Source organism: Malus domestica, chromosome 12, assembly GCF_042453785.1.
Source record: "Malus domestica chromosome 12, GDT2T_hap1".
NCBI classification, from domain to species: Eukaryota; Viridiplantae; Streptophyta; class Magnoliopsida; order Rosales; family Rosaceae; genus Malus; species Malus domestica.
This window is the reverse complement of record NC_091672.1, coordinates 3197048-3338310: the sequence shown is the minus strand read 5'-3', so window position 1 is coordinate 3338310 and position 141263 is coordinate 3197048. Positions and strand designations below refer to the sequence as shown.

The window sequence follows — 141263 nt, the reverse complement described above, 5'->3', positions numbered from 1 at the left end:
CAATAAACTCATAAAGATGCCACATCAAAATATATCAATGGCAATATGAATATAATCATGTGCTCAACAAGCTATACTAACATGTAAGTTGGAGTCACCTAATGTGACCTGTACGACTGCACCTATTGCTCATCTATCTAGGCTAACACACGAGTCGGATTCCCCTCATGTGACCTGTATGACAGGACTAGGTGTAATAATATACGCTCTAGTGCTATGATCATGTGAAGACTAGCACTATGCGCGTCACCTACGAGTCAGAGTCGCCTAATGTGACCTTTACGACAGGACTATCACATACTTGGATCCAAGGCGAGCGTGGGGTGCGAGGTGAACATCACGTGAAAGACTTGCCCTGACTCGGGGTGAGCATTAACACCGATGTAACAATGATGAATGGACTATATGAAAATACGCATGCCATAACTCAACATTCCAAACGACATAACAATCTCACCTATACTTACCTGCGCGTCCTGTAGAATTACTTAGCATTATACAATTGCATAATATTTATGAGTAGGTAAAACGCATATGAATATGCCATGATCAAATATATAAATCTCAACCACATAATACCATTTGAAAAATTATATAACTCATGGCACAACATGCATAAAAAAGTTTAAAAGCATTTGAGGAAACTATTAAGTTTATATATATACGAAAACAAAATGCACACTCACTAGTATGTCGTAGGATCGTAGCCCCCTAATCTTCCTTGTCCACGTATGTCCTCTGGGTAAGTCTCCCTTATATGCGAAACAACTACTTACAATTAATTAATAGGACATATACAGAAAAACTTCCCATAACTTGCTCAAACGGAAGGTTTGAATATACCAAAATATTTTACTCGAAGTCACGGAGCTGCACGTAAAAACCACTCACCGGCTGGAGGCCGGACGCGCCCTCACGCGCCATCCAACCCATGGCCATATGCAGGCACGCGTCTGACAAGAACTTAACGGCAGTTAGGAATATTACGTTAAAGTGACGGAATATTCCGTTAAAAGTTAACGGCATTACCTGACGCTGTTAGAATATTCCGTCAACTTTGACAGAATATTCCTTGTCTTATCTGATGAGCCTTGCTGTCCGCCGCCGTCTGGTTTCGCCAGAAACTGGGAAAATCGTCGATTTCTGGTAAAAATTTCATATCTTCTTCATTTCTCAACCATTTTCAACGCACTTTATATGGAAATGAAAGGAATGAAGAGGAGAACAAGTTTGTACCTTTAGAAAGTCCAAAAAGTGGATGGAAATTGTCTGAAATTAGCTTGAAGCTCTCGGACCTTATTTCAACTCCTTGAAATTGTGGGTTCTTGCCTTAACTTCACTCCAAACTTAATCTAGGGTCTCCCTGGAGTTGTGTAGAAGCTTTCCCCAACCTTCAAAACCTTGGAACAATGTCGAGATCACGTTGATGTAGAACTCACAGAGTTGAAGCTTTCGAGTTGCTCCACATTGACCACTCAAAACCCAACCAACGTGTGATCTGAGGGTATGGTTGAGTTCGTGGTGACGAGAGGTGTGTGATGGTGTGGTTTTTAAGCTCGATCTGCAAGGTTTTGACATTGGTCTTCCTTGTTCCAGAGAAAGAGAGCTTCGGTAAGGGAGAGAGAAGAGAGAGAGAGAGTATGACTTTTCTAATTGGGCAAAGAGAGAAAGGGAGAGAAACTGATTGGGTGAAGGGTGTGAGGGACATATTTGATTGGTGGGTGAAAGAGGAAGGCATGCGTCCAATTTAAAAAGAACAAAGGATGGGCTTTTACAAATTTCCTACAGTAAAAGCAAACCAGAAAATCTATCTGAAACAGTGTTTCTAACATTGATAAATTAACACATGCTCGTGTACAATTTTACTTGTCAAATACATACTTTAACGTAACGTAACTTTTTCGTTACGAATCCAATTCGGGTCCAACTCACGTTCATGCGATCGTATCAACGAATACTAATTAATTATGATAAGGGAAAAAAATAATTTAAGAACAAATAAACACGTCTACATCACTTGCCAACAAGGGCATAAATGTCAATTCACATACTCAGGGAGAAATTACATAGAAAATTAGGGACGGGTTGTCATATAAATAATAAAACAATATTTATTTTATTTAATACTAATTTACCTATTATATATACATATAATAATAAAATGTGCCATATATATATATATATATATGTTGATGCACAAAACCGGAGGGGTCTTGGAACAACGTAAATCCGACCATGAATCTGCAAGAAATGTAAATAACACAAGATGTATCGTGGTTCACCCCAAGGTTTAGGCTACATCCACACTGATATTGTATTTCTCTGAGAGGTGAGGGGAGTGAGGGAGAGAGCTTCTGAGGGTGAGAGAACTATTCCCATGGCCTAAGAGATTGGCCTCCCCTAATGAGGAGAGTGAATGGTCCTTTTATAGAATAAGGACTCTTCACTTATCACATATTTGTCCCTTTCTTTATTAGATAATTACATTTAAGTCCCTCGAGTATTTATACGAAATCTAAATACGGAGGCCCTAAGTATGGTACAAACAGTAGTCCCCCAGGTCTTCAGTCAAGAGAGTCTTTTGGCTGGAGACTTGAAATTCAGTCCATGTGTAGGCCGAAGTAACTAGATGTTGTCTAGGACTGATACTCGATATGAGGCGATGCTCAATCTGAAATGATGCTTAACTAGAAGTAGCACATGTTGCGAGGTTGCTCGGCTTGTGGCTTATGTTGCCTTGGTTGGCTCGGCTTGTGACATTGAAGGTGAGGGAGTCCCCTTTATAGAATAAGGGCTCGCTCCTCAATATATAAGTGATGGGCTAAGAGTTGATGCTCGCGACGAGGCGGTTGCTCAGCAGGCGGCGATGCTCTCTAATAATGGTGAGGGAATCCCTTTTATAGAATAATGGCTCGCTCCTCAGTACGTAAATAATGGGCTAAGTCCCCCAAGTATTTTTCATGAGGCCCAGTTGAGGCCCAATATATGGTACATAATGTAGTCCCCCAAGTCTTCAGTCAATAGAGTCTGTTAGCTGGAAACTTCAAATTGAATCCATGTATGGGCCGAAGTGGCAGTTGTTCGGAGGCGGTATTTGTATATCCTGCACTGAAGCTTTGTAGCTTTGAAGCTGGAGCTCTATAAATGAAGCTTTTGAAGCTAGATCTTTTTTCAATTAAGCTTTTGAAGCTAGAGCTCTGTAAATGAAGCTTTTGAAGCTAGAGCTTTTGTAAATGAAGCTTTCGAAGCTGAAGCTTTGGAAATGAAGCTTTTTAAGCTGATTGACATGAGTGATGCTCATGAATGTTTATGTTGATTGACATGAGTGATGCTCATGGATGTTGACATGAGTGATGCTCATGGATGTTGACATGAGTGATGCTCATGAATGTTGACATGAGTGATGCTCATGAATGTTTATGTATGATTGATATGAGTGATGCTCATGAATGTTTATGTATGATTGACATGCTCATGAATGTTTATGTATGATTGACATGAGTAATGCTCATGAATGTTTATGTATGATTGACATGAGTAATGAAGCTAGAGCTCTGTAAATGAAGCTTTTGAAGCTAGAGCTTTTGTAAATGAAGCTTTCGAAGCTGAAGCTTTGGAAATGAAGCTTTTTAAGCTGATTGACATGAGTGATGCTCATGAATGTTTATGTTGATTGACATGAGTGATGCTCATGGATGTTGACATGAGTGATGCTCATGGATGTTGACATGAGTGATGCTCATGAATGTTGACATGAGTGATGTTCATGAATGTTGACATGAGTGATGCTCATGAATATTTATGTATGATTGATATGAGTGATGCTCATGAATGTTTATGTATGATTGACATGAGTAATGCTCATGAATGTTTATGTATGATTGACATGAGTAATGCTCATGTATAATTTGAAATACTAGGCGTACTTTTGATCACCTGGTTGGTGATAATAGCGGTAGGCTGCCGAATAATTTGGAGTACTGGGCATACTTTTGATCACCTAGTTGGCGATAATAGCGGCGGGGTGCCGAATAATTTTTTGTAGTACTGGACGTACTTTTGGTCACCTGGTTAGTGGTAATAACGGCAGGGTGCCGAATAATGTTTTGTAGTACTGGACGTACTTTTGGTCACTTAGTTGGTGTTATTTTGGGCTTATAGGCATTCGCCCTCCACATAACATTCCAGCCCATTTACTTTGGGCTTTGCCCTTTTTTTTTTATTACCATTTGATGGGGTTTATACAGATGTCTCCGAAAGATAAGAAAAATAAATCACATCATTCAGAAAAGCTGCTGCAAATATGGTTGGATAGTGGGATAGCATGTGCAGTTGTTGGAGGAAAACTTCACGTGAAGGCAGGTTTGGTCAGCAGTCATGGTCTCTCATACTTTGATACTTTTGCATGTTATCCGGATGGGTTTTTCAAAATGGGAATATACATGATGAAAGGTCAATATACTTATCTAAGTGCTTTCCTCTTTCCTCTTTTGGTAGATGGCAGACAACGCTTCCGTATTAGTTAAGGAAGTGCGCAAGCAATTATCAGCTATCACAGTTGGGTTTCTTGGGTCATCCTTAGGAATATTTCTTTCAACCTTGCCGACAATATCTGCACCGACATAAGCAGCTTTGGTATATATGCCTCCTCTTTTTTTTCTGCTGTTTGAACACAAGCTGGTGTACTCCAGCTGTAAAAAAAAAACATAATAGTGATTTTCTTTCTTTCCATTTTACCTTTATTCCACTTTTGCTTTCTCTAAAAAAAAATGATTTCACATAGCCCTGTAAAGAAGATGCAAGGACCCGGGTTCGGCCTCTCCTACTCAATCGGGAAATCGAGATGGTTACGACGGGTGAGCTTCTCCTCATCCAGTGCCATACGCATCACTTAACTCCTTCAATGCCGGCGAAAATCGAACCACAGGGCGGAGGAAGGAGACGGCGACCTTGTTGGGGATCTGATGATCCATAGACAACTCTGTAACCTGTAGTCCTTTGGAAAATCATGGGCTACGATGCAGAAATCATTGGTGTTGCTACGGTTGCAGAGAGTGGTGAAGTAAGAGGTCCACGAACGAGCAACGGCTACGCTGCCTATGACATACTCGAGGAGGATGTTGCCTGCTGCAGTGAAGGCCACGAAGTCCCCTAGCTCTACCCTTAGATAGGAAAATGAGCCCCCTACAATAGGAATCTCGACTGCACCTCATTGAGGAGTTTCCAAAGCTCTGTAACAGGAATCTCAACTGCGCCTCATCGGGGAAAGCTGAGAGTTGTGAAGCTGTGAATTTCACTGAGGAGTTTCCAAATCTCTGGAACAATGTGACTGTGGACATGATTTTGGGGACAAAAGGTTCCAGCACAGAAGGAAGAGTGGCGCGGGTGGAGGAGGCGAGGCTGGTGGTGCGGCAGGCCACGAAATTTTTTATAAAGGTGAGTTTGTTCTTGCTACTGTGGCCGTTGGAGCAGAAGGATGACGTAGGAGTAATGGGTTTTCTGCCGCATAGAAGCTGCGGGAACCCTGGTGCCCTCGGCGATAGAGACATCACGGCTCTGGCGAGCAGTTAGGAGAATGACTTGCAGTCGTCGCCACCGTGGGAAAAGAAGTTTGAGACGAGAGTCACAGGTCCGGGGCTAAACCCCAGGCCCAGATCGGGCTCAATATTCCCTCCATGCATGTGTTTCTCGTAGTATTTCGAATCCGGAAACGCCTCTTTTGAGCACCTCCATTTTTTCCCATTTATTCTTCTGCACCTTCCTGGCTCTAGGTCTATTTTTCTCCCTAATCCCATCTGGAAACAGTCTCATCCATTGTGAAGAGGGTGGTGAGAGAAGAGCTTTGGAGGGAGAGGGGAGTCCAAGTTGTAGGTGCTTCTTTTGAGGGAGAATAGGAGATCAGGATGGATGTAGATAATGAACACTGTGGTGTGGAAGAATGGCGAGTAAAGTGGTAATTACATTACCGAAGACAGTGACGCAGCTCAATAGGAGGATTGAGAGCTGCACGAACACTGCAGGAGAACCCATGTTTTGTTTCTTCCTCTCTGTAGATTGAATGGGTGTGTCTCTGAGTGTGGATGTTGGGTTGTTGGTTCTTGGGTTTCTACAGATTCACGGCGGAGGTGAAAAATTAAGAGAGAACCGACATAATTTTTCGTGTCGTTTCCCACAGACGGCGCCAAATGTTGATGTACAAAACCGGATGGGTCTTGGAACAATGTAAATCCGACCGTGAATCTGAAAGAAATGTAAATAATACAAGATGTATCGTGGTTCACCCCAAGGTTTAGGCTACATCCACACTGATATTGTATTTCTCTGAGAGGTGAGAGGAATGAGGGAGAGAGCTTCGAAGGGTGAGAGAACTCTTCCCATGGCCTAAGAGATTGGCCTCCCCTAATTAGGAGAGTGAGGGGTCCTTTTATAGAATAATGACTCATCACTTATTACATATTTGCCCCTTCCCTTATTACATAATTACATTTAAGTCCCCCGAGTATTTATACGAGATCTAAATACGGAGGCACTAAGTATGGTACAAACAATATATATATATATATATATGATATTGATACATACAAAATAAAATACCTACATAACAAAAGAATGCTATTTGATTCAAAATTAATTTACTTACAAAATAAAGCAAGGTTATTTGATTCGAAGTTAATTTACCTATTATTTGTATATATGTCTTATAATAATAAAATGTGTCAAATATATGTAATAATATATGAAAAATAAGTTACCTACAAAATAAAAGAATGTTATTTGATTCATTATTAATTTACCTACAAAATATATATTATTTGCTAATCATAAATTTACATATAGATAAACTAATTACATATAATATTTTTTTAACATATATGTTAGTATTGTGCATATATATATATTTGAACGTATAGTAGTACATATTGGTAAATTACATCTATATATATATATATATACACACACATTGAACTTATAGTAGTACTATATATACTTTTGACGTGTGTGTGTGTCTACATATGTTAGGAATATATATTGAACTTATAGTAGTACCATATACTTTTGACGTGTGTGTGTGTAGGTCAATTACTTTTTTACTTGGCAATTTTTTTCAAATTTGGATTTTATTTGGATGTTTATAATTAGGTGAGTTTTTATTTAGGGAATAAGAATTTCAAGGGTCTATATCTAAAGAACTATTCTTTTTATCATAATCTAAAGGTTGTACATGCAAAAAATTATTCAATGTGGAGATCTTATATTCATTCATATGCATATAACAAATGGACGATTCATCATGAAAATGCTACTTGGTACCAAAATTGTTCATTGTGGCTTAACACGTATGGATGACTAACGATATCCAAATTGAATGATTTTTTTGCATCTTTAGGTGATCAAGAGAATGACCGGTTTCAATAATTATGTTTGAATGGTAAAAATTCGTTAATTGTAAGTAGAGGAACAAGTAAGTTTTTGGGTAAAGTACAAAAAACTATCTCAACTATTAATGTCACGACATTTTCATACCTCATCTTTTAAAATTGACAATGTCATACCTCATCTTTAGAATTTGGTCCAATGTCATACCTCATCTTACCATACACGTCCTAAAAAGTTATCATGGTTATAAAATGTAAAATTATCCGATGCTAATAATATAAACACCCTTCTTAACTATAACAATTGACAACCACCGGGATGAAAATACCTGCACTTCAAATTCATTTTGACCCTTGGATTAATCCTCCCACAAATACTGCATTGTGTCCTATCTTTCCGAAAAAAAAAAAAAAAAAAAAAACCCTCCACGAAAGAGTAGAATTCTCGAACACCACATCGAACCGCAACGGTTGTAAACACTAGAGGAGATGGAACCGCCATCTGCTACACGTTCTAGAGTGAACAACACGTCATACACCGGAAGAAACGAACCCATTTTTGTCTTCCGCATAGACCCCTCTTCTTCGTGTTTTTTTTAAGTTCCTTCGGCATCCACACTCGATTTAGACAAGATTTCAGGTGATTTTTCCTAAATTCCTTCGATTTTTGTCTTTACAATCAACTTCGACTGGATTATTATTGTTGGGTTTTCAATTAGAGAAATTACATTGAAATATGAGATTTCAAATTCTGAGGCTTTTGCGATTCTTCGTCCTAATAAACGACTTGGGTTTTGCATAGTGTGATTCTTCAGTTATTAGAGATTCCAAATTTTTAGAAAACGGGGTATTTTAAATCCTCTCAAAGTAGTAGGATTTGGAAATGAACTATAATGGAGAAGTAATTCATTGTGTTCAAATTTCATTGGGTAAGTTTAGTTTCATATTAATTTTTGTAGTTTATTTGTAGTCGTGCAGAAATCAAGAAGAAGACAACGATGGGAAGGGAGAAACAGACAGGTAGATATATTGACAAAGACTCTTCCTCTACATCAACTGATTCTTATCGTAGGTAACTTTCAATCTCAGATTCTCCATGATCTCTGCATTCTTTCCAGTGGTTGTCCACCATTAACCAAATTCATTTTTCCTTCTATTTTCATGTATGATTGTTGGGAAACTCTTGGCTCTGGGGAGTTTTTGTTTATATTAATCCATTTTCCAATTATTTAACGTGCTTTTGCCATTAGGTTTCAAATCATTTGTATCAGTGCAGGCAGTGGAGATAAATGTGATGTGTGTTGTGTGGGCGAGACAATATTGTAGGGTTAGTAGTTTGAAAATTTTCAAATTTTTTCTTCATTAGTTTATGACTCTTATTGGGTTTATGCTTTATGTTTTCAATTTTGTTCTGCCAAGACTTTGTACTACTTCGACTTCTTTAAATTGTGGCGATCATGATGTGAGGAGTGGGCATTTTGCTGCTTCAGGCAAAAAACGTGCATAGTGCAAAGCTTCCTGTAAGGCTGTAAGAATCTGACAAATCGTGAGTGTTTTATCAATTAATGGAATTTTCTTCTACATTTGATTTTTCTTTCAATTCTTCTTTTTATTTTAATGAAATTTCTAATCTTCCTTTAATCATGAGTACCTAATCGATCTCCCTTTCTATTTTTTTATCTGCCATTTTCTCTAATTTTGTTGATCAAGATGTGGTCTGCATTTTCTCTTTTCCAGTGTATTTGAGATTCACTAATTCAACCTCAAATGTTTGTCGTATTCATCTCACAGATATAAGCAATGTGTAGAGCTTTGACTAAAGAGTTTGACAACGAATGCTGTATAGGATAAATACGCAGGTCGGTCGTGGAATTTCTTCTACTTTGATTGATTTTGGTTTTTTTTTCTAACCACCTTTCATAAGTGGAATTTCTTCTCTTCATTTTTCCAGTTTTGTTGAATTTATTTTCTGTTCATATCTTTCCTTTCGTTCACAAGTTGATGCACGGAACAATTAATTGGCAGATTGCATCATTTGGTTTATGTTTCTGTTGGGTTCTTAATATGGATGAGTTGGTTGTGCTTATAACATATTAGTCAAAATGTTTAATGTAATATGAAGTTATTGTGGTTTTGGCATTCTTTAATTCCCTCCAAATGGAGTTAATTTCAATTATACTGTACATTTGAGGTTTTTTTCTTATTAGAATAATGTTTGCTTAATTTCAAAATGGTTTCTTAAATTTTTTGGCAATTGGCATTTGTATGTCACCTTAGGGTCGATCAAGTGCACAGTGATTGCTTAATTTCAATTGATTTTTTTTTTAGTGTGATTTCTTTTAGCTTCTGTTTTCTCTTGGTTGTTTTTACTGCACATTTGGGTTTTTCAATTGCAGGATCAGCCACAAATTTGTACAGGAAACAATTATGGAGAGATGGTTCAAATAAACAATGAGATTGATAGCTTTATATTGTAAAATATTACTCCTTATCACATGGATTAAGGTGTAAGTTTATGTTGTACTATGGTCATGGTAAATATATACAATACTGTTTGTTAAATGTTAGTAAATGTCACATATCTTCTCATTATTTGAAACTTCGATGCATTTCAACATCCATAGTCTCGAAGGGTTAGGAACATGCTTGCGAGGGTAATATTAAAGAAAAGAAGTTAATATAACATGCTTGCGAAGGTAATGTTAAAGAAGACAGGTAAAGACACTGCTATGTATGAGAGAGTACATATCTTAGGGGGCACTTATCAATAACAGGTAAAAGCCTCTCTCTTACCAAAGTGAAAACGAAAAACATGACAACTTTTTAGGATTTACATGGTAAAGAATATGAGTGTTAGTATTTCAAAGTTTAAAATTTTGGATGGGCAAATAAGAAAACAACTAAAGCAATACATTCTTAGAGGCACGTAGCTCATGTGATGAAAAAATGTCTCTCGCATGAGCATGAATAACATTTAAATCATTACTTTACGTAAAGTAAAATGATAACCATGATAACTTTTTAGGACGTGTATGGTAAGATGAGGTATGACATTGGACCAAATTCTAAAGATGAGGTATGACATTGTCAATTTTAAAACATGAGGTATGAAAATGTCGTGACACTAATAGTTGAAGTAGTTTTTTGTACTTTACCATAAGGTTTTTTCATGACGAAACACAAGCATTATCCTCAACTAATCTTATAATTGATAAACATGCATACATTCATTCTATATTAGGGTTTTAATTTTAAATAAAATATCAATTACATATTGACAAAAATATATTATAGGTATCAACAATCAACGATATGTTCACATTTAAAAATCGCACTTAACTTCCTCAACATACAAAAACTTAACAAGAATAATATCAAATATCAACTACATATCAACAAAAAATAGATTATAGGTATCAACAATCAACGTCATGTTCACATTTAAAAATTGCAGTTAACCTCCTAAACATACAAAAACTTCACATGCATAATCTCTTTTAGGGACAATACGTAGAAGAAACTTTTTAATAGCATTTAAAAAAATTTCTAAACTTATAAGAAGTTGCAATTTAAGAAGGCCAAAATCGCTATTTTAGAGTGCTAATAACAACTCTATATTCGTTTAAAAATAAGAAAAACAATTATATTTTTCATCTCACACACTGACTTATCCAATACTGAAAGAACATATTGTTGACCCTAAAAACTACTTAGCCTACATGGCGTGGAGACTAAGTCATTAATGAGCTAACTACATTCTTCTGGTGAATGCGGGCATGCCAACTTGCCACCTAGCTCAGTTCAAGTAAGATGGATGTGGTAGCTATCTCGAACGCGCTGCTGATTTTTGTGTATGAGCGATCATGGCTAAGAAAGAAAGACGCCTCGGCCTTTGAGTTCTAGAGCTTGAAGACAAGTTTACTAGTCACTGTGAAGTTCAAATAAGACTTTCAATGTGCCGAACATTGATTACCTAGTAACACCTCACTTCGCCAAAAAGGCTAATAAGATGACCTTTTTCAAGAAAAAGACTAAAGACTCCTCACCAACAAATACTTGGATAAGTGATCAGCCAAAAATGAAGCAGCGTTGTTACTCCAAACTGAAGATGTTTATCGGTCACCTGTTTCTACGGCTCCAGTGCTGTTAATCCAAATTGAAGATGTCACTGGTTGTCAACACAATGTTCTTAATCCAAATTGAAGGTGTGTTGATGAAGTAATGGAAGTTAGTGTTTTCTTAAAGTATGAGAGGTTCGCGTAGAGCAAGATTTGTGCATAATGTTTTTGTGTTTTAAGTTGAAGGTCTTTTCAATGTTGTAGAACCACTTCTATTTATAAGGGTGAATTTCATGCTGCTGACACCTTTTTGTTGATAGCCAGCTTTTAGACCTTGATATACTTATATCGTTTTTTTTGCTTGACAAGTGTCATTATCCTTGCTAGTTGAAAAAAAAAACAAGTGTTTGTTTTTTTGTTAAAACCATAGCTAGCTCTCATTTGTTCTCTGGTTGTTATGATCTCTATTTATAGAAGAGAGTTTCTAGTTTCATTCTGACATTGACACGTGTCGTGTTATGATTGGCTTCTAATGTTGACATGTGTCGCGCTGTGATTGGTCTCCTGGTTGAAGGGAAACTCTTCTGGGTCATTGACAGTATAACGTTGACCGATGCTCAGTAGTTTCGAGACTGGTCAAGTATGGTACAAATAGTGCTCCCCTAAGTTCCCGAGTGAAGGAAGCTCATTGGTTGGGGACTTGCAAGATCCAAGCCATTGAGTAATCATGAAACTTCTAAGTACCGAAGTGTGGTATCATTTTCACTTGCCTTATCTGTCTCATATGTAGATATGGCATCTTTTCTGGAAGTACTTTTCCTTCATCTAGGGGTGGTATCTTTAACCGATGAAGATGCACAAGGTAATGTATCAATTTCACTTGAAGATTACTTGTAGTTTCGGGCTTGGTCAAGTGCGATACAAACCCTATAGTAGGAGTCCCCCAAGTCACCGAGCTAGGAGATTTGCCGAATGAGGTAACAGACAAGGTAAGCAATCAGGCTTCCAAGCAAGCAACTTGGATCGGAGGTTCGACTTCAGCTTCCGGTTGATTGTTCTCCTCTCCTTGTGTCATAAATAGCAACAAGGATAAGGAGAAGCAAATGGAGAAGAGATGATATGAGATACTTTTTCTTTTGAAGAAGTAACTTTCCACATGCTTATTCTTGAACTGGGCTTGAGGGTTTTCTGGTTTCCTCCAGAGTATAAGGCCGACGCAAGAATTTGAGGGTCAAAACAAGTCTATCAAATCTAGAGTACGTTCGACCCTAATGATATGGGATACTTTTGCTGTTGATAAAGTAGTGGATATATCGGCACGTGTTCTGTTACGCTTGTCTCCACATGCTTCCTTGTATCTTTCTCACTTACCTTATTTGTTCCTCAAGCAGATGTGGTATCTTCTCTGGAAGCATAAGATGTTGAAAATCAGTACTCGAGAGTAATGCCAGGTAAGTAATCAGGCAAGGGGTTCCAGGCAGTCAGTTCCTGACTGGAAGCTTGATTCCAAGTGCTGACTGATTGCTCTCTTTTCTTCTTGTCTTGCAGGTAAAAACAAGGCCAAAGGAAAAGACAGGGAAAAAGCATGATATGGGATACTCTTGCTTTTAACTTTAATGAAATGAGATACTCTTGCTTTGGTATGGCTTGTTTGCAGAAGTATTATCGGGGGGAAAAGAAGCTGAGTATTTCGAGAGACTCTGCTAAGATTGCCCTTTCGAATGTGAAGAAAAGTTGAGCATTTTTTTATTTGCCGGTCTGCATGGCTGTGAAGGATGGAGGTCGACATATATAGGAGTCTCCCTAATAACAAATAGTAGTGCTATTCCTTTACCCTTCTTGGTCATAATAAGGTAGTAGGAGCTGCAAGCTTTACGTATTTTAACTTTGTCAAAGCACTTTGAAAAAGTGGTATGTGGTATCTGGAAAGTTGATGTTATGTGTGAAGATTGCAGACAAGCTTTATCCAAGGAAATCTGGCTCTCGAAGTTCAGAGAGCGGTGCCTATTCGATTTTCGAACAAGCAATCTTGTCGAGGATCTGGCTCTCGAGATTCAGATAACGGTGCCTCTTCGATTTTTGAGAAAGCAATCCTATTGGGAGTCTGACTCTTGAGATTCAGAGAGCAGTGTCTTTTCGATTTTTAAGAAAGTAATCATGTTGGGAGTCTGGTTCTTGAGATTCGGAGGGTTGTGCCTCTTCGATTTTTGAACATGTAATCCTGTTGGGAGTCTGGCTCTCGAGATTCGGAGAGCGGTGCATCTTCGATTTTTGAGCAAGCAATCTTGCTAGGAGTGTTTTCTCGAATGTGAGTAAAGGTTGGGCATTTTTACCAGTCTGCCTTGCCACGGAGCACGGAGGTTGACACACATTGGGACTTTCTAGTTATCAAGCAGTGATGCTGTTCCTTTACCCTTATGGGTAATAGTAAGTAGCTGGATCTTCAAAATTTATGTGTCTAAACTTTTTCAAAGATCTTTGGCAAAGTTATCTGTGGTACCCGAGGAGCTGATGTTTCGTGTGGAAAGTGGTGCCTCTTCGGAATCCGGAGAGTGGTGCCTCTTCGATTTTTTAACCAATGGCCCTATTGCCCTTTCTTTTATAAGGGCACCATTTATATGTAAGAAGTACATTCAGAGAGTTATTGCTTATAGGAATTTTCCCCTTACTTAAGAGATTTATTACACCTCATTTCTCCTTCATCATTTCTGAGAATGTCTAGCCCATCCAACCGTCATTTTGACTTGAACTTTGGTGAAGAGGCATTTATGCCATCTCAAGACAACATATGGCGCCCATCATTCTTATTCCCTACTGGTCCTCTTACCATTGGGGACTATGTGATAAAAAATGATATGACTGCTGCGGTGGTGGCCAGAAACCTTCTCACTCCTAAAGATAACATACTACTTTTCAAACGGTCTGATGAGTTGGCTGTTAATGATTCTACGGCTCTCAGTGTTTAGTGTGCATGTTCTGTATCTAATATGGCACAACGCCTATATGCTCGAACCCGCCAAGTTGAATCATTGGCGGCTGAAGTGATAAATCTCAAACAGAATATCAGAAGGCTCAAGCATGAGAATAAATAGTTGCACATGCTCGCACATGATTATGCTACAAACATGAAGATGAAGCTTAACCAGCTGTAGGAATCTAATGGTCAGATTTTACTTGATCATCAGAGGTTTGTGGGTTTGTTCCAAATGCATTTATTGTCTTCGTCTTCTGAGGCTGTACCGCGAAATGAAGCTCCAAATGATCAACCTTTGGTGCCTCCTTCTTCTGGGGTTCTGCCTAGTATTGAGACTCCGAATAATCACCCTCAGGTGCCTCATCTTTCTGGGGCTCTGCCGATTGCTGAGACTTCTCCTAAGCAACATTTGTGAAGGCTCTCTCTTGTTTGTTTAGTTTGATTCATGTATATGTACATATTTGTAACTTATCGAATATATCAATAAACAAGTTTTACTTCATTTCAACGTATTGCGTTAAATACACCTAGGCCTTCTTCACTAAGTTCTTTGAATTTTTCCTTTTGTTGAAGCTTGTATGTTGAAGCTTTGTGAGTGAAACATGTAGGTTGAGGTAGTGCTCTCTTAATTTCCTGAGTGAGGAAAACTTCTCGGTTGGAGACTTGAAAAAATCCAAATCACTGAGTGGTCGTGAGACTTCCGAGTATCAAGGTGCAGTAGCATATGGTAGGAGTCCCCCAAGTATCCGATCGAGGGAGTTGACGAATGAGGTGTCTTGCTAGTATCCAAGTTTCCAAAGTAACAAAATTTCACCATTTTCCTTTCTAAGTGGTAGCCAAAACTCCTCATTCATATATATTTGTTATGAAAATTGTTAGGCCTAGGCAATTTTTTTATTTTTTTATTTTTTGAATTTTTGAATTTCCTAATATATATATATATACACACACACAGAGCTTAAGGGGAGGGATCCCCATTTTTTGAAAAAAATGGGGATTAGGTGTGGGGCCCACTTCACATCTAATTTCAACGATCTGAACCGTCTATTTTGTTAGTCTCGATTCATAGATCATCCTTGCAAAATATTAGCTAAATTGGAAATGTTTAAGACATCTAATTGGGTTCAAGGAAATGAACGAATACTTTGTTATATAAGAAAATATGAAATTTGATATTGATAATTAAATAGGCAAATGGTTTCGGATTGAATTGAATTTTTGCAAGGATGATCTATGAATCGAGACTAACAAAATATATGAAATTTGATATTGATAATTAAATAGGCAAATGGTTTCGGATTGAATTGAATTTTTGCAAGGATGATCTATGAATCGAGACTAACAAAATAGACGGTTCGGATCGTTGAAATTTGATGTGAAGTGGGCCCCACACCTAATCCCCATTTTTTTCAAAAAATGGGGATCCCTCCCCTTAAGCTCTCTGTATATATATATATATATATATATATATATATATATATATATATATATATATATTAAACTTTATAGGTGAAGTTTTGAGGTTGAAACTTTGTTGGGTATCATGAATTGATTTTGCTTCACACTATATTGATCAAGATAGTGTGAAGCTTTTGTAGGTGAAGCTTTTGTGTTGAAGCTTTGTAGGTGAAGCTTTTGTAGGTGAAGATTTTGTGATGGGTGAAACTTTTATTGGTGAAGTTTTTATGAGTGAGGCTTTTGTGGTGGGTGAAGCTTTTGTTGATGAATCTTTTATGAGTGAAGCTTTTGTTGGTGAAGCTTTTATGGGTGAAGCTTTTGTGGGGGAAGCTTTTGTGGTGGGGGAAGCTTTTGTGGGTAAAGCTTTTGTAGCTTTTGTGGTGGGGGAAGCTTTTGTGGGTGAAGCTTTTGTTGGTGAAGTTTTTATGGATGAAGCTTTTGTGGTGGGTGAAGCTTTTATGGTGGGGGAAGCTTTTGTAGGTAAGCTTTTGTTGGTGAAGCTTTTATGGGTGAAACTTTTGTGGTGGGTAAAACTTTTGTGGGTGAAGCTTTTGTGGTGGGGGAAGCTTTTGTGGTGGGGGAAGCTTTTGTGGTGGGTAAAGCTTTTGTGGTAAGAGAAACTTTTGTTGGTGAAGCTTTTATGGGTGAAGCTTTTGTGGTGGGGGAAGCTTTTATGGGTGAAACTTTTGTGGGTGAAGTTTTTGTGGTGGGTGAAGCATTTATGGTGGGTGAAGCTTTTGTGGTGGGGGAAGCTTTTATGGGTGAAACTTTTGTGGGTGAAGCTTTTGTGGTGGGTGAAGCTTTTATGGGTGAAGCATTTATGGTGGGTGAAGCTTTTGTGGTGGGGGAAGCTTTTGTTGGTGAAGTATTTATGAGTGAAGCTTTTGTGGGTGAAGCTTTTGTGAAGCTTTTGTGGTGGGGGAAGCTTTTGTTGGTGAAGCTTTTGTGGTGGGGGAAGCTTTTGTTGGTGAAGCTTTTGTGGGTGAAGCTTTTGTGGTGGGGGAAGCTTTTGTGGGTGAAAAGCTTTTGTGGTGGATGAAGCTTTCGTGGTGGGGGAAGCTTTTGTGAGTGAAACTTTTGTTGGTGAAGCTTTTATGGGTATAGCTTTTGTCGTGGATGAAGCTTTTGTGGTGGGGGAAGCTTTTGTGGGTGAAGCTTTTGTGGTGGATGAAGCTTTGTAGGTGAAGTTTTGGAGTTGAAGCTTTTGTTGGGTACCATGAATTGATTTTGCTTCACACTATCTTGATCAAGATAGTGTGAAGCTTTTGAGAATTTGTAGTTGTCCTCCATTGATGAAGCTTTTATTGGTGAAGCTTTGCTGAATTTCCCAATTTCCTTTTTTTTTTGGAAAAATTAGAAATTTGAAAATGTGGGAGAGACAACATATACAAATTTTGCTTCCACACTGTTGAGCAAGAGATTATGATGCAAGCCACACCTTGTAGTAGTCGAAGGTTTGGATGAACCATATAAATTGAATTTGCTTCGAACAATCTTGATCAAGAGTGTGTGAAGCTTTCTACGAATTGTAATTGCCCTTCATTGATGAAGCTTTTATTGGCACCATAAATTGGTTTTGCTTCACACTGTCTTGATTAAGAGTGTGTGAAGTTTTTGAGAATTATGGTTGAACTCCTTTGATGAGGCTTTTGTTGGCACCATAAATTGGTTTTGCTTTACACTGTCTTGATCAAGAGTGTGCGAAGCTTTTGAGAATTGTGGTTGAACTCCTTTGATGAAGCTCTTGTTGGCACCATAAATTGGTTTTGCTTCACACTGTCTTGATCAAGAGTGTGCGAAGCTTTTGAGAATTGTGGTTGCCCTCTATTGATGAAGTTCTTGTTTGCACCATAAATTAGTTTTGCTTCACACTGTCTTGATCAAGAGTATGTGAAGCTTTTGAGAATTGTGGTTGAACTCCTTTGATGAAGCTCTTCTTGGCACCATAAATTGGTTTTACTTCACATTTTCTTAATCAAAAGTGTGTGAAGCTTTTAAGAATTGTGGTTGCCCTCCTTTGATGAAGCTCTTGTTGGCACCATGAATTGGTTTTGCTTCACACTCTCTTGATCAAGAGTGTGCGAAACTTTTGAGAATTGTGGTTGAACTCCTTTGATGAAGCTCTTGTTGGCACCATAAATTGGTTTTGCTTCACATTGTCTTGATCAAGAGTGTGTGAAGCTTTCTACGAGTTGTAGTGTTTGCATTGTTACAAAGGGAAAATGTCTGAAACAAATGCAAGAGGACTGAATAGCTTGATCTTCGTATGCCATGCACTGAAGTTGTTGTTGGCTTGCAATAAGACTTTGTTGGTGACTATAACTCTTGTTGGGCATAAGTGCTCCCCTAGTTGAGTTGTCAAACTTGAGGGCTTTTTATTATTTGTGAATGCTAGGAGTTCACATGTACAAGTTGTACCACTCGTCTTCTGGTAGGTGGAATGAATGGTGAGTTACTTTCATCACTTGGTTGGTGGTACGAAGGTGAGTTCCTTCATCACTTTTCATCACATTTCATCACCTGGTTTGTGGCACAAGGATGAGTTCCTTCTTCACCTGGTTGGTGGCATGAATGGCAAGTTACCAAATGATATTAGAGTACGGGTTGTATATTTCATCACCTAGTTGGTGGCATGAAGGAGAGTACGAGTTGTACATTTCATCACCTGGTTGGTGGCATGAAGATAAGTTCTTTATTCACCTGGTAGGTGGCATGAGTGGTAAGTTGCCAAATGATATTAGAGTACCGGTTGTACATTTCATCACCTGGTTGTGGCATGAAGGAGAGTACGGGTTGTACATTTCGTCACCTGGTTGGTGACATGAATGGCAAGTTGCCAAATGATATTAGAGTACGGGTTGTACGTTTCATCACCTGGTTGGTGGCATGAATGAGAGTACGAGTTGTACATTTCATCACTTGGTTGGTGGCATTAGTGGCAAGTTGCCAAATGATATTAGAGTATGAGTTGTACATTTCATCACCTGGTTGGTGGCATGAAGATGAGTTCCTTCTTTACATTTCATCACCTGGTTAGTGAGAATAAGGGCAAAGTGTCTAGGCACATTGTAGCAAGTGTCGAATGACACAAAGTATGTTGAACCCTTTCAAAGCACAGTTTGCTTATGTATGGATGTGTTATAATGTATGATGTTTATGTATGAATGTGTTGGAATGTATGATGTTTATGTATGAATGTGTTAGAATGTATGATGTTTATGTTGATTGATATGAGTAATGCTTATGAATGTTTTGCTATGCATGAAGGGATCCATGCTTTTGATATGTGAACCATGTTGGTTGTAACACTTAGTATCACATACTTTGTGTCAAAGTACGCATGTTGAAGCTCTGAGTTGGAGTATAAGGGTAGGTCAGCGTAGACCAAGTGTTTCAGTGCTAGGAACGCAAAGGACTCAGAAGAAGTTATCTGAATTCCCTTTTCTTTAAATATTTGCCGAATGGCTTGTGTGACAAAAGATCTCAAGCGGTTGAGAGTCAAAACATTTGTAATGTGTATGCCTTCTTATAATAACATTTCCTTCAGTACCTAGCCCTCCACTTTGAAAGAGTGAGGCTTGGCCCCATAGTCATAATAGTCGACGGTACGTTCACCCCTAGTTGTCTTGATACGAACTTTTATCCCTCTTGTTGTAATAGGCTTCCTGAGAGTAAAAATCCTTCCTCTTACCAAGAGACAGATACGTTTGGTGACTTAGCGAGTAGCTAAATGAGGCAGGAGATGATGCAATAGGTGTCTGAATGGCCAATATCTTCTCACTTGGTTGAACTTGACTTCCATTTCCCACTTGTTGATAGGGGTTAATCATATGGGGGTTCCTTTGGTATGTCCTTACTTCGGTGAAAGCGTGGTTGTAAGCCTGTGCCATCACCTCAGAGTAAGTCTTCCAAGTGTTGGCATTGATTATGTACTTGAAGAAACAATCATGTAAGCCTGCCGTGAAGGCCTTGAGGGCGGTTTTATCATCTGCCTTAACGCAGCGAGAATACTCATGGCTGAAGCGGCCGGCATACTCTCGTAGTGACTCATCCGGCTTCTGGTAAATAGTGTACAAGTCATCTGCGTAATGCAAGCGATCGATCTGGAAGATGTGTTAAGAGACAAACAGTTTCCTCAAATCCTCAAATGAGTCTACTGTCTCAGGTGGAAGACGGCAATACCAATTTAGAGCTCCGCCAGAGAAGGTGAAGGGGAAAAGAAAACATCATTCTTCGTCGGTGTGCATCCGATATGCCATGGTGGACTCAAAGAGGTTAGGGTGTTTAATTGGGTTCTCCCTTCCAGTATAGAGTTATAAACCAAGTTTTTGCTTTGTTTTCGCTTGAAGGGGGCGTCGATGATCCTCCTTGTGAGAGGGCCAGGCCTGGGTTGGTTCCAGTCAGGTATCTCGGCCTGACGTTTGGCCTTCAACTTGTTTACTTCCTCAAGGAGTTGTAAGACAAGAGGGTCCTGAGTTGAGTCATGTACCACTGGAATTTTCTTTCGTAAGTCTTCGTCGCCTCTAAGAAGTAGGAAAGTTTGAGCAAAGGCGTGTGGTTTTTCCTCAGACTCGCCGTACCGACTTCTAGGGCGAGTCTGTCGGAATACCTCAGAGTCTCATGTACCTTCATGTTCCTCTGGGACTTGTCGTTCCTTCCCTAGATTGGCAGCTGGCCTAGGTCATGGGATGAGACTGAGTCTTTCAGATACCCTTGGGTCATTAACCTTCGAACATATGTGGAAGGGATTCTCTCGACGTTACTTTAGAAAGCCTCGGCAGTCACAATAAACGGCTTTTGATCCTTCTAACCCTTCTGCAATGAGATGTCTTCCTCCATTTCTCCTGCTTCGGGTCGAAGCATCTGGGTTGAGAGAAGTCTCATGTTGATCAATGTTTTGATGATTAGCTCGCTCTTCATCAGGGATACCTATGTCGAATGGAGGTGACCCTCCGTGTTGGGAGGCACCCAGATGATGGTTAATGTCCACAGAGGCAACGAGCTCGCGTGTTTGACTACGCCTAGTTTCGTGGAGCGTCTCAAAGAGTTTCTCATACTGCTCCTGGAGGACCTCATTCTTCATTGTTATCTTGTTGTTCTGAGCTTCTAGCTCATCGACTTTAGCTTGAAAAGCAACCATCTTTCCTTCCTTCTTTTGTTGCCTCGCACCAAGTGCAAGAGAGGTGTCATTCTACGTGCTGTGACTTCCTTCGCTCCCCATGTTAGAGAGGGATGCCTAGTCAAAAGAGAGTGTAGGAATGGTGGAAACCACCTTAACAAAGCTAAAGAGAGTGGGAATAAGTGTCGTTCCCACAAACGGCGCCAAGTGTTGATGCACAAAATCAGTGAGGACTTTGGTACAACAGAAAGTGGTAAGTTTGTGACCTTCGCTAGATTGCTCGGGTCACTAGTGTGGATAGGTATGTAAATGGATAGAGACAGATAAGCAAACACAAGATGTTCGTGGTTCACCCAGACTTGCTACGTCCTTGAGTAGAGGAGTTCTCATTAATTGTGAAGGGTTTACACAAGTACATAGGTTCAAGCTCTCCTTTAGTGAGTACAAGTGAATAATTTAGTACAAATGACATTAAGAAATATTGTAAGAGAATGATCTCTATTTATAGAAGAGAGTTTTTAGTTTCATTCTGACATTGACACGTGTCGTGTTGTGATTGGTTTCTGATGTTGACACGTGTCGCGCTGTGATTGGCATCATGGTTGGAGGGAAACTCTTCTTGGTCCTTGACGGTATAACGTTGACCGGTGCTCAGTAGTTTTGGGATTGGTCAAGTATGGTACAAAAAATTAGCATATGATACATGCATTCTATGGCTTGTTATTTGATGCGTGTTTGCACTTAAGTTTACACTACATGAGTATGAATAACGAACTGAGCAGTTGCTGACTAGGATAACCTGTGGTAAACCAAGTTTAGTTGCTAGATTTGTGTTTGCTTAACTAATAAATATGTACTTAGTTGACTGATGAGTTTGACTAGTCAATCTAGCATACATTAATTTATGATCGCAGGATATTCCACCTGATACCATTTTGAAAGAGTTTGACACATTGCTCAATAGACAAAAAAAGTAGTGATTTTTACACTCTCATTTTCTCTTTCTTTGCACTTCGCCTCTTGTTTTTGTCCTTTGAATCTCTTTTAAATTAATCAATTCAAAGGTTAGAAAAAATGGAGGAATGCATGGGAAAAACTAGAAATGCAAAAATGATCGAACCAAAAAAAATTTGAACCAAACTTTTAATTGAAAAATATCAGTTTTGTGCAGTTGATACATAAAGTTAATAGTGAATTACATGTATCAATAAGCCTTCAAATGACAACAATGCTCAAAAATTTAATTACCTACGCATAACAATACAAGTGATAAATTCTAATATCACTTCTGCAAACGTCCAAGGTTATACAGAATAGTAGTCCAAGAAATTAACGTACATACATACATATGAAAGCACAACAGATAAAGAACCCAATTGTTTGTTACAGCTTGTGATCAGGAAATTAACATACATACATATACATGCATAGGTTAAGTTTGTGATCAGGACATGTCTAGTACAATAGCCTTTGAATTTGGCTTTTCGTCCCCAATTCCAGTACAAATTAACTCTACCTTAGAGCGATTAAACCCTACATAAGTACATATGAGTGATTATGATTCCACGCGCACTAGTTTATTTTCTTAGTAGCTAGACATTGTATTTAAGGATTTTGGATAACGGGGTAATACCCCTTAGTCTTTCTTCCTATCCACCCCTTAAAGCAAAAAATTTATCATTTGATCCAAATCCCAAATAGCTTCATTATCAACGGCCATTGGCAAAGTCCCACTTTGTTCTGGTTGAGAGGATTGAGAGCCATGTCCTCCTGAGGATGAACTCTCCGGTGAGCTTGAGTTTGTTCTCCCTTCCATATTCTGAGGGTTCCTATTCGATGTTGTCAAACCCTGATCCAGATGATCTGCAGTCTGAGCAGGAGCTGCTTGAATGTTTAAGTTAGGGTTTCTTGTGATCTCAATCCCTGGAGGTCGCCTGTCAAATGCCCTAAGGCATTTCGATTTCTTGTATACTCGGCATAAGCTGAATTCTTGCCTTAACTGCATGCATACATGCCAACATATATCAACATAATAATTAATATGAATTATGAAGTATTGTTAATTAAATTGGTTTAGATGCTAATCAACAGCACTGAAAACTCAATGCCGTTAGCCATCAAAGAAGTCGCTTAAAAACTGTGCGGCCTTGTGGTACCACTAACATGTTCAGGCCTTGTTGGTGTCGTTCTACAAACTAACTAAATGTCCTCTTGTGTGCCCAATCTAGAACATATACATATATGCTTTTTGAATATATATGGTGCAACTTGCAGCTGATGGACAAAATCATTCACTTGTAATCTCTCGAATATTATACATATACACAAACACATAAACGTCAGACAATAAATGTAGATCTTCGTCAAACTATGTCGTCAGAAAACCTAGATCATTGTGTTGCACATAATTGAATTTGTGAATTAAAAAAAACGATGTTAAGTTTGAGCTAAGAAATTAATTAGTACGTACGTACCGTGGGAGTAGAAGGAGTACTAGGGTTTGATGAGGAGGCGGCCATTGATTGTTGATTATTATCATCTGCATGAATTTCAATGGCTTTGTATTCATTCATCTTCCACTCCGTTTTCTTTCCATGGGGAGCTCTGCCAGTATAGAAAACCATGGTTCTTTTGAGGCCGATGGCACGATAGTGATTGGAATTGGAAGAGTAAACAGTGCTTGGAGATCCTGTTGCTTTCCAATACCCAGTTGTTGTGAGTCGTCTCGGTCTCCCTCCTCGAGCTTCACTTTCTTGTCTTGGGATGAAAAAGAACCACTGCTCCGGATCTCCATGGATCGCCTCTCCGGCAGCCTCTGTTTAATTAGTAACCATAATTAATTAAAGTACATGTAAAGTATATTCCCAACTATAAAATACAATAGTTGAAGCACTGCATATGCATGTATAAATAAATGCTTTCATAAAATTGCATCTTAAGCTTAGCTAGCTTCATATATCACGTTTTTCTTGGTCTATCAATTGTCTCAAAAGAGGGAAAATCTGATTGAGACTTGCATATTGGCCTCATAATTTTAAGTATGCATCATATGGATTTTTCATGTTAAAATTATCAAATGTATATTCAGTACACTAAAACCAACATTTTCCTAGAGTTAAGCAAGCCCGAAGCTAGCATAAATCCAACAATTAAAGAGGGAGGGGAGGGAGGGAGAGGGAGGGAGGGGGAAGGGGGAGGGAGGGAGGGAGAGAGAGAGAGAGAGAGATGTTGAATTACGTGGGAGTTCCCATGGATTAAACTCGTAAATGTAGACAACGGGTATGATTCGATCCACAACTCGGTTCAAGTCCTCACTCCTCCCATCAAGTTTTTTCTGCAGGTAAAACGAAATCAGCTCTTCCTCTGTTGGAGAGAATCTAAATCCAGGTGGTAAATCCTCCATTGTATCTGTCTCTCGATCTCCCTCCCTCTACCCTAACCCTAATAACACTAGCTACTACCAGCTACCCAAATAAATAGGAATAGCTCAAGGCTAGTAGCTAGTTCAAGTTTCTATGTGGTACTAATTTGTTGTTTTTCAGTTACGTAGGTTTCAAACATTAAATATAGAGCAGATGATTATGGAATGGCCTGTGTTAGCCAAATGATCGAGCAAAAAGGAGGCCGAGTGAAAGGAGAAAGGAAAGACAAATTTTTGAGTTGCTTGGAAATTTCCACGCGCTTGTGGACGAAGAAAACCCTTGTCCCTCATCTTGAATTCTTGGAATCAGTCAATAGTCATGTATATGGCATGTTCCTGTGCGACAGTCTCTAGGGTCTTTACACTGCACCGCTGTTATACTATTTGCGTTTATCCTTTTTAATTCTTCTCAAGACGATTAGCATATATTAATCGTTAGACCATTTTTTAAATCGTGTACTCAGATAAGGCATGGAAGAAAGCATCAGAGATAAGGATGTGGAGTAAATTTACATGGTGTCACAACATGATGCTCTCGTACCAGCACAATTTAGTTGATTTGAACCGCTTTGAATTCCGTCTATATATGGGAGAGGGATAGTTTGAACCCAAACTGTAGTGAGTTGAAGAAAAAGAACCTAACCACGAGGCAATAGTATAACTTTTTAGTTATTGGATCAATACAATATTGTATTTTTGGATTTGCATAATGCTTAACATTGCATTTTAAATTATCTGTTTAATTGTACGAGAAAATTACTACATATTAATATAAAGTAATTATAGCAACATTTCAAGAGCCCTCTTGATTGGTTGAGCTGGGAGAGATTTAATTGGTTGGAGAGGGAGGGAAAATCTACACAAATACGGCTAAGTATGAAATTTCCAATGTTCCAACCAATCAGTCGTCTAGGGTAACAGAGTTTTTTTTTATTTTTTATTTTTTTGGTAAACCGTCTATGGTAACAGAGTTTGGCCGAATGATTTTTATTTACATGCATGAATATGATAGTCAACCTATTTACTCGACTAGCATCTCTGACTAATAATTCACATCTTCTCCAGTTTATTTTTTATTTTTTAATTTTAATAATTAAAACAATGATGTCACATTCATTTCGGCATTGCTATCAAGGAAAAAGACATTATTATGAATATATATTGAAGAAAAAAAAGTAAAGATACAATAAGTTAGAGGGGATATGAAGCCAAACCTTAACAAGAAGTAGAAAATTATTACAAAAAAAAAATCAATTAAGAGAACTTCTAAGAGAAATGAAAATTTGGGAGCTCCGAAAGACTATGAGCAAAAGCTGCAATTGGGACATGAATCCCACCAAGATATCCCAACATATGATCAACACACAGTTTGCCAAACAATTTCTCACCTGATTTTCTTAGCGATAAATGTGAGAAAACCCAACATATATGGAAGAGAAGATAGTGCAACAATTTATCCAATCAACCGATAAACGTCAGAGCACCTGAAAAAGAATGGAGAGAGTAGCGAGATGGAAAGTTGAAATGTGAAGGCACAATGTGTAAAGCTGACCATGTGAAGGTTATCAATTATAAGTTTTTCTTTTTTCTTGAATAATCTATCATTGCGTGCTTCAAATTTTACGTAATTAAGTGAAAGGAATACGACTTTTTGTTGTCTTCTAAATTCTAAAGCACAAATTTGAATTTGTTTTCCAAGTGTCATTTTCCATGTTTAATAACGATGTAGTCATGTAAAACACAACATAATTCCCAAAGATCTGACAAAAAATTATATGCCGAGAAAGATTTGTCTCGTCACTACCGATTACTTTATGATAAAAATATTTTCCTCGGCGTAGAATTTTTTATCAAAAAGTGCCTCGGCCTAGACTTCACATTGGTCCTATATCGAGCCATTGACAACCTAGCGAGAAAGGAATCGGCAAAATTCTTATCCGACGAATTTCCTACTTTTACTGCTAACACGTTCCTCGCTAAAGAGGCCATTTGTTGTGTGATCAGTGCAAAGAAGCCAGCGCAATGGCCCCTGGTGGTGCAACAAGCAGCAATTCGACCTGGCCGTGGTGGTCTAGTGGCAGTGGATGGCCTAACTCTTGGGTAAGTCGTGGAAATTACGTACCAAGTTATCTCTTACCATATGTGTGTTTATTTTTCGTTTAACCCTCTAATTCTTATACAAAACAATGATATATATTATCATTTTCGCCTGACCCCTAGCGACCATTTCTGCATTGGAGAGGCCATTTCTTGGTTTGTGCCGGACAAAAGAAAGAAAACAATTAATCCTACATCAACGATGGATCAGTACCGGCTCTGAAGCCTTTACCACTTAATCAACACGAAGTGTAAACTTCTTTATTGATCAACACGTTCGAGGAATAAGACACTCTCTAAACTCAAGCACAAATTTGAACTGAGTTTCTAACCTTCTTATCATGCTCCGTGTTTTACAATACTTTTGAGTTCGCGTTAGTCTTATAAAACAAAAACATCTGCAAATACCAACCACGAACCCTAATTTCTCTAATATGCCATATTACTTTTCCTTTTTCCTTTAAAAAAAATCGAATCTCTCACCTTCTTTTTCCTCCTTTACTCGAAAAAGGAGGAGAACAAAAATAATTTAAAATCACAGGAATACAAAAGTTTTTGGACTGTGATGATCATTTGCTAGCTAGTTCTTTGAAATTTCATTAGCAACTTCCTTGGTTCCTTCATGTGCTTGCACAACGGTCACCTATCATTGCAAGTGAACACAACCATTATAAGAAGATGTCACGTTGAAAAGTTAAAAGAAACATGAAATTGAGTTATTCTTTTCATTGTCAAATTAGTTTTAGAGTGTAACATAAAACAGTGATTGTAACATAACAGGTTAGTTTACGTGTGAAGTTCAACAAGCATATGTGTTTCACTTCATGTTATCCAATATATGTTGTACGGATGTTTGGCATGAACGTTATCACATATAAGGTGGCGTGTGAGAATGTAAAGAATTATCCAAGAAACTTTATAAAAATTAATAAAGGGTTAAATTACTCTCTTTATACACAAATAACTTTTAATGAAATTTCAATTTCCCGATCTGCATGCATTATTTATCATATAAAGTAAAGGAAGTTGCATATGGACTGCTTCGAAAAGCTAGGCCTAGTTGTGCTGATCAATTGCATGACAGTAGTGCCACTGCCTATCAATTCTTAACAAATAAATTGTAATAAATTAATTCGTTAGTTATTTAGGCAACAAAAGCAACGAGGAATTTTTTATTACCAAGAAGCGACAAATATTTTTTACTGATCAATAAGTGCAATATGAGTATATTTTATTCGGTAACATATACGGTATCTTGATTTGAAGGCAATTAAACAAACATAATGAGTAAACTGCTCATTTCAATGAGTGCAATATGAGTATATTTTAGGAACCGGATCCCTTTCGGACCCAAAAAATTTAAGCCTAATGATTAAATGATCCGGACCATTGAAATTTGATTCAACGGTTATAAACAGGAGGTCCCTCTAAAAGTTATAATAATTGTAACATTTAAATCAAATTTCAATGGCCTGGATCATTTGATCCTTGGGCTCAGTTCCATAGGATCCGAAGAGGATCCGGTTCCTATATTTTATTCGGTGACATAAATGGTATCTTGATTTGAAGGCAATTAAACAAACATAATGAGTAAACCGTTCGTTTCAATGAGTGTAACATGAGTACATTTTATTCGGTGACACTAACAGTATAAGGCAAATAAACAAACATAATGAATAAATCGATATTCGGCTACCTCACCGACATTACAAAATCTATCGAAAAGATTCGGGCGCATGCTTAAGATGAAACCAATTGACGCGTGGCCCCCCAAATATTTGATCGAGTCTGAGTTTGAATTTTCAATCGTAAAAGAAGGTTAGAGAGATTGTATAAAAATATGTTCGGTTTATCCTTTCAAAAAAAAAAAAAAATATGTTCGGTTTATGAGAAGGACTAAAGTCAATTAGTCATGATTAAAACTTTAGATTAAAAAAAAATATGTTCGGTTTATGAGAAGGACTACCGTGGCAATCACATACGATTTCACGCGCAATAGATTAAAACTTTAGTGTTTCTTGGAGACCACGCTGAAATGTCTTCAGAACATGGACAAAACTTAACTGTCCAATAGTTCATACATGGCATGGTTTTACTTGTTACTCGGAGTAAATCTTCTTCTGTTTACATTCCAACAAAACATACCAACTAGCTTCTTCCTTGATCCTTTACATTTATTTGTAGATATTATTATTAATCATGTGGTTGTCCTCTTAGGATTATTATGTAATAACTTGCTTAGTCTCCGAGTCTCCAAGTAGCTCTAATATATAATTAAGTTAATGAGAAAGAAAACACACACTAACTTCTCCCAATTTCTTGATAAACATTTTAGGTCCATCATGATCCACCACTAATATCACGGGCATTTTTCCAACTTAACCACCTATTATCAGGTGTTAGATTTATATCACAAAGTGTCTCGATGATATTAGGAGTAAAATCTTTCATGTACTAATTGCACATTACTTTGTTATATACCTAATGTGGAACCCAACATTTTTCATTCCTCTGTGTTTAAACAACCGAACTAACCCTTTTTCCTCCTTTACCAAAAGAGGGAAAGGGAAGAAAAATATTTTCCATGAACCCTTTGTTAGTTTGTTTCTCCAATATTGTCTTTCAGTCATTCAAACAATCGAAATATCATAAAAATGAAAAATTAAGACCACAACAACGCAGAAGCATTTCCAAATTTGACCTCGGAAGAAAATAAAGAAACGCGCATATAGAAATGTTTGGAAGATACGAAGCTTCGAACTGGGAAAAGATACGAAGGGCTGCTTTCCCTAACGATCTGACAAAAGAAACGAAGGGCTGCTTTCCTTACAGTAGCGAGTGGCGCCATCAGGTCCCCACTCCTTCCTCTGCCGACTTTGGGCAACAAGTTTTAGTCATGACATGCAAATACGTGAAGATGTATATTTCTGCCTAATATTACAAATGTGGCTAGCTAGGCAGATTAAGTTTAATATATAACGACCTCACATGAATTGATAAGTGAAGCAATGATAACGAGACATGCCACATAAAGTGGTTTATAATTGTGATTTAAAAAGATGATTTTTTAGTATTTTATATTTATTACACATACGAAATTACGAATAAATAATCTATATGTATTTTAAAGATGTTCTTTAATCATGTTATATCTATGGCAATGCTAATTAACTCGCGACCTTCTATAAAGTAAAAAAGAGAAGGAATTTGGTTTAGCTTGATCAATAAATAATCTCATACTTCAGTATAAATTGATAGATTTTCACTTTCTAGTGTAGGTCAACTGAAACAATTATTCTCTTCAACTAAGGTAATAAAAACAGATTTTCTCTCCAACTAAAGTCAGTATCCCTTTCTAATATTTCTCTTTATTAACATCTTCTTTTTGTTAGGGTCTTTATTTACATCTCCTTAAGAGCATAAAATATTGATTGACTTAACCCTAATTAATATTGAAGTCATTTTCACAATCTTCTTTTCTCTCTCTATCATGTTTTTTTTTTTTGAACAAATGATATTATCTACACTAAAGGGGTGAGGGAGTGAGCTAAACCTCACAATGAGCTATCAATAATGTGGTTCAATGTGTCTGATATACAATGCAATACGTCATTATACAAGTGGAGAAAAATTCTTTTATTCAAGTGTTCATTCACTTGTATAATGATAAATAAATTACATGCCCATGTTCCGATGGCACATTGGAAAGTCTCTCTAAGAGAAGAAACGCGGGATCTGAAGAAAATGCCAATTTTAAATACTCGTGGCCCCATATGATTGCATGTTTAGGCGATAGATACGTAGTTTGGTTTCTGAGAAACAACAGACTCTTTATATTTGCAATTAGTCAATGCATGAGTCACAAAGTAGTCAACAAAAGAAGTCAACAAAAACTTATGATGTCATATATATCTTCTTTCCTTGTCTGCAATTTAAGGCTGCAAAATGCAGATATCAGTTCACGCGCAATGACATATTCGAAGAAGGGAATGAATAGTTCCGAGCCTACCTGATTGATAGTTTGTACCGCACACATCACTTAAATGGGCCCCGGAAAGCAACGAAAGAGCGAATTGTGAAAATAGGAAATTAAAAAATTCAAAGGGATCATATTAGATTAGATTTGTACTGGACATAGACCACGCTCAAATGTCTTGAAAAAGAGAGTTATGTAATTATGCTGTAAATCTGCAAGTTGATTTTGTTTAGCTTCCACACGACTTGATATCGATATGTTTCAATTTTCAATTTTAGATATGTGCTATTTTATGAACTTCTGGAATTCAAGGACAAATACTTAATTTCATTCATTTGTGGAGAAAATTAGCGCATGGATGATGTGTGTGTGTGTAAATTAGATTTATGTTTTATAAACATTATGTTGGTTCATTTTTAATATTAAATTAATTATAATTGTTATTGTTTGGTTGTTAGTGGAAAAGTAAGTTTATTTGTCATTATTCGTGGTTAGTGGGAAATTAAGATGGAATCTTTAGGAAATGAATCCTCTCCGAATCACTTCCACCAAATCCATCCAGTCAACAAATCTTGACCCTTCAAATTTGATCAAACGACTAAACACATGAGGCCCATTTAAAAGTTAATATACATTTAGCTATTTGATCAAATTTCAATGACCTAGATTGGATGATTTGGTGGATTTGGTGGAAGGAATCCGAAGATGATCCCTTTCCGAATCTTTAGCCTTTCAACTTTTGTAACTCTTGTAACATTTTTTCTTTGTTAATTTAATAATAAACATATAATTATTAGCATTTTTCCCATTATCTTTTTATTTATGATCCCACTACCAATTTCCTCACAACTACATTCTTTATTCCTCCATACTTTCTATCTTTTACATATTGGCCAAAGAAGGGTATTCTTGTGGTGGAGCTTTGGACTCTTCTTTATTTGTATCCTGGACGGGGCAAGTCAAGAGATATACTGCTACACCGATTCGTGAACTTTTGTCAAACCGCAGTGGGCTTGAATCTCCTTAAAGAGAGCGAAATACCCGTACCTCAGCCTAATTGTCTACGTGCTTCTTAGATGAATTTGACAAAAATAAATTACTACCTATAAATAAATAATTTCTTTACTAATAGCACGAGGCCATGCATGATTAATTCACTAATTAGTTATATAGTAAAACCTCTCTAAAGTAATACTCTATAATGGAATAATTTTCAAGTCATAAAAAATTTTGGTTTCAACTTGGGACCAATTATGTATTGAAATAAACTCCATAATAAATTATAATTTTTCTTGATCTCATCTTAAGGAAACACACCTCCACATATTTATGATTGTCAGTGAGTACAAAAATATGCAAGAAATAAAATATTTGGCGCTCAAGAAATCGTATTTAGGAACAATATTCTTACGGATAAATAGGTCAAGGAATAATATTTTTAACTACACATTTATTAAGTAATAACATCCCTAAGGGCTCGTTTGGAAATGCTTTTAAAATGACCAAAGCATTTTTGGTGATGTAATAAGCATTTTAAGTACTTTTACAACTCAAAAAATATTTTGTCTAAAAGTGATTTCAGTTGTTTTAAAAATACTTCTGAACGAGCTATAAAGTTATAAAATTAGTTTGATTTCAACTGTATAAAAATTGGTTTGATTTCAACTGTATAACTTAGGGTGGCATTTTTACAGTATCACACAATTTATGATATTATAAGCCTCACTTATTATTATTTATCAGTTTTGAATTATTACATACTCTCCCTTGAGGGACTAATAACCTATTTTATGTGTCAAACGACCCAGTCATCCAAACATGTGAAGAACGCGTTTAGAAATTCAAGTTATGTGAATGCCCTGACGTCAAATATCAACACTCCCAACCCTGGAAAATTCATATAGGACAATGCATGCATGCATGCATTTCTGTTTAAATAGTGCTACATTCACACTTATTTTTAGTTTCTACACGTCTTTATTAATTTTTGTCATTAATCTTCTTCAATTCATTCGATCCGACGATCAAAAATTAAATATATCGATAATACTACGTACACTTCTGTTTTATTTCGAATTTTTTTCTTTTTTTATTTTCAAGACTTGATCATCAGTTATGTCTTTTTGTTCAAAATAAAAAATAAAATAAAATAAACAGACTTGGTGATCAGTTGTTGCAGCTAAAAAAATTGGTCATCGTTTACTTTCTGACTAAATTGATGTGAGGACTGCATCATTAGGAATACGACACGGGAAATGAAAAATTAATCGCACGATTGACCTCTACATAACAGAATGTTGACCTTAATTTAATTCGTTCTATTTTAATTTGTTAATTACTTGGGAAATTTCGAGGACATTCGCCCTTTTCCTTAATCAACTCAAAAATAATATTTCTAATTAGGTTAATTAGTCATATATAATAATTAGTAAAACAAGTGTGGAATTGAACATCTCAGTCAGATAATTTCAAGTCAAACAACTAAGCTATTGTCGGCAGTCTTACATTAAGGGAAAAAATTGGAGAATTGATCAATAATAGATAAAATTTAACACTCAATTTCATAAATGTCATTTTTTATAAATTCTTTCAAATATAGCAGAAAAACCACTTAAATAGACATAAATACCCTTATAATTAAAACCAAATAAACATAAGAGACAACATCTTATTAGATCAGAATTGAGAAACTCCATGTCACCAAGAAGAGAAGAAAAGAAAGACTTAAAAGAGGAGTACAAGAAACAACGCGAGCAAAAATGTCAGGACCGTAGTAGTATTATCGACAAAAATTCTTATGCCAATGAAAATTCAGAGTCCAAAGCTGAGACAAAACAAAAGAGTAAAGGGTCTAGGCTTGGAGGAGTTTGAGTTGCTGTGGACAAAACCAAACCATAGGGAGGTGGTACAGGATACAAGGATGTTCGGGGCTTCCATCTTTCCATTTCAAAACATTGAGTTCCTAGCTCCCCAAATTATTGCCCAACTCAACATCAAAAAGAGGTTGAAATTTGGGGATGATCTGTAAAACACGGACACAGATACGGTGATACGATACGATACGACACGACACGACACGACACGGTGATACAAAAAATCTCTAAAAAGTAGGATACGATACACAATAGATACGGCAATTAAACTTATATAATAATAAACAAAGACAAAAATATAATTTAGAACATATTTTGATAACACAAGATCATTCAAATTCAAGTTCATTTGATTTATTGGAGAAGAAAAGTTGGAAATCTAATTCCCCTAGTACATATAAAAGAAGGATGACAGTTGTATTCATAGTTTCAATTGGAGGTTGCTCTTCATAATTCATATTCACTGATTTCAAATAAAGATTTGTCTCTTATTAATTTTTTCTTTCCAATTTTTTATTTGAACGTGTAAAAGGATTCTAAAAGCATGATACTTGTATCCCAAATGTGGGATACGTGTATCCGTCCAGTCAAAGTGTATCCATTAACCATGATATGTATCCAACAAGTATCTGAGAGTATCCAGCAAGTATCATTTCCGAAAAGTATCGGATACGGGATATGCAACCAAAGTAAAGTATCCGGTCATCATAGGGGATGATAGTTTCTCAAACAAAGATGTAGATGAGATCTATTCAATTGTTTTGGTTTTTCTGTGTAAATGAGTTTTGGATTTTGAGGGCATTTAGGTTTATTCATGTGAATTTTCTGTTATATTTGAAAGATTTTATAAAAAGTGAAATTTATGAAAGTGAGTGTTAAATTTTGGCTATTGTTGGCAGACTTAGAGTAAACAACTAAGCTATTTCACCTGGTATGTACGACATGGCTATGCACCAAACTTGGATCCAAGGTGAGCGTGCGGTGCGGGAGGTGAACATCACGTGAAGGACTGTGTCCTGACCACGGGCAGGAGCAGTAACACTGGGGTGCAGGATAATGAACTCTAACTGCCTCTAAGTATAACCATTACAATGCAACACAATCATCAATACATATACTCACCTGGAACTTAGCTGAGCGTCTGCCGCATCAAACAATAACATACACAACTACTAAATGCATATTCTAAGATATAACGCAAGTATGGCATGACATTTCAATCACATTTCATTTAAAACAATTTCTGGGAACTTCAAATTTATTCGAGGCCTTTTGGGAGCTCATTGGCTTAGGGTTCCATCGGAACTCCGAAGTTAAGCAAGTTCGCGTGAGAGCAATCCCATGATGGGTGACCCACTGAGAAGTTCTCGTGTGAGTTCCCAGAAACAAAACCGTGAGGGCGTGGTCAGGGCCTAAAGCGGACAATATTGTGCTACGACGGAGTTGAACCCGGGATGTGACATTTGGTTTTTTAATTTATTAGGTTTAAAACTTAAGGGTATTTGTGTCTATTTAAGTGATATTTTGGATATATTTGAAAGTTTTTATAAAAACAGACATTTTTGAAATTAGAGACTAATATTTGGATATATTTGATAAATACTTTTTTTTTATCTGATTGAATGCTAGCTAGTTTAAACTCGCATTTTTTTTTTATTACAAACGATATTATTTACAATAAGGAGAGGGGGTGGGTTTAGTCTTACAATGGGTTAGCAATAATGTGGTTCAAATTTGCCTTTTGTGAGAATCAAACCTAAGACCTCTCACTCACAAGTGAAAGAGGAATATCATTAGACCGTAGTACTAAGTGGCGGATTACTTTGTTAAGAGTTTTGCTTAAAATAAAATTAGGAAACCGTTATTGACAATCTCCTTAGCCGTATACTTTAGTATGTTGAAGTGGAGAGACTCTTTAGTATGCTGGGAACACAGTCCGGTACAGCAGTATCATAATACAAGTAGTTGAAATTTTTTTTCAAATATTCAACCACTTGTATTAAGATTTGATGTACTAGACCGTGTTTTAGGCACGCTAATAAATTTCTCGTTGAAGTGCCTAACATTCATATTATTCTTTAAGCTATTGATGATAATTGGGCTGGCACCACCGACTTCAAATGAAATTCTAAACTTGTTTGGCCCAAAATCTCTAACATCTCATCCCAACAAAAGTTGAAATTATAACATTTTGGGCCTCACGCAAATTCCAAGTCTTTGGGTCTTCTGCTACTCACAACCAAAAAGCCCAACCAACACACACCGCATCCCCTATATATTCCCACCTTCTGCTCTCCATCTGCCTCCTCTTATTCCTCGGGCATTAGGGTTTTCTGGTTTTTCTTCCATTCAAATTCCGCAACTTTTAGTCTAAATGCTTGTTCTGCAATTTCTATTTGTTCTTGTTAAGCGTGGCCCTTAAGATCGCCTTCCCTTTTTACCCATGGAAGCGTTTTGAGTCATAGCTGCGCAATAGTGAAAAACTCCATCGGGGAGGGTCTCTTTAGGGTTTTCCTTCTGAAACCCTCCTCTCCTCCCACCTGGGTTTTCTGAGGCATTGCTCTGTTTTCCTTTTGGGTTTTGGAGCACTTTTTCCCCATTTTTCTTGAAACCCTAAGGCAGATAGTTTCCATGCTATTTGATTCTGGGTGTTTCAGTCAATTGGGGTGCTTCTGGCCCATTTGGTATACTGTTTAATTTGTAAATGCCTCGATCTTGGGTAGGTAACATTTTAAATTTGAATCCTATTTGGGTATTTTTTTGCAATTTTTTTGATGAATTTGTTTGAGTTTGAAGTGGGATTTGGCAAGAGTGATGATTCAATTAGATGTGTGAAAAAAGGAGACATCTTTTTTCATGAACTCAATTATTTGAGGCATTTGGATTTGTCTGACTTGCCTTGCATCATTTATATATCTTGTTTGTTGCTGTAATTAGTTCACTAAACCTTCAAATTAGTAATTTAATTTGGAAGTGGGATTTGACAAAGAGTGATGATTCAATTAGATGTGTGAAAAGAGAGTAATCCTTTTTTCTTTTTATGAACTCAATTATTTGAGGCATTTGGATTTGTCTGACTTGCCTTTCATCACTATCTATCTAGTTCCTCGCTAAAATTTGCATTATTTGTCTTAATTAATTGTTTCTTTTGGCATAAACTTTGAAGTGGGAACAACCTTTTTCTGTGTTGCTTGCTTCGTGCAGTTGCTGAATTTTCATCTGTTGTTTTTGAAGTGTTGGATTTCGATCAATTTGTCCGAGGAGCGCTCAGGATTTTGTCGGATTGCTACTTCAATCACAAAGAGAGGAACGCAGTTGTTATAGTTTGTGGCTAATGTCAGAATGCAACCAATTGTTTACTTATAGGGTAACTCTCAGTTTATTACTGTGGATACTTGAGTGTAAGTACAAGATACAAGGTATATATGAGAGAGGAAGAAGAGAAGAAGTCCGGGTAGCTAGCTGCAACAAGCAGCTGACTAGAAGGAAGAAAAAAGGGCTGTCTATCACAGCCAACTAGAGTTAACCTACCTCATCCAATCAGTCATCTTCCTTAGATTAAGGAAAGGCTTTATCTACTTTATACTAATCAGTCATTTTCCTTAAATTAAGGAAAAATAGATTTACAACAAGTATGGGCTTAACCCTAGAGATACACCCAAGGTAGCTTACTCTAGAAGCTAACCCTAAACCCATTGGAACACACTTCAACACTTCATTCTTTCAACACTCCCTTTCAAGCTGGATTGAAGAGGTTAATTGAGCCAAGCTTGCCCAAAAAAATGATGAAATGGAGCTGATGGCAGTGCCTTGGTAAAGAGATCTGCCAGTTGATCATGGGTTTGTGTGAAGATGGTCCGTATAACTTGAGATTAAATTTGAGCTCTAATGAAATGACAGTCCACTTCGATATGTTTGGTTTTTTCATGAAACACATGGTTGGCAGCAATGTGCATGGTTGCTTGATTATCGCACATAATGGACATAGAGGACGAAGTAGGGAACCCTAAGTCTGAAAGAAGCCTTTTAAGTCAAATAAGTTCACAAGCAGTGGCTGTCATGGCTCGATATTCAACCTGTGTTGGAATGAGCAATTAATTATTGCCTCTTGCTATTCTAAGTAATAAGATTGCCCCCTACAAATGTACAATAGCTTGTGGTACATTTTTTATCAAGTGCATTCCCTGCCCAATCTGCATCCGTGTAGCCACTAATGGTAGTGGACTTATTGTTACTCATGATGATTCCTTGCCCTATTGACCCCTTGAGGTAGCGCAAAATTCTTTTAACAATGTGAAGGTGATCCATAGTGGGAGATTGCATAAATTGACTTGCCAAGCTTACTGCATATGTGATATCTGGATGTGTGATGTTGAGATATATAAGCTTCTCTACTAACTGTTGGTAAAAACTCACATCATGCATGGCTTCTCTATCTGTATTGAGCCTCAGTTTGCAATCCACGGGAGTGATGGCAAGTTTGCAATCAAGCATGTTTGCTTCTTGAAGAAGATCTAGTACATATTTGAGTTGATGGAGAAATAGCCCATTTGAAGATGTTGCCATTTCAATACCCAAAAAATACTTGAGCTGCCCCAGATTTTTGATAGCAAATGTTTGATGTAGTGAACGTTTTAGTGCCTCATTTTCAACAGCAATGTCTCATGTGATAATGAGATCGTCCGAGTAGATAAGAACCAATAATTTCCCATTGGTACCAGTTTTTACAAACAGTGAGGAATCAACATTACTTCGCATAAAACCAGCCTTCTAGAGTACTGAACTGAGCTTGGCATACCAAGCTCTTGGGGATTGTTTTAATCCATATATTGCCTTGTGCAATTTACACACCATGTTGCCTTCAAGACCATTATAGCCTGGAAGAGGCTGCATATACACTTTTTCTTGTAATTCTCCGTGAAGAAAAACATTTTTCGCATCTATTTTATAGAGGGACCACCCACAATTTACAGCAATTGAAAGTAAAACCCTCACAGAATTCATCTTGGCCACAGGTGCAAATGTTTCTTTGTAATCTACCCCAAAGGTCTGGGTGAAACCTTGAGCTACAAGTCTAGCCTTGTGTCACTCGATAGAACCATCAGCCTTGAATTTAATCTTGTAAATCCAACGACTTCTAACAACCTTTTTTCTTGGTGGTAATTGAACAAAACTCCAGGTGTTATTTTCTTCCAGTGTATGAAGCTCATGTGCCATGGCTTGATTCCATTATGGAAGGAGTGATGCTTCTCGGAAACTCCTAGGTTCACAGTGTTTATCAATTTCACTGAGAAATGCAGCATGATATGTATAGAACTCACGAAAACTGATGCTTTCAATGATAGGGTGCCGTGAGGCATAAGTAACATAATCTTGCAACCTAGTTGGAGGTTTCCTTGTTCGAGGAGGATTTCTTTTAATCACTTAAGGCTCTATGAAAGGTTAAGAGTTATCAGAATGAGACTCATCATTCTCTTCACTAGCAGGAATCGGACTAGCAGTGACTGAGTCAGTTTGCACTTCTTCACCATCAGAAATCACAAAGATTGAGTTTTCTTCCAACACAAGAGGATTAAAGTTCTGAGGGAATGGAAATAATTCAAACAATTCCTCCCCCTGACTTATAGTAGTTCATTTGGAAGTGAAATAAGGACATTTTTCTTCAAACTTCACATCTCTTTACATAATGCAGTTTTTAGTGGCTGGATTGAAGCACTTATATCCTTTTTGGGTGGAAGAGTAACCCATAAACGCACACTTGGTAGCCCTGACATCTAATTTGTCACGATTCAAGGCTTGAATGTGAACAAAGCAAACACATCCAAATACCTTGAGGTGTGTCAAATCAATCTTTCTACCTTTGAGTACTTCATAGAGAGATTTGAACTCTAGCACTCGATTTGGGAGTCGATTGATGAGATAAGTGGTAGTGAGGATTGCAAATGACCAAAATTTCTTTGGAACATTCACGTGAAGCATAAGAGCACGAGTCTTTTCTAAGAGATCCATATTCTTTCTCCCAGTTACTCCATTTTGTTGGGGAGTTCCTACACAACTGGTTTGATGTATGATGCCCTGAGAACTTATGTATTGAAGCATGTTGTTGGATATAAATTCAGTGCCATTGTCTGATCTTAAGACTTTAATGTTTGATTGAAATTGAGTTTTAACATGTAGATGAAAGTCTTTGAAAATGTTTGGGACTTCACTATTTGATTTCATAAAGTATAAAAAAACTCATTCGAAAGAAGTCATCAACAAATAGAACAAAATACTTAAAACCTTCAATTGATTCAGCTACTGGTCCCCATACATTAGTGTGAACCATTTCAAAAGGTTTACTTGTCATAGACATTGAATTACCAAAAGGTAGTCTAGTAAACTTAGAAAATTGACAAGTATCACAAGTAAGATGAGATTTACAAAAAAAATGGAAATAGTTTTAACAGGACAGCTTTTAAAGGATGAGCTAATCTCTTATGCCAAAGTTGGTTTTCATCTATGGACTTCGATTGAACTTGAAGAGCCTAAGAAAAGCAGGCATTCTTGCATAAGTAGTAAAGTCCATTTATGAAGACCCATTCATCAATCATCTTTATGGTGAGAACATCTTGAAAAATTACATTATCTGGTGAGAAAATAGCACGGCAATTTAGGGTGTTTATGATTTTTCCAATTGACAAAAGTTGGAAAGGAAAGGTTGGTACATATAAGGTAGTGGAGGGTATTTTGTGTGAGAGTAAGTTTACTTCCCTTTTGCCCAAAACTAAGACATTTTTTCCATTTGCAACTGAAACATGTGAAGGACTCGAAAAACGTTTAAAATGATGCAAGTTTGTGACTTTGTTTGTCATATGATCTGTGGCGCCTAAATCTATTACCCAACAATCATTTTCAGTACTAGTCAATAGGGCAGTAATGAAGGCTCTGAGTATACGTGGTGTTTTCTCTTATGATGCCTTCTCATTTCCAGCAAGAAAGCCGGCGAATTATCCCAATATAGTTGTATGACTACCCTCATCCTTGCCTTGAGCTTGTGAACCTCATCCATGTCCCTTACTTTGAAGATAGGCTGCAAATTCATTGATGAGTGACAATGGATTGGCAATGAATTCCATGGATCCTTGTGAGACAGTAGAAGAGTGAGCATTAGCAAGTTGAGCCTTTAGGTTGAGAGTGAAATTGTTGTGAGGATCTTGGTATCATCTTCCTATCTTTGCTAAATTTAGGCTTGAGTTCAGGATGAAGTTCCTAACACTTGTCTTCCACATGACCAACACCATTGCAGTATTTGCATTTTAGGTGTGTATTTCTTCCCTTATACCATTTTGCCTCTGAGTTCTTGTAGTTTGAGGCATATGCACGAGTTTCAGTCAATCTTGAGCTGTGCTCAGCATTCATCACTTTCTTCCTTGCTTTTTCTCGTTGAATAGTTGCACATACATTGTTGGAAGTTGGCAGTTCTTGACTCATCAATATGTGACTCCTTAGGTCCTCGTATTCGGAGTTCAAACTCCCTAATAGCTAATAGATTATGTCTTCCTTAGCTCGTTTCAGGAGAGTGGTAGGGTATATGGTATGAGGGAGATAAACATCCAACTCATTCCACATGGCCTTGAGACTCCTCAAATGTTGAACAAACGTTTTTCCTTCTTGTTGGGCACTAGCAATGTCCTTCTTAAGTTGAAAAACTCGTAAATAATTGTTTTGATTTCCATACATATCCTACAAGGCTTTCCAAAGATCAAGTGACGAATTGTAATAGCTAAAAATCTCAGCAACATGTTTCTCCATGGTGCAGAGGAGTAAGGACATGACAAGCTGATCCTTACAAAGCCATGCACTGTATGTTGTCGAGGAGTTGTCTGGAGCCTACACGCTTCCATTGACAAACCCTAATTTCCCTCTGCCTCCGAGAGTTAGTGAAACAACTTGAGACTAAGGAAGATAATTGAACTCGTTCAAGAGAACTGAACACAGATGTTGATTGGTGTTAACCTCAACATCTGAGAAATTTGGGGAGAGGCTATGTTGAGTTTCTTCATCGCAGTTTACTGAACTTTCTTCAGCCATGGCTCAAAGACGAAAGGAATAACGCAGCGGCAAGAATGACAGAGACATGTTACGAAAGAACCCGTTCTGATACCATGTGGATATTTTAGCTTTAAGTTTCAATGTATTTCACTTGAGTGTAAGTACAAGATACAAGGTATATATAAGAAAGGAAGAAGAGAAGAAGTCTGGGTAGTTAGTTGCAACAAACAACTGACTAGAAGGAAGAAAAAAGGGCTGTCTATCACAGCCAATTAGAGCTAACCTATCTTACCTAATCAATCACCTTCTTTAGATTAAGGAAATGCTTTATCTACTTTACACTAATCAGTCGCTTCCCTTAAATTAAGGAAAAACAGATTTACAACAAGTATGGGCTTAACCTTACCTTAGAGATACACCCAAGGTAGCTTACCCTATAAGCTAACCTTAAACCCATCAGAACACACTTCAACACTTCATTCCTTCAACAATTACCCTCAAGTTTTGTGGTTTTCAACATTCAATACTTGAAGTTTTTTTCGTTCCAGAGTCATACCTAAAATGTTAATTTTGGGACAGTTTTATACATTCGTTAGTTTGGTAGTTAAATATCCTGTTAACTGATGATGTGGTGCCCATGTGGATAATAACATTAAGGGGTCCACGTGGAAATTAAAAATTTTAAAAAAATTTCCGCCCAAATTTAAAATATTAAAATAATTAATTAAATAAAAGTATTATAAAATAAAATAAACCCATAACCCATCTTTGTCTTCCCTACCCGACACCCCTTCATCCCATCCACCTCAGCACCCTTTCACCCTCTTTGTTTTCTCCCCCGAGCACCTCTTTCTCTCATCCCCCATCACCCACCCCTTGCCCACCCATCCTCTATCACCCACCCCTTGCCCACCCATCCTCTATCACCCACCCTTTACCCACTCTAAAACCTATAAAAGGACCTCAACATCGTCCTTTGTGATGAGGATGGTGAACAACCCAACATCATCCAGCTCTACAAAGGTCATGGCGAGCAAGTCTAAGATCTATTTCACAATGGATCTGGTCCGCGGCAATGAGCTATTTCCAACAGCTTATCTCCGCCATCGATATTGAGATCTGAAGACGTCGCCAAGGTTATGGAACCCTCATAGTTCAAAGAATCGGTTCCTAATTGTACGGACGAAGCCAAGATTTGAAGTCGTTGTTTCGTCTCAATCCAGTTGGGGTACTCGATCGCAGACAGCCCATTCACCGTCACAACTAGATCCGAGCAGTCGATCACCATCGTGCCCATATTCAACATGCCGTGGAATCTTCTAGAAGGTCTTCGGATCTGGATCGCCGTAATCGACGGCTATGGCAGCGAGATAGGTTGTGGGTTTGGTGAAGGAGATGACTATGGTAGCTAGAGAGTCGAAGGATGAGATGGAGGCGGTCAGGAAAGTGGAGGATTTGGGTTCTAGGTATATGAAAAATAGCGGCTTAGGAAGCTTGGGAGTGGGTTGTCAGAGGAGATATGGGGGTGGCTAGAGAAGGTGTAAGTGATGAAAACTATGAGAAGATGGAGGTCATAATTTTATTTTATTTTTTTGTTTATTCGGTCTCCTTACTAGAGAAAAGGGTAGGCAAAAAATATTATTTAATTTTTTTAATTGTTTTATAGGTATGTGGGGCCCACAGTGTCATATTTTGCATTGTCATTGCCCAATCAAGTGCCACATCACGTTTTAATAGAGCCCTTAATATAAAGACTAACGGAAGTATGAGACTGTCCCAAAATTAAGACTTGAGGTATAACTTTGGGATAAAAAAAATTTCATGTACCAAATGTTGAAAACCATGAAACATTAGGCCAGTAAACTGTGATTAACCATTACTTATATTATAAGAGGGACTTGGATGGAGGCATATTTATCCCGAACTTGTATAGAATTGTTAATTTTATCTATGAATTTTAGTTTTAACCTATTAAACTTTTGTAATTAGTCATTTGTTTTAAAATTTAATCGAGTACTTTTGAACTTTTATAAATAGCTAATTTTCTCGAATGTTATATTTTAAAAAATTTCATACAATTTTCTATCTGAACTTGTATAGAACTAACAATTTTCTTCGTCAACTTTTATAATTAGTCAAATTACTACTTTAAGTTTTATAATTAGTCAAATTTTCTCTTGAATTCTAATTTTATATAATTACCCTAAATTTCTATAAATAGTGAATTATCTCTTAATCTTAATTAATGAAAAACTAGATGAAAAATTTTAAAATTTAATGTAAGAGAAAATTGACTATTTAAAAATTAATTAGCTAAATTAAAGTTCACTAAAGAAATTCGATTAAAATTAAATTCGCATGGATTTGGAAAAAAAACATAAGCAAATTCAACATCAAAATATAGAACTATTATCCAGAATAAAAAAAATTTAATTGGGTAATATATAAAAAAAAAATTCCCCCAATTGATCTTGGCATTACAAAAACACCACAATTCTTGACCAACCAAAAGCAGAAATCGAAATTACCAAAAAATACTCGACATTTATTATCTACACTTGGTTTTTGATTCTCACATATACATTTAGTAAGCAATTTGACCATTATTTAAGGGTGAGCATTTAAAATCATATAATTGAAACTGAGCCGGAATTGTTACATACAGTCGACGCTTTGCGTTCATGATACTCTAGGGTTACTTGCTTAGTGTATGTTTTGTTCGGTTTTCATTGATAAAACTTCCAATTTCATCTTCAAACCAAATCATATCCCATTAAGCATGATCAGTGCGGTATCCATTGATGGGAACTAACTAATGCCGTACTGAACGATTGAAAAGTAAATATATACTAGCGACCGGCACACATACTATGCATGTGCAACTAGCTTCATGTTTTACTTGCATCCGGGTTTCAAATTACAATCCCTAAATCTTTGTTTTTTCTTTCTTGTGTAAAGCCATGGAGATGCATCTACTCATGCAAAAAAAAATAAAAATAAAAAAAAATAAAAAATTAGGAGAACAAAGAGTGCAAAAAGTACAAATTATTGAGATTCTAACCTTGAAACAATCTTATTGACCAAAAAAAAAAAAAAATAACCTTGAAACAATCTCTGAGATATGAGAGAGTTTCCCTTTTTACTCTCATCCGCAAGTTGCCTTTTGCTGAATATGAAGTTGTTGTCCATCGGAAAAAGAAAGCCAATAAAATGAACAACAATTAATTAAAATACAAATATCATAGATTTGTTACAAGAACAGATCAACTAATTGTAGTAAATAATCGAAACAGCTTGAGCTCAATATCGAGCTAGTTGTTTTTAAGTTTGCTCGAGCTTGGCTCGTACAAGAAGCAAGTCAGGTCTTTAAGTCAAAACTAGAAAACTATGCCCGCACGTTGTTGCGGGAAAATCCAATTATAGAACATGTTCTAAAAATATAAATGCATAGAAATCCAAACTAATACTATTTATACAAAGATAATGAAGGATGTATAGATAATGTTGCGAATATTTTTTACATGCCAATGTCTAGATTTATTCTCTTTATACAAAAAATAAAAAATAAAAAAAATAAAAATTAGCAAACACTTTGTCATTGACACACAGAAATGGTTAATCTGATATTCCCCCTTAGCAGTCATCCTAGTTCTTGATTCACATCAGTAGTTGCAAATAAAAGATTTGAAAACATTAGATTGTCCTTATACACGAAAAATTGGGGAAGTGATCTTACAATGGCCTATTCACATGCAAAAAATATGGAGAAGCATCGTTCTGGTTTGAACAACAGATGATAACATTGTTTTGTACATCAGCAAAAGTTTGTTCCTTCCAAGATTGACTGCAAATGAGAGAGTGTGTAGAGGGGAAAAAATATAAATGGCAACAAAGATGAAATAGAGCGTGTGTATGAATAGAGTTGCATCACATTAAAAAGGGGAATAAAGGGAAGTTACCTAGTTCTTCTTTTGTGGTGGAGCATCTATTTTTGAGCTAGTTGGAGAAGATTTTTTCTTCAATAACTTGATTGGCACCTAATCAAAATCTTGCACATCTACTTCAGAGACTTCCTCTGTGCCACTATGCCAAACATATTAAAAATGTTGTAAAAATAAATTTAGATCACATTGAAAATAATCTAAGGCACAGAAAAAAAATGTTAGTCTGCAAAATATAACATGTTTTCAACTCCTGTAAAAAGGGCTATGTTGATTGAATCTCTTTTTCTCTTGTGTGATTCTCCAGATATTTTAGGCGGTGTAGTAGAAGATGAAACTGTTGTGTAAGACACTGCAATTTCTCTACTGGTAGCCTACAGAGTTGGTGGTGGGATTGCAGTGTTCTCAGAAACATTGTAGATGAGGAAATCATTTGAATTCAACAATTTTTTCTTGTTTCCAAATCAGAGGTGAAATTTTTTTCTTTGACCTATAAGTCTGAGAAACTCGCTTAGCAATTGCTTTTGATCTGCTGATCTTTGATTGAAAACCAAATCTTTGCAGAGCGCGCCAAAGACTTTTTCACCTGATTTGCCGATAATGAGAGCATTGATTTCATTTGTTTCATCTTCAAGGACCAAGAACACTTTGTACCTTCATTCAAACAAAAAAAGCATTGATTACAAAGCATAAATTGTCTAATAAGTTGAAAACTGCATTTTTATATAGTTTTCTATGTTATAGCTTAATGTTAATATCAATGGTATGAAAATATAATTAAGTTTTTAGCTCGTCCTACAGTCAGATGATTAAAAGCGATGATTTTATTGCATTATACAAATTTTATGATTCATTGGCTAAACCTTGATAATGTTGTTCTAAAAAGTGATGAACTATTAATTAAAAATATGTAAAAACTAAATAAAGTATAAATTTTAATCTAAGAACAGTGTGAGACAATGATTGATTAATAGAATTGAAATACAGTATTTGAATTATTACCAAGGAGTTGGGATTTGATTTGGATGTTTTTGACAAATCAATTGACCACTCATTATACATTTGTTTGGCACATGTAAGGCAAGTAGCATACCACCATTCATACCTTGTGTTAAACCGCTTAATTGATGCCTTGTACAAAAATGTGTCATCCTGTAAAATATTTAGAAAGATGTTTACATCGTTGATGATCATTAAATAGAAAGTTGCTGTAAAAGAAGTAAAAAGTGAATAAGATGGTTTTGATTTAACATGATAAAATATAAGCATTATATGCACCTTATATAGATCCGGATCCAAATATCCTAATTCTTCAAACGTCACCATTTGGAAGGAGGAAGTGTTCTAACAAGGTGAGGCCAACCAGAAAACCTGCAACAATTTTGATCCAACATTAGTAGAATAAGCATATAAAAAAATAGTTGTTTTTCTTTTAATAATTCTACGTGTGTTATGATTTATATTTTATGATAATGAATTGATTTACACTGATTTATACAAATTTAACTCTAGAGTGTCTGGATTAACAAAAAAGAGCGTCGAACCAGTGCTGTTGAGGATAATGTTGTCTATGCTCACAAAAAAAAAAAACCGAAAATGAAAATAGAAAAAGGGAAAAAAGATGTATCACCATGTGATACCCCATCCTAAATTTGTCGTATTTTTATATTATTGAACATATGAAATTACCAAATTACCCTGGAGGCTTGAACGTTGACTTTCATTGACCATCTTGTCGAAAAGCATATTACTAATTTTCTTAGTTTATTCTTATTGTACTCATCGCCACGAACGCATGGGCGCGAACGGATTTGAATTTGGAATAATAACAAAGATTTTACGTTATGAAACGTCGAAGTTTTTCGGATAACCTTATTTTGTGAGCCACTAGGGCCCACATGTTTCCCCTTGTACCTGTGAGTCCCCCTCTTATTTTTTGTAGGGCTGGAAAAAAATCCCGAATTACCCGAACCCGACCGAAAATTCCCGAATTCAAAACCGAAAAATCCCGAAATAAAAAATCCCGAAAAGTTCGGTAACCCATACCGAAAAAATCCTATAGATTCGGTACGGGAATTGGGACTTGGTTGGCAGATGTTCGGTAATCCCGAACCGATTTGTATACATATTATACATTTATTTATTATATATTATACATATTAGGATAAATTGTAACCGTTGGATTCGGTTGAGATTAAATCTCAACCGTTGTGTAAAATACCTCACTCTCTCTAATCTCTCAAACGTGCCAGCACTCCCTTTCTCACTCAGACGACCTGCACTCTTTCTCTAACCTCTCAAATATCTCCGCACTCTCTCCTCTCCTCCTAAGCTATGTCAACAAACTCAACACTCTCTTGAATCTCTCAAATCGTCTCTACACTCTACACTCTACTCTCCTCCTCCTCCCTCTGTGAGCTGACTCAACATGTCCGATCGACCACCACACTTCTATGACTCCTCCATATTCCAGATCCAGGCTTCCATGGTTCCACCTCGAACGACCTCCAAACCGAAGCTTCTCTGATATGATAATGAAGGTGTCAAGATTCATGAAATTATTGTACCTTGATTTTGATTTGGATTCTAAAATTGAGAAGGTTTTGAACTTTCAATTTGGAGATTTAGAATTAATGAAAATCCCCTTATTTCAATTACTGCTTGATATCTTTGTATTTGGCTTTCTGCTTTTGAATTTTGATCGAGGGCTTCTTCGATCTTTGTATTGTTGACTCTTTGAATTTTTAGGGTTTGTCTGCAAATTTGGGATTTGGGATCTGCATTGATTCGATCTTCTAAATTAGGACTGCAGTCATTCCCGATCCCGAACCGAAAACCCGAAACAATTTCAGGAATCCCGAAATTCGGGAACACCGAAATTTTAGTACGGTTTCGGGTTTTAGAATTGCATCCCGAAAGGAGTCGGTTTGGGATTTGGGCTTTGGGTTTTGATTCGGGATCCCGACCCGAACCAGCCCTAATTTTTTGAAAATATCTAACACACTTTCTCTCAAACTCTCCCTCACATCTCAGCCCTCTCATTCCTCTCTCAAAAACCTTATTTCTCTGGGAATGCAACACACAAACAACAATGACAACACTCCCACCATCACCCAAACTAAGAGCACCACAAGCTTCATCTCGTCCTTATGAGCCTAGAACACCCAACCTGACCTCGAACTTCCTTTCGAATCGTCGGGATTGAAACCCAAGTCTGGCTGTGACCTTTTAGGCCATTTTTTCAGCCAAACCATGACGATTTAGCAATTGAGAAAGGTACCATTATCTTCATCTTGTTGAGAAGTAAGATTTTTATTTTTGAATTACTCAATTTTGTTGAGTATTGAAAAAGTTTTGAACGTTTAAAATTTACCTAGAAATCCGATGAGTTCCCCCGTTTTTTCGCTGACCATTCACCTTTCAGGCCATCTTCAGCAACCATTGGGCTTCCAAAGAAGTATAATCTTGTTCTACACATTTCTAGCTTCGTTTTGATATATAATGGGTTGAATTTGGTTAAGAAACGAAGAAGTTACGAAGCTTTGCAAATTTCCCAAACTTTCAGCCAAAACCCAGTTTCCGATGGGTTTTCCGGTGACTGGGTTGACCCGACCCATTGATCATTGACCCAACCTGTTGATCCGACCTATTGACAGTTGACTCGACCCCTTGACTTCTGGACAGTGTTGACCGTTGACCGTTAACGTTGACTTTTGGTTGGGTTTTTCGGATTTCGGCCGGGACCTTTCCTAGACTAATTTCGACGTCCTAATTCCAAATTAGTGCTACGTTTTCCCAAATTCAATCGTTTTAGTATAGTTTAATTAATTGGTCCTTTTATGTGTGTTTGTTAGTGGAGACCCTGTCCTCTCTAGTTTGAAGGGTTCTTCGGTGACTGAGTATCTGTGAGTGGACCCCTTCCAAAATGCATTATTTTACTACTAAAAATGCATACATGAAAACATGATTTTACGACTACGTTTTATGAAAAGTTTATGAGTAAATTGGATTTACGCTTTATGAAATATTGTAACATTCCACATCGACCAACGGAGAGGGGTGATGTGCCTTATATGTACATGCCCACCTCCATATAGCACGAGGCCTTTTGGGAGCTCACTGGCTTCGGGTTCCATTGGAACTTCGAAGTTAAGCGAGTTTGGGCAAGAGTATTCCCAAGATGGGTGACCCACTGGGAAGTTCTCATGTGAGTTCCTAGAAACAAAACCATGAGGGCGTGGTCGGGGCCCAAAGCGGACAATATCGTGCTACGACGGAGCCGATCTGGGATGTGACAGAATGGTATCAGAGCCACTTTGTTGTGTGGTGCGAGTGTGCCGATGAGGACGTCGGGCCCCTAAGGGGGTGGATTGTAACATCCCACATCGACCAACGGAGAGGGGGTGATGTGCCTTATATGTACATGCCCACCTCCATATAGCTTGGGAACTCACTGGCTTCGGGTTCCATTGGAACTTCGAAGTTAAGCGAGTTTGGGCGAGAGCATTCCCAGGATGGGTGACCCACTGGGAAGTTCTCATGTGAGTTCCCAGAAACAAAATCGTGAGGGCGTGGTCGGGGCCTAAAGCGGACAATATCGTGCTACGGCGGAGCCGGTCTGGGATGTGACAAATATCATGCTTTATCGAATTTATGCTTACTGAGATATTTATGAATATGATTTATGATATGATGTTTGAGCTATTGAGCTCTGATGAGATATATATGTTGGAAAGATTATGTTTATGATTTTTTGTGCTTACATATGGAAATGATACTTATATATGCCTTCGGGCGGGTGATAAGGGGCGTTCGGGCAAATGATATTTATATATGGCTTCGACTAGGTGATGTAGTGGTTTCGGTCGGAAGATATTTATATATGGCTTTGGTCGGGTGATGCAGTGGCTTCGGTCGGAAGATATTTATATATGGCTTCGGCCAGACGATGTATTGGCTTCAGTCGGAAGATATTTATATATGACCTTCGGACGGGTGATATAGTGCCTTTGGGTGATTGTGATACCACTACTAAGCACACTATATATGATATATGTTATACGAAGGTTTTATGGCATGGTAGGGTTTTCGGAAAACCTATTACTTATTATGCTATATGAGTTTTCTACACTGGAGGTTAGTATGTTGAAGAATAATTGTTTTAGTATTACTTATATATAACTTGGTCCAGTCATGTTTTGTTTTACGCCCCCTCAGGACTTAGAATCGAGGCGTATAATCCCGGCGTCATGGCACTCTCGCATTGGTATCTTCGAGTCCTTTCAGTGTAGGACTCATTCCTCTTGTAATCGCACTTTCTAATATTCCTTCCGCTTGTATTTCAAATTAGTCGTATGCTCTGAACATGTCATGCATTATCACTTTTACATTGTTGGGAGTTGAATATTATATTTTATTAAGGCTTGTACTTGATTACTATATTGTGTTGTTGCACGAAAAAATTATACGCATGTTTCACATGTTCTTGGCATATGCATTCATAAAATGACATGCGTCACCCTCGAGTGTCAGCAAGCACGTGGCCATCCCGTTGTCCTTCGGACACCGAGATTTGGGCTTGTCACACCACACACTATAAACAGTTTCTCAAACGCTTGGAAAAAAAATGGGTAAATTTACAGAATTAAGCATTGTCTACATTGGATGGATGTTGTGTGCGATAATAAATGATGTTTAACAAAAAAAAAAAAGGGAGTGTGAAAGTTAACCTTCCTAAAATGAATGCAGCCTTCGTAACATGTTTATTGTAATAATACATTGTTAAGACATTGCTAGACACAGGTGAAAATTGATGAATTAGTAACTGAGACCTGTACTAATTTTTCAAGAAGAAAATTAAAAGAGATATGACGCAGTATATGCATGAGTAACGCGTTGTCCGAACACTACATCACAACATAAAAAAATTTATTCACACATCAAAATATTTGAATTACACAGCCAGAGAACATCTGGATTTATTTTGCAAAAAAAGTTTAAGATTGAATAAAAGTAAATTATTTTTAAGAAAAGTATATGATTGTCCAATGTCACAAAATAGCAGTTTGGATATCTATGACATAAATACAATTGATACGAAAAACAATTAAAAAGTTTATTATGTAGAGGAAATAACCTGATATTTTGAATGACCACACACTTGTGATCAATCCTCTGATTCATTTGTATGGGCTCCAAATGATGGACTCCAACCATGTGACCAATAATGTCTTCAAATTTGAAAAAAAAAAAAAGAACGAAACATAATTAGGCCACAACAAAATGTTGTTGGAACAATATTAGAAAATATGAAAAATAACAATATGATTCCAATGATAATAATCATAAAGAAATTCACAACATCAATTATATATGAGATTAATATAAACAACTAGAGATAAAGATAGAAAAACTGACAAACTTAGAGATTGAGGCTTGCATAAATGCAATGTCTTAAAGATAGAATTTTGCGCCTACTCTTATGCTTGTAGTTCGATATGCATCCATGTCCCAGGATTCAACAATTTATAATCTGAAGTCAAAGCACTTCAATCTTCGGACTCCAGCGAACTTTATATATTCCTTACTCTCAATACACGACTTGGAATTTGACACACGAAGCATGAGAGAAACAAAGTGGGGAAACCCTATTTCTCAAGAGTAAAAATTAACTCTAATTTTCTATGTCCAATACCAATGGTTTCATGGGTTTATATAGAATCCAATTTCTACTTATTAAAGAGATGTAACTTTTCATCTATAAGTATACACCACTTATCAAGGGAATACACCTAAACAACATAACCTTTCTAAGAAATTGGTTAACACTATTTTCCATTCAATTATTAAAATTATATATTACAATATTTCATATTATAATATATAATTTCCAACAAATGTTTCATAAAATATATACTAATCCATTCTACGACACATACACACACACACACACACATATATGTATATACATATTATCACCTGTAAGGACATCAAGCTTGTCCAACCGAGGATACAACCTATTATAGTCTAGCAAAAAGAATCTTTGGCGTGGAATAGGCAAAAAGATACTTGTCAACTTGTTAAAAATTGTTTTAGCAATGAACACAACGTGAGTGTCATGCGGCACCACTCGATACTGGCCCTCATTTTGTTGGTGCAAAAATTCATAATTTCGTAGCATGCACATTATTTAATAGTCTATCTCATAAGAAGACGCCTTAATCACTTATTGCTTGATAATCAAACATGGGAAAGGCAAGAAAAAAAAATTGTCAAACACACTATGAATAATTAAATGATGCTGAATTTGACACTTGAAATAAAATGAAAATAGATGCAAATAACAAACATTAAAAACTAACAGAGATAATGAATAGTCAAAGCCAATTTATTGTTGTAATTAACATTTTAAAGCTGATGGATATGCATAAAAAAAATTACATATTACATAGAGTTAATATAAGAGTTGATATACCTAACACTTGAAATAATATGAAAATAGACATAGATGACAAACATCAAAGAATAACATGAATAGTAAGTACTGAGAGTCAATTCATCAGTGTAATTAAGAGTTTAAAGACAATGGATATGCACCCAAAAATTTACACATTGCATAGAGGTAGCATGAAAACTAATATATTATTCTACAATTGAAAATCAAAGAATACAAAGATTAAGAGGAGTTGGACCTTGATCTTCCATTTAAACTGCTCAAATGAAATTCAAGGTCTATAAATTCACAAATAGTGTAGACAAAAAACTCAAAAAACTTGAACATCATCTGATCAAAACATAATATAAGCTAAAAAAGAAATGAAATAATTGAATAAATTGTTAAACAAAAACACAAAAGAATAGTCAAGACTCAATTCTATACAAACACAAAAAAAATACCATAACAAAAAATGATAAACCGAGGAAAAAAAAAAGATCAATTGAATACCACCAACAATACACGAACCACAACATCATTTATAACAGCCAATTCCATGCTCAAACACCATTCATCAAGATTAAAACTACAAAAAATGTCATATAATTATCCAACCCAGGTAAATACCGAAATTTAAAATTAATAACTAACATGCACAAAATTGCACTCATCCAATTTAAACAAACACATCACCTGATAAACTTTCAATAATGCCACAAAAAATTATTGTCCAAAAAGAAACACAACATCAACATAGATTATCCAAATGCTCCAAAACAATCAAAACTTGATTTTATGCCAGGCAACAAAAGTTGTAAACTTTGAAGAGAAAAACTAATTTTAAATCTTTAGAGAGAAACTCAACCACGCATAAGTGCTTAGTGACAAAATAATCAGGCAATAGATCACTTAAAATAATCAAAAGACAACCCAACAAAACCAAATAATCGAAAGAAGAAATCACATGGCCGTTTCAGTTTTAAAAAGAACACTATCCAAATCCTAAAAAACAATCAAAACCTGGTTTTATGTTAACTAACAAAAGCTATAAACTTTCAAGAGTAAAATCAATCTTAAATGTTTACAGAGCAACTGAACATTGTAGAAACGCTTTACAACAAAATAATTAAGCAACAAATTGACCAAAACAATCAAAAGAGAACTCAAAAAATCCAAATACAACACCCGCATCACTGGATAAACTGTGACCACCAGAAAAAACTAATACTTGAGAAAAAACCTAACTGCTGCAACTGGAAATCGTGACCACAGAACCATTCAAATCTTGACCACAAAGTCGTTGAAGAGTTGCAAAAATAACCAAACAAAAACACAAAGTCATAGCCTGCTGAAAGACTAACAAACAAACAACAAAAAAAAAAAAATCAAACATCCCTGTCCATAATCGAAAAGTGCTAACAAAACGGCTAAAAAAACGAAAGTTGAAAACCCATCACTGAAACCACACTCCTGCAACAACAGAAACCGAAAAGAAAAGCCAAAGGTCCAAACAAAAACAGAATAAACGACAAAGAAAATTGACCAACCAAATTTAGAAGCAACAAAACACACATCCCGTCTTAAAGCCAAAGCTCCAAAATGAAGTGAAAGTGAAAGGAAACAACAAAAGTAAGAGAGAAAGGGAAAAAGGCACTGTCAATTCGATGTTCGCTTATCATCAGGAAACCAAAGCCCAACCAAGAAAATGAAAAACGTATTTCCACCTCCAGCGACACGAGACAACAAAAATGAGGAAAAGGGTAAAACCGCCAATTCAGTGAGAATCCCTAAGAAGGCCCAAAAACGTGAAGAAATTGAGGGGTAGGACAATCAACACACTGTTAATAGTGGTTTTCCCACCGGGTTTTAGCATAGGTATAATTTCCTTCCTTAGAATAATTACAAATTTGAGCATAATGATTCGATTTGACTAAGCTCTTTTACAACCTTACAAATGAAAGTTTCTAGAATATGTGTTTAGGTAATGAGTGCATGTGGTTCAATATCCTAGTGAATATGGTGTTGAGTTTTTACCCATAAATTTTGGGTTCGAAACTCCCATTCCTATAAATAATTGTAGGGTAAATTACATAGTAGCCCCTCAGGTTTGAGGTCTATTATAACCCCATACAACGTCTTTAAAACATTTTACTTTCATACATCATATACCATTTTATTTCAAAATAATACCTCCGTTAGATTTTTCGTCCATTTATCTGTTAAATGCTGACGTGGCTGCCACGTGGTAAATTTTTTTTTATACATTAAAAATATTATAATATTAACCCAATTAAACAAAAAAAAAATACACAAAAACCCGAACCCAGATCCCCTTTCTTCCCCATTTCCTCTCTGCAACTCCCATTTACAAAATCCCTTCCCACTATCCCTCACCCACCCCCCCAGCGACCTTACCCCCCCCACCCCAAGCGACCCACATACTTGCAACAACGAAAAGAAGAAGAAGAAGAGGGAGGAAGAAGAAACAAAAGAAATCCCCAAACCCAGTTTGTCCCCCACCCGCAAAAAACAAAAAGAAGAAGAAGCCCAGAACCCTTGCCCCCCCCCGCCCCACCACGACCTGCGACCCACCTCCCTTCCCCCCCTCGACCCTGCCGCGACCCGCAACCCACTTCCCTTCCCCCCTCCCCGCGACCTTCCCGTAAACTGAGGCTTTTTTTTCTCCCTCTTCTTCTTCTTCTTGCAGGTTTTGGGGGGGACGAACTATGGCTTATTTTTTTTCCTCCCTATTCTTCTTTTTCTTCTTCTTCTTCTTGTTGTAGGTTTTTGGGTTCTAGGTTAGGGATAAGGATGTGGGTCACTTGGGGGGAGGTCTCTGGGGAGTGGGTGAGGGATAGTGGAAAGGGATTTTGTAAATGGGAGTTGCAGAGAGGAGAGGGGGAAGAAAGAGGATTTGGGTTCGGGTTTTTATGTTTTTTTTTAATTGGGTTAATATTATAATATTTTTAATGTATAAAAAAATATTTTTTTACCACGTGGCAGCCACATCAGTACAAATGTGGTAGCCATGTTAGCATTTAACAGATTAATGGACATAAAATCTAAGGGATGTATTATTTTGAAATAAAATGATACATGATGTATAAAAGTGAAATATTTTAAAGACGCTGTATGTGGTTGTAATAGATCTCAAACCTGAGGGGTACTATGTAATTTACCCATAATTGTAATAGTTTTAATCCTTCCTCTTCCTACCCTTCCCACCTGGCTCCGGCTTTCCTCCACCCCAAATATTTACGGATCTGCAGTCACTCTCCTTCAACGCGCTTTGACGTGATTCTCCCGAGAAGTGTGTAGAGCTCGGACGCAGGTGTTCACACCATCACCTCCCATGACTCTATCCCTAGTGGCTTTTTTTCTCCTTCAGTGACTTTAATTCCTAGTGGGTCATATCTCACTAGCTTTCTTTGGTTTGTGGTTGTTGTTCCGATCTATGTGGTGCTTTGAGGAAGTTGTTAAAGTCGTCTTTTCCATCATTTTTGCGTATTTGGATGGCTGGATCTCTGTTTCTCGACGATGCTTTGGTGGTGGCAACTCAAGCAAGATTGTTGGGTTTTCCTGTTTCTGGGCTCGAAACTTTATTTTGGGCTTTGTTTTGAGGATCCATATCTTCTTCTGTGCTTTTCATGTAATTGGACCTCTTCTTTTGTAATTACGGTGGTTGGTAATAAATTTTACCTTTTGACAAAAACAAAAAACTTATTCAGCAATGCCAATAAACAAGCAATACTTTCTTCTTCTTACTCATTTACGCAGCAAGACATCCAACTGATCATTTCCCTGGCGTCGACTGCACGGAACAGGGCGCGGTGCACACACGGCGCACTTTAGAAAATTCCGCTCCCACTTCCACCGCTTTACGCTCTGGTTGACTATCAGATTGAAATCTCGCAGAGCTCCGTCTCGCCCCATCTTCTTCATCGACCCGACCCGACCCGACCTTCATCACAACGCCGCCATGATTACCACGGTAATTACGAACCTGCCATTCATCTCTTCCTCTTCGTCTTCTTCTGTTGGGTCTTTGTTTTGATGATTTGCTCGTAAGATGAAATCTTCGTTTCTGTTGGCGTTTGATTGTGTTTGCATGGAGCAGCAGAGAAGCATATCGGGGCCGTCGCAGAGCCCTAGATCTCCGTCGTCGCAGCCGTACCTCTCAGTCTCAGTGACTGATCCTGTGAAATTGGGAAATGGCGTCCAGGCATACATCTCCTACCGAGTGATCACCAAGGTAATTTCGTCATTTCGCTCTCAATTTCTGTTATTGATTGTAGGCTTTGATTTGATTAGGGTTAAGGTCCCTGTGATTGGGTTGATTGCGTAATTAACAGTAACTATATGGTTGGTTTTAGCTCAGAGTGTACGGAAGATATAAATTCTCACTTTGTTAGGGGATTTTGTTTATTTAATGAGAATAGGCCTTAGAAAACAAGGAAATTTGAAAAAAAAGGGGTACCTGGGCAACGAAAGAAAGAAAATTAGAATTTGTATTTCCACGGTCATTCAAAATGCACTGCGAATTGATAACTATTCTAGCTTTATGTACCATAGCTTTTACCTAGGGCGTCGTTGCTAATTAATATGAAACAAGCGAACAAGAATCTGCCTTATTAGATTGGGGTCCAATTGTCCATGAATCAGCGATTCTCGTTATAATATGTGTGCAAATGAATGATGTTTTTCATTGGATCTTTTGAGCTTGAGTGTTTAATGAGTTGGATGAGCATGTGATCTGTAAATTTGCTCCTTTCAGTCTTGTTTTTGTGTCTATTTTGATGCAATAATAATGGTTAAATTCTACTTGAGTATTCACATCTATCTATGTTTGTTTTTTCAGACAAATTTTCCTGAATACCAAGGGCCGGAGAAGATTGTTATTCGACGTTACAGTGATTTTGTTTGGCTACGGGATCGTCTCTTTGAAAAGTATAAAGGAATTTTTATTCCACCTCTTCCAGAAAAGAGTGCTGTAGGTAACAACAAAGCTATACCCTTTTTCTTAGAACTCTTTTGTACTTGTAAAGTAGAAAATGCTATATTCACCTCGTCATGTGCATTGTTTTGTCATGCCTAAACTTATGTACTTGTATCTTCATGTGTAGGCCTTAACTAGCTAGTATAGGTATCTTAGTTGTTGATTCAAATTGCGAATGAAGGAATTGTGATAGTGACAAGGTGGAGCCAACCCTAAGAAAATTCACTCTCTTTTTTTTTTTTTTTTGTTGGTGTGTAGGATACATTCACCTCTCCCAGACCCTGCGTAAAGCGGGAGCCTTGTGCACTGGGTACGACCTTTTTTGGTGTGTAGGATAGAATTCGGTAGCGGAAATTAGAGTGGTTAGCGGAAGTGAAAACACAGAAAACTTAAAACCAAACGAAAATAAAAGATAAACTAGACTCCTCCAGGGGCCCAGCACACTTGGCCTTGCACCAAGAATTGGAATTTGGAATCACTCCAAATAAACAACTATCACTGTGACTAACTTTAGTCCTTAATGCAGAAAAGTTCCGTTTCAGTGCTGAATTTATTGAGATGAGGCGTCAAGCATTGGATGTATTTGTTAATCGGATAGCTTCACATCATGAACTTCAGCAAAGTGAGGATCTGAGAACCTTCTTACAAGCAGATGAAGAGGTGGTGCTTCTAAAGTGATGCCTTGAGTCACAGAGTTATTCTCATGTCACTACTATGAAAGTCAATAACTTATCAGGCACCTCTGTTGGACTTTAGAATAGTTGACGTGTTTATATGCTTTTTTCAGACAATGGAAAGGTTAAGGTTTCACGAGACTGGTATCTTTAAGAAGAAGCCAGCAGATTTGATGCAAATCTTCAAGGTAACTTTGATTCTGCATAGTGTTTTTAAGACTAACTGTTTCCATGGGATATTTCATTGCCCTAAAAAGGCATTTTTCATGAAATAGAAATGATCGGTACCTTGTTCTGCTTATCCTTCCGTCTCTGTGATATATAATCTGTAGTGGGAAGGTTGAACAGTTAAATCCTGTTATGCAGGTACTGGAAACCTGTAGAAAATTGTCACTGTATTCAGTGTGAAAAATAGTGCACACTAACAATTATTCTCAACCCTGGAAAAGTTGTTTATAATCTATTTTCATTATGAGGTTAATGATCTGCGTTCTGGATTGTCTAGCCAAATAGAAAATGGAACGTGTATCACATGGAAATAAATGTAGGAGAATATTTGAGGAAGAGATCTCCTTCCAATGTCTGTCTTGAATGCCACATAATTCAATTGCAATTCGACAATTAATATTCTTATTAATAAGTTGAAGTTTTCTGAAGTCCTTCAAGTTTATTTTTCCTTCCTGGTTTTGTTTGTTTAAATGCTTTAGTGTATTGTCAAGTGCAAACATAACAGGCAATCCTTTCCGCTGCATGATGTCTTCCGCATTTATTGTATTTGTTGAACTAAATAGGTCACTTAAACTAGTATCTTTCCTTTTTGAGAGTTGATCTGGTTGTACAATAACAGCAGTTCTGTATTTAACAGGATGTACAATCTAAAGTGAGCGATGTTGTTCTCGGAAAGGAAAAGCCGGTGGAAGAGTCAAATCCTGAATATGAGAAGTTGAAACACTACATCTTTGAGCTTGAAAACCACTTGGCTGAAGCCCAGAAGCATGCATACCGTCTTGTCAAGAGGCACAGAGGTAATGACGATTTGAAGGCTCAATGTTCTTTCTTTACCTTTTTCTTTTGAATTTCTCTAGTAGGGGCCTTATGGCTGCATTTCCTTATTCTGAATTCTGAATGTGGTTAGAATGTGATTCTTTATAACTATATTTATGCAGAGCTGGGACAGTCTCTAGCAGATTTTGGGAAAGCAGCCAAGCTCCTAGGAGCTTCCGAAGGTAATGCTCTTGGAAAGGCCTTTACCGAGCTTGGGGCGAAGTCAGAGACATTATCAATTAGGCTGCAAAAGGAGGTAGGCTTGAATTGAGAATTCGATATATATCATTGGCATTCTAGTGTCTATGGTGTGTTTGCTTGTTCTTCTTTGCATGCATTCCTTTTGTTTTCCATTTTGTATAAGAGCTTATCATTATATGTTATGGTGGTACCATATCTTTTCGTCTCTTTGTAGGCCCAACAACTGTTAATGAATTTTGAAGAACCGTTGAAAGATTATGTCCGTGCCGTGCAATCTATTAAGGTGAGAAGTGTTTGACTTGATACATGTCTTTAGATTATACTCTTTACACTTGCATTCTTCTCTTTTTGCGATGGATATAACTTTAGCTTCTAAATTCATGGACACAAATTATTATTTGAATATTTATCCTTCCCATTCTGCATTGGACTCATGGAATTTGTTTCCTACCATTCTGGGTTCATATGTAATAGAAGCTCTTCCTGGAATTGCCCTTGGTTAAAGTTTTCTCATTGATTGTGGCCTTCTGGTAGTCTTCATTTGTCATAAAATAAAAGCTGATTCTTTTACTTATGTGTGTTGAAACAGGCGACAATAGCTGAGAGAGCAAATGCCTTCAGGCAACAGTGTGAACTTGCCGAAACAATTAAGTTGAAGGAGATAAATCTGTATGCATCTGGCCAACTGTTTTATGTTTCTCTGCGTGTCTGGATTTTCCGTTACGCTAGCCTCTTGTATACTGAAAACACAGACAAGTAGCACCTGTGATCATATTTAGGTTTCTAGTTAATAAAAAAAATAAAAGTTTAAGGAGAAAAAAATTGATTTGTGAAAAAGCATGATGGGGACCATTTGATTCAACTAATGTTGGATTCCACTCACCATTTTGATATAAATACTCTCTGGCGCTCATTTTGTCTTTAATTGTTGATTGGCCTAATAAGTGTTGATTGGTTTGCAGTGACAAACTCATGTTGACCAGATCGGACAGGGTGGGCGAAGCTGAGCACGAGTACAAGGAGGCAAGTCAGCTGATGCAATCGTATATGGTTTACACATGTTAGGTGGCATCTTCACTATTTGACTAAGATTGGTTTTGTGATGCAGTTGAAGGCTGAGGGTGAGGAAGCAACCAGAAGATTTGAAACGATAGTGCGACGGATGAATGAAGAGATAGTTCACTTTCAAGAACAAAAAACAACGGACATGGGGGTTGCTTTCCATGAGTTTGCCAAGGGACAGGCACGCCTGGCAAAAAGTATTGCAGACGCTTGGCGAAGTCTCCTCCCTAAGCTCGAATCTTGCTCCCCGGCTTAGTTGAGTGAATATAAACTGGAGCAGTATACTTCACTTGGTTCGTATAGACGGTAGGGCGGCTCTCTCTTTGTAAAAACTTTCGATCTTCAGGAGTTTCTTCTGTTATTCCGGTGTTGTACTTCTTGTGGATTATTATCTGTTTTTTTTTTTTTAACTTTTTCACTTACCGCCTGTACAAATTGAGAACTAATTGAAAAGATTTGTTGCTTGCACTGGTACTTACAGGGCAAGTCACACATTTTGATATGCTTTCGAATAGACCTGTAAACGGGTCGGGTTTACTGGATTTGGGTCGAGTTTAACCTGATCCGTTAATTTAACGGATCATTCAAATTCAACCCGTTAAACTAATGGGTCATCCAAACTTAATCCGTTAAGTTAACGGATTATTTGTTTCACTCGTTTCACCAGTTTAGCATTTTTATTTTTTATTTTCAATCGATGATAGGGTGACCCCGAGCTCCTACGCGAACAAAAGCCCAGCCTTCTCGACGTTGCTGAGGACCTTCCGCTTCTCCAGCTTCTTGAAGACGCCGACTTCCACTTCCTCTGCCACTTCGTAGAAGATTCCCGCTCCGTACCACTTCTTCTCCCAGCCGCTGTTGAGCTTGTTCACCTGGAAATTTACGAAATTCACATTTACGAAGCAAACAAACAAAAGGGTATTTGTAAATTAACCAAAAAACAAAACGGTATTCGTAAATTTATATAAAGATACTTTCTTGGCAGCCAAATAGAATTTACAGAGCAAGAGTGAACGTAATTTCCTTCTTTTGGGGCGCCATGGAAACGATTGTTGATGATCGAGATTTGGTGGGGAAGGTGCAGGGAGAGCCAGAGATGGAATTGAAGTGGGGTTTGGACTTTGGAGGAGAGGAAGTTTCTGGTGTGGTTGAGATTACAGGTAGCTAAAGATGCTGCAGCAGGAGACCGGATAGAGTGGTAATTTCTGAGAAGAAGATGAGGGAGACGAGAGAGAACGGGAGCCAGAACATGCGAGACAGAGTGAGGGTTTCATTATTGAATATTGAAATTACACAAAAGCCTTCAATAATGAGTGTTAACAGATGGTTAACGGGTTTTGCAGGTTCACCCAAAATGATCCGTTATTTAACGGGTGGTTAACACGTTCACCCAAAATGACTCATTATTTAATGGGTGCTTAATGGGTTAACCTGTTAACCATTCAACTCGTTAAACATTCATCCGAATACTCATTTTAACGGGTTGTATCGGATTAACAGGTCGGGTCTGAAATGCCAGGTATGCTTTCGAATGTCCAATTCTCCGAGTTGTCCGTTGAAATTAGAATCTTGTTTTACTAATTGGTAATTTTCTCATATTTTTATTTTCTCGCATTCACCTTAATGGTTTGAAATCACATCGATTTGTCTCCTAGCTGTATGAACTTCTTTTGGGCTAATGATCCTTTTTCACTGAGAAATGGTAAAGGAGAATTGTCATTAAAATTCGAAAATAATCAGTTTAAGAACCGTTTGGTAACTATTTTTTTAATTTTTAATTTTTTTTAATTTTTATTTTTAAATTGAAGAATGAAAACTCATTTGATAACTATTTTTAGTTTTCAAAAACTAGAAAATGCAAACTATTTTATTGAGTCTTCAAAATTTAGTTTTCAGCTTTCAGTTTTGGGTTTGAAAATGTAAAGTAGTTATCAAACGAATTTTCATTTATCAGTTTTCAAAAAAATAATAAACTAAAAACGAAATACTTATCAAACAACTCATTAATTTCACATAAAAAGGAGGAAATTGTACCATTTAACTAAAAATTTGAGACCACTGGTCTCTTAACTCATTAAAATGTGTAGTTATGGTTCTTTTCGTTAACTTTGTTAAGAACTTCCGCCAAAATAAGTCACGTGGCAAACACGTGAGGTTGAACTAAGGGGCAAATATGAAAAATCAAATGAGAAAAATTGTCGTAATGATCTCTCAACCTTAACCCAATTTGAGCAATAATCCCTCAACTTTAAACAAATTGTAATAACGATCCTCCCAACATGACTCATTTTGACAGAATTCTGACTGAGTTGACGAAAATGATCATAATTACACGTTTTGATGAGTTAAGGAACAATAATCATGAATTTTGGGATAAATTTGAGGGCCCGTTGTTACAATTTTCTGTTAAAAAAATGCCAAGTGGCCTACATTTGCTGATATGGCATGAAATGATTAGAAGCTTGGTGAGGCGCTTCTCGCCAACCATTCCCGTCTCGTTAAAGAAGATGAAAGCAGCATATCAGCATATCCTCTACACTTTCGATTCCTCCAACGAATCCCTTTCCCTCTTTCCCATCAATTCTAAAACCCCCTCACAGATTTCATTTGCTCAGCCACCCATGCCCATTTCTGTCGCTGTGGCGGGAGGAGTGATGAGCTCGCTCCGCCGCGTCCACTCCCCACGTGTCAGTTCCCACGTGCTACTCTCCCCTCCTCCTCCGTCGCTGGCTGCTTCCTGTCCACTAGTATCCACCACCGCCACCAGCTGCTGCTTCTTTCCTAACCTTAATTTGCATTCCGGCCGTCACTACCGCCACCGAAATCAAACGGCGGTGGCCAAGGCGTCGTCTCAGGAAAAGGACAGCCTTATCCCTTCGGACGACGCCGAAGACGGCGTCTTGCTCGGGACCATGAAATTGCCCTCGGATACCGATCTTCCCAGATTCCAAATTCTACTATTCCAGGTAATATAAAGTATATTTAAACATTAAAGTGCATACTCTAACAACAAAGCTGGAATAGCTCAGCTGGTTAGAGCGTGTGGCTGTTAACCACAAGGTCGGAGGTTCGAACCCTCCTTCTAGCGTTTTTAAAATTTCTGTATTTTCCCATTTTTCTGGTCCAATGTGCTAAACGCTGCGTTTTGTTCAACAGTGGGCTAATAGTCTCTGCCAAGGAGCCAACCTGCCTCTTGATATGCCTTTGAAGGTACATAATATATTGTTCACTTCAATTCTTTTTTTTTTTCTGTTTATTTATGTTTCTTCATTTTCCTTTATTTTATTCAAAGTCTGAAGTCGTATTAGGTGTTGCGTTGGAGGTATCGCTATATGCAATAAACTTGAATAAAAATAAAATTCCATTATGTTTATAACACCCAATTTATAAAGATGATTCACAAAAATCACAAATTTATCCAATCCAATATGTCAGAAATAAACGAAAAATGAGTATGCGGAAATCAGTTTATTTGACTTATATTCCCTTAGCCATGTTGACTTCCATGTTTAAGGTTCCGGTTGCATGGACACATTGGCATACATTATGAAAATGGCACTGAGACCCTAGCAATGGACTGAATGTTTTCTTGTACATTGCAATGGAACAGGTAGACAAAATTGCAGGTGGGACTAGATTGGGGTTTGTTACAATCGGGAATGCGGAGGTTGAGGTCCCTGTGTACATAGACTGCTTGGTTTTCCCACCAAGTGACGGCTCTGGCCCTATTTTCCGAGCTGTCAGAAGCGGACCCTTGAAGGACAAGACACCTCCTGGTGAACCAAGGATCATGAGAAATCTTATGCAGGCCCTTCAGAAGTCGGTCCAAATCGCTAGACTGTAAACAAGATTTTTATACATATGTTTGAGTTGAGATTATCTCCACTTTGTTATGTAATGCAAATTTTCTTACTTCTTTAAGTCCAAGACAAGAAAGTCCTTGTTTCTTGTTCAATTTGTATGCTTAGTGGTCCAATGCAAGCCTTGTTTGCTTCAACAAAGTTCAATGCAGATTAAGATGATCAGGGATTTGTCCAGAAATAGACCGAATGTGCTTTTTTAGCTAGCTGACAGATGACTAAACGACTTTTAAACTCTGACTTTATAGTCTTTCGATTTGTGTCCTTTGTGCTGCTAGACTACACAATATTTGCTGTAATCTTGGATGTTCAATGTTCTAACGAGGTTGCATTGTCTTGGAGTTTATTACTAGGTAATTGTTCTCAACTTTGTCTTAACTGGATTCATTGGTTTCTTCATGCTAAAACGTGATTGAAATCATTTACCTATTAAATAATCACACTAGGAAACAAATTTGATACCCAGTACTTTCCATGTTGGCAGTACCCTCAGCTATAAGGTATCTTGAATCTGAAACTGAAATTCTCACACTTCGTTTTGACCTTAAGTAAGAAATTGTCCCGAATTCTAGATCTGGAACTTGAAAGAAAATGGAGGAGCAAGAATCGGAAGTTAGTTTTGGTTATGGACAAGAAGATGGTTATGATGCAGTTGTTGTGGGGTCTGGCTATGGCGGTTCTGTTGCTGCTTGTCGGTTGTCTATGGCAGGGGTAAGGGTGTGTCTAGTTGAGAAAGGCCGGAGATGGGAATCTAAGGACTTTCCAACTGACAGCTCGAAGATATTTTCTGCTGTGAGGATGGAGAACCAGAACCTAGGCATTAGCTTTGGACCAAAAGATGCTTTGTTCCAGGTTATTCTCTCTTCCTCTTTTTTTCTCGGGCAATATCTGCCGCGATTCTGTATTTTGTTGTTTGTTTTGAACCATGTCAATCGCAGGATATTGTATGTACTTTGTTTTGTGATGTCACTTTTGCTTACTATTGTGTATATATACCAGTTTTTTTTACTTTTTACTATAATTTAGCGACATATACAGTTTTTCCGTAACCATTCATATCGGGGCAAGGTGTAATATACATCTGTTATGATGAAAGTCTAGGTATATGAGCAGAATGATTCTCTAGCAGCTATGGCGTGTGGACTTGGTGGGGGTTCACTAGTGAATGCAGGAGTTCTGGTTCCAGCACCAGCTCGTGCTAGACGAAATCCAAAATGGCCAAAGGATTGGGAAAGGAATTGGGATAACTGTGAAGCTTCTGCAGCAGCCATGCTGAAAGCACAAAGCATTCCTGTCAAGTTTCCTGCTGCAAAAGTCTTGGAAGAGGTTGCTATTGGAGAGATTGAAGAAGCTTTTGAGACTTCGGTGAAGCTAAGCATGAATTTTGACCTTGAAGAACCACAAAATGATGCAATGGGTAGCTGCTTAGCCTGTGGAAACTGTCTTTCTGGATGTCCTTTTAATGCCAAAAGTTCTACTGACAAAAATTATCTGCGTTCAGCAATCCAGGCATGTCTTACGTTATCTAATACGTCAATGAAGTTTGTAAAAAAAAAAAAAAAAAAAAAATATCCATTAGTATGTAAGAGATTTGGGAGCAACCTCTCCATAAATGGGGGTAAGGTTAGCCGACATTCACCTCTCCCAGACCCTGCGTAAAGCGGGAGCCTTGTGCACTGGGTACGACCTTTTTAGGATGTAAGAGATGTTCGTGTTTAAGTTTTAACTGTACCTTCTCCACTAAAACCAGTGTTTCTTGTGAAGCAGGCAGGCTGCATAGTTAAAACAGAATGTCAAGTACAGTATGTGGTTCGAAACGTGCATGAAAACTTCCAATACAAAGGAGAAAGCGGTAGAAAAAATAGAAGATGGCTTATTTACTTGAATGAGATTGATTACATAACCTCTGATTTCGTAATCCTATCAGGTGAGAAACAATCAAATTAGGTATCTTCTGAAAATTTTAATCACAAAGACTCTTAACAATTTCTAGACTTGTTTTTCGCAGCGGGAGTTTTTGGCACCACTAAAATACTCTACCAGTCAAGAATGAGAGGACTAAAACTTTCTGAAGCACTTGGATCTGGATTCAGCTGCAATGGAAATACTGTGGCTTATCTTGCTGGGAGCCCAGCACCACTGAATGGTTACGGATTAGACAGAAAGCAAATGTTTAAGACACCATTTGAAGAAAGGCCTGGGCCATCCATCTCTGCCTCTTACACTTCTTCGCTCGGCTTTACAATACAGGTTCAGAAACTTCTATAAACTTAATTGACTTCAGTTTTTCAATCATGTAAATCTATTGGTTTGGTCACAAATGACTTTTAATTTTTTACGTAATCAACGATGTATCATATATATATCTGGTGGGAAAATCTAGCTGTAATCTGGCTTTTGTGGAAAATGAGTTACATATATATATGAAGTATGCATGCGTGTATATAAATGTTAATCTCTGAAGAAATAAGTTTAAAAATGTTTTTTTTCTGGTTTGATGGATTTGGATTCATCAACCTCTTATGTAGTCTTCATTGTTACAGAGTGCTGTACTTCCAACATCGTATCCGTACCTGCTGTTTAAAGGAATTACAACCTACGGATGGCCTACTGGATACTGGTTCCTTCATGGGATTATAGACAAGATAAAGCATATCATAGGTTGTAAAGCAACCCAAGCAATAGTTCTTATTGCATTGGGATATGATGAGAGTGATGGTAAGATCACATTGGAAAAGGGCACGAACAAAATATGCTTTACCCCGCCTCATGATTCCCTTCTCCCACGAAAAATTACAGCTTTCCAAAAGCTCACTAAGAAATTAGGAGGAATTCTCTTTATGTCAAAATACCGAAGTGCATCAGTTCATCTTTTAGGAGGGTGCAATGCATCTTCAGATCCTTCACACGGTGTTTGCAACTCCAATGGGCAGGTTTTTGATCCGGTGTCGCCTATCACTGTACATCCCGGCCTCTATGTATGTGATGCTTCTTTGATCCCATGCTCTATTGGAATAAATCCTTCTCTTACTATTGCGACGGCAGCTGAGCACATAAGCAAGAACCTTGTGCAGGATGCTCTAATGTACAGAGAAGGTCTTGCATCTGTTCCTAAAATTGCTAACCAAGGTCCGGATTCCTTCACTGATAAGACTATGGTTAACGGTCAGAGATCAGAGGTCTTGGTCAAAGAAACAATGAGAGGTTACGTTGGGGGTATGCCGTGCGCAGCTTATCTCAGAATGAAGATGAACCCTCAAGACCAGAAAGGACCGAATGAGCAGAAGTTGGGTACTCAAGAAGCCCATTCCCTTTTAAGAGGGAAAGTTGGAGGGCATGTGAAACTTAGAGCCTTTGAGAAGGATGATTTACATGTCTTAGATGGGGACGTAAATTTTTGCGAAGTAGATTGCAGAACGCCTTACACACAGTATATGCATTACCATCTTCTTCTCGGGGCTTCTACTGGTTCAAGGTATATAAAACTTGAAAGTTCAATAAATTTTCTTACTTTAATTTTTCTCACAACGATTTTGATGCAGATATATTCTCGAGGGAAGAAAGATAATGAATCCTTATCTTTCTGCATTATATGCTTGGAGGGAGATGACAACACTGCATGTGACATTCGTGAAAGTTGCGGAGAAAAACTCGAAGGATGAGAAGGTTGTTTTAAAAGGGGAGCTTAGCATTTCGATGAAGGAGCTTCTTAAGAGTTTCATAAGCCTTGAAGGAAACAAGAGGGGAAGGTTTTTTTGCCATCTATTAGGGGCCCTCTTGAGAACCTATATATTACAGATACCTCGAGGGAACCACAAGGATTTAGATTCATCCTATTTTCAAATTAAATCTTATCCGAGCGGCATTCTCCATGAATTAAAAACAGGTAGCAAATGTTTTTGTTTTCTGTTTCTGGTCCATTTCTTGCTGCTATAGAGTTCCTAATTTCTTGTCCATATATTATGCAGAAGACGAATTCAATATCAGTTGTAGGCAATGGAAGTGCCACCATATTTTGCCACAACTTAAAGGAAATGAGCAACTAAATCCAGTTCTTCTTCTTAATGGATACTCCACTGAGAGTTACTGGCTGCCAACGGAGCCAAATGATTTAGTCAGAACTCTGCTTGAAGGAGGGCATGAAACATGGCTACTGCAATCACGATTGCACCCTCTGAATTTGTCAAACAGTTTTACGATTGAAGATATTGCAAGATTTGACATCGCTGCTGGTAAAAGACCAAATACACCTACTGTAATTGTACTTAACTCTTACTAATCCTATTGTATGTCAATGAGCGTTTTCCTGCTTCACTTTTTCTGCAGCAATTAATAAGATTGTTGAGTTGCATGGGCCGCGCGTGAAGGTGCATGTAGTTGCACACTGTGTCGGAGGCTTAGCCATACACATAGCTGTCATGGGAGGTCACGTCTCTGCAACCCGTATTGCTTCTCTCTCATGCACCAATTCTTCAATGTTCTTCAAGCTTAGTCCTTGGTCCAGAGTTAAAATGTGGCTTCCTCTGATGCCGGTGAGTTCTCACTCTCGCTCCCCCCCCCCCAACCCATCTCTCTCTCTATTGATTTAGGATGGAATACAACCAAGCAGGAAACTTATTAATTATTATGAACAAGGGGAGGAAGGAATTAAATAAAGTTTGTAGTAATTCAAAAATTATTAAATCATAAAGCAAGCTCACATTAATTTTTACCTGCGAGAGCCTCAAAAGTTCCTTTTAATATGCAGATATCAATGTTCATACTTGGAAATGATAAGACGCTTCCTCTGTTGGAGACGTCAACCGTCAGCTTACGCCACAGCCTCCTGAAACTTATAGCCCGCTTCATACCCCGCTACGAGAGATGCACCTGCAACGAATGTGAAGTTTTCTCAGGAATCTTCGGAAACACATTCTGGCACAAAAACATAAGTCCCACCATGCACCAGTGGTTGAACAAGCAAAGCTCTTCAAAACTTCCCATGGCAGCATTTCCCCACCTGAGAAAGATATGCAACTCCGGTTTCATAGTAGACAGCAACGGCAGCAACTCATATTTGATCCATCCAGAAAGAATGGCACTCCCAACGCTTTACATATCCGGAGGGCGGTCTCTCCTCGTGACTCCTCACACATCTTTCCTCGCTCATAAGTACATGAAGTTGCACCAGCCAGGATTCCATCACGAAAGGGTAGTTGTGGAGGGCTTCGGGCATTCAGATTTGTTGATTGGAGAAGATTCTCACAAGGAAGTTTTTCCTCACATTTTATCTCACATACGATTTGCTGAAAGCGGGAGGAGTGGGAAGGGAAAGAGGTTCAGAAAAGAGGTATTGGATTGGGAAGCTGATGATCTGTATGAAGGATTTGGGGAATTTGGAACATGGTTTTCTCCTCCTGTTGTTGTTGTGCTGTTGTTTATGTTGTTTTTTCTTCTGGTGTCTTTGTTTTTGTAGTTTCAGACCAAAACTACAAAGCAAGTCACTGTTTTTGTTGTTGGAGAAAACAATGAACTGCAGATGATTCCATGATTGTCATGTAGCTTCGTTTTTAAGTATGTTTGGGAGAAAATAGTGAGGAGTTGCAAATGCAATTAGGGTTCTTTAAGGAGTTGTAAACCTAATAACACACGGAAATTTCTTCAAATGCTACGTATTGTTGAATGATAGGAGAATGAATGAATGAATGAGATTGAAAATAGAATATCTAAATAGTTGTGAAAATCAAATTTAACTGCTAAATGAATACGGATACTAGATCTCCTCTCTTGCGGCCCAAGATGCGTTATGAATTTGAATATGAACACTAAATCTCCTCTCTTACGACCCAAGATATGTAGTATTGAAGTCATACTCGTAACTCAAATATTGTATACGTTACCAAAATGTTACCGACCCGTATTGTTTTATAGGAACCATTTTAGCTAACTTGGACTTTTCTGCTGGTCTTTCTTTCGGTTGATTTTTTAGTGTAACGAAAATACAAGATGATGCATAAGCGGCGCGGTAATTGCCACGAACGCAAGTAACAATTAACGGTCAAGAGAGAGAAAGGGAAGCATGTGGTGACGTGGCAATAACCCATTAGCCTCATCGTCTCTTCTGTCTCCGTCTTCCACCAAGATGCCCACTCAAACCTCCCAAAGATTCCTCTCTCTCTCTCTCTCTCCCCTCGGCTCTCACTCACCAAAACCCTCCTTCCTCTCTCTCTCTCTCTCTCTCTCTCTCTTTCTCTCTCTGCTTTTTGGCTGATGAGATGAGCAGAGGGTAGAACCTTTACAAAAATGGCTTCTTTCTCACTCACTTCTCATCCTCCCCCTTCCGCCAAAACCCTACTTTCCTCCTCCACCTCCTCCCATGGAATCCCTAGACGTCTCTCTCTGTCCAAATTCACCTCCCCGCGTCCCCAAATTTCCTGTTCTGCTTCCAAGGAATCATCCCCCGGCGATAACACGCCAAGGTAATCAAGCCCGTCTGGAATTGCTTCTCTAGAAAGCACGTTTACTATAAATACGTTTAAAATTTTATTAAAAATCCTAGTGCCTTTAATTTTTTGATTAAAAATCCAAGTGCTTTATGAAGAAGCATCTAGCAGGTGCATTTCTTCTCTGAAAAGCACTTCTATGAGCCAAAAGCATTTAGCCCTTTTGCTGTCAGAAAGCGCTTTTTTAGCAATATCAACCTGAAATTTAATTTTGGTCCTTCTGTCTTGTTGACGAGAAAAATGCTGAATTTTCTATGTTTTGTTTTCTTCTCTCAGCACTTTTTGTATCATAGAAGGGCCGGAGACGGTGCAGGACTTTGTGCAGATGCAACTGCAGGAAATTCAGGACAACATAAGAAGCCGGCGCAACAAGATTTTTCTTCTCATGGAAGAGGTGAAAGCAGATAGCTCTAAAGGGTTTGATAAATGTTTGATCTTTTAAATTTCAGTAATTTGGGGATTGTGAACTTCTTGTTTGATATATGTTTGGTTTGTGTAGCTAAGGAGATTGCGGGTGCAGCACCGGATAAGGATGGCGAGAGATATGGATGAGGCTTGTGAGGAAGAGTCAAATGAGATGCCTGACATTCCATCCACTATCCCTTTTCTCCCTCATATGGTGAGTGTCATCTACAATGTAGTTAACTGCCTAAAGTATGCCCCTTATCGACGGCCTCAAACAAGTTGGGATATTTGGATAGTTAGCTAAGAAATCAGAAGCACATATGGGTTTAGATACAAATACTAACCTTATATTTCAAGAGGGGGCATGCGGGTTGAAAACGATAATTGACAATGAAATATTGTCCATGATTGATAAGATGGTTACGTTTCTTTGTTTAGCTCTTGCTGAGTCCGTTTCTTGTGCCAACAGTCACCAACTAATACCTTTCCAATTAAATGTCCAACTAAAACAAGCGCTCTTATGCCAAAATTTTCGTGTCTGTATGATATTTTTCTTCTGAATTCTGTGGTTGTGCAATCACTTTACCTTTTATTTCAACTGACACTGTGTGATATGTGTTATGATGCAGACACCAAAGACGTTGAAGCAGCTCTACCTCACAAGCTTATCTATGATATCTAGTGTAATTGTATTTGGGGGTCTCATTGCGCCATCGGTAAGTCTATAAGCATGGATGATTGTTTATAGTGAATATTTCCCGATGGCTCCATACATGTATACTTTTGTAAAGGTGGATTCTCAATTTTTTTACCCTTTACCTGCTTATATGTTTACTGGCCCTTGAAGCGTGACGCTACATGTTCCTCTGTTTAAAGAGGATGTCTTTGGTTGAGGTCATATTGGATTAGGAACCTTAGTTTTGATGTTCATGTTTTGTGCCTAATGGTTAGACTTAAAATTCTTCACTGTTATATTTGTTAAATGTCTCAACCTGTTCTCTGTGACAGCTGGAACTAAAATTAGGTATAGGAGGTACCTCGTATGAAGATTTCATTCGTAGCATGCATCTGCCTTTACAATTAAGGTATATACTGAACATGCTTTTTTTTTCTTTTCCTGATTACAATTAGAAATTCAAGCAACCAGTACGGATTTTCTTACTTACTGTTCTGAAAGCCCTTTTGTTTGATTTTGATTTCAGTCAGGTTGATCCTATTGTGGCATCCTTCTCCGGTGGGGCAGTGGGTGTCATTTCAGCATTGATGTTGATTGAAGCTAACAATGTTGAGCAGCAAGAGAAGAAAAGGTGCAAATATTGCCATGGAACTGGTATGTTTTAAACTGTCACAAATGAAATGTGCCAACTGATAAAGTTCTAAGGGATAAGTGGATCATTTGTTGAATGGGGTTGTTTTTATATCTTCTTGCAGTTAGTTTTTATGAAGTTTGCGTATGCTGATAAATTTATGAAAATAACAAGTAAAAAGTGGCTTACATTCTGGCTCTTACAATGCTATTAGTTTCTTCGAATTTTATGGAAGTTCTCCCTTGCCTTTCTCATCACTAAAATTCTTTTCAACTTTGTTACTTTTCTGATGCTTTTTACCTTTCTTTAATTTCTCGTTATAAATGTTATTTCTAATGTTATATTGTTCTCATAATTTGGTTTTAATCTGGTAATTTTGTCTGGTCAAACATGGACAGGGTACTTGGCCTGTGCTAGATGTTCTGCAAGTGGAGTGTGCTTGAACATCAATCCTATATCAGCATCTAGTGCATCGGACCAACCTTTGCGAGTGCCCACAACTGAGAGGTGCCCAAATTGCTCTGGTGCTGGAAAGGTACAAAATTTGTTGCTAGGTGGTTTATCCATGAGATATGATCGCACTGCAATTTTTCACACTTATCTCTTGGTGTTGTTGATCATTTGTTTCGTGCTACACTTGCTTCAAATCTTTAGACAATTTCATCGTATCATGTTTGCTGATGGTTGACTTGTGCTGAGCTTAAAAGGAAGAAAGAATTATAATGGGATTTACGATGATTTGTCAAACTTCCGAAAGGAATTTGGTGCAAAAAGGCTTTAATTCCATTTGTTGATAGGAGATTTGCAGTTTGTGTTGTTCATCTATTGTAATGCCAAACTCTCTCTCTTTCGCTCTCTACTAGGACTAATCACCTTCCATGTTCACTTAGGTCATGTGCCCGACATGCCTGTGCACTGGGATGATGATGGCAAGCGAGCATGACCCGCGGATTGATCCATTTGACTAAAGCAAACCAGATGAATAACTTAGCGGTGTTATCTCCTCGTTGATGCAGCTCGGGAATATTTTCCATTCCAGCCCTTAATTTTCGACTGCCCAAAGACACAAAATAGTATATGAAGTTACAGTTGTTTAAAAGCAAAATAAGTTGAATAGAATGGTTTTCAAAATTTGGCCATTCAAATTAGCTTCGTGTGTGTAACTTGTGCCAAATGTTGGCTTGATTGCAAGAGTACTTCATGTAAACTAGGAATCATCGCAAATTTAAGTTGTGTTTGATGAAATGGGTTACAACGTACACATGGATTTGGGAACTTGGTTGTGAAGAAATGCCAATCTTGTTGAATTTGTTGCTTTTTGTTGACATAAAATAAAAGTAGAGAAGTATTCTATGAGCAATTTAGATGCCAACCCTATTAGTGGCTATTCACGTCTGAGAGCTACGATTGGAGGAAATCTTCGGTAAGCCTGACGATGGGGAAGGATTTTTCATGTGACCGGTACACAAAATATATGTGCTAAAAAGTTAACAACTTAAAAAATAAAATTTCTTATCACTTCTATTGGTGTACCATTTATATTCCCATCACAACTAAAAATTTCTTGACGATGGGGCAGTTCTCTTGCAAGGAGTCGGGAAGGCATGTAGGACACCTGGGGCCTACATTTTGGTGGGAGTGAGAGAGCTTTTGCATGAATAGCCTCGAGTCGTGGCCCCGACTCAAAAGTCCAATTGGGTATTGCACGATTAATTTTTTTTTTTAAACCGATGTTATCTTAATTAGGAGAAATTCTTGCATACAAACATATGGACCCTCTCCTAGTGAGGAGACTCTACACATGAGCCCCTTCATGTGGGAGGACTGTCGTATCCGGAAGCTAATAGTATCTATCTATAAACGACTCACTTCTGTACATTAACTGAGAGGCTATTAGAGTAAATTATAATTAACTCTGTATGGTTTGCACCAATAGGACAGTTTGGCCGAGTGGTCTAAGGCGCCAGATTTAGGCTCTGGTCCGAAAGGGCGTGGGTTCAAATCCCACAGCTGTCAAAATTATTGTTTTTTGTTTCCCAACACTTTCCGTTGATATTCCCGCGGAAGGTAGAAACGACGTCGTGCAGCTCATAATTTGATCCCCCTGTTTCCTCCAACACAGTTGGAATAGTTTGACAGTTTTCGCCGTCGTCATGGCTCGGATCCTCGGAAACAAACCGGGTCTTCACCACCTCCTGACCCGATTCACAATCTCACGACGGCCGCTGCAAACCCTGGCCTATGAAGAGCTCCGACCCTCCGACGCGGACCCACAACAACCCTACCGCTCCACCGCTTTCATCCTCCACGGCCTCCTGGGCTCCGCCAGAAACTGGCGAACTTTCTCTCGCTCCCTCCTCTCCCATCTCTCTGACCCATCTGGTCTCTCTCTCTCTCTCGCTCCCTCTCCCTCCCCCTCCTCTGATCGTCTCGATTACTTGATTTCTCCGTTTTTATTGAAGCAAATTTCTAATTGCAGGTTGGAGATTGGTGCTTGTGGATTTGAGGAACCATGGGAAATCGGCCGAGATCGAAGGTCTGAACCCACCTCATGATTTGTTCAATGGGGCCCGAGATTTGGCTGATTTGGTTGGGACTCAGGGTTGGGACTGGCCCGATGTTGTTCTCGGTCACTCCATGGGCGGTAAGGTTGCTCTGCAATTTGCAGAGAGCTGTGCCCTTGGTGACTACGGCGATTCCGCTAAGCTACCCAAGCAGGTATTCGATCTTCCCCTCATAAGTTCATCACTTGTACTTGCTCTTTTGTGCCGAAAGTAGAATTATTTGGGAACATTTATGAGTTAGTTAGGTAAATTCAAGAGCTTTATCAATAACTAACCAGAACCGTAATGTAAGCTGATCGTTCTAGCGGAATGAACAGAATTAGGAAACTTTTTTTTGCTTGCTTGATGCAAGTTGAGTATATAGTGTGAATCAAATGATATGTTTTTCGTGGGTTGGGGTGTTCGTACGGCATTTTTGGTCCCGAGAGCTCTCACTCGATTGCATGTGTTGCATCTTGGGGATCATCAGGTGGGACTCCGTGTATGTGACTTTTGAGCACGGTGGTTCCTGACCCCTGAATGTTGAAACTTTCCAGCCAAATACTTGTAGGCTTGTATTTTCATTATCATGATTAGTCGGTTTTTTGGATGAAACATGCTTAGTTTCCCCGTTTAGGTTTATGAGAAAGTATTGCTTCGTAGTGCTATGTTTGCCTAATGAACTGAATTGAAACCAAAGTACTGATTATCTTTCAGATTGGTTTTCCATTTTAATATGACTATGGCCGTCAATTACGGCCAGCTTAGCCAGTGGCTAGTAAATTCTAACTTTTAAATTATATAGGAGAGTCAAAGTTTATGATCATGTGTGGTTGAAAGTTCAGTTCACTTTGCACTTAAAGATATTTTGTACTCTTTTTACTTTCTTTGTGATCCAGAACAGCTGTGGGTATTGGATTCTGTTCCAGGAGAAGTGAGTCGTGACAAAAGTGATGGGGAAGTTGAGAAAGTTTTGCAGACATTGCAGAGTCTACCTTCATCAGTTCCATCTCGAAAGTAAAACCTCTTTCTCCTTATTATAAGTTAATTTATTAGTATTAACTGCGTGTATTATGGGGTAAATTGTTCATAAGTAGGTGTCAGGCGGAGTTCTTAATATTGTTTTTTTCTTCTTCTTCTTTGGTATCATACCAATTTGGAGACAACAATAATCCATACATTGTCATATTTCTCCCTAGAAGTGTTTACCATTAAAAGGATGATGTTAATTAGTAATGTTGGCACATACAATGCCTGCTCTACTCTCAAATTGCTTCACTCAAGCAAGAGCTCTGGATTCTGTCTAGCTTTACTCTGATTACAAGAGTCTACATAAATGCATGACGAAACCGTTGTTTTTGCTTCAAAACTTGTTACATAATGGCGTTACAAAATTGTCATAATGTCACATGACATTCGTGTTTCCAAATTCCAAATCTTTATGTGATGAATTTGGTTCTTGGCTTCAGGTGGCTTGTGAATCATATGATTGAACTTGGGTTCTCAAAGTCATTGTCAGAATGGATAGGCACCAACCTCAAGAAACAGGGAGATCACGAGACATGGGCGTTCAATCTTGATGGTGCTGTCCAGATGTTCAAGTCTTACCAGTAAATATCTTATTGTTTTGATATCAGTTCTTGGAAGTAGAAAGAATGATATTTTTTACCTTCCCTCCCCCTTACCTTTCACACTTTCTATGAATCCAAAATATCAGGGAGAAGTCTTATTGGCCTCTGTTGGAGCACCCACCAAAAGAAATGGCAATAGATGTTGTGCGTGCTGAGAACAGTGATCGTTGGGACCCCGATGTGGTTCAACGGCTTGGAAGCCTTGCCAATAGGGAAGCCAATGGATCAGAGGGAAAGGTTTCAGTTCACGTTCTTCCCAAGTCTGGCCACTGGGTTCACGTGGACAATCCAAAAGGTCTTCTTGAGATTGTGGCACCAAGGATTTCATCCCTTTGATCCGCCGCAAGATGCACCGTGGAGTAGAGATTTCTTCATTATCGTTCTACTATTATGGCTGTCATCAGCACCTTCATGGAATGAGTGAGGCTGTGTTAATCATACTTTATGTTTTTTTTTTTTTTTTTCTGGGCGAAACGTTTACCATGATGTTTCATCATACTTTATGTCTATCGTTTGATATCAACGAACAAGAATTCGAAAACCTTGCCACTCGTGAAGCTGATGGATCGGAGGGGAAGGTTTCAGTTCATGTTCTTCCCAAGTCCGGCCATTGGGTTCACGTCGACAATCCATAAGGTTTTTGTGGCATCTAAAAATTCATCCTTTTGGCCTTAACCATATCGGGTTTAATTTATCTGCCACAGAAGATGTGTTGTGTAGATAACACTGGTAATTCCAAGTGTTTCGGTTATTCATTTGTAATAAAGCATTTGTGTCTTATTTCTGCTTATCTGTTCTGGTTTTTGGATAAATTTGGGGTATATTAGAAAATTAAACATAAAACTTAAAAAAACAATAGAAGAAGCTAAAAAAACAAATAAAATTTTATAAATGAATATAAAAAACTTAAAACAAAATGAAATTTGAACTATAAAAATACTAAATGAAAATGGTTGAACTTTAGCAACTTGTAAATGTTAGGCAATGTGATTTCAAAGTTGGTAGGAAATCGAGCTGCACTTAAACAACTAACAAATCACAAACTAAACTACGAAAAAAAAATCCTAATGTATTCAATTTTCTTACACAAGAATAATAGATTTTTTTAGGGTTTTTTTTTTCTCTCTCATTTCTTTTTTTTTTAATTCATTTTTAGTGATGTTACTGATGTGTGATGAAGTTTCTTATATACCCCTAAATTCAAAGAAAAAATAGGTGGCGTCAATGAAAATGAACGAACATATTGTTAAGTTTGAAGACTAAAAAAATGACTTTCAAAAAAACATGTCAAGTGATAAATTTTCAGATAAGTTTTCCAATTTTATTGTGTATACGTGTAAAAAAAACTATAATTTCGCACAATATTGCTCATTTTTATGTAAGAGTTGAACAGTGACTTGAAATTTTCCGGCGACTGGAAAAAATTTCCATCACCAATGACAGTGGCCGGCTATCAATATCCTTGACACGGCGGAGTCTGCAACGCACAAATTGCCAGTCAATCGTGCATAACTTCCTTCGTCGCCTTTTCGAAGGTGACGGAAAATTTTCTGTTAGCATATCCATTGCAAAGGAAGAACCAACATGAACTACGTAGAGTAGAAAACTTGTGAATCAGTCACTAGCTATAAGAAATAACCAATAGTTTCAACTACATTGTTAAAGGGGGAGTAGACTAGCGTTGGAACAAGAACAATAACTAGCCTCGATCGCTTCCATAGCACCAGTTTGCAGTTTTAGAAACCAGCCGGAACCCCGCCTTTTCTTGGATCGCTCACTGCCACAATCTCCGGAGTACCTTCATTTTCCGTCCAAGCCTTATGAACTATAAACTGGCAAATAGCCCCAGAAGTAAGGGGCTCTAGGATATGGCCCTTCTTTTGTAGGGATTTCCTGATTTGAGTAGGAACTTCAAAGTGATCGCCAGTCACGGACGTCCAATTTTCATAACGAACCACATTAGGTAATAGCTGCTTACACAGAAATGTTTCAGATTTGTAGTTTTAGTTGAGATTCCGTTTAGCGTACACGTCTCAATAATTTGTTAAATTACCTGATGATAGACCCTTGGAGCCATGACGGAAGAGAGTGGATCCATTCCCCTTGCAAAATGATTCAAGAGAACTTCTGCAGTCGCCGGAATGATCAAGGCTCCCCCGCTCGCGCCAACTACAGCTTTCAGCTGGTCATCCTGTCATTCGTATAAACAAGATATGTGAACATATAGGGCACGGATACAAAACATAAGATTTAGGTGGTTCTGCATTACCTTTAACACTATAGCAGGTGTCATGGACGATAACGGCCTTTTTCCCGGCCTGATAAAATTGGGTGGCGCTGGTGTTGGACTTGCAGAAACATTTCCAGGTATGGAGAAGTCATCCATTTCATTGTTTAAGACTATTCCTGTACTCGATGACAGTATATGTGCACCAAAGTATCCGTTTACAGTACTCGTCATGGAGACGGCATTTCCCTGAGGATCTACGATAGACAAGTGACTAGTTCCGTGATCATTGATCTGACTCCACCTGTTAGGAAATAAGGAGTCATTATCGTCGATGAAACATGATCAAGTGCAAGCATCTACTAGATAATCAATTTCTTGCCAATCAAGGAATTTACCTGCCACCGTAATGGCTGGGATCAAAAGTCATGTTGTCATATATGGTTTTCTTCAACTCCTTAGCAAACTTAGGAGAAAGCATATCAGCTAGAACTTTAGTCACATTTACAAACTCAGGATCACCGAGATTCATCCTCACGGCGAAAACATGTTTCAAAGATTCAATTTCTCGATGAATCCAAAGAGGATCCGGAACTCCAAAAGCATTTCCATATTGTGAAAGTATGTTTAGCATCTGTAGAGTGGAATTGACAGAGTAGTGTTGGAATATGAGTATGAAACATGTTTGAGGATTAGCTATAATATTGGATGAATTCTTGAATGGAAAAGTCTTGATAAGGTGTTCGGTTGAATCCTAGTTCTTGTAGGATTATGAGTGCTTTTAGTGTTCCTTTGGGAAAAGGTTTTGGATCCTGCACTAATTGATCTTGTACGCTCATTGTGTGAAAAGGTTTTGTTTTAGAGTTCAACACTAATTCTAATAGGAGAATGAGTTGGATTAATGTTGTATATAACCTCAGTCACTGCTCTTGCAAAGACACGGCTCATCTTGTATTGAATACCTATTATTCAGAGAGTTCTCTAGTTTTGCTAAAGAGGAGAAGATTGTTTGTTTGTGAAGCTGCTATGGCTTCTTCGAGTTCAAGTTCTGCAGGTATGTTTTCCACTGGTTTTATATTCGTGTTTATAGTTTTGTCATTCAGTTCGATTGTTGGAGTATTGGTAACTTACTGGCATATCTATGATCTGTGATATAGTTCTTACAAGTAGTCCATAACGAACCTATTTGAATTGCTTCTTTTGTAGAAAGAGACGAAAACAGAAACAAAAAAAATTAGGTGACACGAATTTAAGAACAAAGATGTACTCACAAGTATCAACGGAGGACCACCGGAAGGAGGCGGCATAGCCAGTATTTTAAGCCCCAGTGTGTCAGCAGATACCGGCTTTCTCAGCCTAACTCTATAAGTTTGCAAGTCCTTCATTGTCAGTATTCCTCCAAGCTTCTGAACATCTCTAATCAATTTGGACCCAATCGATCCGTTGTACATGGCTACGGGACCAAACTTTGAAATTTGATTGAGTGTCTCTGCCAGTTTTATGTTCCGACATATCTCACCTGTCTGCAAGAGACTCCCATTTGATGTAAATATATGACGAAGTCCCTCGTTTGCCAAGATTCCTGATTCCGCTGTAACCATTTGTCTGTGGAGGTAAGGTGAAATCTTAAATCCCAAACGAGCAAGACGCTCAGCAGGTCTTACAAGCCTATCCCACGGAAGCCTTCCATGTTGTTTCCAAGCTTCATGAAGACCTGCCAGTTCCCCTGGAATTGCTACCGAGAGAGCGCCTCTACCTTTCAGAGTAACATTGGCAGCATACATATTCTGAAAAAATAGTTATTGCATACACTCGAGTGACAACTAATTAAGGCAACGAATTCGGTAAAGCATGTACAGCACAACGAACCTCGGAAGCAAGCAATGGGGCGGTTTCTCTCATATCAAAGGCGTGTGCTTCTCCGCTGGCTAGCCGGACAAGCATGAAGGCACCGCCTCCAATGCCGCTCGATGCTGGGCTAACAACCCCTAAGCACAGAGCAGCAGCTATTGATACATCAACGGCATTACCGCCTTCGCGAAGAACATCCTTCCCGATTCTAGAACACCGGCGATCATCAGTGGCAACCCCACCGTGGCGCACTGAAATGACCTCCGGCCTACTTTTGGCGGAACCTCTCGTAGCACTCCAAGTAGGAAGCAACAGTGAAAGGAACACAAGTACAATGGTAAGCAACGACATCATCCAATCTACAACAAACAGAAACATAATCTGATTAACTCTCACCCCATGCATATATACATATTATATACATATATAAAGACTTACCAGAATTTCCCATTGGAGTTGGTGATCAAATGAAACAGGGGATGATGGAGCTCAAAACCAAATTTTCTGTTTGCTATTTTTTCGATTTGTAAGTAAAAAAGAAAAAGGAAGAAAAAATATTAGTGTGACTCACATGACATGTGAGTGTAAAAGCTCAGATTTTTCCAGCCAGCGTCGTCGTCTCGCTTTTTTCCTCTGCCTTTCGACTAGATTGAGCCGCCCCCAGTAAATGGTGGTCCAAACTATCAAATGCGCGCACCTGCCAAAAGCACATAGATGACAAGGACGCCATTTTCGAAATTATCTGTATCATCTGTATCGGATTCGGATAGTCAAAGACTAGTTCAATCACCAACGTAGGGATCATGAGGATCCTCTCCTGATCGGTGAGATCATGAAAATTCGTGAATCGTGTATGTTAATAGTATATTGTATGGTTATTTTTTATCAAATACTGTTTGTGTTTAATTTTAAATAAAAATATTTAAAATAATTTATGACCTTACAATATAAAATGAATAGACAAGATTAACGGATCCTCCCAAAGAGAATTTGACGGGAATTCAGTTCGTTCATTCATTCAGTAGTTTAGATATTCAACGTAGAGAGAGAGAGAGACGTGGAGAGGGAGTGTGTTGAAAAGTCAGAGGTTCCTAGTCGGGTCGAGTACGGATCCGCAAATCGCCATGTAGTGGGCGGCTAGCAAGGAGCAAATTGGTAACTAGGTTCGTAGAGTAATTTTATTTTCTAATAAACTATATTATTCATATTTTTTAATTCGGAGAATGGTGGGTTTAGTCTTACAAATGTTTCGGTGAGAATCAAATTTAAAACATCTTATTTACAAAGAGTGCAATAATAGGCTAGCCTCACTATGGACTTACCCTCTTATCTAGACTAAAAGGGAGGAGGGTGAGCTTAGCCTCACCCTAGACTAAAAATAATGTTGTTCAAATTCGTCCTTAACGAAAATTGAATATAAAACCTCTTACTTACAAGTGAAGAATAATAGGCTCCTAAAGTACCTTTGAGAAGGGCAATCACATTATTTCAATCCCCCAATACGATTACTTTAAAATGAGCAATAAGGTGACACTCAGTACTACGGTGGTAGTATTCTTCACTTGGAAGTGAGAGGTCTTAGATTCGAATCTCGTGGATGGCGAATTCGATACCAAATTAGGTTTTCCATTTTGTGACTTAGTTAAACTCCTCATCCCCTAATGTAAAAATATCGATGTACTAAAAAAAGAAAATATAAATATAAAAAAAATACCCCAATAAGAGCACCTCTAGCGTGGGCATTAACCCCATGGACAGGCTGTTCCAACAACCCAATCGCCTGCCAAAGTGATTCCAGCCCATTCGAGCTATTGGGCTGAGGGGGGCCGAGAGACAGCTCAGGCACAAACCCAAGGCCCGAGCACTTGCGGGGAGAGTGATGCAAGGCTGACGTCAGCCACGTTATAAAAAAAATTACGTCAAGCGTGTGGGAGCGCGTCACTGACAGGGTTTGCAGGCGATAGGGCCCGCGCTGGATAAGTTGTCTATAACCGTTGTTGGGGTGCAACGTGGCACCTTCTCGGCCGTTGGATTTCAACAGTTCTTTTTTCTGGACCGTTCGATTTCCAACGGTAAAAAAAAATTTCATAACTCCCCCAACGACTAGATGACATGGCACAATCTGAGCCGTTCAATTCCAGATCAACGGTCCACATTTTTTGGCTTAAATTTTTTTTTTAAAAAAGAAAAAAAATATGAGGGACTAGGTGATTTGTTGTATAATCGGAGCCCATAATTTGAGAGACAAATTGGTTAGGTGATGATTTTCCATTCACGAGGGACTAGGGAATTTGTTGTTTAATTGGAGCCCATAACTTTCCAATCACTTTGGGTTGTAATTTTGTATTTATTTAATTTGGTACTTTATGTAATTTCGTATTTATTGAATTGAGTACTTTAGGTAATTTCATATTTATTTAATTTAGTAAGTTATTTAAACTAAGAGTACTTTATTTAATTTGGTACTTTATTTAAACTAAAAGAATCTTTATTCAAAGAACATAAACACAAAAAAAAAAAAAAAAAAAAAACCACACTAAATGAACTTAAAAAACACACTAAATAAAATTACGCAAGCACACCAAATAAAAAAAACACACTAAGTGAACTTAAAAATACACCAAACAAACTAAGAGCATTCTTCTTCCACCACAAGCTTGTTTTTAAGTTTCTTGAGCTTGTTTCAATCCCCACAAGTGCTCTATCAAGTCATTTTCCGGGCTTTGTGATAATATGAGAATTGGAGTGAAGTATATCACTGAATGAGCCTTTCATTGTAACGTCCATCCCTTTCTAATGACTTGTGTTGCACGGGTTCTTCGATGGTGCCATGAGCACAATATATTTGTGTTTTAGAATTGTTTATCGTGTCTGGCTCAAATTCCTCAATGGCATCATAATCATACTCATCTTGCACAATCATGTTGTGAACAATCATGTTGTGAAGAATGATACACATCATCATGATGAATCGAAGCGACTCTAAATCAAACAATCTAGCAGCACTTCTGACAATCGCCCAACGAGCTTGGAGGATACCTGTAACGACCCGCCCCGAAATATTTATTTAAAAAAATAATATCGGTGATAGGCCTTGTTGATGCACAAAACCGGAGGTCTTGGAACAACGTAAATCCGACTGTGAATTTGCAAGAAAGTAAATAACACAAGATGTATCGTGGTTCACCCCAAGGTTTGGGCTACGTCCACACTGATTATTGTATTTCTCTGTTTATGAGCCTTGTGGCTTTGTATGTGAAGGAGAGAGATTCAGAGTCTCTAAGGGAGAGAGTAAGGCCTCTGATGGCCTAGGAATTGGCCTCCCCCTAATTGTGAGGGTGAAAAGTCCTTTTATAGAATAAGGGCTCCTCACTTATTACATATTTGTCCCTTCCTTTATTACATAATTACATTTAAGTCCCTCGAGTATTTGTACAAGATCTAAATACGGAGGCCCTAAGTATGGTATAAACAGTAGTCCCCCAAGTCTTCAGTCAAGAGAGTCTTTGGGCTAGAGACTTGAAATTTAGTCTATATGTTGGCCGAAGTAACTAGATGTTGTCTTGAACCGATGCTCGATATGAGGCGGTACTCAATCTAAAATGATGCTCAACTAGAGGTAGCACATGTTGCGAGGCTGATTGGCTTGTGGCTTATGTTGCCTTGGTTGGCTCGGTTTGTGGCGTTGAAGGTGAAGAAGTCTCTTTTATAGAATAAGGGCTCGCTCCTCAATACATGAATGATGGGCTAGAGTTGATGCTCGCGGCGATGCGGTTGCTCAGCAGGCGGCGATGCTCTCTAATGATGGTGAGGGAGTCCCTTTTATAGAATAAGGGCTCGCTCCTCAATACATAAGTGATGGGTGCTTTCTAATGAAAGTGAGGGAGTCCCTTTTATAGAATAAGGGCACGCTCCTCAGTACATAAATAATGAGCTAAGTCTCCCAAGTATTTTTCATGAGGCCCAATATATGGTACATAATGTAGTCCCCCAAGTCTTCGGTTAATAGAGTCTGTTGACTGGAGACTTCAAATTGAATCCATGTATGGGCCGAAGTGGCGGTTTGTTCGGATGCGGTATTTGTATACCCTGCACCGAAGCTTTGTATGTAAAGCTTTGTATGTAAAGTTTTGCAAGTGAAGCTTTGAAGCTGAAGCTCTGTAAGTGAAGCTTTTGAAGTTAGAGCTTTTGTAAATAAAGCTTTTTTAAGCTAGAGCTCTGTAAATGAAACTTTTTGAAGCTAGAGCTTTTGTAAATGAAGCTTTTGAAGCTGGAGCTCTATAAATGAAGCTTTTGAAGCTAGAGCTTTTGTAAATGAAGCTTTTTAAAGCTAGAGCTCTGTAAATGAAGCTTTTGAAGTTGGAGCTCTGTAAATGAAGCTTTTGAAGCTAGAGCTTTTGTAAATGAAGTTTTTTGAAGCTAGAGCTCTGTAAATGAAGATTTTGATGCTAGAGCTTTTGTAAATGAAGCTTTTGAAGCTGGAGCTCTGTAGATGAAGCTTTTGAAGCTAGAGCTTTTGTAAATGAAGCTTTTGAAGCTAGAGCTCTATAAATGAAGCTTTTGAAGCTGATTGACATGAGTGATACTCATGAATGTTTATGTTGATTGATATGAGTGATGCTCATGGATGTTGACATGGATGTTGACATGAGTGATGCTCATGAATGTTTATGTATGATTGAAATGAGTAATGCTCATGAATGTTTATGTATGATAGACACGAGTAAATGCTCATGTATAATTTGAAGTACTGGGCGTACTTTTGATTACCTAGATGGTGATAATAGCGACAGGCTGCCAAATAATTTGGAGTATTGGGTGTACTTTTGATCACTTGATTGGTGATAATAGCGACGGGGTGCCGAATATTTTTTTGTAGTATTGGGCGTACTTTTGGTCACCTGGTTGGTGATAACAGCGGCAGGGTGCCAAATAATTTTTTGTAGTGCTGGACGTACTTTTGGTCACCTAGTTGGTGCTATTTTGGGCTTATAGGCCTTTACCCTCCACACAACATTCCAGCCCATTTATTTTGGGCTTTGTCGGTTTTTTTTTATTTTTTATCATTACCCTCTGATGAGGTTTATACAGATGTCTCCGAAAGCTAAGAAAAATAAATCACATCATACAAAAACAAGAAAAGTAAATCACATCATTCTAGTGGGGTGTTTATTCATTGCTTTTGCTTTCTGCTTTTCTTGATCTCCCCGCTCCTTCTATGTCCACCCATGTTGCTTTGTAAGGTATCTTTTGCTTGCAAACCCACTTGCTTTTCTTGGACAGCCTGGTATTGCCCATCCATTCTTATTCCTCTTTTTTCTGTTGCATTGCTAGCAAAACCTTTGGTGGAGGCGCTCAAACCTTATGCTTTCTATGATACAGCTTTTCTTTTCACTTTCTACTTTGCTATTTTCTTTTTATCTTTATTCCACTTTTGCTTTACTCTTTTCCTTTTATCTTTATTCCATTTTTGCTTTACTCTTTTCTTTTTATCTTTATCCCACTTTTGCTTTCTCAAAAAATGATTTGCTACCACCCTGTAAAGAAGATGCAGGGAATGGGTCGCGGTTGAGCACTTCTAGGTGGTACTGCAACCTATAGAACCTCTTGGCCAGGCTTTCAATTGCAGCCACCGATCCCTGCTGGCTCCGCGTCACGACCTCAACACGAAACTGTTTGCCAAGCTCCTGGGCATGTAAAAGCAACATTTCAACTGCTGGACGCAGGTGCGACGACCCCACACTTGTCGATGATATCAGCGCAGAGCAACAAGTCATGCCGGTTACTGGTGGCCTCATATGACCTCAAGCACGTAAAAGTTGTACCAAGGAGACCCGTATACACTGTCGGATCCAAAACCATACTGATAGGAGCATATTTATGCGACTGAGTTAACTTGTTCTCATGCATTTATGTTGTTATATCTTAGTTAATTATGTATTTTAAGCTATTTTCGTGTGTTTGTAGGTCCATAGGCCTTATAAATCAATAAGATGCATTTTGGTGCATTTTGGAGCAGTTTTGGGCTTGGAATGAATAGCACATGCATGGAGCAAGGTGGATTGATGAAATTGAAGACTAAACAGGCTAGGAATGTGTTAAAGAGAAAGAAGAATTAATGTAAAAAGGACAAAGAGCTCAGCCACAAAGGGGTGTCACTCCACCATTCACCTTTCCATCATTGCCGTGCACCACCATTGCACTCCCTTTGGATTCCTATGCCGTGCATCATCATCCATGTTCCCTCCATTGACTCATTTGTTGCATCATTCCACTTCATTTCCTTTGTCTACCATGTGCACAATATCCTTTCACCTCCTTGCACTCATTGATTCACCACTTACTCACATTTCCACCCATGCCATGCATAATCACCCTTGTCCCCTTCATTATTTCAGATTTTATGCATCATTACATTGAATCATTGCACTCAATTGCTACACCATTCCATTTCAGATTTCATGCATCATTACATTGAATCATTGCACTCAATTGCTACACCATTCCTTGTTCCCTCCATCATTTCAGATTTCATGCATCATTACACTCAATTGCTACACCACTTCATGTTCCCCTCCATTGCCATGCACTTCCTCTATAAAAGGAAGTGTGTGTAACATAAATTGAGTTCATACTTTGTTAGATCATTCACTCTCATTTCAACACAACCTTCATCCAAACACATCCATTCATCTTCACATCCATTCCTCCATACAAACAAACCTTCAAACACTCACCAACACCTTGTGTCGTAGCAAAGGAAAAGAAGGAAAGTGCTTGGACGTGCTTGCTATCCAACTTGGATCGTTGGAGCGTTTAGGTGTTTTCTTTCTTTTGTTTCTAATGTTTAAATTCATTTCCTTTCGTTTTGTTGTAAATATGAGTGGCTAAACCCCTATTGGCTATGGGTGATTTCAAAGCCATGATTATGTGTGCAATATAATTTGATAAATTCCAGTTATGAACTCTTGAATCGTGAATGCAATTGGCTTAACTATTTGATTGATAACTTATTTGTATTTGTTAATTAAGGGTCAACACTTAATTGGCATGCATAAATCCGTTGCTAGAATATAAGGAAGTTTCACATAATCGTTACAAACTTATATTCACATGTAGTGAAGGTCGCTTATAAACGATCGCGTTAAGTTCAATTCCTAGCATGAGTGACATGATGTCATAGTTGCAAGTGCTTTGTCAATGCTTATGATTTTCATTAAACGTAATGATCTTTGATTGTATCTCTATTATGATGTCATGTAGGGAACTTTAGAAGAATGTTTTGAGTTGTCGAATGATGTCATCCAATTCAATAAAATAAGGAAAATCTGAAAGTTAACTAGTGATGTCACGGTTAATTTGGAGCATTGTCGTTCATAATTCAATGAAGTAGTAACTGGAAATCGAGTTATTTGCATACATGTCATGTGTGGAGAAAAAGCCTCTAGCTATCACATCCATCATCTTATTTCTCACATTCGTTTTACAATCTGTCTAGTTTTTCATACTTGTTTGTTTGTTTCAACTTCATCCAAATCAAAACCCCCCTTTTAGTTTCTTGTTTCAAAGTGTTTCAAATTTGTTTTAGTTTGTGTTTTTAAGTGTTTTAGAGGTCGCACTTGGTGCGATGGCAAGTGCCTTCGCCCATGAACGGTAGGTCTCGGGTTCGAGACTTGGGAGCAGCCTCTCCATAAATGGGGGTAAGGCTAGCCGACATTCCACCTCTCCCAGACCCTGCGTAAAGCGAGAGCCTTGTGCACTGGGTACGACCTTTTTTGTGTTTTTAAGTGTTTTGATTCAAATAAAAGTCAATTTTCGTCCACAGTCATTCCTAGTGTCTAGTTTAAGTTTATTTGGTTGTTTTAAGCTGTTTTGAGTATTTTAAGTTTGCTTTGAGTCTTGTGAGTCTTGTTAAGTGTTTTTAAGTTTAGTTTTATGTTTTTGAGTCAGTTTAGAGGTTATTAACAAGCCCTTCTAATCCCCGGTCCAGAACGATCCCTACTTATACTTGTACTACAATTGTCAAAAGAGGGTTAAATTTGTGTGTTAAGATAATTTTCGCACCACATACCTGTAGGCGTACTCGAACCATGTCCTCCTTCTTATGTAGCCCGTACCACCTGATCCTTGAGAGCCAATGAGATGACGACGCATTAAGCTTCACAAAGCTGTAACAGGCCATAGCTTCGAGCAAAGACAATCGAAATTACTTTTGAGAGGTCGACTGGTTTAGGTGGCACGAATAAGCTGCTTGCGATGGATTGCGGTAAGTGTGGAGTTCCCAGCTTCAGACAATTCAGACTTCAAATTTTCAGCTTGGTCATATCCAGGCGCGAACAGCAGCACCACTGCAACCATGACTCCGAAGAGAAGCAGCGACGCCACAACCACAGCCACTAGCCGTTTCGTCATCGTGTGAGTGAATCGAGTTGAATACGAACTCGGTTACGAAAGGGAGAGTACTAAGTCGACGAACGAGTTACCGAGCAAGCTTAGAAGTTGGGGAGGACGACAGAGCTAGAGAGGCTACACAGTAGGCTTTTCGTGTAAGCTCAAAACAGGCAAAAAGACGGTGATTTGATGTTTGGAGCGCCAGAGCAGCCAGAGAGCTAGGTGTTTTCACAAAAAAGGAAACCGAGACTTTTCCTCTTTGAATTGTCGAGGAAAACGCTGCGTCTTGGTGCCGAATCGCTGCGGCGAGCGAGATACAATTGCATGTGTGGGAAAATGTGGATTTTCCAAGAAAGTTTTGTGCAACGAAATTATTGGAGCAAGAGAGAGAGAGATTTGGTTTCTTGGGTTTTTTTCTAGGAAAGCTTTGGGTTGTTGGATTTTTGCAAATTTTGCAGATTCACAGTGGAGGTGAAAAAATGAAAGAGAACCGACATAGTTTTTCGTGTCGATTTCCACAGACGGCGCTAAATGTTGATGCACAAAATCGAACGTCTTGGAACAACGTAAATCCGACCGTGAATCTGCAAGAAAGTAAATAACACAAGATGTATCGTGGTTCACCCCAAGGTTTGGGCTACGTCCACATTGATTATTGTATTTCTCTATTTATGAGCCTTGTGGCTTTGTATGTGAGGGAGAGAGTGAGGCCTCTGATGGCCTAGGAATTGGCCTCCCCCTAATTGTGAGGGTGAGGAGTCCTTTTATAGAATAAGGGTTCCTCACTTATTACATATTTACCCCTTCCTTTATTACATAATTACATTTAAGTTCATCGAGTATTTGTACGAGATCTAAATACGGAGGCCCTAAGTATGGTATAAACAGGCCTAAACCAAACTCTTGTTTAGTTAACTAACATTAATCACGATTCTCTACCTCAATTTCTTATTCCCTCACAAAAATTATAAAAACATTTGTTTACCAAAACATAAGGTTAAATCTCAAATTATTTACCAAATTCATTTTCTTAGTTCAATTTCTCAACCAAAGATTTGTCTCGATTATTTAAGGCTGCATCTAAACTCTGTTAGACTGCCTATGTACTCTTGAGCGGGATCAAGCCTTTCATAGTTCACATTTCAACTTCATTCCAACTTCCACATATTATACAATTTATCTAAAATATCCCACATTTGTGATAATAATCAAAACACGTCAATTAGATACCAAAAACATAATTAGAATAACGAAATTTGCATAAGAATGCAATGTCGGTTCACTGGCCATGCATCGCTGCACGCGTTGCTGCGGGTGGTGGTCAGCCACCCTGACTTGCCGAAAATTTTCACTATTTCTAAAAATTCTCAAATTTTATAGAAATGTAGAGCAAATTAAGTGGAACAACTTTTATATCTGGGCCAAACCCTAGTTTGGCTGAAAATGGCCGAAAAACCCCTCGAACCGCCGGAAAACCCTAAAAATGGGTGGTTTCGATCCACCACCTCCGGTGCTCCGCCCCCAACCAATGATTGGGCTTTGTTCCTGGCCTCACTAGGAGGAGTTTGATGGTGGTGGTGGTCGGAGTTAGCTTTGGGATTGACGGAATCGCCACCCTTGAACCGCCGCATCCACTAGTAGGGTTCTTTGTGAAATGGAACCCAAACCTCGTCGAGTTTAGGTGGAAAAGGAAGAGGGAAAGTTGTTGAGTTGAATGGTGGTGGTGGCGACACTCAATTCGCTGGGGAAATGCCAAAATTGTTGTCGGAGTGTGGGATATCCGGGTTGGGTCACGCGGGTCAAAGAGATGACCCGATTCTTTCCCTTTTTCCCTCTTATTTCCCCTCCTTTCCCTCTTTTCTCATTGGCTGGTCCCTTTCGTCCATCTCTCTTTCTTCTTTTCCTTTCCTTTCATCCTAGCCACACACGTGGCATTCCCATTGCTCTAGATTTTCTGGAGCCTTCCAAAATAAATGGCAAAATGATTATTTTGCCCTCAACTTCATTCGTTAATAACTTCTTCGTTATAATACCGTTTCACAAATAGTTTTTGCCTACGCGTTCATAAGATCGAACTCTATCCAAATATGTCAAGAAATGTGACAAAATATGTCCTCATATAGTTACGTTAAAACATCTAAGGGCATTTTCGTCTTTTCAACATAACGATAATATTACAACTTAATTAATAATAATTTTCAGAAACAAACTTTAGAAGTTCTCAATTTAATTTTTCATACCCATAAATCGATTTATTTTTTACTTTCTCCACACACACATATATATATATATATTAAAAAATTTCAGGGTATTACATTCACCCCCCCCCCCCCCCGCGTTAAAATAAATCTCTTGCCCCAGATTTCAACCATCGAGTTACGAAAAGAAATTAGAACTATTGCCACCATTCCTTTTGTAGTGAATAAAATCATAAACCCAATCTACAATTTTATTCAAGTTTCGAAGATAAGCAAACCAATGAATAATAATTGTGATTCTTACCCACATTCTCAGATTCCCAGCCACGTTCATTGGCAGAAAAATATCAGAAATTCTAGCCGTACTCATTGGCAAAATAAATATTCACTTCGAGTCACAATTCTCATGGCTTAAAAACTACTAGCATAATAATCAAAATATACTCATCACTATCAAAACGACTATCATAAATTTCAGCTATAACCATTATCGCCCTAAAGAGATATTAGAAAAGCAAACCATAATCATGAGTGGCTAATGTGAGATACATATATGAGTTGCATTGTGTGAACGGTATTGCGGATTTGGTTTTAAATTTAAAGAGAAACAAGTAAATTTAAAAACCTTTTAAATCTTTCTTTTTACTTGTTTCTCTTTCAAATTGTTTCTAATGTGAGATACATATATGAGTTGTATTGTGTGAACGGTATTGCGGATTTGGTTTTAAATTTAAAGAGAAACAAGTAAATTTAAAAACCTTTTAAATCTTTCTTTTTACTTGTTTCTCTTTCAAATTGTTTCTAATGTGAGATACATATATGAGTTGCATTGTGTTTGTGGTGCAATTTCCGGGGTGATTATGAAATTTCGTTAATGAAAATGATGATTTGCTTTGATATTGCATTATTTCGTAAATTCTTTGAGTAATGAGAAAGTTATGTGAAATAAATATTTCGGGACGGGGCGTTACAATACCAAAACAACACTCCACATCTTTCCTACACCCATTTTGACATCTTGCGAAGTGTTTTTCCTTTTCACTTCACATACGTGGCACTGTTTTGACAAATGATGTCCACCTTGGGTAAATGCCGTTTGCTAGGTAGTATGCTTGTCGTACTTATGTCCATTGACCTAATACTTGACTTTCGGTGCTTTTCCTTGTAGCACCTCGTCGAACACTGGAGATTAGGTAAGGACATCGAGGTCATTTTGAGCTCTTAGAACACCAAAAAAAGCGTGTCAAATCATGTATCCCATGGCCTCCAAAATGATACTTTTTGCTTATTTTCTGTCCCCAGAAGCTCATTGTCATGCACTTGGACAATTTTTTTAAGGTCTAGTGCATATAGTCGATACTTCCAATCATGCCAGGAAAACCTCGCATCTCACCCTTATTCAGAAGCCTTTGCAAGTCCATTATCGTAGGTCTCTGGAGGTACTCTTTGGTGTAGATAGATTCGATTGCAGAGCAAAACCTCATTAGGGACTCAATAATGGTTGATTTCCTTTTCCTCGCTATCTCATCCACTTAGTCTGCAGATGCTCCATATGCAAGCATCTGCAAGGCAGCAATAATTTTTTGCTCAGGAAGGGGACTCATGACACCAAAAGCATCATTCTTTTGCACAAAGTAAGAATCATGGTTGCAAATAGCAATCATGATTTTGTTGAACAAATGTCGTTGCATTCTAAAACGACGTCTAAAGTACGCATCAGGGAATGCACTGTTACGATCAAAATAATCGTCCAAAAGATCCTTACCTCGTCGTTGCTTACTTTTATCAATGTTTGCGGAATGCCTAGGCCTGGAGATCTCAGCCACAAATTGGATGGCTTGACGGGAATATGAGGCTCTTTGGCTTATTACTTCATCATATCTCCTTCTATGCTCCTCATCTTCTTTCTTTTCCATCTTATTTTCTCCCTCATGGAGATTGAACATTTCTTCCCCTTACTTAAACAATTCTTCCTCTTATTCAACGATTTCCCACAACATCCTTGAAGAAGACATTGTAAGAAGGAAGGAGAAATTATGAATAGGGAGAAAGATTTTGAGAGATTTTGATTTTGGTGTGTGATTTCTTAGGATGGATGGTGAGTTATATGGAGAAAAACATAAAGGATTAGGTTGTAGATAATGCCACGTGGCACGCTGTAATTTGTTAAAAATCTTATCGAAATATATCCTAAAAGATTATAAACAAATTGTGACATGTGGCGCAACAAGATTAGTTAAAAATCTTATCAGAAATCTATCATCAACGATTCTAAAAAGGTAACGACACATGGCACGCCGGAATTGGATAAAAATCTTATTGAAAACTATCACAAACAATTGTACTTTCGGATAATGACACGTGGTGTAACGAGACTGGTTAAAAATCTTATCTGAAATTACTGTTTAATATTTTATTGCCTATTGCCATGACTATTTAGTTTAGAGGTGAAGATGCAAAATGTAATTACTGTTCATTAAAGACATTTACTATTCAGTGGAAGGGATTCAATTGCCAATTGTCATGGCAAGCCCTTACACACTGGAATTGCTCCAAGAGCAATTCCATCCCTAAGACTTTGCGCTAGCACCCAGCCAATTTATCCACTCAAGTGAATAGTAATAGACCCATAGTGAATAGTAATAGGTCAAAGCATCTCCACCCCTAAAAAAATGCGTTGGCACCCAGCCTATTTAAAATATTTTATATTTTTTTAAAGAATAAATAAATAAAATAGTTTTAATTTCGGATAGGATTTTTAACCAATCTCGTCACGCCACGTGTTATTATCCGAACGTACTATTTTGTGAATAGATTTCCGTTAAGATTTTCAACCAATCCCGACACACCACATGTCACTTCATGTTTACAATAATTTAGCCAAGATTTCGATAAGATTTTCAACCAATCTTGTCACGCCACGTGTCATTATTTGAACATACTATTTTGTGGATAGAATTCTGATAAGATTTTCAACCAATCCCGATGTGCCACATGTCACTTCATGTTTATAATAATTTAGCCAAGATTTCGATAAGATTTTCAATCAATCACGTAGTGCCACATGACGTTGTCCAGAACCTCATCATTTCTTTCTTTTTTTTGTCCATATAAGCCTTACATCCCTACATCCATCTTCACACCAAACTCAATCCTTTTTTTTAGCTCAGAATCCTTCTTCATCGTTTCCAAATCTTGAGTTCTTACAATGTTTTCTTCAAAGAGAATGTATAAATAGTTGTAGGAGCAATAGAAAAGGTTGTTGGCACAACATGAAGAATTGGTTAATCTCAAGGAAGGTGGAGGTGGAGATGAGGCTTTTGCAATGGAGAAGGATAAGGATGATCACCATAGAAAGTGGAGGGCCTCACATTCCCGCCGTGTCATGGAAGCTGTGGGTCAGATAGCCAAACCTAGACGTGCCGCAAACATCAATAGAAGAAGGGAAATACGAGGTAAAGATCTCTTGGAAGATTATTTTATTCCCAAAAACGTGTTCCCTGATCATGTTTTTAGACGTCGTTTTAGAATGCAACGAAGTTTGTTTGACATAATCATGAGTGCTGTTTGCAACCATGATCATACTTTGTGCAAAAAAATATGATGCTTTTCATGTTCTAGGTTTTCTTCCCGAGCAAACAAATTACGGCTGCCTTGCGAATGTTTGCATATGGAGCATCTGCTAATTAAGTGGATGGGAAAAACAACTGTTTTGGAGTCCCTGATATGGTTTTGCTCTGCAATTGAAGCTCTATACACCAATGAGTACCTCCGGAAACCCACGCCAAGGGACATGCGAAGGCTTTTGATGAAGGGTGAGATGTGAGGTTTCCTTGGCATGATTGAAAGCATTAACTGCAAGCACTGGACTTGGAAAAACTATCCAAGTGCATGGCAATGAGCTTATGGCAACAGAAAATGAGCCAAAAACATCATTTTGGAAGCTTGTTGCGTCATTTGATACGTGGATTTGACATGCTTTTTTTGGTGTTCCAGGAGCTCAGAAAATATCCTTACCCAATCTCCAGTGTTCGACGAACTACTGCAAGGAAAATCACCGAAATGCACATATTGGGTTAATGGTAATAAATACGAGGGACCATACTACCTTGCAGATGGCATTTACCCAAGGTGGTCAACGTTTGTCAAAACAGTGCCACATCACAGAGTGAAAAAGAAAAACACTTCGCAAAATGTCAAGAGGGGTGTAGGAAGGATGTCGAGTGTTGTTTTGGTATCTTGTAAGCTTGTTGGGCGATTGTCAGGGCTGTAGATAGAATGTTTGATGTTGAGGCTCTTCGATCCATCATGATGACATATATTATTCTCCACAACATGATTGTTGAAGATGAGTATGATTATGATGTCATCGATGAATACGAGCCGGATCCGATGAACAACTCAAGAACACAAATCTACTGTGCTCATGATCGGACTGAAGATCCCGTGCAACACGAGCCGTTGGAACATGATGGACGTTACAATGAATTGACCGTTCAACGGTACACTTCATTGCAAGAGCAATACTGGCAAGTAACCCACCAAAATGACTTGATTAAGCACTAGTGGGGATTACACGAAGGTGAAGATAATTAAAATAAGGCTTGTTGTTGAAGAATAAAGTGTATTTTTTTTAAGTTTATATGGTGAGGTTATGTAATTTTATTTGGTGTTTTTTTTTTAAGTTTATTTGGTGAGTTTATGTAATCTTATTTGATGTGTTTAAATAAAGTACAAAAAATAAATTTGAAATGTGGTGTAAGGTGGAAGATGAGGGTTAGGTATTTATAGAATTTTTATTTTTAAATTTTTCTGTATTTTTTATTTTTTTAATTAATTTTTAATAATTTTTAAAGTAGTTAATTAATCTGGACCGTTGGATTTGAAAAATATTAAAATCCAACAACCAACGAGCTGCCACGTGGCCAACGGTCATAATTCTGACCGTTGGGCCCTTTTTTTTGTTGGGGAAAAAACGTGGACTGTTAATCTGTAATCGGACAGTCCAGTTTAAAAGTCAAATTCAATTTTTTTAACCGTTGGAAATCCAACCGTCTAGGAAAACTAGCCGTTGTAAATCCAACGGCACAGAGAGGGCCACGTCGCCGAGCCCGGGTGAATGGTGAGTGCACCTGCCTGCGGTCCCCGTCACCTGCTTTCTTGTCTCCTACTCGCGCCTATGTGCAAGTGAATGCCACATGTCAATGCGCGAGTGAACGCCACACGCCAACCAAATAGGCCGGTCTCTTAGTTAGTAAAAAATGAGCTAGTCTGTTGCCTAGCTTGGACTGGGTATTAGGCAAGTTTGTGAGCTGGAGTGGATTGACTGACCCCAGCCTGATTTTTTGACTGGATGCTGGCACACTTCCCCTCCGGTGAAAGTGCTCTGAGGTAAGCTCCCAAACGCGATTACTTTAATAAGGGCAATGAGGTCATTTAGTTGCCCGTAATGCAAAACCCTAACTATAAAACAACCGATATACGCAGGCAGGGTTTCTGGAAGCGCTGAGAGGCTGCCGGAGCGTCGTCGTTCTGAATAATCTGTGACCTCTTACCAAATCATTTGCTCGCAGCCATGGTAAACCCTCTCTCTCCCTCTCTCTCCTCTCTGCATTTTTAGTGATTTTTACAATCTGTGGTTGCCGAGAAATTGAAAGTAAAATATGATCAGAAAATACTCTTTTTTCCCTCTTATTTTCTCGCCAACCAAACACATAACGAATTGTTGGATTGGAGAAGACTAACACTGTTTGGATTTATAGATTTACTATGCAAATATTGAAGCACCGTGATAATTTTATTTTATTTGGTATATATTTTTATTTGTATTTTTCGATTGGTTTTGTAGTCGAGGAAGAAGACCAGGGAGCCCAAGGAGGATAATGTTACTCTTGGACCTGTGCTCCGCGACGGAGAGCATGCTTTCGGTGTTGCTCATATTCTTGCCTCGTTTAATGATACCTTCATTGTAAGTGCCATGTTTTTCGGTTTGAATGTGATTATTACTTTCATTTGGAGTTGAATTTATATGTGAAATTGTTGGTTTCGGTGTTTCTAATCGCAGCATGTGACTGACTTGTCCGGTAGGGAGACTCTTGTTCGCATCACCGGTAAACTCTTAAACACCTATCTAAAAAATTGTTACTTGAAATAGTTGTTTGTATTGTTTGATTTGTAACTGCATGGTTGGATGTCCTCCAGAGTAAATTTGTATACCAGTAGTTGATTGTAGAGCTATGTTATCGAAGCTCTTTGATGGCGCTTTTCAAATATGAATGCCTCTGTTTTTTAATTTGTTGATGTTCTTCTTAAACCGTTCCTTCTCCATAATGTGATGAATAGAAGTGACCGTTTCTTGTAGTGTCCAGGCATACTCTGTTAGAGGATGATTTTCTATTGATTGTTCCACTGCTGTTGCTATAATATAATGAGATTGCCTTTTTTTCCTAATTTCAGGTGGTATGAAGGTGAAAGCTGATAGGGATGAATCATCTCCTTATGCAGCTATGCTTGCCGCTCAGGATGTTTCTCAACGCTGCAAGGTTTACCTGCCTTTTATTGCAGACTGAGTTTTATGATTTACATCCCTCTTTGATATCTATTTTCCGAGTTCTAATAAGTAATAATAAAATTAATTTATTTTGCTGGCTGATTTTGCAGGAGCTTGGCATTACTGCTCTACATATAAAGCTCCGGGCTACTGGAGGGAACAAGACCAAGACTCCTGGTCCAGGTGCCCAATCAGCACTCAGAGCCCTTGCTCGTTCTGGCATGAGAATTGGCCGCATTGGTAATTTCCTTTCCCCTTTCATGTCTCTGTGGCCTTGATAAATTTGTAATGCATCAACGTCCCTTTTTTCATTGTCTGCCAATCCCATATTAAATGAGTATCGTTCCACTCGTGATGCCTAGACTTTGGGAGCGATGATCGGTGATTATGGAACTTTGTTTTCTTCAAATGACATATTTTTGGTGCTTTTCTTGTTAAAAAAAAAAAGAATATTTGTGTGCTTGTTTGTAATGTTCAATCCTGAGAATAGTTATTTTTGCAGTCCTTGATTTTCGTTTTTCTGTTTTGACAGAGGATGTGACTCCGATTCCCACCGATAGTACTCGAAGAAAGGGTGGTAGAAGGGGAAGAAGGTTGTAATTTCTTCCTCGCCTTCAACTGCGTCTCGTTCCTGCTGCTGCTCGGTTTCGGAGATACTTTTATTTCGGATCAAACTGTTGTCATCAACCGTTCGATCAACGAAGATGTAGTTTTGAACTTAGATTATTTTGGCGGAAAAGAGAATTGTAATTTAGTTTGGTTGGTGATGATCCATTGAGCTTTACACACAACAAATGATGGTATTCTGTTATCTATAAAGTTTCAGTTGCCATTTATCATGATATGCAGCAACTTAGTAGACGCAAGTGTTTTGAGTCTTCCCTCACATCTATACATCAATTTTAACTGCAAAATTACACAGCGCAAGTAGCAGCAATAAATCTATTTTGTTATTTTGTTGTAGAAATGATATATGTTAATTGAGTTGTTATTATATCATCGTTGTCATGTCATTATGTTATTATTTTATATCGTTCATATATAATCAATATGGCATCATCATTGAAAACTGATCGTGGGAAAAAAAGTCAAAAAATGTTTATTCCAACTGATTGTCAATTACAAATACATTCACACAATTGATTTTTCCTCTGAATCTAGATAACAACTTACAAGACATGTGTTCCGTGATAATAAATCAATGACATGTAGATAAGAAAGTAACACATGCCTATGTTTTAGTTGACACAGATCGTCATTGTGATTAGGGGTGGACATTGGGTGGGTTGGTTTGGTTGGACTTGAACTCGTTGATCAACCTAACATGCTCGGGTTGGAATTGTTCACTCTTTTTTACCCAATAAAATGGGCAAACGAACCACCCAAACCATTCTTAAGTGGGTTGAGTTGGATGGGTTTTAGAGATTGCAGTTAATTGGTTTATTCTAATGTAAGTATGAGTAATAAATAATCAATACCTACTTTAAATTAGGCCTAAATAATATAAACTTGATGTTGTTATATCCCTACATATGACTAATACATAGCCTTCACTATTCAAAACAAGTTTTAATATAAAAAATATATTTAAAAGTTACTAAATTTAGTTATATATCTATCTAATATACACTTATGTTTAAGAATTATTTTCATTTGGGTGGATCGGTTTTAATTGCATAAATAGTACTCCATCCCAACCCGACCACCAACTTATTGAATGGGTGGTCGGGTTTTATCTCAAAATAAATTTTTAATGTTCAGAACCCAACCCAACCCAACCCATATATGGTGGTTGGTTGGGTTGGTCGATGACTATGGTTATTCGTTTTTCAATAACAATGTGACATCAGTTCATTGGACAAACGTTATAATTAGAATATTTATTTTCTATTTTATCTGTAAATGCATAAAAAAATTTACATAGTAGTTATACTTTTAAAAAATAGGCCCAAATACCCATACTTTTTAGCAAGCGGCCCAATATACCGGGTCCTTCATGTTCAATTCTTGACTCCAAAGCGAGATGCCCCGAAGAAATGAAACCCTAGAAGCTGATTATAAAACCCTAACGAAACCATTTCCGCCTCTCAGAGTCACAGCCCAACGAACCTCGAGATGCAGATTTTCGTGAAAACCCTAACCGGGAAGACCATCACTCTCGAGGTCGAGAGCAGCGACACTATAGACAATGTCAAGGCCAAGATCCAGGACAAGGAGGGCATTCCCCCGGACCAGCAGCGCCTGATCTTCGCCGGCAAGCAGCTCGAAGACGGCCGAACCCTAGCTGACTACAACATCCAGAAAGGTCGGTCTCCCTTTTTCCTAGGGTTTTTAATTTTGGGGAATTTTTTTTTCAATTGTTTGGATTTGCTTACGGAGTCTGATTTGAATTGATTACTCTGTTTTGATTCAGAGTCGACTCTTCATCTGGTGCTGAGGCTCCGGGGAGGGATTATCGAGCCTTCTCTGATGGCTTTGGCTCGCAAGTACAATCAGGAGAAGATGATTTGCAGAAAGTAATTACCTTTTTTCTCCTTAATCTGTTTATTTATGTCAAATTAATTTTTTTTTGTTTTAATTTGTTTTGAATTTAGTGATTAATTTTGTGGGACAATTACTTAGCCTCCTTTTCAGATAGAGTGCAATTGAGGTTATACTCGTCCCGATATAAAATTTCCATTCTCTTAACTTTGTCAGCTGGGCTCAATTATTTTCAGTTGATTTTCTTGAGTGGAACATTGATTAATTGTTTATATTGTATAGCATTGTTATGTAAAAACAATTACTGAATGTTGTTCTTATATCCTAATTTAAGCTATCGACTCATGATTTAATTAATGATGTTTTCGACATGAAGGTATTAGTAAATTTGGTTTTGAGATTTTGACTGAAGGAATGAGGCTTTACTTCAGTGGCAAATGGCTATGTGTTTTTTTGTGTTCTTTTCCGAGCAAGTTAGATTCTATGCTTGCTTTTATTTGTTGGTTTGGTTGGCGTTGTTATGTTGTTGTGGCTCGTCCTTCATTGTTGAGAATTACTTAGCCTCCTTTTTTCCTAGTGTATTGAGTTTATCTTGCCTCAGCATTTATTTCTATCCATTAATCGTGTTGGCTGAGATCAAGTGTTTTCAGTTGGTGTTCATGGGTGGAACATCCTGTTGTTTTTTGTGTTTACTTAATGTATTTTGTATGATGTGATTGATTTAAAAGTGTCATTTTGATCTTATATCTTAACTAGTGTTTCGACCTTGTCAACGAGGCTTTTCCTTTGATTGATTTTAATACCTGTACACTACGTAATGCTGATTGATACTGTGTTGGACATGTCAATTATTGTGTATCTTGCCATTGACTTTCCCTTGTAGTGTTTCAACACTTGATTTTTCATGTGAGAATCCCACCGATATATTGTCCTGCTGAGATCTTATTTTTTTTTGTCTCCCTTGTTTGTTAGGTGCTATGCTCGTCTGCATCCAAGAGCAGTGAACTGTAGGAAGAAGAAGTGTGGCCACAGCAATCAGGTAGATTTATTTTTCTGCGGAGTATGCAACGTTGCTATTTGCTTACTGCATTTGAAATTTGATCATAGAATTGAATATGATCGTGATTGATATGCTGTGGATCAGTTTACGTTCTAAGGGGCTGAACTTTATCTTTGTTTCTTGCAGTTGAGGCCCAAGAAGAAGATCAAGTAGAGTGTTGGCCGAATATTTTGTTACTTTTGTCTAGACTGGAGTTTGAATTTTTGTAATTCAGTTAACGTCATTTGCTATGTATCGGAGTTGAAAAACTGCAGTTTATATTAACATTTGATGGGATCTTGGGATAATTTTGATCTATATTTGTTCTATCGTTTGATCAAGTTTTGTGGGATGTGGATTTGGACAGGTTTTCCCTGACTTCTCATCCGCCCTTTCCTATTCTTCCCTCCCTCTATCGTTTCCCACAGCCTATTCTACAAAACTCAATAATCTCTCTTTCATTTTAGTTCATGTACGCGAGTTTCGGCTTATGCACCCATTTCAAAAGCGAGTTTCTGCTTATGCACTTGAAGGTGCACCGAATCGAGATTGTCGTATCTCGATTCGGGTCTTTACCGCCTCCTTCGAGAGCCAAATCTTGGATCAGATTCTGATAGGAATGTTTGGGGTTGGTTGTGGTGACTTGGGGATATGCTTTTCTCTGAATGGTTTAAGGTCCTAGCGGATTTGCGATTGTGGTGGCAACTGGGTTCGTTCATCATGGGCGGGTTTTGTTTTTGTCACTTTATGATTTGGGGTTTGTAGTTTTTTTGGGTTTCTTACTTTGTGGCTGGGCCACTTTGTAAGTCTGGGCTAGTGTTGTAATTCCCCTCCCCATCTAAAGAAACTTTCATTTTGACCAAAAATAAATTTTCTTCATATTTTAACGTTTTTCATGGTATCAGATTAGAAATATGCCACAAGCGACAAATTCCTTTAGTGTTAAAATCTCAACTTTCTTCATACTAGTAAAAACATCGCAAGAACCACACAATTTTCTAAAATGAATTTCTCGAATCGTTTCTCAAACGATACAAAATACCATGAATGTCTTATTCGAATATTTCAAACTATGAGCATGAAGCTCGAACCAAAATTTAGATAAACATGGAATAAATTAGTTAAGTAGTTTCTTCAGTTTACAAACTCAAACTTTTGAAAAAAAAAAATTAATTAAGACTTCTAAGACTATCTCCAAAAAGAGGTGTCAAGTTTTAAACATAAAATTTATATTTGATTTGTCACTCAGTATTATGGTCTAGTAATATTCAACTTTACTTGTAAATAAGAGGCATTAGGTTCGATTTTCGTCAAAGGCAAATTTGAACCACATTGTTGCTAGCTCATTGTGAGGTTAAACTCACTCCCCTTCCCTCATAGTGTAAATAATATCATTTGTTCAGAAGAAAAATATTAACAAAAATAATGAAAAGTATTTAATAATCACTAAAAACAGATTTGAAGTTGCTGTGTGAAATTTGACAGTAACCCTCTTTGATGTCAATTCTCATATCATCCCACATAAGAATTGGGATTTCAATTAGAACATAACTAATGTTGTTTTTTTTTTTTACTGTTATTATTGATGCGGATATTTTGACTCTTTCTTTAGCTTGTTATAGGTTATAAACTCGTTGTTATAGGTTTTGCTACGGGACATGCAAGAATTGGAAGGAAGGAGTCAACGTATTCAGATGTGAACACCTGTATTTCAGAAATACATACATATTAATCATAATTTTAATATTGTAATTATTTCATTGAGCTATATATATTTATATTTTTTTTCAACTGGTAACTTATTTTGGCCCATTTATTGACCAATTCCAACGACACAGATTTCTTGTTTTCTCCAGACACCAGCTCTTCTCATTTCCGTGACTAGGTGTCTTTGTCCCAGACGCTCTTATCATTGTTTCTTAGTATGTCGACTTCTGCTGCTGTGTATTGCCGACCTCTCCATTAAATTACAATGGGAAAATATTTTATATAATTATATGTCGAATAGCCAACCCTTTCGTTTCCTGCCATATGTTGTTGATCTCGTTCTTCGTTTTATCTTCTTTATTCTAAGAGTATCTCCAATAAGAACTCCATTTGAAGTTCTCACAATCGTAGTCTCTGTATATAGGCACAAAGAGCTCTCAATGCATCGGAATACAAGTTCTCAAAGTATTTAAATAAATAGGAACTCGCCAACATAAGAGTTAGTGATGTTATTGAGAACATTGGTAGGAACAAAGTCTTATTATACAGGGACTCCGCAGAATATGCAGTATCTTGCTACCGTTACAGGAAAGACGTGATGAATTTATAAGGCGTCCATTGTTAACGGTGAGTTCTGTGTTAAATCGGTCACCTGGTTGCAAACTGAGAAACAAATGACACATCTATCTATAGTGTTATTAAATAGAATGTAGAAACTTTTTGTAAAATATAGAAATGCTTAGTTCGTTCCTCATTCGTCAAGAAAGTTGGGGTTCCACCATAAAATTAAGGGAAAATTAGAATCCCCCATTCTTTTTTACATAATTTTTATTAAACATTTGTTTCTTTTAAAAATTTGATTAAGATACTTTAACTAGGGTCCACCTAATCATTTTTAAATTTATTTTATTTACATGTCATTAGTTTATTTTTTAAAATAAAAATGCTATAGGTTGATTTCCCACTTTATCCTTTTAGTTGATAAGGGGAATTTTTTTGGCTTGTAGGGATTTATACCTTTTTTTTAGGGATATTATTAATGGCTATTAACTAAATCATCAATATTATCTATAAACTTTGAATTTTGAAATATTTTTTGGCATCAGGGTTTATACCATTTTTGTTGGCTCATTCACATCATAAAATTATTATTGAAATACAAAAGTTGTTGATAAAAAGGATGAGTTTGGAGTCTTTGGACTGAGATTAGTGCTATTCGGCATGAGATATATAAATGTGAATTTTAAATTGAAATCAATTTGAAACGTATTCAGGTCAATTTGAAACATACCAATAACAACTTGAAACGTATCCATTTCACCTTGAAACGTTCAATAACAACTTGAAACGTACCAATGCTAAATTGAAACGTACCCATACATAAATTTGAATTTTAAATTGAAATCAATTTGAAACGTATTCAGGTCAATTTGAAATGTACCAATAACAACTTGAAACGTACTGATGCTAAATTAAAACATACCCATTCTAACTTAAACCGTACCAATATATCGGTTTGAAACGTACCAACTTATCCTTTAAAAGAAAATGTACCACTAAATTCTATTTCCCAAATGTACCATGTTACGTGAAAAAGATGGAAAGATGGGTAAAAAGTGTGCAAAAACAAAAAGCATACCCTTTGATATGGATACTCAGAAAGAGGTGTACATAAAATGAAATATGAAGGAAATGAATATGACCAACAAGGGAGAACGAAAGAGGGTTTGATCCGCCAATCGAGGAAAGCAGTGACATGAAAAAATTGCTAATGGTTGTAGAAGAAGATAGAACGTTAGTTACTTGTATGGTATGAAGTTAGGAATAAAATGCACGTTAGAAGCATAATTGGATCAGGTTTGATGTGTTAAGATTTTTAAAACTAATCTACTACATTTTAGGAGATTTGGGATATTAACATGATAATTATTAATTAATTAAAGGTACATCATAATGGCAAATCGTGTAATATGGCATAAAAGGATGTTATAAAATAAATGGCACCTTAATTGTAGGAAGAATGTTTAATTAAATTATTAAAAGGACCAGATGTTTAATCCAAGAAATTAAAAAAAGAGGTGCCTATATCAAAACTACCCTAAAATTAATTGACAATATGTGGAGTAGCCTAATTACTTATAAGCACTTGAAATGTCTTTTCTCTCACCAATATGAGATTCATTCTCAACACACTCCCACGTGTGGCAAACTTTCAAGTCTTACACATTAACAACACAACTCGAGTGATGTGGAACACTTGAGGCCTTTGGGCTTTACATGTGAGACAACCTGCTTTGTTATCATGAAGAAAGTTGGGGTTCCACTATAAAACCAATTGACAATATGGGGAATAGCCCAACTACTTATCAGCACATTCAAGATCCCTTATTTCATCAATGTGGGATTAATATATTCTCAACAATTTGAGGCAGATTACAAACAAGAAAGAGATTGCATAGTTTTTTTCCTAATACTAACTTTATTTGCCTTGTTTGTAACAGTGATGAAGAAGATCAACATCTCTTTGTTGATTGCAATCTCTCATAATGTCTGGAGGATCACAAATGGCCGAACTCATGTGAATTCTAATTCAGATTTGATTTCCTGACTATCCCAGCTAAATGCAAAAGATGAGTTTGAGCTTTCTATCTTTTAGCAAGGCTCTTCTAACTTTTTGGTAAGTGTGAAATGATGAATAATCTTGTTTTCTGTATTTGCAAGGTTTATCCTGCCAGGGTCCCTATGGTTGCTACTATAGTTGGCAGACAGTATACCATGCCAATAAAACATAAGATTAATTCATACCTATAATGAAACTCATGGTTTATCTCAAAGTATCAAGTGGAGGCCACCCCCATGCTCCTAAAATAGAAATTAATTTTGTTGGCTCTTTGGTGGGTTCTCAGGCTGTTGCTGGTTTGTCATAAGAGATTCTAATGGTTCACCTACTGTGGCTGGTACCCGCAATCTCGAAGAATGTATCATTTCTGTTGTTGAAGCTCTTGCTTTGCGTGATGCTTTGAGAACTGAAAATGTCAAGGGTTTTAAGAAGTTGTATGTTGAAGGAGATTCCAACCTTATCATTGATGTTATTTTGAACAAGTGTAGTACTCCTTGGTGGCTAAGGACAATCTTTGACTACATCAGATCTCTAGCTAGTTCTTTTTCTTTTATTTGTTGGTCTGGTGTCCTTCGCAAAGCAAATTTTATTCCCAATGCCATTACTAGTGTTGGTCACTAGATACATGACACATATTGGGGATAGGTTTTTATCCACTATTTCTAGAAGTTCTTTTCCGTTTGATTGTAATGGGTAAAGGTGTGCTAGGTTTAGTTTGGTGCAGTTTTGAGTGAGACCAAAATTGAGACCAAATTTTTTGCAGTGCACTTTTGAAATTTGAAAATAAATAGAACCAAAACCATTTGGTTGCGGTTCAATTCGGTTTCAAACCATTTGCAAACTAAATGCTTTATACCATCAATACAGCCCAATTGAAAGAAAAATTATGATCACCACACTAAAATTCAAATTGAAATAAAATTCATCAAAATGCTTTAGGGCACTACTGTAGTACAACCCAATTGAAAAAGTTAAGTTTACCGTACTAAAACTAAAGCTAAAACAACTTCAACATTAACATGCCTTATGACATCAGTAGTACAACCCATAAATAAATAAAATTGTTCACACAATTCAACAATGAGGTTTTGGTGCTTTAACTTTTAAGTCACTACTTTGCATCCATCAACCCTTTCTCTCTCTTTTTCCTCTTGGACACTTACTATTTGAAGGTTGAAGGCGATACATGGGAAGACCTTGGAACCCGTGAAAGTGAAACTGATGGATGAGAAGTCAATAAATATTATGAGCTAGAAGCTTGAGATTGTCTTGGAGCTTGTTGTTGTGGTTGTGGTTTAAGAGTATAAGAGGTAATTGAATTCAAATTGGTTAACTCTACACAATATAAATACACAAACAATATAAATTACATTAGTTGTTATAAACTATTAAAAACTACAAAAGTAACAAAACACATTGAAACAATAAAGTAAAGAAAGCTTACAGTATAAATTACCTTTGATAATAGATTAAATATTCATTTAATTTTTCTGGTGCGGTTTGGTTCAGTGCAGTTTTTAAATGTTCTTGAGGTTTGGTTTCAAACAAAAACTATTTTAAAACCGCAAAAATCGAACCGTTTCGTGCGTTTTAGTTTGGTTTGTGTTTCGATTCCAAGTGCCCCTAGTAATGGGGTTTGTTGTACTAGAGGTTTCTCTCTTTAATTAAAATTAAGGGACTCGCCCGATACCTAAAGAAAACCCCAAATGTGAGGACTGTATAGGGACTTAAAGGGTGGGCTCTCCTGTTAATTTTGAGTGGGAAACAAACCCACCCACAAGTGTTAAATGCATTTTTCTTGGTTATGGAACCTGTGAGAAGGGTTACAGGTTGTTCAATCCTAAAACTAATAAGATCGTTATCTCTAGAGATGTAATCTTTGATGAGAACTCTTGTTAGGACTGGAAATAATGTGCTAAGAGGAATTTGCCCATTTCAGTCTCAAATGAAATGTATGAAGATGAAGGGAGTGATGTTGAAATTGTAGATAATGATGAAGAATTGGAATGCACAGAACCATTACAGGAGCAACAAGAACGAGTTATTGTTTCTCCTCTAAGTCAAGGGGAACAAGTGAGTCACAATGGACCACAAGAGTATGATCACACACATATTAGGTTTAGGAGATTGAATGAAGTGTATGAGAGGTGCAATCTCTGTGTAATAAAATCTGAGTGTTTTGAAGAGGCATTAGGGGATGAAGCTTGGAGAAGAGCTATGTCCACAGAGATTGAAGTGATAGAAAAGAATGACACATGGGAGTTAGTCAATAGGCCATTTGATAAACCAGTAATTGGTGTCGAATAGGTCTATAAGACAAAGCTTAATCTGGATGGCTCGGTGCAGAAGAACAAGGCAAGATTAGTGGCAAGGGGTTACTCTTAGAAGCCTGGGGTTGATTTCAATGAGACCTTTGCACCAGTGGCAAGGCTTGATACCATTAGAACTTTGATTGCATTGGCAGCCTAAAAGGAATGGAAATTGTTCCAATTGGATGTCAAATATGCATTTCTAAATGGTACACTGCATGAGGAAGTATATGTTGATCAACCACAGGGATTTGAAGTCAAAGGGCAAGAACCCAAACTTTACAAACTGAAAAAGGCTTTATATGGTCTGAAACAAGCTCCCAGAGCTTGGTATGATGAGATAGATACATATTTCAACAAGTCTGGGTTCAAGAAAAGTCAAAGTGAAGCTACTTTGTATACTAAATTTAGTAATGCATGTGTGCTTATTGTGTCTCTGTATGCAGATGACATTATCTACACAAGGAGTTCTAATGAAATGATTCAAGAGTTTAAGATGGATATGATGAAACAGTATGAGATGTCAGACTTGGAAATGCTGCACCATTTCCTTGGTTTAGGCATAATTCAAATTGATAAAGGCATATTTATCCATCAGAAGAAATATGCCAAGTCTTTACTTGAGAAGTTTGGTTTAAAAGACTGTAAAGCTGTGAAGACTCCACTTGCAATCAATGAAAAACTATCTAAGGTTGATGGAAGTGAGGATGCTGATGAAGGCTTATATAGAAAAATGGTTGGTAGCTTGTTATACCTAACAGCTACTAGACTAGATTTGATGTATGCATCATGTTTATTAGCTAGATTTATGCATAAACCTACAAGAAAACACATGGGGACAACTAAAAGGGTCTTAAGATATGTACAAAGGCCACTAGATTTTGGGATTGAGTATGTGAAGGGTAAAGTTGCGGTGTTAATAGGCTACTGTGATAATGACTGGGCATGAAGCTTGGATGATATGAAAAGTACTTCGGGCTATGCATTTAGCTTTGGCTCAGGGATATTTTTTTGGGCTTCAGTTAAGCAATGCAGTGTGGCTCTATCCATTGCAGAAGCTGAATATGTAAGTGCTATAGAAGCTACAACACAAGCAGTGTGGCTGAGGTTTGTGTTATCTAATTTGGAGAGGAACAAGTGGAGGCTACACCTTTGGTGTGTGACAACACCTTTGCCATAGCCATGTCCAAGAACCTAGTGTTCCACTAGAAAACAAGGCATATCAACATGAGATATCACTTCATAAGGGATGCTATTCAAGATGGCATCATTAAATTGAACTACTGCAGAACAAATGAGCAATTGGCAGACATTTTTACCAAGGCTCTTCCTAAAGATCAGTTTGAGTATTTGAGAGTTGCACTTGGAGTGAAATTAGCAAAACATTTAGAAGGGAGTATCGGTGTATAAATGTATTTGCTATGTTGGTTTTATTATATGCAAGTTAAGATGTAATGTGAGCCTTTGGATCATATTCCATATGGCATCTAGATTAGATTGTAATGAGTCATAGCTCATGACAGGTGTAAGCATCTTACATGATGACTTAAGAATGGATGGTTGTGATTGAGTTGTAATGATGTGAGAGAGTGAGTGTGTTACTCACTCCTCTAACGGTAATATATGCTCTCCGAGTTCCTTGCTTGGTGAGATGAGGAATCCAATGAACCTTGAAGTTTCCATGGCTCTCTAATCTTCCTCTCTGTACATTTATGTATTCATTTTTTCCATTAAGAAACTCAATCCAGAAATCAAACACTAATAATCACACTACAAAGCTTAGCTTGGAAATGAAGTGTTACATTCTTCCCCCTTAAACTTCGAAAGCATGTTGCAAATGAATAATACAAATGAAAATGCTAGAGAAACCACATATTTTATATCTTCTCCCACTAGCATCACCCCAATACATAAAAACATGCTGGAAAGAGATGGATATATTATATATATATATATATATATATATATATATATATATATCAGTTTTTTATAGTGATTTTCTCAATCAGAGACTTGGTATCTATTCCTTTGCCATAGAAGTTTCCAAGGAATTCTTGGGCAGTGAAGTCTCGATAAACTGGTGGTTTCTCAGGTGACAAAAGCTCCGGAAGAGGTCCACAGTAACCATCTTCTCTCCATTTGGATAGGTTGAAAAATATCACGACGGAGATCCGAGCTTCTTTCCAAGGGTTGGCCAACACTCTGTGTTGTACACTTGTGTACTCCCCGTTGGAGATTATCTGCAGCCTCAGACAAAAACACAAAGGGTATAAACCTAATTGAACAGAGAATAAATAATCAATTTAAATAAAACGAAAGAAAGAAGCAATAATCAAACCAAACTTTGAAAAAGTATGGCCATTATAGATTAGTTCAAGTTTTAATTAAATATGGTCGTGATTGATGCGTATTCATGGTGAGGAAATGGATCCATTTTTCTATTATTCTTCATAGAAAAAGGTAAGGTTTGGTCAAGATATATATGCATGTATCCTCCACCTTTAAGCTTTATTGAAAAGTTCTAAAACTTTGTTTATTTGTAAGAATAAGCCGCATGCATGGTATTCAATAAAAACGGCAATATCTATCTTTACATTGAAATATTAAAAGATATTTAAGGAGACAGAAATAAACAAAGTTTGCAAAACAACAAAAAATACGAGGTGAATCATAGACCAAACAAAAAAACGAAAATTAATGAAAAAGATTTGAAAACATTGAGTTTTAATCAAAAGGATAAAAAAGTATTGTAACTTTTAGTTAAAAGTGAACATTACTGGGAGTGTTTCGTTAAAACTCCCAACAAAAAATCGACAACCTTCCTTGTTTTTTCTCGTGAAGTAATGCTAGGAAAACTAAATTAGCAAACTAAATGAGATGTCACCAATAAAAAATGAGCACGTTTATCAACGATTAAGTAATAATCCAATCATCAACTTCCATATCATTTAGTTTACAAAATTTAGTTTACAAATTTAGTTTTCCTAACATTACTCTTTCTCACGAGAGATCTTTTACTTTTGTCCTAGTAAAAATAGGAAAAGTTACTATATCCAAGACAGTGCTGTGTACAGTGCCGACGATGTCGTGGTGAATTCAACTAACTATAACACAAATGTCAAGTAAAATCAGGAGATATACTCTTGTTACTAAATATATCACAGTTGGAAGAAAAATTGTTCATGGAAGAAACAATATAAACATGATATTGCCTCGTTGGATTTACCTGAAGTAAGTCTCCAACGTTAATAATTAAACCTCCAGGCACAGGCTTCACATCCAGCCACTCATTTCCATGCCTAACTTGCAACCCAGGCACATGGTTCTGCAACAAAACTGTTATAATCCCAGGATCAGTATGTGCCCTAATCCCCACAGTCCGATCAGGCTGGGGACAGTAAGGATAGCAGTGCCCCAAAAGCGCCCTCTTATCCGAAAACGTTAACTCCTTAAACCTCCTTCCCTCCAACCCTAACCCTTCTGAAAGCAACTCCATCACGTCCTCCGCTACCTTGGTTGCATGCAAATCCCATGCAACCACCTCCTCCCTACAAGCCTCAGGTATCTCCTCCACCTCTGGCCTCTCCGGACTCATCCACACTTGTAGTGAGTCGTGCCAGCTGGCAGCCGTCGTGCGGTACAAGTCGTTATTGCTAGCATACATGACTCCCTTTCCCTCCTCTCGCTTGTAGTATTTGGATTTGACCTCATGGGGCTGCTCGTGGAACGCTTTGACAGCGTTGACCGTTTCGCCCAAAACAGAAACAGGCACCCCGTGGTTGGTGACTTGGAAGAAACCGAAGTTTTTGGCTGCGGATTTCATTTGGTCAATAATTTTGGGGCGGTGGGCAGCGGAGTTGATGTGGGAAAGGTCGATCGTGGGGATGGTGGTGGTGGTGTTTTTGTACGGCGGTTTGAGATCGGACAAAGTTTGAGGGTCGTGGATAAAAAATTGAGGGATGGAAGTGATGCCAGAATCGGAGAGGCCCTTGACTCCCATCTTTGACTCGTCGAATTCTTTCACTTGCTTCACGCGGTCGTACAGAGTTGCATCAATATTTTTGGCTGCCATTTTCATAGCACAACTGAGAATTAGAACTTTCAATCCAATATAACAATATGTTTGTGCGTTCCCTTTCTTTCATCTAACGATATTTAAAGGTGGGGATGCGTTTAGTGCTCTTTATTTTATTTTATTTTTTAACTAAAAAAGAAAAATAATGTAGATAGTGCTCTTTATTTTTAAGGGAACTTTAATGAAAAATTCCTGATATTGTTCACTTTAACAAAAAAACCACATTTTTAAGCTAAAAAATTAATATTGGTACTATTTACTTTACCCTTTATTTTGTCCTTATAATTAAAACTCAAAGTTTTCAAGCCATTTTTATTAGTTTTTCTTATTTTTAATCCTTTTTTTGGTGCCAAAGTCATGACGTACTGCTCACTGAAATTTCCATTTTACCTAGTCATTAGTGTATGTCCTTTTTATTTATAGTAATGCTAAGAAGACTAAATTTGAAGACAAAATTTTGAAAACTAAAGAACATGAAAGTCAATGATTGGTTTATTATTTAAGCACTGATAAACGTGCTTATTTCTATTGATGACACATAATTTAGTTTGCAAATTTTGTCTTCAAATTTAGTCTCCCTAGCATTACCCTTCGTTTAATTAGTGTCATTTGGTTATGTAGCAAATTACCCATATATTGTTATAAAATTGACGGTGTGTGCAGTGGAATAAATGGAACAAGACACAAAATTTACGAAGTTCCTCTACAGTCAGTGTGACTGCAGTACATCCTCGGGACACCAATGGTGTTTTCATTGAGAGTCTGGAATAATAGTAGTACAAAGATAACTCTCTATTATTTCCTCTCCTCTTCCTCTTTTCTCTCTCTTCCTCTTTCGTGAACTTCCTTACTTCTCTGTATATTTTGATAGCAGTCGAAACACTCTATTTATAGAGCAACTCCAGACAAACATATTCTAACATTTTGAAATTTACAGCACATGACTTTAAAAATACGATATCTTTTATTTCCAAAGTCTACATCACTTTGTGTGGGTATTGAAAATCTATGTGTGGACATTGAAAAATTCTACCAAGGTTTTCAATATCACTGTGGGCATTCATTAACCCACCAGTATTTTCAACACTCCCCCTTGGATGCCCACATATCAATATCAGTTGCCTCATTAAAATCTTGATCTATTTTTGGATACTCCTCATGATGAGTATCTCCCCCTGATTTCAAATTATTTAGACTAATCGTTGATCATTCTGCTTCAGTCTCTTAGTAAAAAGAGTTGTCGAAAGAGGTGTTTTACTTGTTGTTAACTTTCCACAGGCTATTTCTTGAACTGGTCTGAAAGGCTTTCTACTAGACTTGCATCAAATGTCTGAATTTACTCCTTTTATCTGGAGTGGAATTTGATTCAAGGATGGTGGACACTTGATCTTGAATCGGACTTGTGATTTCTTCAAGGACCTTCGAGGCTTGATTTTGAATGAAATTGGACCATGAGGAGCTTCACGTGGCAAGTGATCTTCGGCTTTGTCGGCGATGAATCAGTACTTGTTTGTTGCGCTTGTCTCCACATGCTTCAATGTATCATTTTCACTTGCCTTACTTGTTCCCCTTGCATAAGTGGTATTGTCCCTGATTTTCCCTTATGCATGTGTGGCATCTTTTCTTGTAGTATTTGTTCACTGATGCATGAGTGGAATGCAACATTTGCATTTGGATGGTTCATCACTTTTTAGTGACTGGAGACCTAGCTCCAAAAATAGTTGAAGATGGCTACTCGAGAGCAATACTAGGTAAGCAATCAGGAAAGGTTCCAGGCAGTCAATTCCTTACCGAAAGTTTGAGTGGAGGTTCCGACATATTGCTTTCTTTATCCTTTTCTTTGCAGGTAAGAATAATGACAAAGGAAATGATAGGGAGATTGCATGATATGAGATACTCTTGCTCTCGTCCTTGATAATATGAGGTACTTTTGCTTTGGTATGACTTGTTTTGAAGAGGTATTCTCAGAGAGGAAGAAAACTGAGTATTTCGAGATGTTGTGTTGAATATGCATTCTCGGAGATGAGAAAGAGTTAAACATTCTTGCAGGTCTGCCTTATTATGGAGCACATAGGTTGACATATATAGGGATTTCCCAATAGCAGGTAGTGGTGATGTATCTTTACTCTTGTCAGCAATTGTGATGTAATTAGAACATTAAGATTTACGTGTTTTCAACTTTGTCAGAGATCTTTGACAAAGTTGCACGCGATATCCGAAAAAGCTGAGATTGCATTTGAAAAATGCCAACGAACTTTATTCAGGAAAATTTGGCTTTTGAAATTCGGAGAGTAGTGTCTCTTCGATTTTTGAACAGGTGACCATGTTGCCTCATCTTTTATAGATATATCAATTTTGTTCAGATACACTCAGAAAATTGTCGCCTGCAGAAATTTCCTCTTCTTGTACTTCTGAGATTTTATATGACCTGCTTTTTCCTTCATCATTTCTGAAAAATGGCTTGCCCATCTAACATTTGCTTAGATTTGAGTTTTAGGACTAATACAGGCAAGCCTCATCAGTATAATATATGGCACCCGTCTTTCTTATCTCCAAATGGTTCTCTTACAGTTGGGGACTCTGTGATGAAAAATGACCTGACCGCTACAATGGTAGCTGAGAATCTTTTCACTCTCAAGGATAACAGAATCCTTTCAAACCGGTCTGATGAGGCAGCCGTTCAAGACTCATTAGCTCTCAGTATTCAGTGTGCAAGCTCTGTTTCTAATATGGGCCAACGCCTACTTGCTCGAACTCACCAAGTTGAATCATTGATGGCTGAGGTGGCAAGTCTTAAACAAGAGATTTGAGGGCTCAAGCACGAGAATAGAGTGTTACACATGCTTGCAAATAATTACTCGACGAGCATGAAAAGAAAGCTTGACCAGCTACTAAAATCCGAAGGTCGGACTCGAAGTGACAATCAGTGGTTCAAGTCTTTATTCCAAAGACACTCATTGTCTCAACCATCTGGAGTTTCACCAAGTACTGAGGCTTCACATGAGCAACCTTTGTGAAGACTCCATCATGTTTTCATGTGTATGTACATGTCTGTAATTTCTCGGAGATATCAATAGATAAGCTTTATTTTATTCAATGTATTGTGTCAAATACAATAAAGCATATACTTCACTAAGATGTGGTACTTCTGGACCAAATATCAATTCATCTTCTCCCTTACGAGGATGAATGATTTTTCTTAGTGTCTAAATATTAATAACCACTTGAGTGTTCAACTCATGATCTTCAATTTATATGATTCTTTAATATCATAAATATCATGGATAAGATTCGTGTTGGTAGATTGTTCGATCTGCAGCTTGAGACAATATTTCTCTCAACACCTTATAATCTTTCTTGACTATTCAGGAGTCTCAATTTAATATCATCAATTCTTCAGGAGTTCTAATTTAGTATCATCAACTCTTGCAAGATATTTTAGTGTGTTGCAACAATATCATAATAATAGTACTCACTAAGGCAATTTATACCATGCATTGGTATTAAGTACATAATTTATGTTTTACCCTTCCGGGGCTTACTTTAAGCAATTTGAATCCTTCAGGGATTTTCTACACTTGATGACACATTTTCCTTTGAAATTTATATAGAGCAATTTGCTCCTATGTATACTTGAGGGATTTACTTATGGAGATATGATGTGGGCGACTCACAACCCTTCGTATATAATTCTCCATTCATATGAACTCGTTTACAACCTTGTGTCATATCATGTGAGTGTATTTCACTGTATTACAAATGCCCATATGTAACCTTCTAGGTTCAACATCTTTTGGCTATTTGTATTGTATTCAAGTATATAGGTCTATTTTTCCACGTTCTTACAAAATTGTAATGGAATTGCCTTTCTCCATCTTTGGTCAATAATTTTTCCTTTCATGAAAAAGAACGAGACTCAATATCAACACAGCTCATTTGATGAATTTAGTAGCTACTTAAAAAACCAAAATTACCATTGGTTATCATCAATCTGTGATCCCATATTTTCATGTGCATGTGCATGTGCATGCATAAAAACTTTTCATTTCTTTGGATATCCATTGCCTCTTCAAGGGCATTATACTATATCTCCCAAAATAGTCATAATTTAGAGAATGTGGATCATAACCTCCTCTGGAGCGTTATAGAGCTTGGATTTTAATCTCCACTTTTAGGGTTTGAGTCATTTGGAACCTATACGTCTATCATGTTTCATGCATGAGACATCAACATTCCCATGTCCACAGATTGTCCTTCTAGACCATGTATTAATGCGGCGACTGTCATGCTTCCGGCATGCAACAGTTATGCATCAGGAATGCAATAGTTCAGTAGTGCCATATTCTTTTTTTTTTTCTAATGACTAAACATTTTGAGTCTGAGAGTTTGCCACGCTTCAGGCGTGCAACAGATAACTCATTTACTGCCTTATGATTTTGTCCAACAGGGACATCAATTCTTATAGGCACATTTGTAGCAAGTATATGTGATGTTATCATTTTCGTTGCATCATTAAATGCATCTGGCATTTGATTTGCATATCGTTGCATCATTTAATCATTTTCACTTCGTTTTTATATAGATTGCTTCATGAATCAAAATAAGACAAATTCTCTTCGTTCTTTTGGAACGGTCTTTTCTCATCATTTTTCTGGAATGATATTTTCTCATCGTTCTTCTGGAATGATGTTATTTTCTCCCCCTAAAAGCGGGAAAATTGTCTTATCAAAATCGTAGTCCGCAAATCATGCGGTAAATATATCCCCAGTCAAGGGTTCCAAATGTTGAATGATAGATGGTGTTCAATATCAATGCCTAATCCGCGATGATGCCTCATTTCAATACGTTGTGGCAGTGCAATAGGCATATAGATAACACAACCAAAAACTCGTAAATGTATAATGTTTGGCTAGTTCCCAAACCCGAGTTGTACTGAGAACTATTGATGGTTGGTAACCATGTCTCAACCAAATTAATAATGCATCATGCAAAATAGCATGTACCCATGTAAAACCTGGCAGTTTTATTTTTATGAGCAGAGCGCGGGTAATCAATTTCATCCACTACGGCACTTCAAACTTACGGTGCTTATCAAGTAACTTCATGTCCTGATCTTCAGGATCAAGGACTTCATGCCTGATCTTTCTGTATGATGGAACTTCAGGTCCAGTATGTACTCATCGTAATAAAAAGAAGTACAATAAATAAATTAAAGCAATATGCGGTAATTCCAACCATAGTGAATAAATTGCATTTAAGTAAATAAAGCTTGTGACAAGAGTTTTAATTCAGCACCATTCACATAAATCAAAACTTAAAGCAATAGGCGGTAAAACCGTCAATGGTAAATAAATTGTTTTAAAGTAAATAGAACTTGTGAAAGGGTTTTAAACCAACACCAATTCACATAAATAACAAGAAGTATTAGACCTCATTTAGTTTATTATTTTTCTTTCTTTTGTCAGCATTTATTCAAACCTTTATTATTTTATCTTTCCTTCTGCAGCATGGTGCCATGCACCATATCTTTATTTATTATTTTGACCAAATGGTGCCGTGCACCATTCATATCGCTTTATATTTTATTATTATTAGTTTTCTTAGGGTGCAGTCAACACCACACATTTCCAAACTTTTTTTTTCACATGTGCCTTACCATTCCATCAATCCCTATTTTCTATTATTTTTCTTCCTTCTCTGTCTCTGCCAGTCTCGAAATGCAGGGCCAGCTGGGTTGTTGTGGACATTGCCCAAATTCAATTTAATTCAAAAGGCTACCAGAGACTGGAGTTTTTCTTGCATGACCCAGGGAACATGGCATTGCGAAGCAAGAACCTCCTACAGAGACATATATGACAATGGGGTTGACGGAGGCACAAGAGAGGGAGGCTTAAGTGGAGTCAATCTTGCCATCACCATCTTAGACAACCGAGTATTCATGGAAGTTCTCAAGATCCGTCGAAAATGACGCGATCTGAGTTTCCAAGTCTGATGAGATTCTTTTGGATCTCTAGAAACCAGTTGTCAAGTACGAGTTTTCTCATCTCGTGACGACTGCAGGTCGTTGTAAATTTCAATTCTTACTAGAATTCGGTGGGGTGCTTCAGGCGCGGTGGGAGAGACAGAAAATGGACATACCTTTTATTTTGTGAGATTTTGGCTAGCAGAGGTGAAAGGTAAGTAATGCTTTACCGGAGTTATTACGTTGTGCTTTCCACTGACATGAGAACTTCTCATGTTGATAACGTGTTATAAAATTGATGGTGTGTGCAGTGGAATAAATGAAACAAGACACAAAATTTACGATGTTCCTCTACAGTCAATGTGACTGAAGTACATCCTCGGGGCAGCAGTGGTGCTTTCATTAAGAGTCTGGAATAATGGTAGTACAAAGATAACTCTCTATTATTTCCTCTCGTCTTCCTCTTTTCTCTCTCTTCCTCTTCCGTGAACTTCCTTACTTCTCTGTATATTTTGATAGCAGTCGGAGCACTCTATTTATAGACCAACTCCATACAAACATATTCTTACATTTTGAAATTTATAGCACATGACTTTGAAAATATGATCTCCTTTATTTCCAAAGTCTACATCACTTTGTGTGGGTATTGAAAATCTATGTGTGGACATTGAAAAATTCTACCAAGGTTTTCAATATCACTGTACCCCAGTATTTTCAACATATATATATATATATATATATATATATATATATATATATTGGACACGGGTTATGCTAGGGAGAGTAAATTTGTAGAATAAATTTTACAAATTAAAGGACATTGAAGTTTATGATTTTATTATTACTTAAGTATTGATTAACGTACTTATTTTTTATTGTTGACACACTATTTAACTTACAAATTTAATCTCCTTAGTATTACTCTTAACTGAATAATCACTACTAGGAAAGCCTTCCAAGTGCCACTATTTATAAAGTTCTCCACAGAAAAGGAAAGACGTGGAAAGCAAGATATATAATATAGAAATTGTAAATTCTCAATAATTGTGGCAGTGTAAACGTGTAATATATTATATATACAGGATTACATCATGAAAAGGTTTAGTAAGAATCTAACAGTAATTCCTGATTAAATACTTAAGAACAAGTCAAGTAAATAATATCAGAATTATGGGCCTCAATAACTCCTCGGACACTGGACGGCCCAGGACGGGCAAGTTCACATAATTCAGGACAAAAAAAGGTCTTTACTGATCAATCAAATGGTCAAATATGGCTCCTAAACAGGTTTTAGCGACCAAATTATTGGTCACCGAGTGATTTCTTCAACATCGTAACCAATTCTGCTATGTGCATAGGTATGTAATCTACAAAACTTTAGCTACCACTGACACATAATTAAGCAAGTGGCGTGTGGCTTGTGTAGGTAAGAAGTTCTGCGGGCTGGTCCTGTGAGGGATCAAGCAAACCTGGTGACTCTCAAGAGCCATCCTGTCATGAAAAAAAGTGATAATTAAGCTCAATGATCCGTGTGCGGCACAAAAATATTTGTAGCCATGTACGTAGCACTACGACTGTAATTATAGAAATCTAGGACAAAAGCAATATGAAGTCATGATGTTTAAATATCGAAAGGAATCAATAGAAGTTTGAACGACAAATTTATGTCAAAGAACATGATGTAGGACAAAAATCATGTTATCTTGTTAAGGAGACTATCTTAAAGTGAGACTCTTATTGAACTCTCCGCCACCTGATTTTTTTTGGCACAATATTTATGATGTTGACATGAGAATTGTGTCAAAAAGATAAGGTGACAGAGAATTTATAGAGAGCTCCACTTTCGATAGAATCTTCTTAGAATTTCTCATAAAATTAAGAGGAGAAAGCAACGTTTAATGAAAAAGTGCTATTACGGGCACTACGTGGCAAATGCAACTAATTATAATTTACAACGCAAACGTCTAAATGTCAAGGATGTATCATGAGGGATTTTTTTAAACAAGTGTTGCTTATATTGCACTTACATTATAACCAGTGTATTTATTTATTTTATTAGTAAGCTTTAGAAGTCAGACACGTCACCCATATTTTCTAGTCATGTTATAACACTTGAAAAAGTACATGTGAAAAGTACTATTCCCGCGTAAATATAAAAATTTCTTATATGTAGTACTATACTACGTATCTTATCATATATGTATAACATGTTATAATGTAGAGAGTGGATCAGAAGTAATTAATATCACTAGATTTATATAGTTGTGCAACAAAAGGAGGAAAAAAAAATTGAACATATATTGTCACGATTGATTTACTTGAAGCAAATATCCAACGTTGATATTCAGGATTCAGGATTTAGGGTTTAGAAATGCCCAAAAAGCGCCCTCTCATCCGAAAAAGTTAACTGCTTAAACCTCTTTCCCCCCAATCCTAACCCTTCCGAAATCATCTCCACCACGTCTCCGCCCCCTTGGTTGCATGCAAATCCCATGTAATATGACCTCTTCCCTACACACCTCAGGTATTTGTTCTGCCTTGGCCTCTTCGAGCTCATCCACACGAATAAGGATCCTCTTTGTGAGGATCACGGAGATCCTCCAATCATATTAGTTCATCATATATCGTGTGACTAGAAATCATTGTAAATTTATTTATTTAAAATTAAATATAAATAGTACTTGATAAAAACTGACCACATGATGTACGATGAACAGATGTAATTGGAAGATCTCCGGGATCCTTACAAAGAGGATTCCATCCACACTTGCAGCGTGTTGTGCCAGTTGGCGCCCGTTGAGTAAAATAGGAATATGCCATGTCAGCTGTCCATCTCAGGTTCTCAGCATTAGTTAATAATATGGTTTGTTAGCTGTTAGTTAAAAAGCGAGTGTTGTGGTGAGGTTTATATGAGCTAGTGTAGTTTAGGGATGGGCGCAGATCAGTTTGACACCACAACATAAATGAACTAACTAGTTTTCAAGGGTTCGGTATAGTTCAATTTTGACCAATATCACCATGGAACCAAACCAAACCAACCTAAACCATTGTTAATTTGTTTGATTCAGTTTGATTCGGGCGGTTTGAGCCTATTCAACATACAAATAAAAAACTGTTCAATATTTCAAGGGTTTTTAACTTCTAAACATTCACCTAGCTATCTCATGCATTTCAATTCGATTAAAAAATTAAAAATTTTCGAAACATAAAAAATACATCAAGTCAAATAGAACTAAATTTCAATTAAATAATTAATGCAAAGGAAAAGATTTACTTTTGATCCTGCAGTTTAGTCATTTTTGTGCAGTTTCAGTTTTGACAACCTTTTCAACTTCAAGTGCGGTAGCATTATGTCAGATTTCTCTGTCTTGAAAATTAACAGGGTTAATGATGTGGATTGGATTGGAAGTGTCGAGAACGTCGCACATTGGATTGCACGCTATAGTTTGCAAGTTCGTGGCCTATCTAACTGAGAAGCTTCTTCAAGGCCATCGTCTCTTTTTCCTCATCGGGTTTCTTTCAAGTGGTTTACCCAGCTAAGATATAGGGAGCTGATTTTCACACAACTTTTATAGTTTTTCTCACATCCCTCTTTGTTCCAGGCCATCGGATTGAATTAATCAAACGAAAACAACGGACATGATTAGCCAAAGGTATGTAGGAAGCTATAAAAAGTGTGTGTTTATCATTTCCCAAGATATATTCCGTCTTCACATGCCTATCCTCTTTTGACATTGTTGACGTAATGATGAAACCCTTAAAAAGAATCAATCTGACTTCCAATCCCGACTATCACCTTAAAAAATAGCTTTTCAGTCAAAATGGTCCTTGAAAGTTGCCTAACTCCTGACTTTGGTTCATGAGATTTAAAATCGATAGAAGAGGTTCCTGAGATTGTCTACCATCAATCATTTTGGTCATTCAGTGAAAAATTATGTTAAATAAGAATCAAAATAACAAAATTACCCTCAATATAATAAACAATAGGCCAAAATGATTTGACAAAAATTGAGGGTATTTTTTGTCATTTTATCTTTATTTTATGGAGATTTTATATGGAATGACCAAAATGATTGATTGTGGACAAACTCAAGGATCAATTCTATCAATTTCAAATCTTAGGGATCAAAATGATGAGTTATACAAATCTCAATGACCATTTTGGCTAAAAAGCCTAAAAAAATCGAAGAACAATCCCAAAAGTTAATTATAAGGTTTCCCAAGAAAAGAAGAACGAAATTAACAATTCCATGGTGATTAGATACTGCTTAGGCAAAAAGCCACTGGGGTTGGCCAGCTAATGAGAGTGGTTAGGGTGATGAGAGGTAGGGTAGAGATTCATGGTTCGAAACACTTCTCTAGGATTGGGGCTATTCTGAAATTGTTTCTTCCTATAAATCTTTACAATCAATTTTATAATACCACTATCAACTTGAATTTGTAATTGTATTGGTTACAAGTTAACTTTAATCCAAGAAATACAAAGCCTTTAGTTTTTTGCATCAAAGATTCGAAACTATAGTCTATAATAATATTAGTTGATCATATTCTCTGTTTCTTGCCTAAGCACAATTTTTTTCCTTTGTTTGCAAGCCACCATTATTTTAAAGGAAAACTAATGAAAAGGGTTTGAAAACTTTAAGTTTTAATCAAAATGACAAAAATGTGCTGTAAGTGAATAGTACCAAAAGCAACTTTTTAGAGTAAAATTGTCATTTTTCGTTAAAGTGAATAGTACCTAGAGCGTTTCGTTAAAACTCCCTTATTTTAATTAATTTTTTCATTGGCTTGTTTTATATAACCCCACATACTTTTTTTTTCTTAAAAAAGAGGCACAACTGGTGGTAAGACGTGGTTATCTGCTCCTTTCAGGTCCGGAGAGGCTACGAAAAATTCCGCCCTGCCCGTGGCCATACGCCCACATTTGCTTTTTCAATTAAAATTTATTTTAATACACCCCGCACTTTTTCATAATATCTTCACACCCCACACTTCAACTGTCAACATACACCCCACACTCTTTATATCTTAAAAATGGTTTTGTAGGCCAACCCCACCCCCCCCCACCCCGCACGGGGCCAATTCTTCTTCTTCCTCCTCCTCCTCCTTTGTGAACCCTTAAGTTCCCATTTAATTTTTCACCATTATTGTCTCACCAACCATTTTAGAGACTTTGTGTGACGAAGAATTCTGTTTACCGTGTTTTTTTTCTTCAGAAATTGTGCAACGAAATATATAGTTCGTCGTGTAAACATCTGTTGCCTGATGAAATTTTTCGCCGCCTGAAGTTTTATTATTATCTTTTTGCCATGACGATTTGGCGCGACGAATCCCTTAATTTGTCACCCATAGAGAACTTAGGCGATGAAAAATGCGTCGTCGCCTAAAGTTTGGTCGCGCAAATAGTTTTTTCTACTAGTGAGTTGCTTTAGTTCACAAAATCAAACTTTTGAAGGAGAAGGAAGAAGAAGGAAGAAGGAGAAGAAGGGGAAGGAAGAAGGAGAAGAAGGAGAAGAAGGGGGAAGAAAAAAAAAAGTTGCAGTCGGAGGAAGAAGAAGAAGAAGAAAAAGTTTCAGTTGGAGGAAGAAGAAGAAGAAGAAGAAGAAGAAGAAGAAGAAGAAGAAGAAGAAGAAGAAGAAGAAGAAGAAGAAGAAGAAGAAGAAGAAGAAGAAGAAGAAGAAGAAGAAGAAGAAGAAGAAGAAGAAGAAGAAGAAGAAGAAGAAGAAGAAGAAGAAGAAGAAGAAGAAGAAGAAGAAGAAGAAGAAGAAGAAGAAGAAGAAGAAGAAGAAGAAGAAGAAGAAGAAGAAGAAGAAGAAGAAGAAGAAGAAGAAGAAGAAGAAGAAGAAGAAGAAGAAGAAGAAAAAAAAAACGTGGATGACACGTGGCGCCCAGTCATTGTCCACATGGGCGCTACGTTACAATTAACAGCAGATTTAACAGTTTGACTAACGGATGTATGAGATTGTCCCAAAATTTACACTTTAGGTATGAATCTGAGACGAAAAAAACTTGATGTACTAAATGTTGAAAACCACGAAATATGAGGGTAGTAAACAGTCTTTTACCCAAAAATTAATTAAGACTTCTAAAGAGCTATATAAAATATACAACAATTTGTATACTAAAACATAAAAAAATACAAAAAATACAAAAATTTGTAATAAAGTTCTCTAAAATAAATTTAACATATCTTTCAAAGTATACGAATTCTTAGTATTTCCGTTACATATCCATACATTCACGAAAATTGAATGTACTTGAAAAGAACGTACAAATGCACAAATCAGAAGAATTTAATTTAAAAGTATGATATACAATGAACAGAGGAACTAAAAAACACAATAACATCAAGTGACCCTTTACCACAGTGGTGGAAAAGTGTTGTGCTCTTGCATGACGGCGTGGTTTGAACTCCGTCAGTGGCTAATCTAACATTTAACTATAACGCTATCATTTCACTCAAAAAAAAAAAAAAACACAATAACATAATAACATAATTCAAAGAACAACATTAGAATAACCTATGTATTATTCGTCGTTAGAGATTCCAATGAGGTCCTATTCCCATGATTGTCGCACAAGTCTTATAAGCAGCTGACGAATTCAAAAGCATGTTGCAAACGAATCAAATACATATGAAAATACCCAGAGGTATTCATATTTTTTCTCCCTAGCATCACTCTTGTATACTAAAAACATGGTGGAAAGAGATTAACCCATCTCTCAGTTTTTTATTGTGACTTTGTCAATGAAAGATTTGCTATCTAATCCTTTGCTATAGTAATTTTCAAGTAGTTCATGTTTAGTGAAGTCTCGATAGATTGGTGGTTTCTCTGGTGACAAAAGCTCAGGAAGAGGTCCATAGTAATTATCTTCTCTCCATTTGGTATGGTAAAAAAACATCACAACAGAGATTAGAGCTTCTTTCCATGAGTTGGCCAACACCCTGTGCTGCACACTTTTATACTCCCCATTGGAGATGATCTAAACCCTCACACAAAAAACAATAATTAAAGTATTAATTAATCCTGATTGGACGCAAAAATATATAGTCGATGTAAAGAAAAAAGAAATAAACAATCGATATAAAGACAAAGTATGGTCATTAAAAATTTGAAGTCAACTAACTAGAGTCGTTGATTCGTGCCTTTTTTTAACAAATTTTTTTCTTAAAAGTATGGTCATAATATTATAAATCTCAACTCTTAAGATAGACATCATTGATCACGCACCTTTATTAAATGAAAAAACAAGAGAAAATTTTAAATAACGTTTATTTTTTGTTTTGAAAAACGGTACGATATTCATTAAAAGAAATCATTATATATATATATATATATATATATTTTTAATATTGACTGCATTAATATGGATCTCCACTTGACTTAGTATATCAACTTAACTTCTATAAAACAAAACAGAAAAATGAAAATAGAAACTCCACAATGTTTTTCATTTTTCCGCATGACACTAACTAATTTTTGTCTAAGTGAAAATAGAAAAATCTATACTGTATCCTCGATGCATATTTTTATTCCAATTTCCAATAACGTACATGCAAAGAATACCCATTTTGGATATTACTCTTAGAACCTACCTTATCAGATATTTGATAAGTTATATGATAGAAAGTAAATTTAGAGGATATCACAAACTACACACACAAACACACATACACATACAGAGTCTTTAAGGGAAGGAATCTCCATTTTTCTCAAAAGATGGGGTTTAGTTGTGGGACCTATACCAAATCGAACTTCAAACGATCCTAATTGGATCTATTTTTCAAGTTAGACCTCATAGATGCCTCCCCTTAAAGGTCCCACAACTAATCCATTTTCAAGTTGCATCTCATAGATCATCTTTACAAAATATTAACCAAATTGGCAATATACATACATCTAGTTGAGCTAAAAAAAAATTAACAAACATTATATTCTAAGAAACATAGAAAATTCATTATAACAATAAAATAGGCAATCATTTCGGATTTAATTGAGTTTTTGTAAGGATGATCTATAAATAGATACTTGCAAAATAGACAGTTTGGATCGTTAAAATTCGGTGTGGAATGAGTCCCACAACTAATCATCATTTAAAAACAAAAATGGAGATCCCTCCCCTTAAAATAACCAGTTCATGCAGGAGAAAATATGAATATGATATTATTGTCATGTTGGATTTACCTGAAGCAAGTCTCCAACGTTAATAATCAAACCTCCGGGCACAGTCTTCACATCCAGCCACTCATTCTCATGCCTAACTTGCAACCCAGGTACATGGTTCCGCAACAGAACCGTCAGAGCCGTAACATAGGTATGCGCCGTAATCCCAATGGTCCGATCAGGCTGGGGACAATAAGGATAGCAATGCCCCACCAGAAACCTGTTTTCCGAAAACGTTAACTCCTTAAATCTCTTTCCCTCCAACCCTAACCCTTCCGAAAGCAACTCAAACACGTCATCCGCCACCTTGGTTGCATGCAGATCCATGCAAACAACTCTTCCCGACACGCCTCAGGTACCTCCTCGGCCTTGCCCCTCTCCGGGCTCATCCACACTTGTAGCGAATCACGCCAGCTGGCGGCTGATGTGCGGTACAAGTCGGCATTGCTAGCGTACATGACTCCCTTTCCTTCATTTCGCTTGTAGTACTTGGCTCTGTCCTCCTGCGGCAGCTCGTGGAACGCTTTGACAGCGGTGATCGTTTCATCCAAAACGGAGACGGGCACCCCATGGTTGGTGACTTGGAAGAAGCCAAAGGTTTTGGAGGCGGATTTCACTTGGTCAACGATTTTGGGGCGGTGGGCGGCTGAGTTGATGTGAGAAAGGTCGATGGTGGGAATGGTGGTGGTGGTGTTTTTGGATGAGGGTTTGAGGTCTGATAAGGTTTGAGGGTCGTGGACAAAAATTTGAGGGATGACAGTGATGCCTGAATCGGAGAGGCCTTTGACTCCCATCTTCGAATCGTCGAATTCTTTCACTTCTTTCATGCGGTCGTATGATCCCGATGTTGCATCAATTTTGGCTGCCATTTTGTGAGTAGAATTGATAGACTTGTGCATTTTATCCGATCCAACAACTTATTTCTGCGTTTCCCTTTCTTTCATCTAAACAGTATATATAAAAGCGGTTGCGCATTCGTTAATTTGGTGCTATTTATTTTTAATCGTTGACTTTATTTTATTATTTTGAAACGCTAGTGTCAACTGTTTTAACAATATAGAAATGGGGGGAGCATTCGTTAATTTGGTACTATTTGTTTTTAATCGTTTTCTTTGTTCTATTTTTATTTTATTATTTCCAAACGCTAATATCTAATTAATCTAAATTACCCATTAAAGGACCCTATTTGTCAATCAAAACTCTACAAAATTATTATTCTAACCCTCCCATCAAAACTAAACAAAAATAAAATACATGGACAATTTAGTAATTACATACAACACAAATTTTGTTATTTTTTACACAAACCTCACAGACAGGTAATCACAACACACCCTATTTAAAAACTAAATAAAAATTAAGAACGTTTTCCAAACCCACGTCTCCCACTTCATCAACTCTCTCACCCCTTCTTCCAAGTTCCATGCCCAATTTTATTTCTTTTTTTTTTAGTTTTCTTTTTCTTAAAAAAAAAAGTGACGTAAATATTTTTATAATAAATAATAGCAAATTTAATTACACAAGTACAACGTATGGGCATATAATGTTAGTGCTTCTGTGTGTGTTCTATATGTGTTTCAATGGTGGAGAGAGTTTTAGAGAGAAGAAGCTGCAAAGAACATGTCTCTTCAAATTTTCATCCACACTTCTACAAAATGCATTCTAACCGTTATATGAAGAAAGGAAGGGAGATCATTCACTCTCTAACATACACTACAATCTTAGCCATTCATTGCAATCATCCTATGAGATGATGCCACATGACTTATTCTATTACTTAGACTAGAAACATGATTAAAATGCCATGTGGACTATGATCCAATGGCTTACATTCAAGCTGAAACAAAACATAAAACATGATCCTTTCTGCCAAGCTTCAGCTAAAGGGTTACACACCAACACTCCCTTCTAACCCTTTGGCTGATTTAACTCCAAGTAGCTCCCTTAGATACACAAATCGATCTTTAGGCAAAGCCTTAGTAAGGATATCTGCAATCTGCTCCTCTGTCCTGCAGTACACCAACTCAATTTCTTTGGCTTGAATTGCTTCTCGGATGAAGTGGAACTTCCTGTTGATGTGTCTTGTCTTTTGATGAAAGACTGGATTCTTTGCCATAGCAATGGTTGATGTATTATCACACAAGATATGAGTTCCTTCCACTTGTTCTTCTCCAAAGTCTTCTAGAACAAATCTCAGCCACTTTGCTTGTGATGTAGCTTCTGCCGCACTAACATATTCTGCTTCTGCAGTAGATAGTGCCACAGTGTTTTGTTTGATTGAAGCCCATGAGAACATACCAGATCCTAGTGTGAATGCATACCCTGAAGTACTTCTCATATCATCCTCACTTCCAGCCCAATCACTATCACAATAGCCAATTAGGGTAATAGTTTTTCCCCTTTCAAAGACAATACCAAAGTTGATTGTTCCCTGGATGTATCTCAGTACCCTCTTAGCTGTTCCCATATGTTTCTTAGTGGGATTATGCATGAACCTTGCCAATAGACTTGTTGCAAACATCACATCAGGTCTAGTTGCAGTTAAATAGAGCATACTTCCAACAAGCTGCCTATACTCCCCTTCATCCGCAGCTTCACTTCCATCAACTTTGCTCAACCTCTCATTCATTGCAAGTGGAGTAGCAACTGATTTGCATTCTTTCAGACCAAACTTCTCAATTAGTTTATGTGCATATTTCTTTTGGTGTATAAAAATGCTGTTCTCAGTTTGCAGCACACCTATTCCAAGAAAATGATGTAATAAGCCTAAATCAGTCATCTCATAGTGTTTCATCATGTCATTTCTAAATTCTTCAAGCATTTGTGGACTACTACCAGTATATACAATGTCATCTACATATAGAGAGACAGTAATGATACCTGAGTCCTTACTTGTCTTAACATACAAAGTTGCCTCACTTGAACTCTTCTCAAACCCTGCACTATTGAAATATGCATTAATCTCATCATACCAGGCTCTTGGTGCCTGTTTCAAACCATATAGAGCCTTGTTCAACTTGTACACCTTTGTTTCTTCACTTTCCTTCACAAAACCTTGAGGTTGCTCAACATACACTTCTTCTTTCAGTACCCCATTGAGAAATGCAGACTTTACATCTAATTGATACAAGTTCCATTTCTTCTGTGCAGCAAGGGCAATCAAGGTTCTAATCGTATCCAACCTTGCCACAGGGGCAAAAGTTTCATTATAGTCGATTCCGGGCTTTTGTGAATAGCCTTTAGCCACCAGCCGAGCCTTATTCTTCTGCACAGTACCATCCAGATTAAGTTTGGTCTTATAGACCCATTTAACACCAATAACAAGCTTGTCATATGGTCTCTCAACAAGCTGCCAAGTGTTGTTCTTCTCAATCATGTCCAATTCAGTTTTCATTACACTCCTCCATGAGTCATCCTTAGCTGCATCCTCATAACTTTCTGGTTCAATAACACACATGTTGCATTGAGCCATGATTTCATTGATACTTCTCCATTTTTTAGGTGTATCATCATAAGTTGAAGATCTCTCAGACACGTTCTCACTTTGAGAAACAGTATATTCTTCAAACTGAGAATTTTCATCAATCTCACAGATTTCAGTAGCATTCTTATGTTCAGTGATAACTGGAAATGTCACTCCAGTATTTATATTGCAGTTCCAATCCTAAGATTTATTCTCATCAAATGTGACATCCCTTGAGAGAACAATCTTCCTTGAAATGGGTTCTAACAATCTGTAGCCCTTCTCACTTGAACCATAGCCAACAAAGATACACTTGTGACTGTTTTCTTCCAATTTATGTCTGAGATTGGAAGGTATATGCACATAGCACAGTGAGCCAAATATCTTCAAATGAGCTATTCCAGGTTTTCTGCCACTGTAAGCTTCAAATGGGGTTGACTTCTTCAAAGTTTTGGTAGGACACCTATTGATCAAATAGACTGCAGTATTCACTGCTTCTGCCCAAAATGCATATGGAAGGTTTTTCTCATGTAGCATTGACTTTGCCATGTCCACCACAGTCATATTCTTTCTTTCCGACACTCCATTTTGTTGAAGAGTGTAGGCCATAGTCAATTGTCTCTGAATTCCTTGTCCATTACAGTATCTGTCAAACCCTGCAGAAAGGAATTCTCCCCCTCGATCACTCCTGAGACATTTAACCTTACATCCACATTGTAACTCAGTCATTGCCTTGAATTTTTTGAAACATTCAAACGTATCAGACTTGTTTCTCAAAAAATACACCCATGACATCCTTGTGCAGTCATCTGTAAACAACAAGAAGTATTTGTTTCCAGAATGAGACTCTACTTGCATTGGACCACATATATTTGTATGAATCAACTCCAGTGGATTTTTAGCTCTCCAAGTCGATTGAGAAGGGAATGAGTCCCTGTGTTGTTTACCCAACATGCAGCCTTCACACACACTTTGAGACATTTCTAATTTAGGCAATCCATGCACCAGCCCCTGTTCTTCAAGTACCTTGAGACTTCTTTCATTTAAATGACCCAATCTCTTATGCCATATCTGAGAGCAATGTGTGACACCTGCTCTTAGTGCATACTGTGTTGCAGGCAACATTGTCAAAGGGAAACATCTATTGTTGGTCATATGCACCCTCACTACTAAATTATCCAGTGAACCATCAAAAATATTAACTACATCGCCTCCAAACAACAAATAATAACCGTTTTCCATCATTTTTCCTACACTGAGAAGGTTTTCCTCCAGTCCAGGAACAAGCATTACTTCTTGTATATGTTTTCTTCCCAATTTAGTTTCAATCACCAAGGTTCCCTTTCTTGCCACTTGACAAATTTCTCCAGTTCCCATCTTTACTTTGGAGCTCAAATCCTTTTGAACATTGACTAATAATCTCTCATCTCCTGTCATGTGGTTACTACAACCACTATCAATGTACCATGAGTTATTTACTTTCACATCAGTCACTGCATTGCAGGCATAAAACAATGATCATGTTTCTCCCATCTGCTTTACATAATTCTGCACTCCTTTATTCTCATGACAGTCTCTTATAGAATGGCATGGCTTACCACAGCCTGTACACTTTGGTTTACCTTCATACCAACACTTCCCATAGTGCAACCTGTCACACCACTTACAATCACCCTGAACGTTGTTTTGCTTCTGAGCATAATTAGGCCTATGATCCCAGTTCCTTTGAGTATTATTCTGTCTCTGAGAATAATTAGGTTTATGATCTCAACTCCTTTGAGTGTTACACTGCTTCTGAACAAAGTTTGGTTTATGATCCCAACTTTTTCCCCTTGACTTCCAATTCTCTTGAGACCTCTGATTCCCAGAAAATCCACAACTTTTGACACCCTTAGATGCTACATTTAAACTTGCAAATGCCCTCTCAGTCGAAGACTCAGTATGTAAATCAAGCCTCTGTTCGAATCCTTTTAGAGACGCTACAACTTCTTGAACCTCAATAGTGTCAAGATCTCTATAATGCTCAATTACAGAACAAATTGCATCATATGTTTTCGGAAGACTAATAAGTAATTTCTACACAATTCTCTCCCTAGATAGTTCTTCTCCATAACTTTTCATTTGATTAATGATATCAAACAATCGAGATAGATACACAGATAATGATTCACTATCCTTCATACGAGTATATTCAAAATCTCTACATAAACCTTGCAATTTTACATTTCTTACTTGTTTATCTCCTCGGAATTCACCATTCAGAACATCCCAAGCTCCTTTGGATGTCTCTTCATTCACGATTCTGGGAAAGATCTGATCCGAGACTACACCTTGTATCATTCCAAGCGCACGAGCATCCTTCATCAAAATCTCACTGAATGACACTTCATCCGTCGTCTCCTTCTTCGTCTCGTCAACCACAGCTTTTCCAGACTTCGGATCTGGAGGTTCAAACCCATTTTCTACCAGCTCCCACAAACCATACGATTTCAGTATAGTTGTCACACGAATCCTCCAAAATTTATAGTTCTCTCCATTGAAGACCGGAGCTCTAAGCTCGACATTGCCGGACCCAGCCATATTAGACTTGGATACAAGGAATCACAATTTCCAGATTCGATTGAAGCTCAAAGATGTAGCTCAATCGCACAGATTTCACGCCCAGATTAGACGATGAAACCAGGCTCTGATACCATGTTAGTGCTTCTGTGTGTGTTCTATATGTGTTTCAATGGTGGATAGAGTTTTAGAGAGAAGGAGCTGCAAAGAACATGTCTCTTCAAATTTTCATCCACACTTCTACAAAATGCATTCTAACCGTTATATGAAGAAAGGAATGGAGATCCTTCACTCTCTAACATACACTACAATCTTAGTCATTCATTGCAATCATCCTATGAGATGATGCCACATGACTTATTCTATTACTTAGACTAGAAACATGATTAAAATGCCATGTGGACTATGATCCAATGGCTCACATTCAAGCTGAAACAAAACATAAAACATGATCCTTTCTGCCAAGCTTCAGCTAAAGGGTTACACACCAACATATAACTAGTTATATTTATGTCAATTGTTTTCGTAGTTGCCACAAAAAGTAGGATGCCTATATAAATTTTTTTATTGGTTGCTTTATGAAATAATTAGTATAAGATAATGTAAGAATTAACATATATGGAAATCTAAGATCTTGTAACAGGAATCACAACCATCAAAACTAGGGATGTGCAACGGTGGACCTGGATTACCCTTTCTAATGGATATTCTGTTAAATTTGGATGTTTTAGATGAGAGGTAGTCTTTTAGATGTCTTTGTCAACAATGGTGTCACTACATTTTAAGCAAAATAATGCAAAGTATATCAGATTAATTTCTGTCTTGAAAATTAACAGGGTTATCGATGTGGATTAATTAGTTGCGTCGCACATTGGATTACAAGTTCACAAAACCTCCTATAAAAAGGTCGTACCCAGTGCACAAGGCTCCCGCTTTAAGCAGGGTCTGGGAGAGGTGAATGTCGGCTAGCCTTACCCCCATTTATGGAGAGGCTGCTCCCAAGTCTCGAACCCGAGACCTACCGCTCATGGGCGAAGGCACTTGCCATCGCACCAAGTGCGACCTCTAAAGAGGTGGGGGGGATGCAACACGAGGACTTCCCAGGAGGTCACCCATCCTAGTACTACTCTCGCCCAAACTCGCTTAACTTCGGAGTTCTGATGGGATCCGGTGCATGTGAGTTGGTATGATCGCATCCTATACTGTCTTAAAACCTCCTATACTGTCTTAAAATAATCAGTCTGGCTTTCAATCCAAACTATCACCTTAATTAGGCACTCTGACATTTAGGCTAAATCTCTTCTCTATATCCTTAATTTCTTAATTTGAGGACATTTGATAGAAGGTGTGCACTTTAATTAAATATAAAATAATTTTTTATGATAAAATGTCTACAAGTACCAGTAAAACCTAAAGCATCAGCGACAGCAACTCCATGACTGATAGATCCTTCATTATTCCCTAGCTCTCAGACTACATTATTTAAACAAAGCATTTACAATATTCTAATCATATTCTCTTCTCTCTACACCCTAAATCTGCTTGTTCATCGTAGGAGCATTCATACTCCATGCATTGAGACTCTCCGCAGTAACAGGCTGAGTCCCATTGTTGAACACATACAAGTGAGCACCGTTGTTTACCGCTAGAGTCGGGTAAACCCTAGATGTGATGCATGTTTTCCCTCCAGCTCCGTAACTTTCAACAACAGAATGATCAATCTGTAGTTAAAGACCAAAATGAAAAACAATAATTAGTGATTAATTATATCCATTTGATTAAATAAATAAAAGAGTTACAGATTGTAAAAGAAATTATTCCAATTAGGTACTTACCAAACTCCTGAGGGAAAGCTTCTTAGAGTGAGATAAATCTACATCTACAAAGCCAGCAAATGATGGTCTGTACAGGTTGTCCTGCAAAGATGAACTGTCCCAAACAAAAATGGAAAAACAATACCAAAAATTAATCACAATGTTTCCCAACAAAAAAGGACCAAGTTAAGAATTGCATGGTGGTTAGATAGTGCCTAAACAAAAAGCTAGTGGGGTTAGCCAGTTAATAAGAGTGGTTAGGGTGATGAGCAGAAGTAGGCTAGAGATACATGGTTCGAAAACACTCCTTTGTAACCAAAATGAGAAAGAACTTGGGCAAATCAAAGACACATACCTTGTTGCTTCAGAGCACATGAGAACTACGTGTCTGCCTTTAGCTTTGAAAACCCTAAAGAAGACAGGAGTGAATTCCTCTAGGTTTTCTGAAGCTAATGTCAAGAGTCCAAAAGGACCAATTCCACCTTGGATTTTTGAACCCTTTTTACCACATAGTGTTTGGGCATCAAGGTTACTCCAGCTAGGGTTAAATTCTTCAGCCTTGGCCAAACTCGGAAGTGAGAAAATAACTTCAACATCAGCCTGAAAGAGGATTCATCAACATGTTCAAAAAACGAGTTGCACAAATTATAAAAATAAAAAAAAAATAAAAAATTCTAGACCTGAGCAGCAGTTAGTCCTTTGACTTCAACATGAGATCCCTGTTGGAGAATTTGATTGTTGATGCCCACCTTTTTCCCTCGTAAAGTTTCTAATTCTACAACAGGCCATTGTAGCAATTGTTTACCATCAGGACTAAGCCACACATCCCTTGGAATTGTCTGTACAAGTAAACCCCAAACAAAAGATCTCAATACTTGCACATATTCCTTGACAAAAGCAAACCCTTTACCAATCAAAATCAACGAGAGGCCTGACATATTTCCTAATCACATTGCTGACGAGACCTCTTACATAGGTGAAATCACTTGAGTACGTTTCAACTTTAATAAAAGAAAACAATCAACAATGTGATTAGTAAATATGATCAACAATGTAATCGATATAAATATTTGTTTATGCAACCATTACCTGAATTCCGGCCCATCCCTTAGCAACATCATTGCTAGCTGTATCAGATTCATTAGCCCAACCCCACAGAATTCTCCTCTTCTTTGCAGGATCAAAGAAAGTTTTGGATGCATAAAAGTTACCATAGTCATATCTCAATCCACTCCAGCCATCCACCAATTCTTTATCAGGAACATACGTATCCTTCTCAGGAAAATATTTTCCAACTGTGTAGTACTCATACCTAGTCTCATCAAGGCTCACTTTCAACACATGTTTCACATCTCCACCAACTTTTGATGTGTCCAACCCTAATTTTCCAACCAATGGAACCGGGTAAAAATCGGGGCACTCCCACATACCCGTTTGGGGAGCAGAGTGGAGAGGATGATGGGCCTTCACCCAATGCACAAAATCCTTGCTCCTATACAAATGGGCCATTCCTCTGTGCTTCCTTTTGCCTCCCACCAACATCTTCCAATGTCCATTTCCCCACCAAGCCGTTGTCGGGTCTCGGAACGCAGTGGCGTTGATACCTGTGTCCGGAATCACAAGCGGGTTGTTATCGGGCTTAATCCATTTACGGAGATAGGGGTCCGACGCATTTTTCGGGATAGCATAGTTTTGGACTTGCCGGTTTTGGGAGTCGACGCCGGTGTATAGCATAATGGGCTTGTTACCCGGGAGAACAGTGGCGGATCCGGACCAACACCCATTTACGTCAAAGGGCTTGGATGGGTATATGGCTGGCTCAAGAGCTTCCCAATTGATGAGGTCCTTGGACACTGAATGGGCCCAAACAATGTTGCCCCACACAGCCCCTTCAGGATTGTACTGATAGAACAAGTGGTACAGACCACCAAAATACATGGGTCCTGGACAAATTAAGAAATTAATCAAAATAACAATTGTTAATTGAATAAAAGGGTTGCGAAATTTCAAGTTGGGAGGTATGAAGAACTCACCATTGGGGTCTTTTGGTGTTATTTCGTTTGTGGGCAGCCATGGAATTTAAGAAAAAAGGTAAAACAATTAAAATGTCAGTGACTGTAATAAAACATCAACGACTAGATTTTCAACGTATTTAAAATATTGTCACGTATATTTACTATTCCATTTAAATGATAATACGTGTATTCTTTTTGTTTTTACATTAATATACTCTACAAACGGAATATCAACTAATAACACCACACATCAACATGTATTTCATATCTAACATTATGTATTTATGGTGATGCTGCAGTTTAACTGGGTTTTCAGATCTTTACAAAGAATAAACATAATGAGTCTGACTGAGCAGATCTAGAACATCAAGTGAAATCTAGAATATTTTTTGCTTTGTGGGGTCAAAATTTACAGAATAATTACAACAAAGACCAGAACTTTAGAAATACCACATGAAGCCTGTGCTCTGAACTGACCAGATCGGCTATTTTCCAGGACACATAAATGAATCACCGAAAAGAAACACAAACCACCTCTTTATTAATTATATTTTGTCATATGTGTTCTTTTTGGATCAAAATATTTTTAGGGGTGTGCTATCCACACATCTCATTTTACTTCTCACACACCCCTTGATAATTTCTGTCCGTTGATCTTCTTCAATTCATCCGATCCGACAGCCGAAAATTTAAAAAGTATGTGAGAAGTAAAATGGGGTATGTGGATATCACATCCCTATTTTTATCGAGTCCGATGTTGATCACTCAGTACCGTTCAAGAAGCAATAGGTTGAATGCACGCAAAGATTATGAGGTCCATGGATATAAACTGTCATCATCAACATTTTGCTCGCAAGTCTGTCAATTAATTAAATAAAGATATCTCAAATAAAAGAGAAAAGATATATATATAAAGCTTTTAAGAGAAGGGATTTCATTTTTTAATAAAAATGAGATTAGTTGTGGGGTCCACGTCACATTGAATTTTAACGATCCGAACCGTCTATTTTTTAAGTTGCACCTCATAGATCATCATTACAAAATATTAGCCAAATCGAAAATATTTAAGACATCTAATTGGAATCAAATAAATTAACGAATGATTTGTTATGTAAGAAACAATGAAATTTTATCTTGATAATTAGGAAGGCAAATGATTTCAGATTGAATTAAATTTTTGTCAGAATAATCTATGAATTGAGACTTGCAAAATAGACGGTTCAGATCGTTGAAGTTCAACGTGGAGTGCCCCGCCACACCTAATCTCCATTCTCCTTTGCATAAAAGGCCTATATATATGTATATATGACAGATCTGTTGTACCATTTTATTTTTTTTACATAAAGCCAGAAAAATAATTATTTGGTCAAGTTATTGATCTGGTTCCAAATGCCTAAAAAGCTTATCAAATGGATGGTTTAAACTATTTTTGTGTTTTGGGTCAAAGATGGTTCAAACTGTTACATAAAGGAGATGAGAGCCTAGCTATCCAAGTTTTCTTTCACTAAAAAGGAAAATTTTATATTGCCATAAAATGAGGAGGGAAAAACACCCTAGAGCTCAAATGCCTGTAAAGTGTAAACGTCACTCTCAAATCCCCCAACATATTTACATGGTCGCACAATCGCATGCTTGGTTTCTTCTTTTTTGGCAAGTGCTATGTGCTAATTGCGCGTCTCAATGCTCAAAAAATATCAGTTAGGGAAATAATCATACATGCATACATTTCAAAAGAAAATTTGAACAAATAAATCACGTAATGTGATTAGTTACTTTCAATCATTTACGTCGGACTGTGATTGCAAGTAACTATTTACGCATTTCAACTTGGGATAATCATTTGCTTTGAATAAAAAAGGAATTAGGGTAAATCAAAATCTGAACAACAAAAGAAAATGACCAAAACGAACACTCATAACTCGATCCCTCGGAAATGAGAGAGTAATTCATCAAAGCCGCATGCAGATGAAAAAAAATAAAACCAAATTTCATGATCATTGTAAAGTGTAATTAAGGTTTATGATGCTAAAATCTAAAAATTAATAGAGCAAAGTAAGTATATAGTACCGTTAATCCAGTTTCTGGGAGGTTGAAAGTGAAACGCAGTTCTGTGGATTTGTTTCACCTTAACGGCGGCAAGAGACTGAAACTCGGGATAAACATTGTGCAACGCTTCGACTCCGGTAATGTTGTTTATAGCAAAAACACAACAAGCGAGAAAAATAACTTCAACAAGCAACTTTATTGCTGTAATATCCATCATTAGAACAGAAAATTTGCAGTTTTGCAGATCAGAGAGAATTAGGAAACAGGCTTAGGATGTTTATATAGTGTAATACTTAATAATAAAGAAGGTTTTGTGGTGGGGGGGGGGGGGGGGTGTGGGAGAGAGAGAGGAAATGTGCATTGAAAGATGAAGGGAAGTCTGATATATAAAGGGAGGGGAGAGAAACTGATGTTGGTAGGTTTGGAGAGGATTGGATTAAGGATTAGCTTATTAATCGAGCGGTTATTAGTTATGGGGATTTAAAAGAAAAATAATAAAAAGTAAATGAGTGTTATAAATAGGCAAAAGTTAGAGAGATAACATTTGCTAGGGAGAGGAGCGAAGCAATTGCAAAATATTATACCAACACAAAATGATTGCAAAGGAAGTGGTGAATATTATTATTATCAGTTGTTTTTCTCTCGTAGTGTCTTGATCACCAATGTGGTGATCTATTTATAGAAGGTTTACAATGAATGAAAATAACTTCCCATGAGATAACACAACAAATTATGTCTTATTCTATTCACATGTGGGCATACAATCCCATTATTTACAACAAGGAGTTGATATCTTATGTCACAAAGTTCACATACTGCCTCCACCTTTATGTTCTTTTTTATAAAGTTTTTTATTGTGATCCCAACATAGTTGATTATAATCCTCGTTTTAAGGTTTCTAATTCACTTTTAGCAGTTAATCTTTTGAAATGGATGTCAAAACTCTTCATGATATCTATTGGGTGTTAGGTCAAGTTCTTTTGTGCCAAGAGGTTGGAGGGATTTTTCGGCCTGATTGTTATGGCATGTGTATTTATTTACTATTTGTATAATTAGACTAGAAAAACGTAAACTTTGTCGTTCACTTATATTATGTGACAGTGTGAAAATCAAAAGAAAATTAATTTTTCTATTTCTTGATGTTAATGTAATGGCTTGTTGTTCTGATGAAATGGTTTAGTAAATCCTAAAAAAATGCTGGAAATTATGGTTCATTTTTTGCTTCAAACCTTTTAAACCCAAAGAGAAATGTTATGAAGACTAAATTTGTAGATAAAATTTAAAAAACTAAATAACATGGAAGTTGATAATTGATTTATTACTTAATCGTTGATAAAAGTGCTAATTTCTATTGGTAAAACATCATTTAGTTTTTTGTTTCTAAATTTAGTCTTAATAGTATTACTCTAAACGCAAATCTTAATCAATGAACAAACTGACCGTCAGATAAAAGGATAAAAGTCATATGGATAGTGTTATCCACACACTCATTTTTATCTCTCTCACACCCTTGTTAAGTTTTGACCATTGATATTCTTCAATTTATTTGATGCCGAAAACTAAGAGAAGTGTAAAAGTAAAAATTGATATGTGGATTACACTATTCTATCTACATGCATGTCCTTGTCTTATGTTGATATATGTTGGATTTTGTCCACTTATCTGGACGTTAAGGTGGTAGTTTGTTTTAAAAATCGAGATCAGAAGAGGAGTGATTTTCGTGATTTTCCAACCCATTTTGAAGGGATTTACAAGGGAAAATTAGTTATTAAATACAAGTCTTTACTTTTGACGTCCATTTTCTCTTGTGCAGTCACCCCACCATCCAATTTCTTTTTGCTAGTTATTTAGGCATCTAAGGTGAGTAACAAAAAGGAAAGAACAAAATATAAATTAAACTTTACGAGAGTTTTTTAGTGAGGATGCATATGGATTATATGTTGACGTTTTATTTTATATATTCATTTTGATCATCAGAATTGTTTATCATATATTCTCTTGTAGATCATAATTCACAAAATAAGTCAAATTAAAAAAATATATATGTTTAGCAATTTGGTTACCATTAAAATGATTTCATTTGTCCACACAGTTAATATCCAAACTGATTTAATTAATTTTTCACATTAAATCCAAATCTCCATCTAATGAAAAGAAAAACATGTAAGAGGAAGTTGCTTGAGTTGAAGACGGGTTAAAATCTCTCTTATATTGAATGATTTTACTACTATTAACATCGAGACTTCCGAACCTTTAACAATATTTCTAAGCTAGCTAGGTTTTAAACACGTCAATGGAATAATGGAATAATGGAATAATATACCAATTATGTATTTAGCTAAAGTTTAATTCATATATGATACATGTTTTATGCTTTATTCGTTAAAAAACATAAATATTTGTCCCATGTGAAAATTTGTATGCAATAAGTTGAGCAGATAAGTAGAACTACATGCATACACATGCCCTTGTGGAGGAGATTGTAGCCAAAATGTTGTCACTTACTTCCACACCAATTCCTCGATCAAGACAAATGCACATTCTAATCACATCACTTGAGCTATTCTCTCACTTCAGCTCCTGCCAACATCTCACCAAGGACCCCAACTGAAATGCTTTTCTTTTCATTGGATAATTATATGTGACAATTGGGTTTATACCCGGAGTTTGAAACTTCTCCTCCCTAAATTATGTGGAAGGGGCAACTTACATGCTATTGGTAGTTAAGTGAAGCCGCTTCAAGGGAAGTAAAGAGTTACCACTGGGTCAATATCGATAGAGTTGGACAAACAAGAATATTGGATATGGCAGAAAAATAACATTT

At 37.4% G+C, this 141263-nt stretch overlaps 12 protein-coding genes, 6 non-coding genes and 1 pseudogene across 21 annotated transcripts; 13 read left to right on the top strand and 6 right to left on the bottom strand.

Moving 5' to 3' along the window:
• Positions 1-22375: 22375 nt before the first annotated feature.
• LOC103449487 (NAC domain-containing protein 90-like) lies at positions 22376-24561 on the bottom strand. Its single transcript, XM_008388813.4, has 3 exons — positions 24223-24561; positions 23460-23800; positions 22376-22984 (listed from the first exon to the last, which is right to left on the bottom strand). The coding sequence occupies exons 1-3, from the start codon at positions 24386-24388 to the stop codon at positions 22646-22648; spliced, it is 846 nt and encodes a 281-aa protein (XP_008387035.2). The 5' UTR covers positions 24389-24561; the 3' UTR covers positions 22376-22645.
• Positions 24562-36152: 11591 nt separating this feature from the next.
• Positions 36153-36255, top strand: LOC114820290 (small nucleolar RNA Z266). The gene has a single exon (XR_003767781.1). It is a non-coding gene; the product is annotated as a small nucleolar RNA Z266 (small nucleolar RNA).
• Positions 36256-36334: 79 nt separating this feature from the next.
• Positions 36335-36439, top strand: LOC114820292 (small nucleolar RNA Z266). The gene has a single exon (XR_003767783.1). It is a non-coding gene; the product is annotated as a small nucleolar RNA Z266 (small nucleolar RNA).
• Positions 36440-56047: 19608 nt separating this feature from the next.
• Positions 56048-61241, top strand: LOC103449486 (sorting nexin 1-like). 2 transcript variants are annotated; one of them, XM_008388811.4, is made up of 12 exons: positions 56048-56411; positions 56540-56753; positions 56880-57014; positions 57621-57756; positions 58285-58418; positions 58546-58620; positions 59298-59457; positions 59599-59732; positions 59892-59960; positions 60267-60346; positions 60640-60700; positions 60786-61241. In XM_008388811.4, the coding sequence occupies exons 2-12, from the start codon at positions 56742-56744 to the stop codon at positions 60993-60995; spliced, it is 1206 nt and encodes a 401-aa protein (XP_008387033.2). In that variant the 5' UTR covers positions 56048-56411; positions 56540-56741; the 3' UTR covers positions 60996-61241. The 2 variants fall into 2 exon arrangements, with proteins under 2 accessions (XP_008387033.2, XP_008387034.2); XM_008388812.4 differs by having other exon boundaries at positions 56186-56411; positions 56883-57014.
• A 1927-nt stretch (positions 61242-63168) lies between these two features.
• Positions 63169-64780, top strand: LOC103449485 (uncharacterized). The gene is made up of 3 exons (XM_008388810.4): positions 63169-63705; positions 63896-63949; positions 64350-64780. Exons 1-3 carry the CDS (start codon positions 63190-63192, stop codon positions 64581-64583), a joined length of 804 nt encoding a protein of 267 aa, XP_008387032.3. The 5' UTR covers positions 63169-63189; the 3' UTR covers positions 64584-64780.
• TRNAN-GUU (transfer RNA asparagine (anticodon GUU)) lies at positions 63754-63827 on the top strand. The gene has a single exon. It is a non-coding gene; the product is annotated as a tRNA-Asn (tRNA).
• A 263-nt stretch (positions 64781-65043) lies between the features above and the next one.
• LOC103449542 (uncharacterized) lies at positions 65044-70301 on the top strand. 2 transcript variants are annotated; one of them, XM_070808917.1, is made up of 9 exons: positions 65044-65451; positions 65701-66112; positions 66371-66526; positions 66608-66849; positions 67143-68074; positions 68142-68485; positions 68568-68831; positions 68926-69131; positions 69347-70301. In XM_070808917.1, exons 1-9 carry the CDS (start codon positions 65191-65193, stop codon positions 70052-70054), a joined length of 3525 nt encoding a protein of 1174 aa, XP_070665018.1. In that variant the 5' UTR covers positions 65044-65190; the 3' UTR covers positions 70055-70301. The 2 variants fall into 2 exon arrangements, with proteins under 2 accessions (XP_070665018.1, XP_028946184.2); XM_029090351.2 differs by having other exon boundaries at positions 65135-65451; positions 65701-66108; positions 66367-66526.
• A 400-nt stretch (positions 70302-70701) lies between these two features.
• LOC103413499 (protein ORANGE-LIKE, chloroplastic-like) lies at positions 70702-74103 on the top strand. Its single transcript, XM_008351961.4, has 8 exons — positions 70702-71057; positions 71358-71475; positions 71581-71700; positions 72116-72202; positions 72495-72571; positions 72689-72816; positions 73192-73328; positions 73684-74103. The coding sequence occupies exons 1-8, from the start codon at positions 70882-70884 to the stop codon at positions 73759-73761; spliced, it is 921 nt and encodes a 306-aa protein (XP_008350183.2). The 5' UTR covers positions 70702-70881; the 3' UTR covers positions 73762-74103.
• Positions 74104-74729: 626 nt separating this feature from the next.
• TRNAL-UAG (transfer RNA leucine (anticodon UAG)) lies at positions 74730-74809 on the top strand. Its single transcript has one exon. It is a non-coding gene; the product is annotated as a tRNA-Leu (tRNA).
• Positions 74794-77757, top strand: LOC103449483 (uncharacterized). Its single transcript, XM_008388807.4, has 5 exons — positions 74794-75175; positions 75273-75511; positions 76241-76353; positions 76806-76946; positions 77054-77757. The coding sequence occupies exons 1-5, from the start codon at positions 74947-74949 to the stop codon at positions 77301-77303; spliced, it is 972 nt and encodes a 323-aa protein (XP_008387029.2). The 5' UTR covers positions 74794-74946; the 3' UTR covers positions 77304-77757.
• Positions 77758-78561: 804 nt separating this feature from the next.
• Positions 78562-81832, bottom strand: LOC103449484 (glutathione hydrolase 1-like). Of its 2 annotated transcripts, none has more exons than XM_029090352.2 (7): positions 81617-81832; positions 81064-81404; positions 80466-80981; positions 79593-79828; positions 79237-79498; positions 79021-79158; positions 78562-78937 (listed from the first exon to the last, which is right to left on the bottom strand). In XM_029090352.2, the coding sequence occupies exons 1-7, from the start codon at positions 81621-81623 to the stop codon at positions 78704-78706; spliced, it is 1734 nt and encodes a 577-aa protein (XP_028946185.1). In that variant the 5' UTR covers positions 81624-81832; the 3' UTR covers positions 78562-78703. The 2 variants fall into 2 exon arrangements, with proteins under 2 accessions (XP_028946185.1, XP_008387030.2); XM_008388808.4 differs by having other exon boundaries at positions 81484-81705.
• Positions 81833-94959: 13127 nt separating this feature from the next.
• On the top strand, positions 94960-96200 carry LOC139190111 (uncharacterized). The gene is made up of 4 exons (XM_070809879.1): positions 94960-95089; positions 95384-95456; positions 95631-95774; positions 95900-96200. The coding sequence occupies exons 1-4, from the start codon at positions 94960-94962 to the stop codon at positions 96198-96200; spliced, it is 648 nt and encodes a 215-aa protein (XP_070665980.1).
• A 719-nt stretch (positions 96201-96919) lies between these two features.
• LOC103449482 (small ribosomal subunit protein uS11z) lies at positions 96920-99098 on the top strand. The gene is made up of 7 exons (XM_008388805.4): positions 96920-97025; positions 97122-97212; positions 97483-97602; positions 97699-97744; positions 98091-98176; positions 98295-98424; positions 98717-99098. Exons 2-7 carry the CDS (start codon positions 97210-97212, stop codon positions 98782-98784), a joined length of 453 nt encoding a protein of 150 aa, XP_008387027.2. The 5' UTR covers positions 96920-97025; positions 97122-97209; the 3' UTR covers positions 98785-99098.
• A 1099-nt stretch (positions 99099-100197) lies between these two features.
• LOC103449481 (ubiquitin-ribosomal protein eL40 fusion protein) lies at positions 100198-102045 on the top strand. Its single transcript, XM_008388804.4, has 4 exons — positions 100198-100489; positions 100598-100700; positions 101638-101704; positions 101852-102045. Exons 1-4 carry the CDS (start codon positions 100300-100302, stop codon positions 101876-101878), a joined length of 387 nt encoding a protein of 128 aa, XP_008387026.1. The 5' UTR covers positions 100198-100299; the 3' UTR covers positions 101879-102045.
• LOC114820299 (small nucleolar RNA snoR99) lies at positions 100824-100925 on the top strand. The gene has a single exon (XR_003767789.1). It is a non-coding gene; the product is annotated as a small nucleolar RNA snoR99 (small nucleolar RNA).
• An 8042-nt stretch (positions 102046-110087) lies between the features above and the next one.
• LOC103449480 (1-aminocyclopropane-1-carboxylate oxidase homolog 4-like) lies at positions 110088-112477 on the bottom strand. The gene is made up of 2 exons (XM_008388803.4): positions 111567-112477; positions 110088-110580 (listed from the first exon to the last, which is right to left on the bottom strand). The coding sequence occupies exons 1-2, from the start codon at positions 112416-112418 to the stop codon at positions 110320-110322; spliced, it is 1113 nt and encodes a 370-aa protein (XP_008387025.2). The 5' UTR covers positions 112419-112477; the 3' UTR covers positions 110088-110319.
• A 12411-nt stretch (positions 112478-124888) lies between these two features.
• LOC103413517 (1-aminocyclopropane-1-carboxylate oxidase homolog 4-like) lies at positions 124889-127468 on the bottom strand (annotated as a pseudogene).
• A 6175-nt stretch (positions 127469-133643) lies between these two features.
• Positions 133644-133762, bottom strand: LOC114820247 (5S ribosomal RNA). Its single transcript, XR_003767741.1, has one exon. It is a non-coding gene; the product is annotated as a 5S ribosomal RNA (ribosomal RNA).
• Positions 133763-133898: 136 nt separating this feature from the next.
• On the bottom strand, positions 133899-138792 carry LOC103449473 (beta-fructofuranosidase, insoluble isoenzyme 1-like). The gene is made up of 7 exons (XM_008388796.3): positions 138461-138792; positions 136412-136420; positions 135468-136321; positions 135059-135217; positions 134734-134978; positions 134400-134493; positions 133899-134285 (listed from the first exon to the last, which is right to left on the bottom strand). Exons 1-7 carry the CDS (start codon positions 138654-138656, stop codon positions 134097-134099), a joined length of 1746 nt encoding a protein of 581 aa, XP_008387018.2. The 5' UTR covers positions 138657-138792; the 3' UTR covers positions 133899-134096.
• Positions 138793-141263: the final 2471 nt, after the last annotated feature.

Excerpts from the sequence above, each read along its gene's own strand:
- LOC103413499 (XM_008351961.4), top strand. The coding sequence starts at position 70,882 with ATGGCTTCTTTCTCACTCACTTCTCATCCTCCCCCTTCCGCCAAAACC. Across the intron at positions 71,058-71,357 it reads CCCGGCGATAACACGCCAAG|CACTTTTTGTATCATAGAAG; the intron begins GTAATCAAGCCC and ends TTCTTCTCTCAG. Across the intron at positions 72,817-73,191 it reads CAAATATTGCCATGGAACTG|GGTACTTGGCCTGTGCTAGA; the intron begins GTATGTTTTAAA and ends AAACATGGACAG.
- LOC103449486 (XM_008388811.4), top strand. Across the intron at positions 59,458-59,598 it reads TCTTGTCAAGAGGCACAGAG|AGCTGGGACAGTCTCTAGCA; the intron begins GTAATGACGATT and ends ATATTTATGCAG. Across the intron at positions 60,347-60,639 it reads AAGTTGAAGGAGATAAATCT|TGACAAACTCATGTTGACCA; the intron begins GTATGCATCTGG and ends ATTGGTTTGCAG.
- LOC103449483 (XM_008388807.4), top strand. The coding sequence starts at position 74,947 with ATGGCTCGGATCCTCGGAAACAAACCGGGTCTTCACCACCTCCTGACC. Across the intron at positions 75,512-76,240 it reads CCGCTAAGCTACCCAAGCAG|CTGTGGGTATTGGATTCTGT; the intron begins GTATTCGATCTT and ends GATCCAGAACAG. Across the intron at positions 76,354-76,805 it reads TCATCAGTTCCATCTCGAAA|GTGGCTTGTGAATCATATGA; the intron begins GTAAAACCTCTT and ends TCTTGGCTTCAG.
- LOC103449473 (XM_008388796.3), bottom strand. The coding sequence starts at position 138,656 with ATGATGGATATTACAGCAATAAAGTTGCTTGTTGAAGTTATTTTTCTC. Across the intron at positions 134,494-134,733 it reads ATGTGCTCTGAAGCAACAAG|TTCATCTTTGCAGGACAACC; the intron begins GTATGTGTCTTT and ends TGTTTGGGACAG. Across the intron at positions 134,286-134,399 it reads AGCTTTCCCTCAGGAGTTTG|ATTGATCATTCTGTTGTTGA; the intron begins GTAAGTACCTAA and ends CTTTAACTACAG.
- LOC103449542 (XM_070808917.1), top strand. The coding sequence starts at position 65,191 with ATGGAGGAGCAAGAATCGGAAGTTAGTTTTGGTTATGGACAAGAAGAT. Across the intron at positions 66,113-66,370 it reads GCGTTCAGCAATCCAGGCAT|GCTGCATAGTTAAAACAGAA; the intron begins GTCTTACGTTAT and ends TGAAGCAGGCAG. Across the intron at positions 69,132-69,346 it reads TGTGGCTTCCTCTGATGCCG|ATATCAATGTTCATACTTGG; the intron begins GTGAGTTCTCAC and ends TTTAATATGCAG.
- LOC103449480 (XM_008388803.4), bottom strand. The coding sequence starts at position 112,418 with ATGAAAATGGCAGCCAAAAATATTGATGCAACTCTGTACGACCGCGTG. Across the intron at positions 110,581-111,566 it reads ACGTTGGAGACTTACTTCAG|ATAATCTCCAACGGGGAGTA; the intron begins GTAAATCCAACG and ends CTGAGGCTGCAG.
- LOC103449481 (XM_008388804.4), top strand. The coding sequence starts at position 100,300 with ATGCAGATTTTCGTGAAAACCCTAACCGGGAAGACCATCACTCTCGAG. Across the intron at positions 100,490-100,597 it reads TGACTACAACATCCAGAAAG|AGTCGACTCTTCATCTGGTG; the intron begins GTCGGTCTCCCT and ends GTTTTGATTCAG. Across the intron at positions 101,705-101,851 it reads AGTGTGGCCACAGCAATCAG|TTGAGGCCCAAGAAGAAGAT; the intron begins GTAGATTTATTT and ends TGTTTCTTGCAG.
- LOC103449484 (XM_008388808.4), bottom strand. Across the intron at positions 79,829-80,465 it reads GTGGTCCTCCGTTGATACTT|ATGCTAAACATACTTTCACA; the intron begins GTGAGTACATCT and ends TCCACTCTACAG. Across the intron at positions 79,159-79,236 it reads CACCTGCTATAGTGTTAAAG|GATGACCAGCTGAAAGCTGT; the intron begins GTAATGCAGAAC and ends TACGAATGACAG.
- LOC103449487 (XM_008388813.4), bottom strand. The coding sequence starts at position 24,388 with ATGGAGGATTTACCACCTGGATTTAGATTCTCTCCAACAGAGGAAGAG. Across the intron at positions 23,801-24,222 it reads TAATCCATGGGAACTCCCAC|AGGCTGCCGGAGAGGCGATC; the intron begins GTAATTCAACAT and ends CTAATTAAACAG. Across the intron at positions 22,985-23,459 it reads GTACTCCTTCTACTCCCACG|TTAAGGCAAGAATTCAGCTT; the intron begins GTACGTACGTAC and ends GTATGCATGCAG.
- LOC103449482 (XM_008388805.4), top strand. Across the intron at positions 97,745-98,090 it reads GACTCTTGTTCGCATCACCG|GTGGTATGAAGGTGAAAGCT; the intron begins GTAAACTCTTAA and ends TCCTAATTTCAG. Across the intron at positions 98,425-98,716 it reads CATGAGAATTGGCCGCATTG|AGGATGTGACTCCGATTCCC; the intron begins GTAATTTCCTTT and ends CTGTTTTGACAG.
- LOC103449485 (XM_008388810.4), top strand. The coding sequence starts at position 63,190 with ATGATTAGAAGCTTGGTGAGGCGCTTCTCGCCAACCATTCCCGTCTCG. Across the intron at positions 63,706-63,895 it reads TCCAAATTCTACTATTCCAG|TGGGCTAATAGTCTCTGCCA; the intron begins GTAATATAAAGT and ends TTTGTTCAACAG. Across the intron at positions 63,950-64,349 it reads CTCTTGATATGCCTTTGAAG|GTAGACAAAATTGCAGGTGG; the intron begins GTACATAATATA and ends GCAATGGAACAG.
- LOC139190111 (XM_070809879.1), top strand. The coding sequence starts at position 94,960 with ATGGAGAAGGATAAGGATGATCACCATAGAAAGTGGAGGGCCTCACAT. Across the intron at positions 95,090-95,383 it reads TAGAAGAAGGGAAATACGAG|CTCTATACACCAATGAGTAC; the intron begins GTAAAGATCTCT and ends CTGCAATTGAAG. Across the intron at positions 95,775-95,899 it reads ATTTACCCAAGGTGGTCAAC|GGCTGTAGATAGAATGTTTG; the intron begins GTTTGTCAAAAC and ends GGCGATTGTCAG.